We start from the raw sequence: 143838 nt of genomic DNA, 5'->3' as shown, positions 1-143838 counted from the left end.
ATTTCTTGAGTGAAGTTGCAGTTCTACTCAAGAGTAAGCAACTAAGCGAAATAAACCATAGAACGCTTATTTGTCTGTTATCTATGCATTCTGACACTCCAACAATGTGTTTTGCTTCAATTTGGCTCATTTTACAAAGGTGCTTATTTCTTGAGTGAACTTGCAGTTCTACTCAAGAGTAAGCAACTAAGCGAAATGAACCCATAGAACGCTTATTTGTCTTCTTTCTATGCATTCTGACACTCCAACAATGTGTTTTGTTACAATTTGGCTCATTTTACAAAGGTGCTTATTTCTTGAGTGAACTTGCAGTTCTACTCAAGAGTAAGCAACTAAGCGAAATGAACCCATAGGACGCTTATTTGTCTTCTTTCTATGCATTCTGACACTCCAACAATGTGTTTTGCTTCAATTTGGCTCATTTTACAAAGGTGCTTATTTCTTGAGTGAACTTGCAGTTCTACTCAAGAGTAAGCAACTAAGCGAAATAAACCCATAGAACGCTTATTTGTCTTCTTTCTATCCATTCTGACACTCCAACAATGTGTTTTGCTTCAATTTGGCTCATTTTACAAAGGTGCTTATTTCTTGAGTGAACTTGCAGTTCTACTCAAGAGTAAGCAACTAAGCGTACTGAACCCATAGAACGCTTATTTGTCTTCTTTCTATGCATTCTGACACTCTAACAATGTGTTTTGCTTTAATTTGGCTCATTTTACAAAGGTGCTTATTTCTGGAGTGCACATGCATTTCTACTCAAGAGTAAGCAAATAAGCTTTATAAACGTATAGAACGCTTATTTGTCTTCTTTCTATGCATTCTGACACTCCAACAATGTGTTTTGCTTCAATTTGGCTCAATTTACAAGGGTGCTTATTTCTTGAGTGAACATGGAGTTCTACTCAAGAGTAAGCAACTGTGCGAAATAAACCTATAGAACGCTTATTTGTATTCTGTCTATGCATTCTGACACTCCAACAATGTGTTTTGCTTCAATTTGGCTCATTTTACAAAGGTGCTTATTTCTTGGCGTGCACATGCATTTCTACTCAGGAGTAAGCAAATAAGCGAAATGAACCCATAGAATGCTTATTTGTCTTCTATCTATGCATTCTGAAACTCCAACAATGTGTTTTGCTTCAATTTGGCTCATTTTACAAAGGTGCTTATTTCTTGAGTGAACATGCAGTTCTACTCAAGAGTAAGCAACTGAGCGAAATCAACCTATGGAACGCTTATTTGTCTGTTATCTATGCATTCTGACACTCCAACAATGTGTTTTGCTTCAGTTTGTCTCATTTTACAAGGGTGCTTATTTCTTGAGTGAACTTGCAGTTCTACTCAAGAGTAAGCAACTAAGCGAAATGAACCCATAGAACGTTTATTTGTCTTCTTTCTATGCATTCTGACACTCCAACAATGTGTTTTGCTTCAATTTGGCTCATTTTACAAAGTGCTTATTTCTTGAGTGAACTTGCAGTTCTACTCAAGAGTAAGCAACTAAGCGAAATGAACCCATAGAACGTTTATTTGTCTTCTTTCTATGCATTCTGACACTCCAACAATGTGTTTTGCTTCAATTTGGCTCATTTTAAAAAGGTGCATATTTCTGGAGTGCAAATGTATTTCTACTCAAGAGTAAGCAACAAAGCGAAATAAACCTATAGAATGCTTATTTGTCTTCTGTCTATGCATTCTGACACTCCAACAATGTGTTTTGCTTTAATTTGGCTCATTTTACAAAGGTGCTTATTTCGGGAGTGAACCTGCAGTTCTACTCAAGAGTAAGCAACAAAGCGAAATAAACCTATAGAATGCTTATTTGTCTTCTGTCTATGCATTCTGACACTCCAACAATGTGTTTGCTTTAATTTGGCTCATTTTGCAAGGGTGCTTATTTCGGGAGTGAACCTGCAGTTCTACTCAAGAGTAAGCAACTAAGCGAAATAAACCTATAGAATGCTTATTTGTCTGCTATCTGTGCATTCTGACACTCCAACAATGTGTTTTGCTTCAATTTGGCTCATTTTACAAGGGTACTTATTTCTTGAGTGAACATGCAGTTCTACTCAAGAGTAAGCAACTGAGCGAAATAAACCTATAGAACGCTTATTTGTCTTCTATCTATGCATTCTGACACTCAAACAATGTGTTTTGCTTCAATTTGGCTCATTTTACAAAGGTGCTTATTTCTTGGCGTGCATATGCATTTCTTCTTAGGAGTAAGCAAATAAGCGAAATGAACCCATAGAACGCTTATTTGTCTTCTATCTATGCATTCTGACACTCCAACAATGTGTTTTGCGTCAATTTGGCTCATTTTTCAAGGGTGCTTATTTCTGGAGTGAACATGCAGTTCTACTCAAGAGTAAGCAACTGAGCGAAATAAACCTATAGAATGCTTATTTGTGTTCTGTCTATGCATTCTGACACTCCAACAATGTGTTTTGCTTTAATTTGGCTCATTTTACAAAGGTGCTTATTTCTGGAGTGAACCTGCAGTTCTACTCAAGAGTAAGCAACTAAGCGAAATAAACCTATAGAATTCTTATTTGTCTGCTATCTATGCATTCTGACACTCCAACAATGTGTTTTGCTTCAATTTGGCTCATTTTGCAAGGGTGCTTATTTCTTGAGTGAACTTGCAGTTCTACTCAAGAGTAAGCAACTAAGCGAAATGAACCCATAGAACGCTTATTTGTCTTCTTTCTATGCATTCTGACACTCCAACAATGGGTTTTGCTTCAATTTGGCTCATTTTACAAAGGTGCTTATTTCTGGAGTTCACATGCATTTCTACTCAAGAGTAAGCAACTAAGCGAAATAAACCTATAGAACACTTATTTGTCTGTTATCTATGCATTCTGACACTCCAACAATGTATTTTGCTTCAATTTGGCTCATTTTACAAAGGTGCTTATTTCTTGAGTGCTCATGCATTTCTACTCAAGAGTAAGCAAATAAGCTTTATAAACGTATAGAACGCTTATTTGTCTTCTTTCTATGCATTCTGACACTCCAACAATGTGTTTTGCTTCAATTTGGCTCATTTTACAAGGGGGCTTATTTCTTGAGTGAACATGGAGTTCTACTCAAGAGTAAGCAACTGTGCGAAATAAACCTATAGAACGCTTATTTGTCTTCTGTCTATGCATTCTGACACTCCAACAATGTGTTTTGCTTCAATTTGGCTCATTTTACAAAGGTGCTTATTTCTTGGCGTGCACATGCATTTCTACTCAGGAGTAAGCAAATAAGCTAAATGAACCCATAGAATGCTTATTTGTCTTCTATCTATGCATTCTGAAACTCCAACAATGTGTTTTGCTTCAATTTGGCTAATTTTACAAAGGTGCTTATTTCTTGAGTGAACATGCAGTTCTACTCAAGAGTAAGCAACTGAGCGAAATCAACCTATGGAACGCTTATTTGTCTGTTATCTATGCATTCTGACACTCCAACAATGTGTTTTGCTTCAGTTTGGCTCATTTTACAAGGGTGCTTATTTCTTGAGTGAACTTGCAGTTCTACTCAAGAGTAAGCAACTAAGCGAAATGAACCCATAGAACGCTTATTTGTCTTCTTTCTATGCATTCTGACACTCCAACAATGTGTTTTGCTTCAATTTGGCTCATTTTACAAAGGTGCTTATTTCTTGAGTGAACTTGCAGTTCTACTCAAGAGTAAGCAACTAAGCGAAATTAACCCATAGAACGCTTATTTGTCTTCTTTCTATGCATTCTGACACTCCAACAATGTGTTTTGCTTTAATTTGGCTCATTTTACAAATCTGCTTATTTCGGGAGTGAACCTGCAGTTCTACTCAAGAGTAAGCAACTAAGCGAAATAAACCTATAGAATGCTTATTTGTCTGCTATCTATGCCTTCTGACACTCCAACAATGTGTTTTGCTTCAATTTGGCTCATTTTGCAAGGGTGTTTATTTCTTGAGTGAACTTGCAGTTCTACTCAAGAGTAAGCAACTAAGCGAAATAAACCTATAGAACGCTTATATGTCTGTTATCTATGCATTCTGACACTCCAACAATGTGTTTTGCTTCAATTTGGCTCATTTTAGAAAGTTGCTTATTTCTGGAGTGCACATGCATTTCTACTCAAGAGTAAGCAAATAAGCTTTATAAACGTATAGAACGCTTATTTGTCTTCTTTCTATGCATTCTGACACTCCAACAATGTGTTTTGCTTCAATTTGGCTCATTTTACAAGGGTGCTTATTTCTTGAGTGAACATGCAGTTCTACTCAAGAGTAAGCAACTGAGCGAAATCAACCTATGGAACGCTTATTTGTCTGTTATCTATGCATTCTGAAACTCCAACAATGTGTTTTGCTTCAGTTTGGCTCATTTTACAAGGGTGCTTATTTCTTGAGTGAAGTTGCAGTTCTACTCAAGAGTAAGCAACTAAGCGAAATAAACCCATAGAACGCTTATTTGTCTGTTATCTATGCATTCTGACACTCCAACAATGTGTTTTGCTTCAATTTGGCTCATTTTACAAAGGTGCTTATTTCTTGAGTGAACTTGCAGTTCTACTCAAGAGTAAGCAACTAAGCGAAATGAACCCATAGGACGCTTATTTGTCTTCTTTCTATGCATTCTGACACTCCAACAATGTGTTTTGCTTCAATTTGGCTCATTTTGCAAGGGTGCTTATTTCTTGAGTGAACTTGCAGTTCTACTCAAGAGTAAGCAACTAAGCGAAATAAACCTATAGAACGCTTATATGTCTGTTATCTATGCATTCTGACACTCCACCAATATGTTTTGCTTCAATTTGGCTCATTTTAGAAAATTGCTTATTTCTGGAGAGCACATGCATTTCTACTCAAGAGTAAGCAAATAAGCTTTATAAACGTATAGAACGCTTATTTGTCTTCTTTCTATGCATTCTGACACTCCAACAATGTGTTTTGCTTCAATTTGGCTCATTTTACAAAGGTGCTTATTTCTTGAGTGAACTTGCAGTTCTACTCAAGAGTAAGCAACTAAGCGAAATGAACCCATAGAACGCTTATTTGTCTTCTTTCTATGCATTCTGACACTCCAACAATGTGTTTTGTTACAATTTGGCTCATTTTACAAAGGTGCTTATTTCTTGAGTGAACTTGCAGTTCTACTCAAGAGTAAGCAACTAAGCGAAATAAACCCATAGAACGCTTATTTGTCTTCTTTCTATCCATTCTGACACTCCAACAATGTGTTTTGCTTCAATTTGGCTCATTTTACAAAGGTGCTTATTTCTTGAGTGAACTTGCAGTTCTACTCAAGAGTAAGCAACTAAGCGTACTGAACCCATAGAACGCTTATTTGTCTTCTTTCTATGCATTCTGACACTCTAACAATGTGTTTTGCTTTAATTTGGCTCATTTTACAAAGGTGCTTATTTCTGGAGTGCACATGCATTTCTACTCAAGAGTAAGCAAATAAGCTTTATAAACGTATAGAACGCTTATTTGTCTTCTTTCTATGCATTCTGACACTCCAACAATGTGTTTTGCTTTAATTTGGCTCATTTTACAAAGGTGCTTATTTCTGGACTGCACATGCATTTCTACTCAAGAGTAAGCAAATAAGCTTTATAAACGTATAGAACGCTTATTTGTCTTCTTTCTATGCATTCTGACACTCTAACAATGTGTTTTGCTTTAATTTGGCTCATTTTACAAAGGTGCTTATTTCTGGAGTGCACATGCATTTCTACTCAAGAGTAAGCAAATAAGCTTTATAAACGTATAGAACGCTCATTTGTCTTCTTTCTATGCATTCTGACACTCCAACAATGTGTTTTGCTTCAATTTGGCTCAATTTACAAGGGTGCTTATTTCTTGAGTGAATATGGAGTTCTACTCAAGAGTAAGCAACTAAGCGAAATAAACCTATAGAATGCTTATTTGTCTGCTATCTGTGCATTCTGACACTCCAACAATGTGTTTTGCTTCAATTTGGCTCATTTTACAAGGGTACTTATTTCTTGAGTGAACATGCAGTTCTACTCAAGAGTAAGCAACTGAGCGAAATAAACCTATAGAACGCTTATTTGTCTTCTATCTATGCATTCTGACACTCAAACAATGTGTTTTGCTTCAATTTGGCTCATTTTACAAAGGTACTTATTTCTTGGCGTGCATATGCATTTCTTCTTAGGAGTAAGCAAATAAGCGAAATGAACCCATAGAACGCTTATTTGTCTTCTATCTATGCATTCTGACACTCCAACAATGTGTTTTGCGTCAATTTGGCTCATTTTTCAAGGGTGCTTATTTCTGGAGTGAACATGCAGTTCTACTCAAGAGTAAGCAACTGAGCGAAATAAACCTATAGAATGCTTATTTGTGTTCTGTCTATGCATTCTGACACTCCAACAATGTGTTTTGCTTTAATTTGGCTCATTTTACAAAGGTGCTTATTTCTGGAGTGAACCTGCAGTTCTACTCAAGAGTAAGCAACTAAGCGAAATAAACCTATAGAATTCTTATTTGTCTGCTATCTATGCATTCTGACACTCCAACAATGTGTTTTGCTTCAATTTGGCTCATTTTGCAAGGGTGCTTATTTCTTGAGTGAACTTGCAGTTCTACTCAAGAGTAAGCAACTAAGCGAAATGAACCCATAGAACGCTTATTTGTCTTCTTTCTATGCATTCTGACACTCCAACAATGGGTTTTGCTTCAATTTGGCTCATTTTACAAAGGTGCTTATTTCTGGAGTTCACATGCATTTCTACTCAAGAGTAAGCAACTAAGCGAAATAAACCTATAGAACACTTATTTGTCTGTTATCTATGCATTCTGACACTCCAACAATGTATTTTGCTTCAATTTGGCTCATTTTACAAAGGTGCTTATTTCTTGAGTGCTCATGCATTTCTACTCAAGAGTAAGCAAATAAGCTTTATAAACGTATAGAACGCTTATTTGTCTTCTTTCTATGCATTCTGACACTCCAACAATGTGTTTTGCTTCAATTTGGCTCATTTTACAAGGGGGCTTATTTCTTGAGTGAACATGGAGTTCTACTCAAGAGTAAGCAACTGTGCGAAATAAACCTATAGAACGCTTATTTGTCTTCTGTCTATGCATTCTGACACTCCAACAATGTGTTTTGCTTCAATTTGGCTCATTTTACAAAGGTGCTTATTTCTTGGCGTGCACATGCATTTCTACTCAGGAGTAAGCAAATAAGCTAAATGAACCCATAGAATGCTTATTTGTCTTCTATCTATGCATTCTGAAACTCCAACAATGTGTTTTGCTTCAATTTGGCTAATTTTACAAAGGTGCTTATTTCTTGAGTGAACATGCAGTTCTACTCAAGAGTAAGCAACTGAGCGAAATCAACCTATGGAACGCTTATTTGTCTGTTATCTATGCATTCTGACACTCCAACAATGTGTTTTGCTTCAGTTTGGCTCATTTTACAAGGGTGCTTATTTCTTGAGTGAACTTGCAGTTCTACTCAAGAGTAAGCAACTAAGCGAAATGAACCCATAGAACGCTTATTTGTCTTCTTTCTATGCATTCTGACACTCCAACAATGTGTTTTGCTTTAATTTGGCTCATTTTACAAATCTGCTTATTTCGGGAGTGAACCTGCAGTTCTACTCAAGAGTAAGCAACTAAGCGAAATAAACCTATAGAATGCTTATTTGTCTGCTATCTATGCCTTCTGACACTCCAACAATGTGTTTTGCTTCAATTTGGCTCATTTTGCAAGGGTGTTTATTTCTTGAGTGAACTTGCAGTTCTACTCAAGAGTAAGCAACTAAGCGAAATAAACCTATAGAACGCTTATATGTCTGTTATCTATGCATTCTGACACTCCAACAATGTGTTTTGCTTCAATTTGGCTCATTTTAGAAAGTTGCTTATTTCTGGAGTGCACATGCATTTCTACTCAAGAGTAAGCAAATAAGCTTTATAAACGTATAGAACGCTTATTTGTCTTCTTTCTATGCATTCTGACACTCCAACAATGTGTTTTGCTTCAATTTGGCTCATTTTACAAGGGTGCTTATTTCTTGAGTGAACATGCAGTTCTACTCAAGAGTAAGCAACTGAGCGAAATCAACCTATGGAACGCTTATTTGTCTGTTATCTATGCATTCTGAAACTCCAACAATGTGTTTTGCTTCAGTTTGGCTCATTTTACAAGGGTGCTTATTTCTTGAGTGAAGTTGCAGTTCTACTCAAGAGTAAGCAACTAAGCGAAATAAACCCATAGAACGCTTATTTGTCTGTTATCTATGCATTCTGACACTCCAACAATGTGTTTTGCTTCAATTTGGCTCATTTTACAAAGGTGCTTATTTCTTGAGTGAACTTGCAGTTCTACTCAAGAGTAAGCAACTAAGCGAAATGAACCCATAGGACGCTTATTTGTCTTCTTTCTATGCATTCTGACACTCCAACAATGTGTTTTGCTTCAATTTGGCTCATTTTGCAAGGGTGCTTATTTCTTGAGTGAACTTGCAGTTCTACTCAAGAGTAAGCAACTAAGCGAAATAAACCTATAGAACGCTTATATGTCTGTTATCTATGCATTCTGACACTCCACCAATATGTTTTGCTTCAATTTGGCTCATTTTAGAAAATTGCTTATTTCTGGAGTGCACATGCATTTCTACTCAAGAGTAAGCAAATAAGCTTTATAAACGTATAGAACGCTTATTTGTCTTCTTTCTATGCATTCTGACACTCCAACAATGTGTTTTGCTTCAATTTGGCTCATTTTACAAGGGTGCTTATTTCTTGAGTGAACATGCAGTTCTACTCAAGAGTAAGCAACTGAGCGAAATCAACCTATGGAACGCTTATTTGTCTGTTATTTATGCATTCTGACACTCCAACAATGTGTTTTGCTTCAGTTTGGCTCATTTTACAAGGGTGCTTATTTCTTGAGTGAAGTTGCAGTTCTACTCAAGAGTAAGCAACTAAGCGAAATAAACCCATAGAACGCTTATTTGTCTGTTATCTATGCATTCTGACACTCCAACAATGTGTTTTGCTTCAATTTGGCTCATTTTACAAAGGTGCTTATTTCTTGAGTGAACTTGCAGTTCTACTCAAGAGTAAGCAACTAAGCGAAATGAACCCATAGAACGCTTATTTGTCTTCTTTCTATGCATTCTGACACTCCAACAATGTGTTTTGTTACAATTTGGCTCATTTTACAAAGGTGCTTATTTCTTGAGTGAACTTGCAGTTCTACTCAAGAGTAAGCAACTAAGCGAAATAAACCCATAGAACGCTTATTTGTCTTCTTTCTATCCATTCTGACACTCCAACAATGTGTTTTGCTTCAATTTGGCTCATTTTACAAAGGTGCTTATTTCTTGAGTGAACTTGCAGTTCTACTCAAGAGTAAGCAACTAAGCGTACTGAACCCATAGAACGCTTATTTGTCTTCTTTCTATGCATTCTGACACTCTAACAATGTGTTTTGCTTTAATTTGGCTCATTTTACAAAGGTGCTTATTTCTGGAGTGCACATGCATTTCTACTCAAGAGTAAGCAAATAAGCTTTATAAACGTATAGAACGCTTATTTGTCTTCTTTCTATGCATTCTGACACTCTAACAATGTGTTTTGCTTTAATTTGGCTCATTTTACAAAGGTGCTTATTTCTGGAGTGCACATGCATTTCTACTCAAGAGTAAGCAAATAAGCTTTATAAACGTATAGAACGCTCATTTGTCTTCTTTCTATGCATTCTGACACTCCAACAATGTGTTTTGCTTCAATTTGGCTCAATTTACAAGGGTGCTTATTTCTTGAGTGAATATGGAGTTCTACTCAAGAGTAAGCAACTGTGCGAAATAAACCTATAGAACGCTTATTTGTCTTCTGTCTATGCATTCTGACACTCCAACAATGTGTTTTGCTTCAATTTGGCTCATTTTACAAAGGTGCTTATTTCTTGGCGTGCACATGCATTTCTACTCAGGAGTAAGCAAATAAGCGAAATGAACCCATAGAATGCTTATTTGTCTTCTATCTATGCATTCTGAAACTCCAACAATGTGTTTTGCTTCAATTTGGCTCATTTTACAAAGGTGCTTATTTCTTGAGTGAACATGCAGTTCTACTCAAGAGTAAGCAACTGAGCGAAATCAACCTATGGAACGCTTATTTGTCTGTTATCTATGCATTCTGACACTCCAACAATGTGTTTTGCTTCAGTTTGTCTCATTTTACAAGGGTGCTTATTTCTTGAGTGAACTTGCAGTTCTACTCAAGAGTAAGCAACTAAGCGAAATGAACCCATAGAACGTTTATTTGTCTTCTTTCTATGCATTCTGACACTCCAACAATGTGTTTTGCTTCAATTTGGCTCATTTTACAAAGTGCTTATTTCTTGAGTGAACTTGCAGTTCTACTCAAGAGTAAGCAACTAAGCGAAATGAACCCATAGAACGTTTATTTGTCTTCTTTCTATGCATTCTGACACTCCAACAATGTGTTTTGCTTCAATTTGGCTCATTTTAAAAAGGTGCATATTTCTGGAGTGCAAATGTATTTCTACTCAAGAGTAAGCAACAAAGCGAAATAAACCTATAGAATGCTTATTTGTCTTCTGTCTATGCATTCTGACACTCCAACAATGTGTTTTGCTTTAATTTGGCTCATTTTACAAAGGTGCTTATTTCGGGAGTGAACCTGCAGTTCTACTCAAGAGTAAGTAACAAAGCGAAATAAACCTATAGAATGCTTATTTGTCTTCTGTCTATGCATTCTGACACTCCAACAATGTGTTTGCTTTAATTTGGCTCATTTTGCAAGGGTGCTTATTTCGGGAGTGAACCTGCAGTTCTACTCAAGAGTAAGCAACTAAGCGAAATAAACCTATAGAATGCTTATTTGTCTGTTATCTATGCATTCTGACACTCCAACAATGTGTTTTGCTTCAATTTGGCTCAAATTTCTTGAGTGAACATGCAGTTCTACTCAAGAGTAAGCAACTGAGCGAAATAAACCTATAGAACGCTTATTTGTCTTCTATCTATGCATTCTGACACTCAAACAATGTGTTTTGCTTCAATTTGGCTCATTTTACAAAGGTGCTTATTTCTTGGCGTGCATATGCATTTCTTCTTAGGAGTAAGCAAATAAGCGAAATGAACCCATAGAACGCTTATTTGTCTTCTATCTATGCATTCTGACACTCCAACAATGTGTTTTGCGTCAATTTGGCTCATTTTTCAAGGGTGCTTATTTCTGGAGTGAACATGCAGTTCTACTCAAGAGTAAGCAACTGAGCGAAATAAACCTATAGAATGCTTATTTGTGTTCTGTCTATGCATTCTGACACTCCAACAATGTGTTTTGCTTTAATTTGGCTCATTTTACAAAGGTGCTTATTTCTGGAGTGAACCTGCAGTTCTACTCAAGAGTAAGCAACTAAGCGAAATAAACCTATAGAATGCTTATTTGTCTGCTATCTATGCATTCTGACACTCCAACAATGTGTTTTGCTTCAATTTGGCTCATTTTGCAAGGGTGCTTATTTCTTGAGTGAACTTGCAGTTCTACTCAAGAGTAACCAACTAAGCGAAATGAACCCATAGAACGCTTATTTGTCTTCTTTCTATGCATTCTGACACTCCAACAATGGGTTTTGCTTCAATTTGGCTCATTTTACAAAGGTGCTTATTTCTGGAGTTCACATGCATTTCTACTCAAGAGTAAGCAACTAAGCGAAATAAACCTATAGAACACTTATTTGTCTGTTATCTATGCATTCTGACACTCCAACAATGTATTTTGCTTCAATTTGGCTCATTTTACAAAGGTGCTTATTTCTTGAGTGCTCATGCATTTCTACTCAAGAGTAAGCAAATAAGCTTTATAAACGTATAGAACGCTTATTTGTCTTCTTTCTATGCATTCTGACACTCCAACAATGTGTTTTGCTTCAATTTGGCTCATTTTACAAGGGTGCTTATTTCTTGAGTGAACATGGAGTTCTACTCAAGAGTAAGCAACTGTGCGAAATAAACCTATAGAACGCTTATTTGTCTTCTGTCTATGCATTCTGACACTCCAACAATGTGTTTTGCTTCAATTTGGCTCATTTTACAAAGGTGCTTATTTCTTGGCGTGCACATGCATTTCTACTCAGGAGTAAGCAAATAAGCGAAATGAACCTATAGAATGCTTATTTGTCTTCTGTCTATGCATTCTGACACTCCAACAATGTGTTTTGCTTTAATTTGGCTCATTTTACAAAGGTGCTTATTTCGGGAGTGAACCTGCAGTTCTACTCAAGAGTAAGTAACAAAGCGAAATAAACCTATAGAATGCTTATTTGTCTTCTGTCTATGCATTCTGACACTCCAACAATGTGTTTGCTTTAATTTGGCTCATTTTGCAAGGGTGCTTATTTCGGGAGTGAACCTGCAGTTCTACTCAAGAGTAAGCAACTAAGCGAAATAAACCTATAGAATGCTTATTTGTCTGTTATCTATGCATTCTGACACTCCAACAATGTGTTTTGCTTCAATTTGGCTCAAATTTCTTGAGTGAACATGCAGTTCTACTCAAGAGTAAGCAACTGAGCGAAATAAACCTATAGAACGCTTATTTGTCTTCTATCTATGCATTCTGACACTCAAACAATGTGTTTTGCTTCAATTTGGCTCATTTTACAAAGGTGCTTATTTCTTGGCGTGCATATGCATTTCTTCTTAGGAGTAAGCAAATAAGCGAAATGAACCCATAGAACGCTTATTTGTCTTCTATCTATGCATTCTGACACTCCAACAATGTGTTTTGCGTCAATTTGGCTCATTTTTCAAGGGTGCTTATTTCTGGAGTGAACATGCAGTTCTACTCAAGAGTAAGCAACTGAGCGAAATAAACCTATAGAATGCTTATTTGTGTTCTGTCTATGCATTCTGACACTCCAACAATGTGTTTTGCTTTAATTTGGCTCATTTTACAAAGGTGCTTATTTCTGGAGTGAACCTGCAGTTCTACTCAAGAGTAAGCAACTAAGCGAAATAAACCTATAGAATGCTTATTTGTCTGCTATCTATGCATTCTGACACTCCAACAATGTGTTTTGCTTCAATTTGGCTCATTTTGCAAGGGTGCTTATTTCTTGAGTGAACTTGCAGTTCTACTCAAGAGTAACCAACTAAGCGAAATGAACCCATAGAACGCTTATTTGTCTTCTTTCTATGCATTCTGACACTCCAACAATGGGTTTTGCTTCAATTTGGCTCATTTTACAAAGGTGCTTATTTCTGGAGTTCACATGCATTTCTACTCAAGAGTAAGCAACTAAGCGAAATAAACCTATAGAACACTTATTTGTCTGTTATCTATGCATTCTGACACTCCAACAATGTATTTTGCTTCAATTTGGCTCATTTTACAAAGGTGCTTATTTCTTGAGTGCTCATGCATTTCTACTCAAGAGTAAGCAAATAAGCTTTATAAACGTATAGAACGCTTATTTGTCTTCTTTCTATGCATTCTGACACTCCAACAATGTGTTTTGCTTCAATTTGGCTCATTTTACAAGGGTGCTTATTTCTTGAGTGAACATGGAGTTCTACTCAAGAGTAAGCAACTGTGCGAAATAAACCTATAGAACGCTTATTTGTCTTCTGTCTATGCATTCTGACACTCCAACAATGTGTTTTGCTTCAATTTGGCTCATTTTACAAAGGTGCTTATTTCTTGGCGTGCACATGCATTTCTACTCAGGAGTAAGCAAATAAGCGAAATGAACCCATAGAATGCTTATTTGTCTTCTATCTATGCATTCTGAAACTCCAACAATGTGTTTTGCTTCAATTTGGCTAATTTTACAAAGGTGCTTATTTCTTGAGTGAACATGCAGTTCTACTCAAGAGTAAGCAACTGAGCGAAATCAACCTATGGAACGCTTATTTGTCTGTTATCTATGCATTCTGACACTCCAACAATGTGTTTTGCTTCAGTTTGGCTCATTTTACAAGGGTGCTTATTTCTTGAGTGAACTTGCAGTTCTACTCAAGAGTAAGCAACTAAGCGAAATGAACCCATAGAACGCTTATTTGTCTTCTTTCTATGCATTCTGACACTCCAACAATGTGTTTTGCTTCAATTTGGCTCATTTTACAAAGGTGCTTATTTCTTGAGTGAACTTGCAGTTCTACTCAAGAGTAAGCAACTAAGCTAAATGAACCCATAGAACGCTTATTTGTCTTCTTTCTATGCATTCTGACACTCCAACAATGTGTTTTGCTTTAATTTGGCTCATTTTACAAATCTGCTTATTTCGGGAGTGAACCTGCAGTTCTACTCAAGAGTAAGCAACTAAGCGAAATAAACCTATAGAATGCTTATTTGTCTGCTATCTATGCCTTCTGACACTCCAACAATGTGTTTTGCTTCAATTTGGCTCATTTTGCAAGGGTGTTTATTTCTTGAGTGAACTTGCAGTTCTACTCAAGAGTAAGCAACTAAGCGAAATAAACCTATAGAACGCTTATATGTCTGTTATCTATGCATTCTGACACTCCAACAATGTGTTTTGCTTCAATTTGGCTCATTTTAGAAAGTTGCTTATTTCTGGAGTGCACATGCATTTCTACTCAAGAGTAAGCAAATAAGCTTTATAAACGTATAGAACGCTTATTTGTCTTCTTTCTATGCATTCTGACACTCCAACAATGTGTTTTGCTTCAATTTGGCTCATTTTACAAGGGTGCTTATTTCTTGAGTGAACATGCAGTTCTACTCAAGAGTAAGCAACTGAGCGAAATCAACCTATGGAACGCTTATTTGTCTGTTATCTATGCATTCTGAAACTCCAACAATGTGTTTTGCTTCAGTTTGGCTCATTTTACAAGGGTGCTTATTTCTTGAGTGAAGTTGCAGTTCTACTCAAGAGTAAGCAACTAAGCGAAATAAACCCATAGAACGCTTATTTGTCTGTTATCTATGCATTCTGACACTCCAACAATGTGTTTTGCTTCAATTTGGCTCATTTTACAAAGGTGCTTATTTCTTGAGTGAACTTGCAGTTCTACTCAAGAGTAAGCAACTAAGCGAAATGAACCCATAGAACGCTTATTTGTCTTCTTTCTATGCATTCTGACACTCCAACAATGTGTTTTGCTTCAATTTGCTTCATTTTACAAGGGTGCTTATTTCTTGAGTGAACTTGCAGTTCTACTCAATAGTAAGCAACTAAGCGAAATAAACCCATAGAACGCTTATTTGTCTGTTATCTATGCATTCTGACACTCCAACAATGTGTTTTGCTACAATTTGGCTCATTTTACAAAGGTGCTTATTTCTTGAGTGAACTTGCAGTTCTACTCAAGAGTAAGCAACTAAGCGAAATGAACCCATAGGACGCTTATTTGTCTTCTTTCTATGCATTCTGACACTCCAACAATGTGTTTTGCTTCAATTTGGCTCATTTTGCAAGGGTGCTTATTTCTTGAGTGAACTTGCAGTTCTACTCAAGAGTAAGCAACTAAGCGAAATAAACCTATAGAACGCTTATATGTCTGTTATCTATGCATTCTGACACTCCACCAATATGTTTTGCTTCAATTTGGCTCATTTTAGAAAATTGCTTATTTCTGGAGTGCACATGCATTTCTACTCAAGAGTAAGCAAATAAGCTTTATAAACGTATAGAACGCTTATTTGTCTTCTTTCTATGCATTCTGACACTCCAACAATGTGTTTTGCTTCAATTTGGCTCATTTTACAAGGGTGCTTATTTCTTGAGTGAACATGCAGTTCTACTCAAGAGTAAGCAACTGAGCGAAATCAACCTATGGAACGCTTATTTGTCTGTTATTTATGCATTCTGACACTCCAACAATGTGTTTTGCTTCAGTTTGGCTCATTTTACAAGGGTGCTTATTTCTTGAGTGAAGTTGCAGTTCTACTCAAGAGTAAGCAACTAAGCGAAATAAACCCATAGAACGCTTATTTGTCTGTTATCTATGCATTCTGACACTCCAACAATGTGTTTTGCTTCAATTTGGCTCATTTTACAAAGGTGCTTATTTCTTGAGTGAACTTGCAGTTCTACTCAAGAGTAAGCAACTAAGCGAAATGAACCCATAGAACGCTTATTTGTCTTCTTTCTATGCATTCTGACACTCCAACAATGTGTTTTGTTACAATTTGGCTCATTTTACAAAGGTGCTTATTTCTTGAGTGAACTTGCAGTTCTACTCAAGAGTAAGCAACTAAGCGAAATAAACCCATAGAACGCTTATTTGTCTTCTTTCTATCCATTCTGACACTCCAACAATGTGTTTTGCTTCAATTTGGCTCATTTTACAAAGGTGCTTATTTCTTGAGTGAACTTGCAGTTCTACTCAAGAGTAAGCAACTAAGCGTACTGAACCCATAGAACGCTTATTTGTCTTCTTTCTATGCATTCTGACACTCTAACAATGTGTTTTGCTTTAATTTGGCTCATTTTACAATGGTGCTTATTTCTGGAGTGCACATGCATTTCTACTCAAGAGTAAGCAAATAAGCTTTATAAACGTATAGAACACTTATTTGTCTTCTTTCTATGCATTCTGACACTCCAACAATGTGTTTTGCTTTAATTTGGCTCATTTTACAAAGGTGCTTATTTCTGCAGTGCACATGCATTTCTACTCAAGAGTAAGCAAATATGCTTTATAAACGTATAGAACGCTTATTTGTCTTCTTTCTATGCATTCTGACACTCTAACAATGTGTTTTGCTTTAATTTGGCTCATTTTACAAAGGTGCTTATTTCTGGAGTGCACATGCATTTCTACTCAAGAGTAAGCAAATAAGCTTTATAAACGTATAGAACGCTTATTTGTCTTCTTTCTATGCATTCTGACACTCCAACAATGTGTTTTGCTTCAATTTGGCTCAATTTACAAGGGTGCTTGTAATTTACAAGGGTATTTAACTTATATGCAGAATTCATCATGCGAAAGGCTGGACTAGATGAATCCCAAGCAGGAATTAAGATTGCCGGAAGAAATATCAACAACCTCAGATATGCAGATGACACAACCTTGATGGCAGAAAGTGAGGAGGAATTAAAGAACCTTTTAATGAGGGTGAAAGAGGAGAGCGCAAAATATGGTCTGAAGCTCAACATCAAAAAAACCAAGATCATGGCCACTGGTCCCATCACCTCCTGGCAAATAGAAGGGGAAGAAATGGAGGCAGTGAGAGATTTTACTTTCTTGGGTTCCTTGATCACTGCAGATGGTGACAGCAGTCACGAAATTAAAAGACGCCTGCTTCTTGGGAGAAAAGCAATGACAAACCTAGACAGCATCTTAAAAAGCAGAGACATCACCTTGCCGACAAAGGTCCGTATAGTTAAAGCTATGGTTTTCCCAATAGTGATGTATGGAAGTGAGAGCTGGACCATCAAGAAGGCTGATCGCCGAAGAATTGATGCTTTTGAATTATGGTGCTGGAGGAGACTCTTGAGAGTCCCATGGACTGCTAGAAGATCAAACCTATCCATTCTTAAGGAAATCAGCCCTGAGTGCTCCCTGGAAGGACAGATCGTGAAGCTGAGGCTCCAATACTTTGGCCACCTCATGAGAAGAGAAGAATCCTTGGAAAAGACCCTGATGTTGGGAAAGATTGAGGGCACTAGGAGAAGGGGACGACAGAGGACAAGATGGTTGGACAGTGTTCTCGAAGCTACGAACATGAGTTTGACCAAACTACGGGAGGCAGTGGAAGACAGGAGTGCCTGGCGTGCTATGGTCCATGGGGTCACGAAGAGTCGGACACGACTAAACGACTAAACAACAACAACAAGGGTGCTTATTTCTTGAGTGAATATGGAGTTCTACTCAAGAGTAAGCAACTGTGCGAAATAAACCTATAGAACGCTTATTTGTCTTCTGTCTATGCATTCTGACACTCCAACAATGTGTTTTGCTTCAATTTGGCTCATTTTACAAAGGTGCTTATTTCTTGGCGTGCACATGCATTTCTACTCAGGAGTAAGCAAATAAGCGAAATGAACCCATAGAATGCTTATTTGTCTTCTATCTATGCATTCTGAAACTCCAACAATGTGTTTTGCTTCAATTTGGCTCATTTTACAAAGGTGCTTATTTCTTGAGTGAACATGCAGTTCTACTCAAGAGTAAGCAACTGAGCGAAATCAACCTATGGAACGCTTATTTGTCTGTTATCTATGCATTCTGACACTCCAACAATGTGTTTTGCTTCAGTTTGTCTCATTTTACAAGGGTGCTTATTTCTTGAGTGAACTTGCAGTTCTACTCAAGAGTAAGCAACTAAGCGAAATGAACCCATAGAACGTTTATTTGTCTTCTTTCTATGCATTCTGACACTCCAACAATGTGTTTTGCTTCAATTTGGCTCATTTTACAAAGTGCTTATTTCTTGAGTGAACTTGCAGTTCTACTCAAGAGTAAGCAACTAAGCGAAATGAACCCATAGAACGTTTATTTGTCTTCTTTCTATGCATTCTGACACTCCAACAATGTGTTTTGCTTCAATTTGGCTCATTTTAAAAAGGTGCATATTTCTGGAGTGCAAATGTATTTCTACTCAAGAGTAAGCAACAAAGCGAAATAAACCTATAGAATGCTTATTTGTCTTCTGTCTATGCATTCTGACACTCCAACAATGTGTTTTGCTTTAATTTGGCTCATTTTACAAAGGTGCTTATTTCGGGAGTGAACCTGCAGTTCTACTCAAGAGTAAGCAACAAAGCGAAATAAACCTATAGAATGCTTATTTGTCTTCTGTCTATGCATTCTGACACTCCAACAATGTGTTTGCTTTAATTTGGCTCATTTTGCAAGGGTGCTTATTTCGGGAGTGAACCTGCAGTTCTACTCAAGAGTAAGCAACTAAGCGAAATAAACCTATAGAACGCTTATTTGTCTTCTATCTATGCATTCTGACACTCAAACAATGTGTTTTGCTTCAATTTGGCTCATTTTACAAAGGTGCTTATTTCTTGGCGTGCATATGCATTTCTTCTTAGGAGTAAGCAAATAAGCGAAATGAACCCATAGAACGCTTATTTGTCTTCTATCTATGCATTCTGACACTCCAACAATGTGTTTTGCGTCAATTTGGCTCATTTTTCAAGGGTGCTTATTTCTGGAGTGAACATGCAGTTCTACTCAAGAGTAAGCAACTGAGCGAAATAAACCTATAGAATGCTTATTTGTGTTCTGTCTATGCATTCTGACACTCCAACAATGTGTTTTGCTTTAATTTGGCTCATTTTACAAAGGTGCTTATTTCTGGAGTGAAACTGCAGTTCTACTCAAGAGTAAGCAACTAAGCGAAATAAACCTATAGAATGCTTATTTGTCTGCTATCTATGCATTCTGACACTCCAACAATGTGTTTTGCTTCAATTTGGCTCATTTTGCAAGGGTGCTTATTTCTTGAGTGAACTTGCAGTTCTACTCAAGAGTAAGCAACTAAGCGAAATGAACCCATAGAACGCTTATTTGTCTTCTTTCTATGCATTCTGACACTCCAACAATGGGTTTTGCTTCAATTTGGCTCATTTTAGAAAGTTGCTTATTTCTGGAGTGCACATACATTTCTACTCAAGAGTAAGCAAATAAGCTTTATAAACGTATAGAACGCTTATTTGTCTTCTTTCTATGCATTCTGACACTCCAACAATGGGTTTTGCTTCAATTTGGCTCATTTTACAAAGGTGCTTATTTATTAAGTGAACATGCAGTTCTACTCAAGAGTAAGCAACTAAGCGAAATAAACCTATAGAATGCTTATTTGTCTGCTATCTATGCATTCTGACACTCCAACAATGTGTTTTGCTTCAATTTGGCTCATTTTGCAAGGGTGCTTATTTCTTGAGTGAACTTGCAGTTCTACTCAAGAGTAAGCAACTAAGCGAAATGAACCCATAGAACGCTTATTTGTCTTCTTTCTATGCATTCTGACACTCCAACAATGGGTTTTGCTTCAATTTGGCTCATTTTACAAAGGTGCTTATTTCTGGAGTTCACATGCATTTCTACTCAAGAGTAAGCAACTAAGCGAAATAAACCTATAGAACACTTATTTGTCTGTTATCTATGCATTCTGACACTCCAACAATGAATTTTGCTTCAATTTGGCTCATTTTACAAAGGTGCTTATTTCTTGAGTGCTCATGCATTTCTACTCAAGAGTAAGCAAATAAGCTTTATAAACGTATAGAACGCTTATTTGTCTTCTTTCTATGCATTCTGACACTCCAACAATGGGTTTTGCTTCAATTTGGCTCATTTTACAAAGGTGCTTATTTATTAAGTGAACATGCAGTTCTACTCAAGAGTAAGCAACTAAGCGAAATAAACCTATAGAATGCTTATTTGTCTGCTATCTATGCATTCTGACACTCCAACAATGTGTTTTGCTTCAATTTGGCTCATTTTGCAAGGGTGCTTATTTCTTGAGTGAACTTGCAGTTCTACTCAAGAGTAAGCAACTAAGCGAAATGAACCCATAGAACGCTTATTTGTCTTCTTTCTATGCATTCTGACACTCCAACAATGGGTTTTGCTTCAATTTGGCTCATTTTACAAAGGTGCTTATTTCTGGAGTTCACATGCATTTCTACTCAAGAGTAAGCAACTAAGCGAAATAAACCTATAGAACACTTATTTGTCTGTTATCTATGCATTCTGACACTCCAACAATGTATTTTGCTTCAATTTGGCTCATTTTACAAGGGTGCTTATTTCTTGAGTGAACATGGAGTTCTACTCAAGAGTAAGCAACTGTGCGAAATAAACCTATAGAACGCTTATTTGTCTTCTGTCTATGCATTCTGACACTCCAACAATGTGTTTTGCTTCAATTTGGCTCATTTTACAAAGGTGCTTATTTCTTGGCGTGCACATGCATTTCTACTCAGGAGTAAGCAAATAAGCGAAATGAACCCATAGAATGCTTATTTGTCTTCTATCTATGCATTCTGAAACTCCAACAATGTGTTTTGCTTCAATTTGGCTCATTTTACAAAGGTGCTTATTTCTTGAGTGAACTTGCAGTTCTACTCAAGAGTAAGCAACTAAGCGAAATAAACCTATAGAATGCTTATTTGTCTGCTATCTATGCATTCTGACACTCCAACAATGTGTTTTGCTTCAATTTGGCTCATTTTGCAAGGGTGCTTATTTCTTGAGTGAACTTGCAGTTCTACTCAAGAGTAAGCAACTAAGCGAAATGAACCCATAGAACGCTTATTTGTCTTCTTTCTATGCATTCTGACACTCCAACAATGGGTTTTGCTTCAATTTGGCTCATTTTACAAAGGTGCTTATTTCTGGAGTTCACATGCATTTCTACTCAAGAGTAAGCAACTAAGCGAAATAAACCTATAGAACACTTATTTGTCTGTTATCTATGCATTCTGACACTCCAACAATGTGTTTTGCTTCAATTTGGCTCATTTTACAAAGGTGCTTATTTCTTGGCGTGAACATGCAGTTCTACTCAAGAGTAAGCAACTGAGCGAAATCAACCTATGGAACGCTTCTTTGTCTGTTATCTATGCATTCTGACACTCCAACAATGTGTTTTGCTTCAGTTTGGCTCATTTTACAAGGGTGCTTATTTCTTGAGTGAACTTGCAGTTCTACTCAAGAGTAAGCAACTAAGCGAAATGAACCCATAGAACGTTTATTTGTCTTCTTTCTATGCATTCTGACACTCCAACAATGTGTTTTGCTTCAATTTGGCTCATTTTACAAAGGTGCTTATTTCTTGAGTGAACTTGCAGTTCTACTCAAGAGTAAGCAACTAAGCGAAATGAACCCATAGAACGCTTATTTGTCTTCTTTCTATGCATTCTGAGACTCCAACAATGTGTTTTGCTTCAATTTGGCTCATTTTACAAAGTGCTTATTTCTTGAGTGAACTTGCAGTTCTACTCAAGAGTAAGCAACTAAGCGAAATGAACCCATAGAACGTTTATTTGTCTTCTTTCTATGCATTCTGACACTCCAACAATGTGTTTTGCTTCAATTTGGCTCATTTTAAAAAGGTGCATATTTCTGGAGTGCAAATGCATTTCTACTCAAGAGTAAGCAACAAAGCGAAATAAACCTATAGAATGCATATTTGTCTTCTGTCTATGCATTCTGACACTCCAACAATGTGTTTTGCTTCAATTTGGCTCATTTTGCAAGGGTGCTTATTTCTTGAGTGAACTTGCAGTTCTACTCAAGAGTAAGCAACTAAGCGAAATGAACCCATAGAACGTTTATTTGTCTTCTTTCTATGCATTCTGACACTCCAACAATGTGTTTTGCTTCAATTTGGCTCATTTTACAAAGTGCTTATTTCTTGAGTGAACTTGCAGTTCTACTCAAGAGTAAGCAACTAAGCGAAATGAACCCATAGAACGTTTATTTGTCTTCTTTCTATGCATTCTGACACTCCAACAATGTGTTTTGCTTCAATTTGGCTCATTTTAAAAAGGTGCATATTTCTGGAGTGCAAATGTATTTCTACTCAAGAGTAAGCAACAAAGCGAAATAAACCTATAGAATGCTTATTTGTCTTCTGTCTATGCATTCTGACACTCCAACAATGTGTTTTGCTTTAATTTGGCTCATTTTACAAAGGTGCTTATTTCGGGAGTGAACCTGCAGTTCTACTCAAGAGTAAGCAACAAAGCGAAATAAACCTATAGAATGCTTATTTGTCTTCTGTCTATGCATTCTGACACTCCAACAATGTGTTTGCTTTAATTTGGCTCATTTTGCAAGGGTGCTTATTTCGGGAGTGAACCTGCAGTTCTACTCAAGAGTAAGCAACTAAGCGAAATAAACCTATAGAACGCTTATTTGTCTTCTATCTATGCATTCTGACACTCAAACAATGTGTTTTGCTTCAATTTGGCTCATTTTACAAAGGTGCTTATTTCTTGGCGTGCATATGCATTTCTTCTTAGGAGTAAGCAAATAAGCGAAATGAACCCATAGAACGCTTATTTGTCTTCTATCTATGCATTCTGACACTCCAACAATGTGTTTTGCGTCAATTTGGCTCATTTTTCAAGGGTGCTTATTTCTGGAGTGAACATGCAGTTCTACTCAAGAGTAAGCAACTGAGCGAAATAAACCTATAGAATGCTTATTTGTGTTCTGTCTATGCATTCTGACACTCCAACAATGTGTTTTGCTTTAATTTGGCTCATTTTACAAAGGTGCTTATTTCTGGAGTGAAACTGCAGTTCTACTCAAGAGTAAGCAACTAAGCGAAATAAACCTATAGAATGCTTATTTGTCTGCTATCTATGCATTCTGACACTCCAACAATGTGTTTTGCTTCAATTTGGCTCATTTTGCAAGGGTGCTTATTTCTTGAGTGAACTTGCAGTTCTACTCAAGAGTAAGCAACTAAGCGAAATGAACCCATAGAACGCTTATTTGTCTTCTTTCTATGCATTCTGACACTCCAACAATGGGTTTTGCTTCAATTTGGCTCATTTTAGAAAGTTGCTTATTTCTGGAGTGCACATACATTTCTACTCAAGAGTAAGCAAATAAGCTTTATAAACGTATAGAACGCTTATTTGTCTTCTTTCTATGCATTCTGACACTCCAACAATGGGTTTTGCTTCAATTTGGCTCATTTTACAAAGGTGCTTATTTATTAAGTGAACATGCAGTTCTACTCAAGAGTAAGCAACTAAGCGAAATAAACCTATAGAATGCTTATTTGTCTGCTATCTATGCATTCTGACACTCCAACAATGTGTTTTGCTTCAATTTGGCTCATTTTGCAAGGGTGCTTATTTCTTGAGTGAACTTGCAGTTCTACTCAAGAGTAAGCAACTAAGCGAAATGAACCCATAGAACGCTTATTTGTCTTCTTTCTATGCATTCTGACACTCCAACAATGGGTTTTGCTTCAATTTGGCTCATTTTACAAAGGTGCTTATTTCTGGAGTTCACATGCATTTCTACTCAAGAGTAAGCAACTAAGCGAAATAAACCTATAGAACACTTATTTGTCTGTTATCTATGCATTCTGACACTCCAACAATGTATTTTGCTTCAATTTGGCTCATTTTACAAAGGTGCTTATTTCTTGAGTGCTCATGCATTTCTACTCAAGAGTAAGCAAATAAGCTTTATAAACGTATAGAACGCTTATTTGTCTTCTTTCTATGCATTCTGACACTCCAACAATGTGTTTTGCTTCAATTTGGCTCATTTTACAAGGGTGCTTATTTCTTGAGTGAACATGGAGTTCTACTCAAGAGTAAGCAACTGTGCGAAATAAACCTATAGAACGCTTATTTGTCTTCTGTCTATGCATTCTGACACTCCAACAATGTGTTTTGCTTCAATTTGGCTCATTTTACAAAGGTGCTTATTTCTTGGCGTGCACATGCATTTCTACTCAGGAGTAAGCAAATAAGCGAAATGAACCCATAGAATGCTTATTTGTCTTCTATCTATGCATTCTGAAACTCCAACAATGTGTTTTGCTTCAATTTGGCTCATTTTACAAAGGTGCTTATTTCTTGAGTGAACATGCAGTTCTACTCAAGAGTAAGCAACTGAGCGAAATCAACCTATGGAACGCTTCTTTGTCTGTTATCTATGCATTCTGACACTCCAACAATGTGTTTTGCTTCAGTTTGGCTCATTTTACAAGGGTGCTTATTTCTTGAGTGAACTTGCAGTTCTACTCAAGAGTAAGCAACTAAGCGAAATGAACCCATAGAACGTTTATTTGTCTTCTTTCTATGCATTCTGACACTCCAACAATGTGTTTTGCTTCAATTTGGCTCATTTTACAAAGGTGCTTATTTCTTGAGTGAACTTGCAGTTCTACTCAAGAGTAAGCAACTAAGCGAAATGAACCCATAGAACGCTTATTTGTCTTCTTTCTATGCATTCTGAGACTCCAACAATGTGTTTTGCTTCAATTTGGCTCATTTTACAAAGTGCTTATTTCTTGAGTGAACTTGCAGTTCTACTCAAGAGTAAGCAACTAAGCGAAATGAACCCATAGAACGTTTATTTGTCTTCTTTCTATGCATTCTGACACTCCAACAATGTGTTTTGCTTCAATTTGGCTCATTTTAAAAAGGTGCATATTTCTGGAGTGCAAATGCATTTCTACTCAAGAGTAAGCAACAAAGCGAAATAAACCTATAGAATGCATATTTGTCTTCTGTCTATGCATTCTGACACTCCAACAATGTGTTTTGCTTCAATTTGGCTCATTTTGCAAGGGTGCTTATTTCTTGAGTGAACTTGCAGTTCTACTCAAGAGTAAGCAACTAAGCGAAATAAACCTATAGAACGCTTATATGTCTGTTATCTATGCATTCTGACACTCCACCAATATGTTTTGCTTCAATTTGGCTCATTTTAGAAAGTTGCTTATTTCTGGAGTGCACATGCATTTCTACTCAAGAGTAAGCAAATAAGCGAAATGAACCCATAGAATGCTTATTTGTCTTCTATCTATGCATTCTGAAACTCCAACAATGTGTTTTGCTTCAATTTGGCTCATTTTACAAAGGTGCTTATTTCTTGAGTGAACATGCAGTTCTACTCAAGAGTAAGCAACTGAGCGAAATCAACCTATGGAACGCTTATTTGTCTGTTATCTATGCATTCTGACACTCCAACAATGTGTTTTGCTTCAGTTTGGCTCATTTTACAAGGGTGCTTATTTCTTGAGTGAACTTGCAGTTCTACTCAAGAGTAAGCAACTAAGCGAAATGAACCCATAGAACGTTTATTTGTCTTCTTTCTATGCATTCTGACACTCCAACAATGTGTTTTGCTTCAATTTGGCTCATTTTACAAAGGTGCTTATTTCTTGAGTGAACTTGCAGTTCTACTCAAGAGTAAGCAACTAAGCGAAATGAACCCATAGAACGCTTATTTGTCTTCTTTCTATGCATTCTGAGACTCCAACAATGTGTTTTGCTTCAATTTGGCTCATTTTACAAAGTGCTTATTTCTTGAGTGAACTTGCAGTTCTACTCAAGAGTAAGCAACTAAGCGAAATGAACCCATAGAACGTTTATTTGTCTTCTTTCTATGCATTCTGACACTCCAACAATGTGTTTTGCTTCAATTTGGCTCATTTTAAAAAGGTGCATATTTCTGGAGTGCAAATGCATTTCTACTCAAGAGTAAGCAACAAAGCGAAATAAACCTATAGAATGCTTATTTGTCTTCTGTCTATGCATTCTGACACTCCAACAATGTGTTTGCTTTAATTTGGCTCATTTTGCAAGGGTGCTTATTTCGGGAGTGAACCTGCAGTTCTACTCAAGAGTAAGCAACTAAGCGAAATAAACCTATAGAATGCTTATTTGTCTGCTATCTGTGCATTCTGACACTCCAACAATGTGTTTTGCTTCAATTTGGCTCATTTTACAAGGGTACTTATTTCTTGAGTGAACATGCAGTTCTACTCAAGAGTAAGCAACTGAGCGAAATAAACCTATAGAACGCTTATTTGTCTTCTATCTATGCATTCTGACACTCAAACAATGTGTTTTGCTTCAATTTGGCTCATTTTACAAAGGTGCTTATTTCTTGGCGTGCATATGCATTTCTTCTTAGGAGTAAGCAAATAAGCGAAATGAACCCATAGAACGCTTATTTGTCTTCTATCTATGCATTCTGACACTCCAACAATGTGTTTTGCGTCAATTTGGCTCATTTTTCAAGGGTGCTTATTTCTGGAGTGAACTTGCAGTTCTACTCAAGAGTAAGCAACTGAGCGAAATAAACCTATAGAATGCTTATTTGTGTTCTGTCTATGCATTCTGACACTCCAACAATGTGTTTTGCTTTAATTTGGCTCATTTTACAAAGGTGCTTATTTCTGGAGTTCACATGCATTTCTACTCAAGAGTAAGCAACTAAGCGAAATAAACCTATAGAACACTTATTTGTCTGTTATCTATGCATTCTGACACTCCAACAATGTGTTTTGCTTCAATTTGGCTCATTTTACAAAGGTGCTTATTTCTTGAGTGCTCATGCATTTCTACTCAAGAGTAAGCAAATAAGCTTTATAAACGTATAGAACGCTTATTTGTCTTCTTTCTATGCATTCTGACACTCCAACAATGTGTTTTGCTTCAATTTGGCTCATTTTACAAGGGTGCTTATTTCTTGAGTGAACATGGAGTTCTACTCAAGAGTAAGCAACTGTGCGAAATAAACCTATAGAACGCTTATTTGTCTTCTGTCTATGCATTCTGACACTCCAACAATGTGTTTTGCTTCAATTCGGCTCATTTTACAAAGGTGCTTATTTCTTGGCGTGCACATGCATTTCTACTCAGGAGTAAGCAAATAAGCGAAATGAACCCATAGAATGCTTATTTGTCTTCTATCTATGCATTCTGAAACTCCAACAATGTGTTTTGCTTCAATTTGGCTCATTTTACAAAGGTGCTTATTTCTTGAGTGAACATGCAGTTCTACTCAAGAGTAAGCAACTGAGCGAAATCAACCTATGGAACGCTTATTTGTCTGTTATCTATGCATTCTGACACTCCAACAATGTGTTTGGCTTCAGTTTGGCTCATTTTACAAGGGTGCTTATTTCTTGAGTGAACTTGCAGTTCTACTCAAGAGTAAGCAACTAAGCGAAATGAACCCATAGAACGTTTATTTGTCTTCTTTCTATGCATTCTGACACTCCAACAATGTGTTTTGCTTCAATTTGGCTCATTTTACAAAGGTGCTTATTTCTTGAGTGAACATGCAGTTCTACTCAAGAGTAAGCAACTGAGCGAAATCAACCTATGGAACGCTTATTTGTCTGTTATCTATGCATTCTGACACTCCAACAATGTGTTTGGCTTCAGTTTGGCTCATTTTACAAGGGTGCTTATTTCTTGAGTGAACTTGCAGTTCTACTCAAGAGTAAGCAACTAAGCGAAATGAACCCATAGAACGTTTATTTGTCTTCTTTCTATGCATTCTGACACTCCAACAATGTGTTTTGCTTCAATTTGGCTCATTTTAAAAAGGTGCATATTTCTGGAGTGCAAATGCATTTCTACTCAAGAGTAAGCAACAAAGCGAAATAAACCTATAGAATGCTTATTTGTCTTCTGTCTATGCATTCTGACACTCCAACAATGTGTTTGCTTTAATTTGGCTCATTTTGCAAGGGTGCTTATTTCGGGAGTGAACCTGCAGTTCTACTCAAGAGTAAGCAACTAAGCGAAATAAACCTATAGAATGCTTATTTGTCTGCTATCTGTGCATTCTGACACTCCAACAATGTGTTTTGCTTCAATTTGGCTCATTTTACAAGGGTACTTATTTCTTGAGTGAACATGCAGTTCTACTCAAGAGTAAGCAACTGAGCGAAATAAACCTATAGAACGCTTATTTGTCTTCTATCTATGCATTCTGACACTCAAACAATGTGTTTTGCTTCAATTTGGCTCATTTTACAAAGGTGCTTATTTCTTGGCGTGCATATGCATTTCTTCTTAGGAGTAAGCAAATAAGCGAAATGAACCCATAGAACGCTTATTTGTCTTCTATCTATGCATTCTGACACTCCAACAATGTGTTTTGCGTCAATTTGGCTCATTTTTCAAGGGTGCTTATTTCTGGAGTGAACTTGCAGTTCTACTCAAGAGTAAGCAACTGAGCGAAATAAACCTATAGAATGCTTATTTGTGTTCTGTCTATGCATTCTGACACTCCAACAATGTGTTTTGCTTTAATTTGGCTCATTTTACAAAGGTGCTTATTTCTGGAGTTCACATGCATTTCTACTCAAGAGTAAGCAACTAAGCGAAATAAACCTATAGAACACTTATTTGTCTGTTATCTATGCATTCTGACACTCCAACAATGTGTTTTGCTTCAATTTGGCTCATTTTACAAAGGTGCTTATTTCTTGAGTGCTCATGCATTTCTACTCAAGAGTAAGCAAATAAGCTTTATAAACGTATAGAACGCTTATTTGTCTTCTTTCTATGCATTCTGACACTCCAACAATGTGTTTTGCTTCAATTTGGCTCATTTTACAAGGGTGCTTATTTCTTGAGTGAACATGGAGTTCTACTCAAGAGTAAGCAACTGTGCGAAATAAACCTATAGAACGCTTATTTGTCTTCTGTCTATGCATTCTGACACTCCAACAATGTGTTTTGCTTCAATTCGGCTCATTTTACAAAGGTGCTTATTTCTTGGCGTGCACATGCATTTCTACTCAGGAGTAAGCAAATAAGCGAAATGAACCCATAGAATGCTTATTTGTCTTCTATCTATGCATTCTGAAACTCCAACAATGTGTTTTGCTTCAATTTGGCTCATTTTACAAAGGTGCTTATTTCTTGAGTGAACATGCAGTTCTACTCAAGAGTAAGCAACTGAGCGAAATCAACCTATGGAACGCTTATTTGTCTGTTATCTATGCATTCTGACACTCCAACAATGTGTTTGGCTTCAGTTTGGCTCATTTTACAAGGGTGCTTATTTCTTGAGTGAACTTGCAGTTCTACTCAAGAGTAAGCAACTAAGCGAAATGAACCCATAGAACGTTTATTTGTCTTCTTTCTATGCATTCTGACACTCCAACAATGTGTTTTGCTTCAATTTGGCTCATTTTACAAAGGTGCTTATTTCTTGAGTGAACTTGCAGTTCTACTCAAGAGTAAGCAACTAAGCGAAATGAACCCATAGAACGCTTATTTGTCTTCTTTCTATGCATTCTGACACTCCAACAATGTGTTTTGCTTCAATTTGGCTCATTTTACAAAGTGCTTATTTCTTGAGTGAACTTGCAGTTCTACTCAAGAGTAAGCAACTAAGCGAAATGAACCCATAGAACGTTTATTTGTCTTCTTTCTATGCATTGTGACACTCCAACAATGTGTTTTGCTTCAATTTGGCTCATTTTAAAAAGGTGCATATTTCTGGAGTGCAAATGCATTTCTACTCAAGAGTAAGCAACAAAGCGAAATAAACCTATAGAATGCATATTTGTCTTCTGTCTATGCATTCTGACACTCCAACAATGTGTTTTGCTTCAATTTGGCTCATTTTGCAAGGGTGCTTATTTCTTGAGTGAACTTGCAGTTCTACTCAAGAGTAAGCAACTAAGCGAAATAAACCTATAGAACGCTTATATGTCTGTTATCTATGCATTCTGACACTCCACCAATATGTTTTGCTTCAATTTGGCTCATTTTAGAAAGTTGCTTATTTCTGGAGTGCACATGCATTTCTACTCAAGAGTAAGCAAATAAGCTTTATAAACGTATAGAACGCTTATTTGTCTTCTTTCTATGCATTCTGACACTCCAACAATGTGTTTTGCTTCAATTTGGCTCATTTTACAAGGGTGCTTATTTCTTGAGTGAACATGCAGTTCTACTCAAGAGTAAGCAACTGAGCGAAATCAACCTATGGAACGCTTATTTGTCTGTTATCTATGCATTCTGACACTCCAACAATGTGTTTTGCTTCAGTTTGGCTCATTTTACAAGGGTGCTTATTTCTTGAGTGAACTTGCAGTTCTACTCAAGAGTAAGCAACTAAGCGAAATGCACCCATAGAACGTTTATTTGTCTGCTATCTGTGCATTCTGACACTCCAACAATGTGTTTTGCTTCAATTTGGCTCATTTTACAAGGGTACTTATTTCTTGAGTGAACATGCAGTTCTACTCAAGAGTAAGCAACTGAGCGAAATAAACCTATAGAACGCTTATTTGTCTTCTATCTATGCATTCTGACACTCAAACAATGTGTTTTGCTTCAATTTGGCTCATTTTACAAAGGTGCTTATTTCTTGGCGTGCATATGCATTTCTTCTTAGGAGTAAGCAAATAAGCGAAATGAACCCATAGAACGCTTATTTGTCTTCTATCTATGCATTCTGACACTCCAACAATGTGTTTTGCGTCAATTTGGCTCATTTTTCAAGGGTGCTTATTTCTAGAGTGAACATGCAGTTCTACTCAAGAGTAAGCAACTGAGCGAAATCAACCTATAGAATGCTTATTTGTGTTCTGTCTATGCATTCTGACACTCCAACAATGTGTTTTGCTTTAATTTGGCTCATTTTACAAAGGTGCTTATTTCTGGAGTAAACCTGCAGTTCTACTCAAGAGTAAGCAACTAAGCGAACTGAACCCATAGAACGCTTATTTGTCTTCTTTCTATGCATTCTGACACTCTAACAATGGGTTTTGCTTCAATTTGGCTCATTTTACAAAGGTGCTTATTTATTAAGTGAACATGCAGTTCTACTCAAGAGTAAGCAACAAGGCGAAATAAACCTATAGAATGCTTATTTGTCTTCTGTCTATGCATTCTGACACTCCAACAATGTGTTTTGCTTCAATTTGGCTCATTTTAAAAAGGTGCATATTTCTGGAGTGCAAATGCATTTCTACTCAAGAGTAAGCAACAAAGCGAAATAAACCTATAGAATGCTTATTTGTCTTCTGTCTATGCATTCTGACACTCCAACAATGTGTTTTGCTTTAATTTGGCTCATTTTACAAAGTGCTTATTTCTGGAGTGAACATGCAGTTCTACTCAAGAGTAAGCAACTAAGCGAAATAAACCTATAGAACGCTTATTTGTCTTCTATCTATGCATTCTGACACTCAAACAATGTGTTTTGCTTCAATTTGGCTCATTTTACAAAGGTGCTTATTTCTTGGCGTGCATATGCATTTCTTCTTAGGAGTAAGCAAATAAGCGAAATGAACCCATAGAACGCTTATTTGTCTTCTATCTATGCATTCTGACACTCCAACAATGTGTTTTGCGTCAATTTGGCTCATTTTTCAAGGGTGCTTATTTCTAGAGTGAACATGCAGTTCTACTCAAGAGTAAGCAACTGAGCGAAATCAACCTATAGAATGCTTATTTGTGTTCTGTCTATGCATTCTGACACTCCAACAATGTGTTTTGCTTTAATTTGGCTCATTTTACAAAGGTGCTTATTTCTGGAGTGAACCTGCAGTTCTACTCAAGAGTAAGCAACTAAGCGAACTGAACCCATAGAACGCTTATTTGTCTTCTTTCTATGCATTCTGACACTCTAACAATGTGTTTTGCTTTAATTTGGCTCATTTTACAAAGGTGCTTATTTCTGGAGTGCACATGCATTTCTACTCAAGAGTAAGCAAATAAGCTTTATAAACGTATAGAACGCTTATTTGTCTTCTTTCTATGCATTCTGACACTCCAACAATGTGTTTTGCTTCAATTTGGCTCATTTTACAAGGGTGCTTATTTCTTGAGTGAACATGGAGTTCTACTCAAGAGTAAGCAACTGTGCGAAATAAACCTATAGAACGCTTATTTGTCTTCTGTCTATGCATTCTGACACTCCAACAATGTGTTTTGCTTCAATTTGGCTCATTTTACAAAGGTGCTTATTTCTTGGCGTGCACATGCATTTCTACTCAGGAGTACCGTGTTTCCCACATTTTAAGACACCGTCTTATATTTATTTTACCCAAGAAAATAAGCCTATGGCTTATTTTCGGGGGGGTGTCTTTTTAATTTTTTTTTAACTGTAATTACGGCAGCCAGCGTTGCTGCTGCTGGGTTCCGGAGGCAGCCTGCAGGGTCGGTGCCCAGCTGCGCCGGTGCTGGACACTGGAGAGAGCAGGAGACTGAGCAGCCACTGCGGCATCGCGCTGCCAGAGACTCGCAGCCACTGAGGAGCTTGCGGCGCCGGGGCTTGCGGGCGGCTCTCGCCTTTCCGCCCTTTCTCCTGCTCCCGGGGGAGACGTGGCTTCTATTCCCCATTGCCAAGGAAACAGCCCGGGGGAGAGACGCCAGAGCTGAGGCGCCCCCCGCCCGCGGATCCCACGTGCCGCCGAAAACGGCAATGCTTAGGGCCCCCCACTCCTCGCCCGAAGTGGAGTAAGGCCCCCCGAGCAGTCCAGGGCTTGCTTCCGAATGCGCAGGGACAGGACTGCGCTGTTAAACTCTTTGCAAACTCCTTGCCCAAAAGAAAGCTGTCCTGCAGAGTGCCGGATCGAGGAGCCGGTCTGCAGAGTCAGCGCCCAGCAGCGCGGCGCTGGATTGAGGAGGCGGTGCTTCGTGCGGAGCTGCTGGGCGCCGACCCGGCAGGCCGCTTCCTCGATCTGGCGGCCTCCCGGGTTGGCGCCCAGCAGCGCCGCGCGGAGCACCGCCGGTCTGTAGAGTCAGCGCCCAGCAGCGCGGCGCTGGATTGAGGAGGCGGTGCTTCGTGCGGAGCTGCTGGGCGCCGACCCGGCAGGCCGCTTCCTCGATCCGGTGCTCCGCGCGGCGCTGCTGGGCGCCCACCCGGGAGGCCGCCGGATCGAGGAAGCGGCCTGCCGGGTCGGCGCCCAGCAGCTCCGCACGAAGCACCGCCTCCTCAATCCAGCGCCGCGCTGCTGGGCGCTGACTCTGCAGACCGGCTCCTCGATCCGGCACTCTGCAGGACAGCTTTCTTTTGGGCAAGGAGTTTGCAAAGAGTTTAACAGCGCAGTCCTGTCCCTGCGCATTCGGAAGCAAGCCCTGGACCGCTCGGGGGGCCTTACTCCACTTCGGGCGAGGAGTGGGGGGCCCTAAGCATTGCCGTTTTCGGCGGCACGTGGGATCCGCGGGCGGGGGGCGCCTCAGCTCTGGCGTCTCTCCCCCGGGCTGTTTCCTTGGCAATGGGGAATAGAAGCCACGTCTCCCCCGGGAGCAGGAGAAAGGGCGGCAAGGCGAGAGCCGCCTGCAAGCCCCGGCGCCGCAAGCTCCTCAGTGGCTGCGAGTCTCTGGCAGCGCAATGCCACAGTGGCTGCTCAGTCTCCTCTCTCCCATGCCCAGCGCTGCTGGGAGCCGACCCTGCAGGCATGGCTTATTTTCGGGGTATGTCTTATATTTTACAAAGGCTTTAAAATCCTGCCATGGCTTATATTATGACTCCGTCTTAAAAAGGGGGAAACACGGTAAGCAAATAAGCGAAATGAACCCATAGAATGCTTCTTTGTCTTCTATCTATGCATTCTGAAACTCCAACAATGTGTTTTGCTTCAATTTGGCTCATTTTACAAAGGTGCTTATTTCTTGAGTGAACATGCAGTTCTACTCAAGAGTAAGCAACTGAGCGAAATCAACCTATAGAACGCTTATATGTCTGTTATCTATGCATTCTGACACTCCACCAATATGTTTTGCTTCAATTTGGCTCATTTTAGAAAGTTGCTTATTTCTGGAGTGCACATGCATTTCTACTCAAGAGTAAGCAAATAAGCTTTATAAACGTATAGAACGCTTATTTGTCTTCTTTCTATGCATTCTGACACTCCAACAATGTGTTTTGCTTCAATTTGGCTCATTTTACAAGGGTGCTTATTTCTTGAGTGAACATGCAGTTCTACTCAAGAGTAAGCAACTGAGCGAAATCAACCTATGGAACGCTTATTTGTCTGTTATCTATGCATTCTGACACTGCAACAATGTGTTTTGCTTCAGTTTGGCTCATTTTACAAGGGTGCTTATTTCTTGAGTGAACTTGCAGTTCTACTCAAGAGTAAGCAACTAAGCGAAATAAACCCATAGAACGCTTATTTGTCTGTTATCTATGCATTCTGACACTCCAACAATGTGTTTTGCTTCAATTTGGCTCATTTTACAAAGGTGCTTATTTCTTGAGTGAACTTGCAGTTCTACTCAAGAGTAAGCAACTAAGCGAAATGAACCCATAGAACGCTTATTTGTCTTCTTTCTATGCATTCTGACACTCCAACAATGTGTTTTGCTTCAATTTGCCTCATTTTACAAGGGTGCTTATTTCTTGAGTGAACTTGCAGTTCTACTCAATAGTAAGCAACTAAGCGAAATAAACCCATAGAACGCTTATTTGTCTGTTATCTATGCATTCTGACACTCCAACAATGTGTTTTGCTACAATTTGGCTCATTTTACAAAGGTGCTTATTTATTAAGTGAAGATGCAGTTCTACTCAAGAGTAAGCAACTAAGCGAAATAAACCTATAGAACACTTATTTGTCTGTTATCTATGCATTCTGACACTCCAACAATGTATTTTGCTTCAATTTGGCTCATTTTACAAAGGTGCTTATTTCTTGAGTGCTCATGCATTCCTGCTCAAGAGTAAGCAAATAAGCTTTATAAACGTATAGAACGCTTATTTGTCTTCTTTCTATGCATTCTGACACTCCAACAATGTGTTTTGCTTCAATTTGGCTCATTTTACAAGGGTACTTATTTCTTGAGTGAACATGCAGTTCTACTCAAGAGTAAGCAACTGAGCGAAATAAACCTATAGAACGCTTATTTGTCTTCTATCTATGCATTCTGACACTCCAACAATATGTTTTGCTTCAATTTGGCTCATTTTAGAAAGTTGCTTATTTCTGGAGTGCACATACATTTCTACTCAAGAGTAAGCAAATAAGCTTTATAAACGTATAGAACGCTTATTTGTCTTCTTTCTATGCATTCTGACACTCCAACAATGGGTTTTGCTTCAATTTGGCTCATTTTACAAAGGTGCTTATTTATTAAGTGAACATGCAGTTCTACTCAAGAGTAAGCAACAAAGCGAAATAAACCTATAGAATGCTTATTTGTCTTCTGTCTATGCATTCTGACACTCCAACAATGTGTTTTGCTTCAATTTGGCTCATTTTACAAAAGTGCTTATTTCTGGAGGGCAAATGCATTTCTACTGAAGAGTAAGCAACTAAGCGAAATAAACCTATAGAATGCTTATTTGTCTTCTATTTATGCATTCTGACACTCCAACAATGTGTTTTGCTTCAATTTGGCTCATTTTACAAAAGTGCTTATTTCTGGAGGGCAAATGCATTTCTACTGAAGAGTAAGCAACTAAGCGAAATAAACCTATAGAACGCTTATTTGTCTTCTATTTATGCATTCTGACACTCCAACAATGTGTTATGCTTCAATTTGGCTCATTTTACAAAGGTGCTTATTTCTGGAGTTCACATGCATATCTACTCAAGGGTAAGCAACTAAGCGAAATAAACCTATAGAACGCTTATTTGTCTTCTATCTATGCATTCTGACACTCCAACAATGTGTTTTGCTTTAATTTGGCTCATTTTACAAAGGTGCTTATTTCTGGAGTTCACATGCATTTCTACTCAAGAGTAAGCAAATAAGCGAAATGAACGCATAGAACGCTTATTTGTCTTCTTTGTATGCATTCTGACACTCCAACAATGGGTTTTGTTTCAATTTGGCTCATTTTACAAAGGTGCTTATTTATTAAGTGAACCTGCAGTTCTACTCAAGAGTAAGCAACTAAGCGAAATGAACCCATAGAACGCTTATTTATCTTCTATCTATGCATTCTGACACTCCAACAATGTGTTTTGCTTCAGTTTGGCTCATTTTACAAAGGTGCTTATTTCTTGGTGTGCATATGCATTTCTACTCAGGAGTAAGCAACTAAGCGAAATGAACCCATAGAACGCTTATTTGTCTTCTTTCTATGCATTCTGACACTCCAACAATGTGTTTTGCTTCAATGTGGCTCATTTTACAAAGGTGCTTATTTCTGGATTGCACATTCATTTCTACTCAATAGCAGCAACTAAGCGAAATAAACCCAGAGAACGCTTATTTGTCTTCTCTCTATGCATTCTGACACTCCAACAATGTGTTTTGCTTCAATTGGGCTCATTTTACAAAGGTGCTCATTTCTGGAGTGCAGATGCATTTCTACTCAAGAGTAAGCAACTAAGCGAAATAAACCCTTGGCACACTTATTTGTCTTTTATCAATGCATTCTGACACTCCAACAATGTGTTTTGCTTCAACTTGGCTCATTTTACAAAGGTGCTTATTTCTGGAGTGCACATGCATTTCTGAGTAAGCAACTGAGTCAAATAAACCCTTGGAACGCTTATTTGTCTTCTATCTATGCATTCTGACACTCCAACAATGTGTTTTGCTTCAATTGGGCTCATTTTACAAAGGTGCTTATTTATGGAGTGCACATGCATTTCTACACAAGAGTAAGCAACTAAGCGAAATAAACCGATAGAACGGTTATTTGTCTTCTATCTATGCATTCTGACACTCCAACAATTTGTTTTGCTTCAATTTGGCTCATTTTACAAAGGTGCTTATTTCTGGAGTGCACATTCATTTCTACTCAAGAGTAAGCAACTAAGCGAAATAAACCCATAGAACGCTTATTTGTCTTCTATGTATGCATTCTGACACTCCAACACTGTGTTTTGCTTCAATTTGGCTCATTTTACAAAGGTGCTTATTTCTGGAGTGCACATGCATTTCTACTCAAGAGTAAGCAACTAAGCAAAATAAACCCATAGAACGCTTATTTGTCTTCTATCTATGCATTCTGACACTCCAACAATGTGTTTTGCTTCAATTTGGCTCATTTTACAAGTGCTTATTTCTGGAGTGCACATGCATTTCTACTCAAGAGTAAGCAACTAAGCGAAATAAACTGATAGAACGCTTATTTGTTTTCTATCTATGGATTCTGACACTCCAACAATGTGTTTTGTTTCAATTTGGCTCATTTTACAAAGGTGCATATTTCTGGAGTGCAAATTCATTTCTACTCAAAAGTAAGAAGCTAAACGAAATAAACCCATAGAACGCTTATTTGTCTTCTATCTATGCATTCTGACACACCAACAATGTGTTTTGCTTCAATTGGGCTCATTTTACAAAGGTGCTTATTTCTGGAGTTCACATGCATATCTACTCAAGAGTAAGCAACTAAGTGAAATAAAACGCCAGAACGCTTATTTGTCTTCTATCTATGCATTCTGACACTCCAACAATGTGTTTTGCTTCAATTTGGCTCATTTTACAAAAGTGCTTATTTCTGGAGGGCAAATGCATTTCTACTGAAGAGTAAGCAACTAAGCGAAATAAACCTATAGAACGCTTATTTGTCTTCTATTTATGCATTCTGACACTCCAACAATGTGTTTTGCTTCAATTTGGCTCATTTTACAAAGGTGCTTATTTCTGGAGTTCACATGCATTTCTACTCAAGAGTAAGCAACTAAGCGAAATAAACCTATAGAACGCTTATTTGTCTTCTATTTATGCATTCTGACACTCCAACAATGTGTTATGCTTCAATTTGGCTCATTTTACAAAGGTGCTTATTTCTGGAGTTCACATGCATATCTACTCAAGAGTAAGCAACTAAGCGAAATAAACCTATAGAACGCTTATTTGTCTTCTATTTATGCATTCTGACACTCCAACAAAGTGTTTTGCTTCAATTTGGCTCATTTTACAAAGGTACTTATTTCTGGAGTTCACATGCATATCTACTCAAGAGGCATTTCCATGTGCTACTCTGGTTTGCCAGAAGCGGCTTTGTCATGCTGGCCACATGACCTGGAAGCTATATGCTGGCTCCCTCGGCCAATAATGCGAGATGAGCATGCAACCCCGGAGTCGGTCACGACTGGACCTAATGGTCAGGGGTCCCTTTACCTTTACCTTTATGTCTAAAGAAAGGGTAGAATCTGCCTTCTGTAGGATTTGGAGGCAAGGTTTAGTAAAGGATCCAGTTGCACGGTAAAAGAGGATCCTGCTCCAGGGTGGGAGTCGGCAATCTTTGATGTCTGTTTTGTTTATGTGGAAACTGTGCAGGCAGGATCTGCCCTTCTTTCCCCCCAGTTTCTAGATCCCTCCTGTGCAGCAGTGGCCAGCGACAGCCAACAACCCCTTGTTCTCTCTTGTGCCCCACAGTTCCCGTCTCAGATGAGGATTCGGACGCCATGGTGGATGACCCCAACGATGAGGACTTCGTTCCCCACCGCCCCCGGCGCACCACACGCCTGTCCCTGCGCAACCAGGCAGCCCGGCGAGCTGCCCGCTCCACTGTCGCCAAGATGTCTTGCGCCAACTGCTGGACCCCACTGCAGAAGGGCCAAACAGCCTACCAGCGCAAGGGGCTGCCCCAGCTCTTCTGCTCCAGCTCCTGCCTCACTACCTTCTCCAAGAGGCCTCTCAGCAAAAAGAGCTGCACCTTCTGCAAAAAGTGGGTGCCCCAAAACCAGCCAACCAGGAGCCAGGAGCCCTTTTCCCAATCTGCCCCTTCTGCTTTGTTGTTGTTTAGTCGTTTAGTCGTGTCCGACTCTTCCTGACCCCATGGACCAGAGCACGCCAGGCAGTTTGGTCAAACTCATGTTCGTAGCTTCGAGAACACTGTCCAACCATCTCGTCCTCTGTCGTCCCCTTCTCCTAGTGCCCTCAGTCTTTCCCAACATCAGGGTCTTTTCCAATGATTCTTCTCTTCTCATGAGGTGGCCAAAGTCTTGGAGCCTCAGCTTCACGATCTGTCCTTCCAGGGAGCACTCAGGGCTGATTTCCTTAAGAAGGGATAGGTTTGATCTTCTTGCAGTCCATGGGACTCTCAAGAGTCTCCTCCAGCACCATAATTCAAAAGCATCCATTCTTCGGCGATCAGCCTTCTTTATGGTCCAGCTCTCACTTCCATACATCACTACTGGGAAAACCATAGCTTTAACTATACGGACCTTTGTAGGCAAGGTGATGTCTCTGCTTTTTAAGATGCTGTCTAGGTTTGTCATTGCTTTTCTCCCAAGAAGCAGGCGTCTTTTAATTTCGTGACTGCTGTCACCATCTGCAGTGATCAAGGAGCCCAAGAAAGTCAAATCTCTCACTGCCTCCATTTCTTCTCCTTCTATTTGCCAGGAGGTGATGGGACCAGTGGGCACTTTCTGCTTTGGCAGGCTGCAACTCTGCAAGTACACTTTGCCCTCTTGCTACTTCCTTACCGCTTTCCTTGCTCTTGGGTCCCCATGCCCACACTTACTGAGATAGTCCAGGGTGTGGCCTCCAGGCCCTAGTCTGACCTGTGTTCCTCCTGCCCCTTAGGGAGATCTGGAATGCCAAGGACTCCGTGGTGGCTCAGATTGGCTCGGGCAGCTCTTTCCACGAGTTCTGCTCTTCTGTGTGCCTCTCGTTGTACGAAGCCCAGCAGCAAAGACCGACACCACAGTCAGCAGAGGCCTCAGACACTGTCCGTTGCAGTGTGTGCTACAAGGCTGGAGAAGTGAGCGCCTTGGCTGTCTGAGGAAGTATAGCCGGGGGTGGGGGTGGGGAGAGAGAGATGGGAATCCCCGTAAGTAGTTGAAAGCTGTCAGGCAAGCAAGAGGCCAGTTGAGTGCAAGGGACAGAGAAAAGGGGGCAGATCTCTGCTGGGCACATGGTTAAGCTATGGAATTAACTTTCCCGAGTGGAGGTGATGACCAGCAGCTTGGGCTTGAAAAAGAGTGCTAGACAAATTCATGTGCTACTAGTCACAATGTTTATTCTGTACCTCTGCTGTCAGATGCATTATAAACCACAGACTTGACATGACCACAGACTTGACATGAGTCAGCAGTGTGATGCAGCAGCTCAAAAAGCCAATGCAATTCTGGGCTGCATCAATATGAGTATAGCATCTAGATCTAGGGAAGTAATAGTACCACTGTATTCTGCTCTGGTCAGACCTCACTTGGAGTACTGTGTCCAGTTCTGGGCACCACAGTTCAAGAAGGATACTGACAAGCTGGAACGTGTCCAGAAGAGGGCAACCAAAATGGTCAAAGGCCTGGAAACGATGCCTTATGAGGAACGGCTTAGGGAGCTGGGTATGTTTAGCCTGGAGAAGAGAAGGTGAAGGGGTGATATGATAGCCATGTTCAAATATATGAAAGGATGTCATATGGAGGAGGGAGAAAGGTTGTTTTCTGCTGCTCCAGAGAAGCGGACACGGAGCAATGGATTCAAACTTCAAGAAAGAAGATTCCACCTAAACATTAGGAAGAACTTCCTGACAGTAAGAGCTGTTCGGCAGTGGGATTTGCTACCAAGGAGTGTGGTGGAGTCTCCTTCTTTGGAGGTCTTTAAGCAGAGGCTTGACAGCCATATGTCAAGAATGCTTTGATGGCGTTTCCTGCTTGGCAGGGGGTTGGACTGGATGGCCCTTGTGGTCTCTTCCAACTCTATGATTCTATGATTGTATGAATAAAGTATTCATTATTTAAACAAATAACTGCTGAAATGCAGAGAAAGCCTAGAACACAAAGAGTGCTGAAGATCTAGAGATGCTGAAAAAAACACTTTTCAGGCCAGCCATCACCTGATTTAGTTCAAAATTTGAGTATCTGTTTTATTTAATGCAAATCCAAATTGAAATATTTATTTTAGTGAACTAATCTATTCTTACATTTATGCTCCACTTTTCCGCCAAGGAGCTCGAGTTCTCTGCATTTCTCCCTTTTATCCTCCTAACAACCCAATTTTTTTTAAAATGCAGTAATCTGTGATGATAAAATAGTGTATCTTTCATTTAGTTGAGTTTTGGTTTGGGGAAGATTCTGGTTTGATTCCATCTCGAGAACCCCTGTAAGTCTGAAAGGCACAGACCTCCGTTACGTTGCTCCTGTTTGCAATACTAGAGCTGCGATTTTCAACAAGAGAACAACTTTGCCAATGAACCCTCATTCTTTTTTTTTCTTTTTTTGCAATAATTTTTATTAAATTTTCCATTTCTATGTTCATTACATTATATTCATTACATCTATCATGGCTTTAAATTCTTAAATTTCCAATCAAATAGAAAGAAAAGAAAAGGAGAAAAGAAAAGACAGGGAGGGAGAAACATAAAGCTAGAAAGTCCCATTTCTATTCAACTTTATATGTTGGACTTCCATTCTTCTTTCTTCTGTCTTCATTCTGTCATCTTTCCCTTTTTCGCAGATATTTTCACAGTTCGTTTTAATTTTCTTCTCTCTTTCACAAATTATAAACATAACATTGAATATACATACAGTATATAACGGACTTTTAATCAATCATGTATTTACTATACCAAATTAATGAACTTCTTTTATGTCCTATGTTATGTTTTAATATTCATACCCTGTTATCTTATTGTAATAAAGTATTTTATAACATCTAGTTATGAGATTGAATTCATTTTGCTAGTATTCATTCTTATTGAGGGAATTATGTCTGAGATGCTGAGTTCAAATGCACCATTTCATATCTCTCATTGTCTTATTATTGTGCGAATTGACAAAGGGCAGGAAAACTCGATTGCAACATGCTGGAATTTGCCTGCATATTCAAGTGGCAGTAGTGGAGAAATTGCCCCAGATTAAACCGCTGCTAAATGATAACAAAGCCATAGCTGCCAAGTTTTCCCTTTTCTCGCGAGGAAGCCTATTCAGCATAATGGAATTGCCCTTAAAAAAAAGGGATAACTTGGCAGCTATGATACAAAGCAGGCTGCCTGATTTCAAGCCAATCTTTGCTGAACTAATTCCAGCGAGCAAATTTATTATGGCAAAAGCTTTTGTAGACTTCATCAGCTACATCAGGCATCCCCAAACTGCGGCCCTCCAGATTTTTTGGACTACAACTCCCATGATCCCTAGCTAACAGGACCAGTGGTCGGGGATGATGGGAATTGTAGTCCAAAACATCTGGAGGGCCGAAGTTTGGGGGTGCCTGAGCTACATGGAGTCTTACCCTTGGATGGGGCACTTATGGGTCTGTAGTTGTTGCTGGACTGCAATTCCCATCATCCTTGATTCCTGGGGTCAAATTGGCTGAGACTGATGGGAGATGGAGTTCCCGCAGCGGCAGCAGCAGCAGCGCATGCGCGAGACGCCTCCATCGGAAGCGCCTCTTCCCGCTCCCTTCTCTGCGCAGGCGCGAGACTGGTTAACCCCTTCCTACTCCTTCCACATCCCGCCACCAAAGAAGGCGCGTGAGGGAAAGTCGAGTCCCTCGCAGTCGCCATATTAGTTTTAAAAAAAACAAAAAACCACCCCCCCAATCAAGGCGCATGCGCAGTAAGCGGCCTAAAGGGCCGGCTAGCCGCTAGGTTTGCCTGAGGGCGTGGCATCAAACGCCGGCCTCGCGGGCGTCAGGCGCCGTGCGTGCTTGCGTCAAGCTTGGCGGCGGCGGCATCTTCTCCTCCTCCTGCTGCTGCTTCTGCGGAGCCTCTGGAGAAAAAGGGCGGTTGAAGCCACCCCCCCCCAATCAGGACGCATGCGCAGTAAGCGGCCCAAAGGGCCGGCTAGGCCGCTTGGTTTGGCTGAGGGCGTGGCATCCGACGCCGGTCTCGCGGGCGTCAGGCGCCGTGCGTGCGTGCGTGCTTGCGTCAAGCTTGGCGGCGGCGGCGGCGGCGGCATCTTTTCCTCCTGCTGCTGCTGCTTCTTCTGCGGAGCCTCCGGAGAAAAAGGGCGGTTGAAGCCCAGCGAGGAGCTGCGAAGGCGGCAGCGGCAGCAGCCGGACCCGTCTGAGAGGAGCTCTTTCCCGCCCAGCCCCCGGCTGCCCATCCCGAAGCCGACCTGGTGAGTCCGACGCTCGCTGGCCTCCGGTGGGGCCCGGGACACCCGCTTCCCCCTGCCTGGGGGGGGGGGAACCGGCCGTCCCCGCCTTCGCCCCTCAGAGGCAGCGCTGGGAGGGTCGCCCAGGGGCCACCTATGTTTTGGGACTACAACTCCCATCATCCCTGACCACTGGTCTTGCGAGCTAGGCATGATGGGAGTTGTAGTCCCAAAACATCTGGAGGCCCACTGGTTGGGAAAGACTGAAATTTCTAGTCCAGCCATCCCGAGGAGGGGTGGGGGGTGGGTGCTGCCTTTCCCTCCCTCCCACCCGCAGCCCCCAACGGCCGCGTCCGAGTTGGGGGTCAGCGGCTGGGCCATTTGCTGAGGCTGACCGCCCGCTTTTCTCTTCCGGGGGGGGGGGGTCGGCGCCGAGCACGAGGTTCCTATCCCGCTCTTCGCAGGGACCTGGCGAGAGAGGTCTGTAAGGGGAAGGGCTGCTGCTGCTGCTGTGCGTGCATGGGGTGCAAGGTCAGTCCCACCTGGGCGCAGGTGGACCCCCGTGTGTCTACACCTGGGCACTCTACTCGTGGTTTGAGGATGGGACTGACCTGCAGGGGGGAAATGCATTGAGCAGGCATCCCCCAACTTTGGCCCTCCCGATGTTTTGGACTACAATTCCCATCTTCCCCAACCACTGGTCCTGCTAGCTAGGGATCATGGGAGTTGTAGGCCAAAACATCGAGAGGGCCGCAGTTTGGGGGTGCCTGGCATTGAGGTTCGCTGGGGCTGACGCCAAGCAAACCTGTCCTGAATTCCACCGACTCAAATATATATGAAAGGATGTCATATGGAGGAGGGAGAAAGGTTGTTTTCTGCTGCTCCAAAAAAGCGGACACGGAGCAATGGATTCAAACTTCAAGAAAGAAGATTCCACCTCAACATTAGGAAGAACTTCCTGACAGTAAGAGCTGTTCGGCAGTGGAATTTGCTACCGGGGAGTGTGGTGGAGTCTCCTTCTTTGGCGGTCTTTAAGCAGAGGCTTGACAGCCATATGTCAAGAATGCTTTGATGGTGTTTCCTGCTTGGCAGGGGGTAGGACTGGATGGCCCTTGTGGTCTCTTCCAACTCTATGATTCTATGATTCTATGACTCGTACACATGCACAAGCAGAATATCTGACTAGTAGAGCCATTGTGTGTTAAGCACCTGTTCTTGGAAGGAAAGCCCATAGCATTCCTTGGTACCGTGCATTGCCTTGCTGGCTTCATAACGATGTCGTCGTAAAAAACGAGAGTTCATGTGTTTGTAATGCAGCCATGCTTCAGAATTCCAGTAGATGGAAACCACGGCGAGGTGGTTTTGTGCTAGAATCCTGCTTACCGGTTTCCCCACAGGCATCTGCTTGGCCGCTGCGAGAACGGGATGCTGGGCTAAAAAAAGCCCATGCAATTCTGGGCTGCATCAAGAGGAGTATAGCATCTAGATCAAGGGAAGTAATAGTACCACTGTATTCTGCTCTGGTCAGACCTCACCTGGGTACTGTGTCCAGTTCTGGGCACCACAGTTCAAGAAGGATACTGACAAGCTGGGACGTGTCCAGAGGAGGGCAACCAAAATGGTCAAAGGCCTGGAAACAATGCCTTATGAGGAACGGCTTAGGGAGCTGGGTATGTTTAGCCTGGAGAAGAGAAGGTTAAGGGGTGATATGATAGCCATGTTCAAATATATGCAGCTTTTTTAGCTGATGGGCAGGAACCAGTAGTGAGGAGCCTGTGGTCCTTCAGATGTTGCTGGACCATTTCTAGCAGTCCCAACTGGCATGATCAGTAGCCAGGGGTTATGGAGAGAATTGGAGTCCAATGCCGTCTGGAGGACCACAGGTTCCATGCCACTGCCTAGCTGTTGACTGCCACGGTGGCACCACCCAGTCAGAAATGGATCTGTGTCTATCTGCATAACCGAGGCATTTCTTGATTACAATCGTAGCTCATGATACGTCCGCTTCATGCTGCATCTTTTCACGTTGCAGACGCGCCAAACCTGGAAGTCCCGGAATGGGTTACTTCCAGGTTTGGTGCGCCTGTAACCTGTGCACATGCACAGAAGCGCTAAATCGTGCTATGCGCAGAAGCATCTCATTGCATCATGCGGAGATGCAGCGCTTCACGTTGCGAACGGGCTGCCGGAACGGATCCTGTTCGCGACACGAGGTACCACTGTACACTAGAGTACAACTTGAGGATTGTTCCCAAAGGTTCAAAGTGGTTTAGACAAATATTTAAGCTTTCATTAAAAAAAAAGAATGGAAAATTTTCTAGCATTCTGAACAAGAGTAGTCAAACATCTCATTCTAGAAAGTTTTGCCTGATTTTTTATAAATGTCAAACGGTGTTAGAATTAGGACACTTTGAAGGTTAAAGGCACAAGCAAACTTAAGTAAAAAGGACAAACTTAGCAACAGTTCTGTTAGTTTCATTAGAAGCTGAAGTGTTTAATTTTATTTCTTTCCTCATCTTGCATTTTGCTGTGCTTGCATTTCTGAAATGTGAAAATGCTCAGTATTCATTTTAAAATATTATACTGATTGTAAGCCAGGGGGGGGTGTTTTGAAAGGCCCAATATAAGCCCATCATAGAATCCTAGAGTCTGAAGGGACCACAAGGGCCATCCAGTCCAACCCCCTGCCAAGCAGGAAACACCATCAAAGCATTCTTGACATATGGCTGTCAAGCCTCTGCTTAAAGACCTCCAAAGAAGGAGACTCCACCACACTCCTTGGCAGCAAATCCCACTGCCGAACAGCTCTTACTGTCAGGAAGTTCTTCCTAATGTTGAGGTGGAATCTTCTTTCTTGAAGTTTGAATCCATTGTTCCGTGTCCGCTTCTCTGGAGCAGCAGAAAACAATCTTTCTCCCTCCTCCATATGACATCCTTTCATATATTTGAACATGGCTATCATATCACCCCTTCACCTTCTCTTCTCCAGGCTAAACATACCCAGCTCCCTAAGCCGTTCCTCATAAGGCATCGTTTCCAGGCCTTTGACCATTTTGGTTGCCCTCCTCTGGACACATTCCAGCTTGTCAGTATCCTTCTTGAACTGTGGTGCCCAGAACTGGACACAGTACTCCAAGTGAGGTCTGACCAGAGCAGAATACAGTGGTACTATTACTTCCCTAGATCTAGATGCTATACTCCTATTGATGCAGCCCAGAATTGCATTGGCTTTTTGAGCTGCTGCATCACACTGCTGACTCACTGCTGGTTTGTAGCTGCATGCATGACTCTCTCAGCGAGAGATGTCCTGGAGAGGCTTCTAATATTCTTATTTTAGAATGATTGGGAAATCTAGTTGATACCAGATAGCCACGTTTTAACCAATTGGATGAACATTTCTACCTGACAGGCTCAGGTATTGATGCTTTCTGTATGGATGAGCAAATTAAATCATGCATTAGCAGTTTGCCACGAGATACATTTTGATCCCCTGTTATTTACAAGCAGGGCCTGCAAATGTTGCAGCGTTGAGTGCTTTGTATTACGGAATTTTTCTAAAATTTGTATTAAAATACAATTGACTTTCCTAGGGCAGCTTAGAATAAATCAATAGCAAAAGCAGGGTGGGGCTCAAGACTGATTTATAGCATTCTAAGTTCATAGAATCATAGAATCCTAGAGTTGGAAGAGACCCCAAGGGCCATCCAGTCCAACCCCCTGCCAAGCAGGAAACACCATCAAAGCACTCCCGACATATGCCTGTCAAGCCTCTGCTTAAAGACCTCCAAAGAAGGAGACTCCGCCACACTCCTTGGCAGCAAATCCCACTGTCGAAAAGCTCTTACTGTCAGGAAGTTCTTCCTAATGTTGAGGTGGAATCTTAAGTGGGTATGATATCCATTCTTCTCAAATGTTTTTTTTTTGTCTTTTTTCAACTTTCTTTATTTGGGCACTTCTCCTGTTGGGATTTTTTGTCAGGGTTCATTCCTTGCGGAAGGGCCGCTTTGGCAAGGCGCAGATTTACTCGGAAGCCCCACGTTCCGCCCTTAGGCGTTTTGAATCGTGAAGATGCTCTTGATAAGGAACTAGTGTCGTTCAGCCCGTTTAGAACACGGGCGCTAGAGGATATGTGAGAGGAGCAGCGGGGCCGCGGCCTTGGGGCGCGCCAGGCAGGGTGGATAAAAATCAATGATTTTTTAAAAAAAATCAAAAAAATCGGATTTTTTTGATTTAAATCTATTTTTTTGATTTAAATTGGATTTTTTAAAATAAAATGCTTTTTGAGGAAAATATATTGCCATCCAAAGGTTATTCCATCATGAAATAAAGATTAGTTTTTTTAATTATGTAGAATAAGGTTGTATAGGTTTAATTTGGGGGGGGGGGGTAAATGCCATTAATCCATTCACAATGTCATGCTCTTCCAGAGGTTTTTGTAAGATTATTGGGCAGTTTCTCTGCCTACAAGATATTATCACAGGTGCTTGGTTTACTTTTGCTGTTCTCAAAACTGAATTTGACTCAACAGAGGTCACATGCCTCTTCTTCACAGCAAAAATGTTATAACATGAACAGAGTTCTACAAACCTATGAATACAGAAACAACCCCTTTAGTGCTAAGTTTCAAGAAGTTCAGTGAATAGAATAGAAACAATATTTTTCTGATTGTTTGGAGTGGACAGTATTTAAGTTTTTCATGTGTAGGCTGGGCTGACAGTCTAAGTTTCTTAAAATATATATATTTTGTTTTTGTTTAGCCAAATTAGTTAACAAACATGGATGTTTGTTTCAGCAAATAACATATGCTGTAATGTTATTGTTTCAGTTGAATAAATCTATTTAAATTGTTATTATTAAGGTCATGATGATTTTTCTCCTTCCTAAGTACAACAGTCAAGTTGTCCAAATATGAATAACCCATTAAACTGGGTATAAAAAACTAATATGAAAAGTTGTGATTCTAAAAATCTTCATCTACTTGCATATTAAAGTTATACCAGCAAGAATTAGTTTTTATGTAGAAAACTGTGATTTAAGTCAAGCCTTACTGACTAGTGATTTAAATCGTGATTTAAATTGTGATTTAAATCAGATCCACCCTGGCGCCAGGAACGCAAGTAAACAAACTTGCTATCCCGTCGTGCCCCGCAGCTGAGCGCAGAGAGGGAGGGAAGGCTGCGGCCTTGCCGCTCCTCCTCTCACGGGCTCCTCTGTCGATCGTGCGAGGGGAAGGCGCGAGGGGAGGCGGAGTCCGGCGCCTGGGCCTAGCCACCTCCCTCAGCCATGGTGCGCTTTGTCGCGCGAGGCTTCGCCTACGGCGACGGGGAAAGCCTGGCCGCCGGAGCCACCGGAGACTAGGAGGCTTCGGCGGGGGTGACCGGCTGGCCCGTCAGCAGGAGCGCCACTACCAGCTCAAACGGGAGGCGACAGGAAGGAGACATCCCGGGGTTTGGAGAAGCGCTTGCGCAGCGCTTCTCCGAACCCCGGGACCTGTCCTTGCTGGACGCACACACGTGCGCGCTTCCCCCCCCCCCCCCGCCGCCCAGTCCAGCCGCAGCGAAACGCTAGGTGGGGGGAGAGAGCGCGTGTGTGTGCGTGCGTCCAGTCTGCTGTCCAGTCCCTGGGGCCCATGCGCAGTAACCTAGGGACACACGGGAAAACTGGACACAGAGACACTTGGACTTTATTATATAGGATGCTAAATAGCTGGTGAACTAGAGAGAAGCTAATGTGATTGTTTGTACCCTCTTTTTTTGTTCTTCTGTGTTGCATTGGCAAGGCTTGAAGTAGCATTCTCCGAACTGCTGTAAGCATCATGTCGGCAGCAGCTGGACAGAAGAAGGGACCCGGCCGGCAGCGCAAGTGCGGCTTCTGCAGGTCCAACAAGGATAACGAATGTGGGCAGCTACTGTTCTCTGAAAACCAGAAGGTGGCGGCACATCATAAGTGTATGGTACGTGTTCCCAAACGCTGCTGGAAGCTGCTCTTAGGGCAGAACACGGCTGCAGTGGACTGAGAGAGGAGTTTGACAGGTGGGAGGGGGTACTTGAGTCTTCCTCCACCCTGATAATTCTCCCCTCAAATGTCTCTCATTGTTATTTTTAGTGTGATTCTCTCCCCCCCCCCCCCCGGGCAGGCGTCAACATTGAATTCATAGGACTGATGTCCAAGAAGGCTTATGCATAGTAATAATAATAATAATAATAATAATAATAATTTATTATTTATACCCCGCCCATCTGGCCGGGTTCCCCCAGCCACTCTGGGCGGCTTCCAACAAAACACTAAAATACTAAAAGCTTCCCTGAACAGGGCTGCCTTAAGATGCCTTCTAAAGGTCTGGTAATTGTTGTTCTCTTTGACCTCTGGTGGGAGGGCGTTCCACAGGGTGGGTGCCACTACCGAGAAGGCCCTCTGCCTGGTTCCCTGTAACTTGGCTTCTCGTAGCGAGGGAACCGCCAGAAGGCCCTCGGCGCTGGACCTCAGTGTCCGGGCAGAACGATGGGGGTGGAGACGCTCCTTCAGGTATACCGGACCGAGGCCGTTTAGGGCTTTCAAGGTCAGCACCAACACTTTGAATTGTGCTCGGAAACGTACTGGGAGCCAATGTAGGTCTTTCAGGACCGGTGTTATGTGGTCTCGGCAGCCGCTCCCAGTCACCAGTCTAGCTGCCGCATTCTGGATTAGTTGTAGTTTCCAGGTCACCTTCAAAGGTAGCCCCACGTAGAGCGCATTACAGTAGTCCAAGCGGGAGATAACTAGAGCATGCACCACTCTGGCGAGACAGTCCGCAGGCAGGTAGGGTCTCATCCTGCGTACCAGATGGAGCTGCCCTGGACACAGAATTGACCTGCGCCTCCATGGACAGCTGTGAGTCCAGAATGACTCCCAGGCTGCGCACCTGGTCCTTCAGGGGCACAGTTACCCCATTCAGGACCAGGGAGTCCTCCACGCCTGCCCGCCTCCTATCCCCCAAGAACAGTACTTCTGTCTTATCAGGATTCAACCTCAATCTGTTTGATCCGCATAGGATCATACTGCCCTTTGAAATTCTTTAGAACAGAACCTGATATATTCATAAGTTCCTATAGTACTGCCAAATGGAAGAAGCGGACCATTTGGGTCCCTTCCAGTCAGGGTTCAGGCCTCGTCATGGGACTGAAACGGCCTTGGTAGCACTGGTCGATGATCTCCGGCGGGCTAGGGACAAAGGTGAGAGCTGCTTTCTAGTCCTGCTGGATCTCTCAGCGGGTTTTGACACCATCGACCATAACATCCTTCTGGACCGTCTAGAGGGTTTGGGAGCTGGGGGCACTGTCATACAGTGGTTCCGCTCCTTCCTCCTGGGCCGTGTTCAGAAAGTGGTGGTGGGGGATGAGTGTTCAGACCCCTGGGCTCTCACTTGTGGGGTGCCTCAGGGTTCCGTCCTCTCCCCCATGCTTTTTAACATCTATATGCAGCCACTGGGAGAGATCATCAGGGGGTTTGGGCTGGGTGTTCATCAGTATGCGGATGATACCCAGCTCTACCTCTCTTTCAAATCAGAAGGCAGTGAAGGTCCTGTGTGAGTGCCTGGAGGCGGTTGGAGGATGGATGGCAGCTAACAGATTGAGGTTGAATCCTGACAAGACAGAAGTACTGTTTGTGGGGGGCAGGAGGCGGGCAGGTGTGGAGGACTCCCTGGTCCTGAATGGAGTAACTGTGCCCCTGAAGGACCAGGTGCGCAGCCTGGGAGTCATTCTGGACTCACAGCTGTCCATGGAGGCGCAGGTCAATTCTGTGTCCAGGGCAGCTGTCCTATCAGCTCCATCTGGTACGCAGGCTGAGACCCTACCTGCCTGCAGACTGTCTAGCCAGAGTGGTGCATGCTCTAGTTATCTCTCACTTGGACTACTGCAATGCGCTCTACGTGGGGCTACCCTTGAAGGTGACCCGGAAACTACAACTAATCCAGAATGCGGCAGCTAGACTGGTGACTGGGAGCGGCCGCCGAGACCACATAACACCGGTCTTGAAAGATCTACATTGGCTCCCAGTACGTTTCCGAGCACAATTCAAAGTGTTGGTGCTGACCTTTAAAGCCCTAAATGGCCTCGGTCCAGTATACCTGAAGGAGCGTCTCCACCTCCATCATTCTGCCCGGACACTGAGGTCCAGCACCGAGGGCCTCCTGGCAGTTCCCTCGTTGCGAGAAGCCAAGTTGCAGAGAACTAAGCAGAGGGCCTTCTCAGTGGTGGCGCCTGCCCTGTGGAACGCCCTCCCAACAGATGTCAAAGAGGAAAACAACTACCAGACTTTTAGAAGACATCTGAAGGCAGCCCTGTTCAGGGAGGCTTTTAATGTTTAATAGATTGTTGTGTTTTATTCTTCTGTTGGAAGCCGCCCAGAGTGGCTGGGGAAACCCAGCCAGATGGGCGGGGTATAAATAAATTATTATTATTATTATTATTATTATTATTATTATTATTATTATTATTAAACCTCTCTCATATGTAGAAGTTCTGATATTGTCTTTAATTTAATCAGTCCTGAAGTCACAATTTGCTCACGTCTCTTTTGGCCTCCTTTTAGCTGTTTTCATCTGCCCTGGTATCGTCGCCCTCCGATAACGAGAGTCTCGGGGGCTTTTCCGTTGACGACGTTGAAAAGGAAATAAAAAGGGGCACCAAGCTGGTAAGTAAGAGGGCCTTTCTAGCTCTTGAAAGTGAGAAAAGCTCAACTCGAAATGAAATTGATGAAACTGCCCGTCGAGAAGCAGCGGTGCCAGTTTCCAGCAAGGTCTCGCTGAAACCTTGCGAGATCTTCCCAGAGATTGTGAGATCTCACAAGGTTTCACTGGAACAGGGGTTCCCAACAAAATTTTCTCGAGGACCCCTCATCGAGCCGCTCTTGTGACAAGGACCCCCGTTAATTCCTAATCCTAAAATTAAAAAGTGAGAGCCAAATTAAGGGTCTTTTTATATTTTTATATTTATACATTTTTTTTTACAGTTACAACAGAGTACTCCATCAGTATACAGTTAGTTTTCATTTTCTGTTCTTGATGATATGAGTTAAATCTGTCCATTATTTCTGAAATCTTAGGTTCCAAACTTGAAACTTTCGCTCTGAAATCCGGCCGCATGTCGAGCCGATTCCTATATCTGTTTTTCATGAAACACATGGAAGAAAAGGCAGCCCTGTTTAGGGAAGCTTTTAATGTTTGATGGATTTCTGTATTTTAATATTTTGTTGGAAGCCGCCCAGAGTGGCTGGGGGAACCCGGCCAGATGGGCGGGGTATAAATAATAAATTATTATTATTATATAGGGACCCAGGTGGCGCTGTGGTTAAACCACTGAGCCTAGGGCTTGCTGATCAGAAGGTTGGCGGTTCGAATCCCTGTGACGGGGTGAGCTCCCGTTGCTTGGTCCCAGCTCCTGCCAACCTAGCAGTTCGAAAGCACGTCAAAAATGCAAGTAGATAAATAGGAACCGCTACAGCGGGAAGGTAAACGGCGTTTCCATGTGCTGTTCTGGTTCGCCAGAAGCGGCTTTGTCATGCTGGCCACATGACCTGGAAGCTATACGCCGGCTCCCTCGGCCAATAATGCGAGATGAGCGCGCAACCCCAGAGTCGGTCACGACTGGACCTAATGGTCAGGGGTCCCTTTACCTTTACCTTTAATGAGATGAGTTAAATCTGTCCTTTGAGTCCATTATTTCTGAAATCTTAGGTTCCAAACTTGAAACTTTCACTCTGAAATCCGACCGCATGTCAAGCCGATTCCTATATTTGTTTTGCAAAGAGGCAGCACGCGCCAGGGTACCTGCGCAGTAGCGCACAAATGGAGCCGGCGCGCGCAAAGCATCTTGGGGAGGTGAGCGTTAGTAGAATGCGCGCGCTGCCTCTTTGCAAAACAGTAGTGTTTGTCAAGCGCCACCTAACGGCATACAGCAGAACTACTGCCTCTATCTAATTCTAGTTTTGCGCTAGACTCTGCTCATGCAGGAAGCGGCCAAAACAAAAAAATCTGTTATCATACGAAATATATTTAATATTTTTTTTATTCTAATAGCATCTTGCGGACCCCTCTGGCGTCCGCGGACCACCTGTTGGGAACCACTGGTCTATGCCACTGTACAGTAATGTATTTTTGAGTAGAAAGCTGCCATAGGAGAACAGCTGCTGCAACAAAACAGTGTTTGGAGGAGGCAACGGGCCCACTCTCTTACGCTGCTTCTGTGCTCAACAGCAGCTCTGCGGCTGTTTTCAAGAACCGAATTGTCTGCCTTGCCAAACGTCTGATCTTGAAAAGATTTTTAATAGGAGTTGTTTTGTACACCGATAGGTTTCCTCAAGCGATTGGATTGTGTTGGAAATCGTGGATTAATTGGGCAGCTGCTTAAATGCTGACTGTTTCGCTTCTTGCCTAATATACAAAGCTATTTGGGGCGTCTGCATTCCCTCTCGATTTCAGCGCGGCATCTGAAGATCACGTGTGTGCCAGATAGATGCACACAAGTGTAACTAACTCAGAAGCGTAGCTTTGCTACTTATCCGAGTTAGAATCATAGAATCATAGAGTTGGAAGAGACCACAAGGGCCATCCAGTCCAACCCCCTGCCAAGCAGGAAACACCATCAAAGCATTCTTGACATATGGCTGTCAAGCTTCTGCTTAAAGACCTCCAAAGGAGGAGACTCCGCCCCACTCCTTGGCAGCAAATCCCACTGCCGAACAGCTCTTACTGTCAGGAAGTTCTTTCTAATGTTTAGGTGGAATCTTCTTTCTTGTAGTTTGAATCCATTGCTCCGTGTCCGCTTCTCTGGAGCAGCAGAAAACAATCTTTCTCCCTCCTCCATATGACATCCTTTCATATATTTGAACATGGCTACGGTATCATATCACCCCTTCACCTTCTCTTCTCCAGGCTAAACATACCCAGCTCCCTAAGCCGTTCCTCATAAGGCATCGTTTCCAGGCCTTTGACCATTTTGGTTGCCCTCTTCTGGACACGTTCCAGCTTGTCAGTATCCTTCTTGAACTGTGGTGCCCAGAACTGGACACAGTACTCCAGTTAGTAGGTGCTATATAAGTGTAGAATACCGTGTCTCTCCTAAAATAAGACGGGCCTTAAAAATAAGCCATGGCAGGCTTTTCATGAGTAGAATAAATATAAGGCATGCCCCGAAAATAAGCCGGGGGGAGCAGGTCTGGATGCCACCAAGGAGGAGGAAAAGGAAGATGCCTGTCGGCGCAGCGCTCGCCGAGCCCCGATCCAGCGGGAGCCTGCAACAGCACGCCTCCCCGAGCCCCGACCCAGCGGGACCCGGTGAGAGGCACAGCGCACGCTGCACCGAGCCCCGACTGAGCGGGAGCCGGCAAAATAAGACATCCCCTGAAAATAAGCCGTGGTGTGTTTTTGGGGAGGGAAAATAAATATAAGACAGTGTCTTATTTTAGGAGAAACACGGTATCTCTAGAGTCTAATGGCACCTTAGACCAACCATGGCTAAGCTTTCGTGGACCATAGTGCTCAAAAGCTAATATACCATCATTAGTTGGTTTTTAAGGTGCCTTTAACTTGTGTTGTTTTTTTTTTTTGCTGTAACAAACTTCACATGGAAACTGAAGCACAGTATAATCCCTTTTTATTCGAATACACATTTCCTCTGCCTTTAATTTGGTGCAACTTCCTGACAGTAAGAGCTGTTCGGCAGTGGAATTTGCTGCCAAGGAGTGTGGCGGAGTCTCCTCCTTTGGAGGTCTTTAAGCGGAGGCTTGACAGGCATATGTCAAGAATGCTTTGATGGTGTTTCCTGCTTGGCAGGGGGTTGGACTGGATGGCCCTTGTGGTCTCTTCCAACTCTATGATTCTATGATTCTAAGTTGCAACACCTCCTGGGAGCCCATTGACGGCTATCTCCTTTCACTGTAAACCTCTGCCACCCTTCCCTTATCATTTGTAAATTGTAAAGCATCAGACTCCTTCTAGAGTGTTAAGCCAGCACATGATCACCGGAATATCGCTCCTTCCTCCCTGCCAATTACTAATCACATAGTTTCTGGCTGTTGCTAGCCCAGCCCAGAAGATATAATAATCTCTCTTCCCCTGCAGGATAAGAAGCATTTTTAAAAGTCATTTTGCAAACATTTTAGACAAACTCTTCCTGATTGGCGCCACATACAACTTCTTAACCCTCTGATCACAGCCAGGAATATTAGAGTTGTTGCTGTTTTGTTTCTGGTTTAATTTTTAAGCAGGTGTTCTAAGCAAAAATCTGCTCTTATTCCCTTATGGGGTACACAAGAGCCTTATTGGGTTCTCCATCGGTCGGAGAATATATAACAGAGGCCAACCAGAGTAGTTTGAGAAGCAAAGCCTTTATTTGCTGTTGCAACAGGGTCCTTCCCCTCACGCAGGAGAACAAGGAAGGAACCCAGAACAAAAGAGAACCTCCACTTTTATCAGTTTCCCCATCACCAAGAAACGCCCCCCAATACATCATTCCTACATCACAGCTATGTAATCAATACCTATTCTATGATTCTATGATTCCAAATGTGTGTCTTTTTCCTGCTTTCAGATGTGCGCCTTATGCCACTGCCCCGGAGCAACTGTGGGTTGCGACGTCAAAACCTGCCACAAGACATATCACTACTATTGTGCGTTGCACGACAAGGCTCAGATCCGAGAGAGACCTTCTCAAGGCATTTACATGTAAGAACCACTTACATTTCTCCACCGTTAAAGGAACCAACTTTTGTGACTTGAGCAGAGGTTTTTCCGAGGTGGATTTCTGACAGCGCAAAGTGCCTTGGAGTCTTGCTAAAAGTCTTGTGACGGTATACCGGTGGTTCTGAACAGATATAAAAGCTTTTTCCCTTGTGGCTGACTTTCCTCTCTCCAATGTTCTATCCTAGGATATTATGTCGAAAGCACAAGAAAGCGCCGCACAACTCTGAAGGTAAAATTATTCATAGTTCATTGTTTTAAGTACCTGTAGTTCTTAAGTAGTTCTGGAGTATAGCATCTAGATCTAGGGAAGTAATAGTACCACTGTATTCTGCTCTGGTCAGACCTCACCTGGAGTACTGTGTCCAGTTCTGGGCACCACAGTTCAAGAAGGATACTGACAAGCTGGAACGTGTCCAGAGGAGGGCAACCAAAATGGTCAAAGGCCTGGAAACGATGCCTTACGAGGAACCGCTTAGGGAGCTGGGTATGTTTAGCCTGGAGAAGAGAAGGTTAAGGGGTGATATGATAGCCATGTTCAAATATATAAAAGGATGCCATATAGAATAAGGTGAAAGGTTGTTTTCTGCTGCTCCAGAGAAGCGGACACGGAGCAATGGATTCAAACTTCAAGAAAGAAGATTCCACCTCAACATGAGGAAGAACTTCCTGACAGTAAGAGCTGTTCGGCAGTGGGATTTGCTGCCAAGGAGTGTGGTGGAGTCTCCTTCTTTGGAGGTCTTTAAGCAGAGGCTTGACAGACATATTTCACTGTCGAACAGCTCTTACTGTTACTGTGCATTAGTTTGCACCTGGGCTTCTTGGTTTTCCCTTCTTTATGAAACGCCTTACCTTTAGTTTGGATTTCTTATTTGCGTATTCAATTTCTTGTGGTGGTTTATTGAATTTCTAATCTATGAATTGCTTGTGGTTTCTGATTAAATTCCGCCGTTCATCCTGGGAGAGTTTATAGCAGAAAAAATGCAAAACTGGAACACAATGCAAATCGGAACTAACTGATGACCAGTTATAGACACATAGCATAGTTCAACAGGCGGTGCCTGGAAAAGAGCTTTTTTGGCATTGAATGCAGGCATGGAAATGTTGAGCTTGAAAACCTCAACATTAGGAAGAACTTCCTGACAGTAAGAGCTGTTCGGCAGTGGGATTTGCTGCCAAGGAGTGGGGTGGAGTCTCCTTCTTTGGAGGTCTTTAAGCAGAGGCTTGACGGGCATATGTCAAGAATGCTTTGATGGCGTTTCCTGCTTGGCAGGGGGTTGGACTGGATGGCCCTTGGGGTCTCTTCCAACTCTAGGATTCTATGATTATATGATTCTAAACTGAAGCGTTCATAAACTGAAGCAAACTTTCCCATTGAAAGTAATGGAAAGTGGTTTAATCCGTTCCACCTCAACATTAGGGAGAACTTCCTGACAGTAAGAGCTGTTCGACAGTGGGATTTGCTACCAAGGAGTGTGGTGGAGTGAGTCTCCTTCTTTGGAGGTCTTGAAGCAGAGGCTTGACGGGCATATGTCAAGAATGCTTTGATGGCGTTTCCTGCTTGGCAGGGGGTTGGACTGGATGGCCCTTGGGGTCTCTTCCAACTCTATGATTCTAGGAAGCATATTAGTAAGAAATAAATTAAACCTTCCTTTCTCACAAGCATAAAGAAAGAAGACGAGGGCTTAAACAAGCCCAAAGCCCGCTCAGCTAATCAGGGTTTGTTTTGAGCCAGAATTCCTGGGTCCTATGACGTGGCAAGTCGCCGTTTTCCTAAAGGAACACTAATCTCTGCTGAAGTGGTAGAAGGAGGAGAATGGGAGGTTTGCCCACGGATCACTAAACCAAACCTTCCCAAACCGTGTCGTGACACATTGGTGCGTCGGCTGCAGTGTGCGGGTGAGTCGCACGAATGCTCCTCCTGGGGCTGGAAAGGGCTTAGTTTAACCTCTGGTTTGGGAGCCAAACTGAATTGACTGCGTCGCAAAATGTTGCAGGTCCAAAAACCTCTGAAAACCAAGGTTGCACGTCGTCCTCTCTGAATTTGTCTTTTAACGCCACCTTCTAGCAACCTTCTGCAACTAGACCGTTGTGTGATGGTCTAGAATTATGGGAGTAGGAGGGAAAAAGTTCCCTTCACACTTTCGCCACTATTTGCGAGAGTTTATAAACCTTACGGTGTGTTGCCTTCTTTCTGAACCAAATCCTAACGCTACAGGGATGAGTTCGCCAAAGTTTATCTGCGTGCGTAGTGGTCTCGCTTTGTTTCTGATTTGAATGCATTAATTTGCACGCAGATGTTGTAAAAAAAAACCCGTGGAATTGGCTGTGTATAACATGTCCCACTAGGGACCCAGGTGGCGCTGTGGTTAAACCACTGAGCCTAGGGCTTGCCGATCAGAAGGTCGACGGTTCGAATCCCTGCGACGGGGTGAGCTCCCGTTGCTTGGTCCCAGCTCCTGCCAACCTAGCAGTTCGAAAGCACGTCAAAATGCAAGTAGATAAATAGGGGAAGATAAACAGCGTTTCCATGTGCTGCTCTGGTTTGCCAGAAGCGGCTTTGTCATGCTGGCCACATGACCTGGAAGCTGTACGCCGGCTCCCTCGGCCAATAATGCGAGATGAGCGCGCAGCCCCGGAGTCGGTCACGACTGGACCTAATGGTCAGGGGTCCCTTTACCTTTTCAACATGTCCCACTATCTGACCTAAATGTGCCCTGTGAACTGCACACTTTACCCTCAAAAATACCCCAAAGGCTGTTCCCTCGGCGTCACACTATTTGCGTGTGGCTGAAGTTGGGCTCATTGGAAAAGTGTCCGCGTTTTTCATCAAAACGCCACGAGCGGAGTGTGCCGTGACCTCTAGAGAAATGGGAGCCTGCGTGTTTTCTTCCCTCAAAAGACTTATTAGCAAGAACAGAACAACCATCTATTAGGTGCACAGTACATTGAGCAAGCAGAATAATGGTTTAGAATCATAGAGTTGGAAGAGACCACAAGGGTCATCCAGTCCAACCCCCTGCCAAGCAGGAAACACCATCAAAGCATTCTTGACATATGCCTGTCAAGCCTCTGCTTAAAGACCTCCAAAGAAGGAGACTCCACCACACTCCTTGGTAGCAAATTCCACTGCCGAACAGCTCATACTGTCAGGAAGTTCTTCCTGATGTTGAGGTGGAATCTTCTTTCTTGAAGTTTGAATCCATTGCTCCGTGTCCGCTTCTCTGGAGCAGCAGAAAACAACCTTTCTCCCTCCTCCATATGACATCCTTTCATATCAGCGTTCCTCCCTCCCTGGAAGCGAGCTTACATAAGTTATGTGGAACTCGCTTTCCCAGGTTATTGTGATTCTGGCAACGGGGAACGTTGGGGCCTTATAACGCAGGTTTTCAAATAATTTCAAAGGAGCCTGGGTTCAGTCCGGCAAATTGCCTGCTGCTGCCACCATGTCAAAGCGAGCCCTGCCAATGTTTTGTGCCAGTGGGTGTGTGCCCTACACAGGAGCTTGCGAAAAACCGTTCTAGCCTTTTTACGTGTGGGGTTTTTCCTTCCTTCCTTCAGATTTAGGAGAAGATTTGAACGAACGAAATGAGTTGGAGGCGCCCCCTCCCAAAAAGAAGGGGCGCAAAGGAAGGCCCAGAAAATTGAGTCCCCGAGGGCAGCCAGAAGATAGCCGATCCACATCTTCGCACGGCACAGACGATGTAGAAAGCGGTTCTTACGTGAGTGGCTTCTAATGTTTGTTTATAAACCTCTCAAAGAAGCCTGTGTCTTTTTATAATGAACAGGGCCGGCTCTACGTAGACCCCCGGTGGCGCAGCGCACCATGGCACCTGGGTGCTCAGGGGGCGCTGAGGGGCGCTTGTCAACATGGCCCGTATGGCTTCTTGCCAGCGCTGATCTCCAGGCGCTGCTCCGGTGCCGCTCCGGCTCCAGCTTTGCCTTGGGCCGGCTGGAAGCACGTGGAGAAGGCGGCCAGGCTAGCGGCCAGCTGCGCGCCCGGCTCAGCTCCGGCTCTGGCTCCTGCCGCGGCTCTGGCCGCGCTGCGGCCGACGCCGCAGCAGAGCCCCGCGAGCGAGGCCACGAGCACCGCTGAGCCGCCGGGCGCCCTAGCGCCTCACCCAGCAGCTTGGCCAGTGGTGCCGCGGCGGCAGCGCAAGGCGGCGAAGACATTGCCGCCGAGCCCCACGCAGCTCCTGCCGCCACCGCCGGGGGGGGGGGGCGCCAGAGGGATGGCACTAGGGCGCCGGGCATGCTTAAGACGGCCCTGATAATGAACTTGCTTTGTCGCCTTGTGGAAGCCACACTTCTTGTCCTGGCGCATTTCAGGAAAGTGTTTTTTCTTCCAGAGAGGCAGATCGCCGCACCGAAGCAGCCCCAGCGATGCGAAACCGAAATGCGGGTTCTGCCACACGGGCGAAGAAGAAAACGAAGCCAGGGGGAAGCTTCATATCTTCAATGCGAAAAAGGCCGCGGCGCATTACAAGTGCATGGTGCGAAAAGTCATGTTGTCCTCATTCTCTGGGACAGTGGCTCCCAACAGGTGGTCCGCGGACCCCCAGGGGTCCGCAAGATGCTATTAGAATAAAAAAAATATTAAATCTATTTCGTATGATAACAGATTTCTTTGTTTTGGCCGCTTCCCGCATGAGCAGAGTCGAGCGCAAAACTAGAATTCGATAGAGGCACTAGTTCTGCTGTATGCCGTCAGGTGGCGCTTTACAAACACGACTGTTTTTCAAAGAGGCAGCGCGCGCATTCCCAATATGCTTTGCGCGCACCGGCTTCATTTGTGCGCTGCTGCGCAGGTCCCCTGTCTTCTCCATCCCCCTCCCTCCTCCCTGGCGCGTGCGCTGCCTCTTTGAAAAACAGTCGTGTTTGTCAATAAAGCGTTTTTCGCGGAAGCTACAGTTCGCAGTGGTTAAAAAGGGACCGTTGGTTAAAAAGTGGTTCGTTCAAACGACAAAGGCCTACAGATGAAGAGGAAGAGAATGCATTTGATGTTCAAGTAAGATAATGCATTTGATGTTCACCACACTCCTTGGTAGCAAATTCCACTGCCCAACAGCTCTTACTGTCAGGAAGTTCTTCCTAATGTTGAGGTGGAATCTTCTTTCTTGAAGTTTGAATCCATTGCTCCGTGTCCGCTTCTCTGGAGCAGCAGAAAACAACCTTCCACCCTCCTCTATAGGACATCCTTTGATATATTTGAACATGGCTATCATATCATAGAATGATATGTCAGTGACTCTCGAACCGATCTCGTCAGTGTCCATTGAACCTAAATCGTCGGCGTCCCTTGAACCGAACCCTTCCAAGATTAGCGTTAAGCTTACTGGAAAAATTTGATTAGGAATTAGATTTAGGATTAGGAATGAATGGGGGTCCTTGTCACAATAGCGGCTCGATGAGGAGTCCTCGAGGAAATTTTGTTGGGAACCCCTGCTCTGGGAGTTCAAATGTTTTCAGTGAGAAACTTTTCCCATGTTTGAGTATCGTAAGCTGGAGGTCCGCCTCCCTGGAGCTCCACATTAATTTGAAATATGGCTGAAGTGCTTCGGGGTCAAACCAAAGGTTTGTCTGGTCCAGCGTCCGCTTTCCCATAGTTACCAGCCAGATGTTTCCAAGAAGCCCTTATCAACAAGCCTTGAAGCCAAGACTTCTCCCCTCGCCGGAGGCTCAATATAGCTAGCATACTTAGTAGTCGGGACCCAGGTGTCGCTGTGGTTAAACCACTGAGCCTAGGGCTTGCTGATCAGAAGGTCGGCGGTTCGAATCCCTGCGACGGGGTGAGCTCCCGTTGCTTGGTCCCAGCTCCTGCCAACCTAGCAGTTCGAAAGCACGTCAAAATGCAAGTAGATAAATAGGAAGGTAAACAGCGGGAAGGTAAACAGCGTTTCCATGTGCTGCTCTGGTTTGCCAGAAGCGGCTTTGTCATGCTGGCCACATGACCTGGAAGCTATACGCCGGCTCCCTCGGCCAGTAATGCGAGATGAGCGCGCAACCCCAGAGTTGGTCACGACTGGACCTAATGGTCAGGGGTCCCTTTACCTTTACCTTAGTAGCCATGGACTGATCTCTGTTCCCCTCAGTGAATGGGCCCAGACCCCATGTCCTTTTTTTGACATCCCACACAGCCGAGGTTCCCACCTTCCTAACATTTTGCATTCTCCTCTCTTCCCAGCTGTTCTCTTCTGGCACTGTGCAATTGACGACCACGTCGAGGGCCGAGTTTGGCGACTTTGATATTAAAACTGTACTTCAAGAAATCAAACGGGGGAAGAGAATGGTACGTCCTCCTGGCCTGAGCCCAGCCTGTCCACCCACCACCTGGCTTTTACCCTGCCTCTTCTCCTTCTCACAGCAACCGGAGACTTGGGGACAACGACCGGCCCAAAGTGACGGAATAAGCTTTGTAGCAAACCAGAGGTTGAAAGCCAAGTCTCCTGGTCTCCCACATTAGACACTACTGCAGATAGAAAGCAATGCATGTTGGTAAAAGTAGATACAGCGGTACCTCTACTTACGAATAACTCTACTTACGAATTTTTCTGCTTACAAACGGAGCTCCGTCCGCCGTCTCGGATGCGGCTCAGATAGGATTTTTTTTCTGCTTGCGAATTTTTTGATTAGGGTCGCTTCGACTTACGAATTTTTTCTCCCAATGCGTTCCTTTTGTTTAAAAAAATAAAAATAATCTTCATTGGTTATTGCAAATCATTTCACAAAGTCTACAAATATACAAAAACAGAAGAAGAAAGCAAAACAGAAAAACAAAAGAAAAGAAAAATACGGTGGGAAAAAAAGCAAAAAACAAAAAAAGGCAAAAACAAAACAAAAAGAGCAGCAACAACAACAACCAAAAAGAAAACAAAGTACACATATATGTCCATTCAGTTAATCAGCATTTAAAATACATCAGATCCTTACCAATTTATTTTATTAATTTCATTACTTTCCCCCCCTCCCCCCACCCCTTCCCCTTCTTCTCAACCTTCGCTAAACTTTCTTGTCAGTTTTCCTTCTTATCTATATCTGCACCTTTTCTTTTCTTTTTTATATTAATATTTTATTAATTTTCCAACAAAAGATTAACAAGATTTTGAGACAATAAGAAAAAAGACAAATACAAAATAGAAAAATACAAAAAGGAAACAAAAAACAAAAACATATAAAGCATTACATCTTATCTTCCTCACAGTGTAAATTGGGACCTCCTCGGGTTCCCGTCCCTGTGGTTCTTATATACATTTCTAGATAGCAAATTCTATATCCAAATAATCACCTTTTAAAAGCCTCTCTTTTTTCCCCTTCTAAATAACATATTCACATATTCCACAGTTTTATTTACCACTTAATTTCTAATCTAAAATATTACTTTAGCATACTTTTTAAAATAAACTTTAAAATCTTTCCATTCTTCTTCCATCGCTTCTCCCTGGTTGCGGATTCGTCCGGTCATGTCAGCCAGTTCCATAAATTCCATCATCTTCATCTGCCACTCATCAATCGTTGGTAATATTTGTTGCTTCCAGTATTTAGCTATCAGACGTCTCGCTGCTGTGGTGGCATACATAAAAAAGATACCTTCTTCTTGGGGATCTCCTTTCCTACAATGCCCACTAGGAATGCTTCTGGTTTCTTAACAAATGTGTTTTTCAACACTTTCTTAAGTTCATTATAAATCTTATTCCAGAAGTCATTCACTAGTGGACATGTCTACCACATATGATAAAATGAGCCTACTTCTTTCTTACATCTCCAACATTTGTTATCATAGTTGTGGTATATCTTTGCTAGTTTTACTGGTGTAAGATACCATCTATACATCATCTTCATTATATTTTCCTTTAATAGACTACACGCAGTAAACTTAATATTCTCATGCCACAATTTTTCCCATTCCTCCATCATGATGTTATGTCCCACATCTTTTGCCCACAAAATCATAACATTTTTTGTTTGTTCATCTTTCGTATGCCACTCTAGCAACAGTTCGTACATTCTGGAAAGTATTTTCGTCTTAGGTTCTAATAATTCTGTTTCCACCTTTGACTTCTCTGTTTGAAAACCAACCACTCTATCAATTTTAAACACTTCATTTATCTGGTGGTATTGGAGCCAATCATCTAATTTACCTTTCAACTCCTCATATGTTTTTAACTTAAATTGGTCTCCATCTTCAATCAATAAATCTCTATATTTCGGCCAACCGGTCTCCGTGTTTAACCTTTTACGAGCCTTGGCCTCCAGAGGTGAAATCCATTTAGGTGTTTTCCTTTCTAATAAATCTTTATATCTGGACCAAACCTTATACAATGAATTTCTAATTATATGCCTTTTAAAGCCTCTGTGGGCCTTTACTTTGTGATACCATACATATGCATGCCAACCATATACATTGTCATAACCTTCTAAATCCAAAATATCTGAATTTTCCAATGTGAACCAATCTTTCAACCAACAAAAGGCAGCTGCTTCATAGTAGATTTTAAGATCAGGCAGGGAGAAGCCTCCTCTTTGTTTATCATCTGTCAGTATCTTATATTTAATTCTTGGCTTCTTTCTTCCCTTGCCATATGAATTTCGATAGCACCTTTTGCCATTCCTTAAAACAATCCAGCTTTTCAATTATTGGTAATGATTGAAACATAAACAACATCTTTGGCAATACATTCATCTTAACAGTTGCTATACGGCCTAACAGAGACAATTTCAATTTGGTCCAAATTTCTAAATCTTTCTTAACTTCATTCCATAATTTCACATAATTATCTTTAAACAGATTCAAATTTTTAGAAGTCATATTAACACCAAGGTATTTCACTTTCTTAACAAAAGATAGACCAGTTACTTCTTGCAATTTTTCTCTCTCCTCAATATTCAAATTTTTATCTAATACTTTGGTTTTTGTTTTATTCAATTTGAAACCTGCTACCCTTCCAAACTCTTGAATTACTTCCAGTGCCCTCTGAGCACTGGGCTCTGGGTCCTGCAAAGTTAGTACCAAATCATCAGCAAAGGCTTTAAGTTTATATTGTTTCTTCCCTACAGTCACACCTTTTATTTCATCGTCCTTTCTAATCCTATCGAGCAAGACTTCCAGAACCGATATAAAAAGTAGAGGAGAGAGGGGACACCCTTGTCTTGTACCTGCACCTTTTCTAACAACATACCATTTATTTTACTAATCTTTTACGTCCTCTTGTACATTCTTTCTATCCTGTTTTCCTATTTCTTTCCTTTTGTGTCCTGTTCCTTTCACTTCTCTTTTCCCTCTTTCTCTACCATGTCATCATTTGAGCGTTTAACAATCCTGTAATAGATTTGGTTTTTCCGCCTGGCACTTAATATAATCCATGAATAATTTCCAATTTTTCGCACTATCCCAATGCGTTCCTATGGGATTCGACTTGCACATTTTTCCGACTTGCAAATGTGCGTTCGGAGCGCATTAAATTCGCAAGCAGAGGTACCACTGAATCTACTTTTAAAACCGTTTGAATGACATGAATTCCCCAGCAAACTGCTTGCACGCTGTTGAGAAATGTTGCCAGAAACGAGATCTTTAAGAATATGAAATTTATTGTGAAGCAGGAAGGTAGATTAATGCCTCTTTCTCCCCCCCCCTACCCCCCTCTCTCTATGTGTGTGTCTCCTCCCTCCAATGTCTCTGCGTAACAGAAATGCACCCTTTGTAGCCAGTCTGGCGCAACAATTGGGTGTGAAATCAAAGCCTGTATCAGGACTTACCATTACCACTGTGGAGTGCAAGACAAAGTGAAATACATTGAGAACATGTCGCGAGGAATTTACAAGTAAATGCCCTTCTCTTTTACTTTGCCCCAAACTGTACCGGAGCGTAGGGCAGGCTGGCCATGGGGTTATCATTTATATGTCGTTGAATTGATGTGAATAGAGAGACATGTCTGTTTTGGCCAACAGGAAACGCACATGAGGCAGTATATTTCAATTTGTTCCACTGAATCATAGAGTTGGAAGAGACCACAAGGGCCATCCAGTCCAACCCCCTGCCAAGCAGGAAACACCATCAAACATTCTTGACACATGCCTGTCAAGCCTCTGCTTAAAGACCTCCAAAGAAGGAGACTCCACCACACTCCTTGGTAGCAAATCCCACTGCCGAACAGCTCTTACTGTCAGGAAGTTCTTCCTAATGTTGAGGTGGAATCTTCTTTCTTGAAGTTTGAATCCATTTCTCCGTGTCCGCTTCTCTGGAGCAGCAGAAAACAACCTTTCACCCTCCTCCATATGACATCCTTTCATATATCTGAACATGGCTATGATATCACCCCTTAACCTTCTCTTCTCCAGGCTAAACATACCCAAGGAGCTCCCTAAGCCGTTCCTCATAAGGCATCGTTTCCAGGCCTTTGACCATTTTGGTTGCCCTCTTCTGGACACGTTCCAGCTTGTCAGTATCCTTCTTGAACTGTGGTGCCCAGAACTGGACACAGGACTCCAGGTGAGGTCTGACCAGAGCAGAATACAGTGGTCCTATTACTTCCCTTGATCTAGATGCTATACTCCTCTTGATGCAGCCCAGAATTGCATTGGCTTTTTGAGCTGCTGCATCACACTGCTGACTCAGGTCAAGTCTGTGGTCTACCAAGACTCCTAGATCCTTTTCACATGTACTGCTCTCAAGCCAGGTGTCACCCATCCTGTATTTGTGCCTTTCATTTTTTTTTTTTGCCCAAGTGTAGTACCTTACATTTCTACTTGTTAAAATTCATCTCGTTTGCCCTATGGCATGGGTTGTTCCCCCCCACACCCCTAATTTGTATTGTCTTCTTAGGCTTTACTGTAAAAACCACAGCGGCAACGATGAGCGGGATGAAGAGGACGAAGAACGAGAGAGCAGAAGTCGCGAGAGGTCAATAGCGGACCACAGTGGAGTTTCGCAGCAGCTCAATGGAAACTAGGTACGGACGTCCTCGCCTGCCAGCCCTCCAGGGGGCGCCACATTTATTTGGGGTATATTTTAAGTTGAGCAATCGCCAATGGTTAGGTTAGTTTTTGTTACTTTAAAAAAAAAACGGAGTCCCGTTGCAAAAGAATCCAACCTTAGCTAACTTTACGGAAAACCCTGCCTTTCTGCCCGTAAACATAGCAGTCGTGTTCAGTTAAGTCAGGCATCCCCAAACTGCGGCCCTCCCGATGTTGTTGGCCTACAACTCCCGTGATCCCTAGCTAACAGGACCAGTGGTTGGGGAAGATAGGAATTGTAGTCCAAAACATCTGGAGGGCCGAAGTTTGGGGGTGCCTGTGTTAAGTAAACTGCTTTTCTAACTTTTTTTTATTCTGTGCTATTTAAAAATCCGCTCTCTCTCTCTCTCTCTCTCTCTCTCTCTCTCTCTGTCGTCTTTTAAACAGGTTCAAGTTAAACTGGGAATGAATAAGACATCCACGATTCAAATTTTTGTTTTTTGTTTTTATAAAGTCTGAAAAGGGTTGGGAACCCCCCCCCTTCTTTTTTTTAACTGCCTGACTGTTAGAAATGTCATTGCGATGCCAGAAGCGTTCGCGTGTGAGCCTTCGATGAGCGGCGTGTCAATATTATGTTAGTTAGTTAGTCTGCAAGTGTTTGGAGAGAACGACACCCCTACCCTGGAACGCTATACAAGGAGATGTAAATGTGTACAGTGTCAAAACAACAAACAACAGACATTGAAATAGTAGGCACGGTTTCTGGACTAAATGACTCTTCCAAGATACGGAATGTGACTTTGGGCAGCAAGGGAAAGACGGGAGGTTTAACGTGCAAAGCGGACACGACTGCGCCATAGGAAGGCTGCAAGGATGTGCATTTTGCATTCGCCTTCACTTACGAACCGTGGAGGGGAACTGTGGTCCCCTCTTTTGCAGAAGCACACAGCGCGTAGGAAAAAAAGAAGAAAAGAACCCTGCGGCTTCAAGAGCATGCGCTGAACCATTTGGATCTTTTTTCCTGTTAAGATGGCTTCTACCGCCTAGCATTCCTTGCTGGAGATGACTATAAGCTGTGAGCTTCTGTACTCATGGCCAAAGGGCTGCGGTTCGTTCTCCCCCCCCCCGCTCCCACCCGCCCGCCCGCCACCGCTTCTAGTCTCCCTGCTTTGCCCACGGCGAATGGCAACTGAAAGCCGAGTCTGGAGGCTACAGGAGTGGGGGGAAACACTCAACCTGTCTTTAAGAGTTCCTGCTTACTATGGGATTTAGCCTCCTTTATTGGGTACCGTACCTCAATTGCTCTGCGCCGCTGCGTGGAACGCATCATGTTTTGTCCAAAAATAAAATATGTACAGATCCCGTATGCTGTAAGAAGAATGCAGAATAAGATTTTGGTTTTTTTTTGTGTTCTTTTTTTTCTATATGGAAAGAGGTCAGTATTTATTTTGAGTCTTGCGACCACTATGTGAGAATGTTCTAGTATTTGATTAAGGCAGGCATCCCCAAACTGCGGCCCTCCAGATGTTTTGGCCTACAACTCCCATGATCCCTAGCTAACAGGACCTGTGGTTGGGGGAGATGGGAATTGTAGTCCAAAACATCTGGAGGGCCGAAGTCTGGGGATGCCTGTTCTAGTATTTGATTAAGGCTTCCTGGCAAATCGGCAAGTTAAATGCTGTTAAAATCTTCCTAATGCTCTCTGTCGGTGTCTAATTTATGCCAAGTCTTAACATCCCCAGTTATGATGTCTTGGTATTTCTATTAATTTCTTCTGTTGCCCTAGTAAAGCCTATTGTTTTCAACACAACCAATACACACGCATGTGCGTGCACACACACACACTTGTTTGCAAGCTAGCAAGTTCACTCTAAATGTTACCTCTTTTGAATTCGGGGCAAAGCTGCAAAAAGGAATATACTGACCATTGGTCAGAAAACCAGACTGTGGATGTGGCAAAAAGCACTCCATGAATATGACTTATGTTTCCGACTTCCATTTCTGAATCCTTTTTGAGTTTCAATTTATTTTTGATCCTTTTGTTTTCTTTTTAAAATGCATTTCATTGATGTGTTGAGGGGCTTAACTATTGCGTCTAAGAACAAATGCTCCCTCAAGTTGGAATTCAATCCAGTTGCATTTGAAAACGTCCTGGAGGAAAAGTTGTGTATAAAAGTTGACTGCTCTTATGCCATTGACCAATTTTTTAAAAAGTTTTTTTTGTATTGTAACATTTAAGATTAAAGGCGCAACTTGTACTGAAATAGATTTTCGCCAGGCTCTGCGCTCTTTCAAAAGCATGAGTGGTGTGTGTGTGTGTGTTCCTGTGTTGTTGTTGTTTAGTCGTTTAGTCGTGTCCGACTCTTCGTGACCCCATGGACCATAGTACGCCAGGCACTCCTGTCTTCCACTGCCTCCCGCAGTTTGGTCAAACTCATGTTCGTAGCTTCGAGAACACTGTCCAACCATCTCGTCCTCTGTCGTCCCCTTCTCCTAGTGCCCTCAATCTTTCCCAACATCAGGGTCTTTTCCAAGGATTCTTCTCTTCTCATGAGGTGGCCAAAGTATTGGAGCCTCAGCTTCACGATCTGTCCTTCCAGTGAGCACTCAGGGCTGATTTCCTTCAGAATGGATAGGTTTGATCTTCTTGCAGTCCATGGGACTCTCAAGAGTCTCCTCCAGCACCAGAATTCAAAAGCATCAATTCTTCGGCGATCAGCCTTCTTTATGGTCCAGCTCTCACTTCCATACATCACGACTGGGAAAACCATAGCTTTAACTATACGGACCTTTGTCGGCAAGGTGATGTCTCTGCTTTTTAAGATGCTGTCTAGGTTTGTCATTGCTTTTCTCCCAAGAAGCAGGCGCCTTTTAATTTCGTGACTGCTGTCACCATCTGCAGTGATCAAGGAGCCGAAGAAAGTAAAATCTCTCACTGCCTCCATTTCTTCCCCTTCTATTTGCCAGGAGGTGATGGGACCAGTGGCCATGATCTTGGTTTTTTTGATGTTGAGCTTCAGACCATATGTTGTGCTCTCCTCTTTCACCCTCATTAAAAGGTTCTTTAATTCCTCCTCACTTTCTGCCATCAAGGTTGTGGCATCTGCATATCTGAGAATACAGCTTTATGGGAATACAGAGAGTATATTCACACAGCACCACCCCAAGGGTGGCGGTGATAAGGTTAATATTTAGATGTTCTTGAGCAGAGTTTGCTTTCTCTCTTATCCAAAAAAGCAGATCCGTTTCATTAAAAGTATGTGTGGCTTTAGGGCTGCCTGTATGTTGTAACTACCCCTTGGGGTACAGCTTTCTCTCTCTGCTGCCTCCTTTAACAAGCATGCCACATTGCCACACAGTTTAGCTTTTAAAAACAGAGCATCTAACTTAATTGCATCTAACTTAATTGCACACAATGTTATATGGGGTGAAATAGGCCGCTGTCATTGCATAAATTTTATTTACGTCTATAATTCAGTATATGCCTGTTGTCTTTGTCCCTGGAGTTTTCTTGGCAGGGATACTGGAGTGGCTTGCCAATTCCTTCTCCAGGTGGATCACGTTTAGTCAAAACTCTCCACTATGACCTGTCCATCTTGGGTGGCCCTGCATGGCATAGCTCATAGCTTCTCTGAGTTATTCAGGCCCCTTCGCCACGACAAGGCATTGATCCATGAAGGAGCGCAAAATATGGTCTGAAGCTCAACATCAAAAAAACCAAGATCATGGCCACTGGTCCCATCACCTCCTGGCAAATAGAAGGGGAAGAAATGGAGGCAGTGAGAGATTTTACTTTCTTGGGCTCCTTGATCACTGCAGATGGTGACAGCAGTCACGAAATTAAAAGACGCCTGCTTCTTGGGAGAAAAGCAATGCATCTTAAAAAGCATAGATATTACCTTGCCTACAAAGGTCTGTATAGTTAAAGCTATGGTTTTCCCAGTAGTGATGTATGGAAGTGAGAGCTGGACCATAAAGAAGGCTGATCGCCGAAGAATTGATGCTTTTGAATTCTGGTGCTGGAGGATTGGGAAAGATGGAGGGCACAAGGAGAAGGGGACGACAGAGGACGAGATGGTTGGACAGTGTTCTCAAAGCTATGAACATGAGTTTGACCAAACTGCGGGAGGCAGTGCAAGACAGGAGTGCCTGGCGTGCTCTGGTCCATGGGGTCATGAAGAGTCGGACACGACTAAACGACTAAACAACAATAATTCAGTAACTCCTGTATGCACAAGCTATAGGCCAAGGGTGAGAAACCTGGCGGACTCTCATTTGTACAAGCACTCCAAGGTAATGGGAGCTGGAATCCAGTAACAACTGGGTGTGTGTGTGTGTGGGTTCCGTGTCTCTAGTCTTGGGACCAGGAGAACACCGACTACCTTAAAGAAAAGAAAAATAGAGGTAGGCAGCAAAGTATAGCATTCAAAAACCAAAATGGGAAGCTGTATCAGCGACCTTGTAGTGGGGAGTGCAAAAAATAAATAAGAATGCCGTCACTGTGCAATGTGGAGTGGAAGGCGGTGCTGAGGCCTAGGTGGTACCGTGAAGAAAGCTATTTCTCATGTCAGTGTTAACTGGTCTGTGCTTATCGCTATCAAATAAGGGTTAGGAGGCTGCGGCGCTTCTGAAAAACAGTCGCTGGGAGGGGAAGGGGCTGCTCTTGCGCTCGGATCCTGCTTGCTGTTTTCCAGCCCCTCAGAGCAGGATGCTGGGCTAGATGGCCATTGGCCTCATCCAGCTCTTCTGATTTATGTTCTTAAACCTTTGTAGATTTTAATTGGTAGGCACACTATTTTCTCAAGCCTTTAGAGCTTTATAATCGGCATTTTCAGTTGGGCTTTGAAAGCAATTGCCGCCCAATTATATTCTAAGTAACTGGTACCTGATAATGCTGTCTTGCCAGCAGCATTCTCAAAACACATTTCAGAATCCGCAAGGGTCTGATGAGAAACAGTTGAGGGAATTGGTTATGTTTCGCCTGGAGAAAAGGAGACTTGAGAGGTGATCTTCAAATATCTGAAGGACTGCCCCCTGGAAGAGCGAGCAGACTTGTTTTCTGCTGCTGCTGCAGAGGGCAAGAAAGGAGATTCCCATTAAACCATAGGATGTTCTTTCTGACAGTGGGAGCTATTTGAAAGTGGAATGTACCACCTTAGGAGATGGTGAACTCTCCTTTGGGAGGTTTTTAAACAGGTTGGGGGGCTAGATGTCAGGGATTGGTTGGTTGTAATGCCTGCATTGCCCTGTGTGTGTGTGTGTGTGTGTGTGTGTGTGTGTGTGTGTGTGTGTACAGACTAGATGGCCCTTGTGGTCCCTTCCAACTCTACAATTCATTGATTCTCTGTGTGTGTGGAGAGATTTGTCCCAGTATAACCAAAATGGTCAAAAGGCCTGGAAACGATGCCTTATGAGGAACGGCTTAGGGAGCTGGGTATGTTTAGCCTGGAGAAGAGAAGGTGAAGGGGTGATATGATAGCCATGTTCAAATATATGAAAGGATGTCATATGGAGGAGGGAGAAAGGTTGTTTTCTGCTGCTCCAGAGAAGCGGACACGGAGCAATGGATTCAAACTTCAAGAAAGAAGATTCCACCTCAACATTAGGAAGAACTTCCTGACAGTAAGAGCTGTTCGGCAGTGGAATTTGCCACCGAGGAGTGTGGTGGAGTCTCCTTCTTTGGAGGTCTTTAAGCAGAGGCTTGACAGGCATATGTCAAGAATGCTTTGATGGTGTTTCCTGCTCGGCAGGGGGTTGGACTGGATGGCCCTTGGGGTCTCTTCCAACTCTAGGATTCTATGATTCTAAAGCAGGTGGATGTCACCCAGCCAGCAAGGGTTGGTCTAACCAGGCTTCCTCGACCTTGGCCCTCCAGATGTTTTGAGACTACAATTCCCATCATCCCTGACCACTGGACCTGCTAGCTAGGGATCATGGGAGTTGTAGGCCAAAAACATCTGGAGGGCCAAGGTTGAGGAAGCCTTGTTTAACCTGATGAAAAAAATAGATGGCGCTAGGAAGTTCAAACATTCCTTAAAAGTTAAAATTATCAATAATGATTAATTTGGAAGTGGGGAGCAAATAAAAGGTGGGAACCGTTTTCTCCAAACTAGCATGCCTGGATTTCAGAATATGGTCCCTATTCCTGCATGGGTGGGTTCAGAGGAGTCCAGACTTTGTGTAACATTGCCGTACAGTATTGTCACAGCGAAACCATTTGTAATGGACAAGGTGCGCCATCAGCAAATGTTGATATGCCAGTATTTAAACTAAGATAATTGAGGTTACAGGTAGGTAGCCGTGTTGGTCTGAGTCGAAGCAAAATAAAAAAATTCCTTCAGTAGCACCTTAAAGACCAACTAAGTTTATATTTTGGTATGAGCTTTCGTGTGCATGCACACTTCTTCAGATACTTCTTCAGGTGTATCTGAAGAAGTGTGCATGCACACGAAAGCTCATACCAAAATATAAACTTAGTTGGTCTTTAAGGTGCTACTGAAGGAATTTTTTTATTAAGATAATTGAGGTTGTTTTGCCAGAGTGGTGCATGCTCTAGATATCTCCTGTTTGGACTACTGCAATGTGTTCTATGTGGGGCTACCTTTGAAGGTGACCCGGAAACTGCAACTAATCTTCAAAGACCTACATTGGCTCCCAGTACGTTTCCGAGCACAATTCAAAGTGTTGGTGCTGACCTTTAAAGCCCTAAACCAGGCATCCCCAAACTTCGGCCCTCCAGATGTTTTGGACTACAATTCCCATCTTCCCCGACCACTGGTCCTGTTAGCTATGGATCATGGGAGTTGTAGGCCAAAACATCTGGAGGGCCGCAGTTTGGGGATGCCTGCCCTAAACAGCCTCGGTCCAGTATACCCAAAGGAGCGTCTCCACCCCCATCGTTCTGCCCAGACACTGAGGTCCAGCGCCGAGGGCCTTCTGGCGGTTCCCTCGCTACGAGAAGCCAAGTTGCAGGGAACCAGGCAGAGGGCCTTCTCGGTAGTGGCACCCACCCTGTGGAACGCCCTCTCACCAGATGTCAAAGAGAAAAACAACTACAAGACACTTAGAATACATCTGAAGGCGGCCCTATTTAGGGAAGCTTTTAATGTTTAGTAGATTATTGCATTTTAATGTTCTGTTGGAAGCCTCCCAGAGTGGCTGGGGAAACTCAGCCAGATGAGCAGGGTATAAATTATTATTATTATTATTATTATTATTATTATTATTATTATTTCCTCAACCCCTACTTCTGCATTCTTCATAGTGACAGGTGCTGCACTGCTGTTTTGGAAATGAAGATTGTCCAGAATTGCTGCATGTGTGGCCTTTTAAGCAAAGCAACTCAAAGGCAACTGAAAGGCACTAAGGAATGATAGTTCTAGCTGTAGCTGTTATTTAGTCAGAGCTTTCCAAACTTTTCCCGTTAGCGACACACTTTTTAGACATACATCATATCATATATGAAAGGATGTCATATAGAGGAGGGAGAAAGATTGTTTTCTGCTGCTCCAGAAAAGCGGACACGGAGCAATGGATTCAAACTTCAAGAAAGAAGATTCCACCTCAACATGAGGAAGAACTTCCTGACAGTATGAGCTGTTCGGCAGTGGAATTTGCTACCAAGGAGTGTGGTGGAGTCTCCTTCTTTGGAGGTCTTTAAGCAGAGGCTTGACAGGCATCTGTCAAGAATGCTTTGATGGTGTTTCCCGCTTGGCAGGGGGTTGGACTGGATGGCCCTTGGGGTCTCTTCCAACTCTATGATTCTAGGTGGCTGCTGCATCGGTAGCCTTCAAGCAACGGTAGCTGGTGCACACTAGCACTGGTCGGGCAGAAGGCAGGGAGCTCAGCACTCAGTGGAGCCAGAGCCAAAACAGGCTTAGCCAACTAGCTCTAGTTTTGTCTGCCTCCTCCCTGCTGAGCTCTACAAAGGCAAAGCAGGCTAAATACTCGCCAAACCTCTAAATCACATATGTCCCCTCCAAAAATTATGGTCACTGTACCTTACCCCTCGCAGAGTTGCAATATGTGTCCCATCACCTCCTGGCAAATAGAAGGGGATGAGATGGAGGCAGTGAGAGATTTTACTTTCTTGGGCTCCTTGATCACTGCAGATGGTGACAGCAGTCACAACATTAAAAGACGCCTGCTTCTTGGGAGAAAAGCAATGACAAACCTAGACAGCATCTTAAAAAGCAGAGACATCACCTTGCCTACAAAGGTCCGTATAGTTAAAGCTATGGTTTTCCCAGTAGTGATGTATGGAAGTGAGAGCTAGACCATAAAGAAGGCTGATCGCCGAAGAATTGATGCTTTTGAATTATGGTGCTGGAGGAGACTCTTGAGAGTCCCATGGACTGCGAGAAGATCAAACCTATCCATTCTTAAGGAAATTAGCCCTGAGTGCTCACTGGAAGGACAGATCGTGAAGCTGAGGCTCCAATACTTTGGCCACCTCATGAGAAGAGAAGACTCCCTGGAAAAGACTCTGATGTTGGGAAAGATGGAGGGCACTAGGAGAAGGGGACGACAGAGGACGAGATGGTTGGATAGTGTTCTCGAAGCTACGAACATGAGTTTGACCAAACTGCGGGAGGCAGTGCAAGACAGGAGTGCCTGGCGTGCTCTGGTCCATGGGGTCACAAAGAGTCGGACACGACTAAACGGCTAAACAACAACAACATGAATGTACTTTAAAGGTACAGTGTATACGCAGTCTAAGGGGGAGGCGAGGGGGGGAGCTGCCTTTCCCTGTTGGACCAGCCATCTAGTTCAATAGTGACGACACTCTGACAAGGTGTGCCTCACCAGGTCTTCCCTAGCCCTACCAGGGGATGCTGGGCATTCGAAATGTGTTCCACCTGCCCCAAAGTCTGCTTTTAAAAATTGTTTTATTTTTAAATGTATAGAATCATAGAATCATAGAGTTGGAAGAGACCCCAAGGGCCATCCAGTCCAACCCCCTGCCGAGCAGGAAACGTGTCCGCTTCTCTGGAGCAGCAGAAAACAATCTTTCTCCCTCCTCCATATGACATCCTTTCATATATTTGAACTTCTTCAGCAACACTAAAAGTAGCTAAAAGCGAGTCTTTCTATTCCCACCACCAAAAAGCAAGCAAAGGATCGCAGCGCTTCCAGATGGCACATCCATATTTTTTTTTGTGTTTGCCCTCTGCAGTGGTTATATGAGGGTAATGGGAAAATCTATATTCAACATGTTTGGGATAGCATTGTTTATCAGAGAACTAAGTAGGATAGCCATATATTAATCATACAAAAAGGAACTGCAGCAAAATGTTGTAGTGTGGAGTGTGCTCCAGGATACCCTGTCCTGTTCCTCTTCCACATTGACTATCAGTCAATGTTCCACACCCACTGAGCATGTTGCGTCCTCGCTGGGCTGCTTCTCGCCTCATTTCCTTCCCACCCCTAAATATTTTTAGCAGTTTTGCAGGACTGGTGGGTGGATGTGCGTGTGTGGGTGTGTTCCCCTTTCACTTGATGTCTTTCACTTCTGCAGAATATGGCAAATATGATTTATACAGAGCCTGTAGGAGGGGGGACAATGTGGCTTTTAAATTTGCTCTTCCGCAGCAGAGGATAACGTACTGGACGAAAGCCCCACTCGGCCCTCCTAGATCATTGTTGTTGTTGTTTAGTCGTTTAGTCGTGTCCGACTCTTCGTGACCCCATGGACCAGAGCACGCCAGGCACTCCTGTCTCCCACTGCTTCCCGCAGTTTGGTCAAACTCATGTTCGTAGCTTCGAGAACACTGTCCAACCATCTCGTCCTCTGTCGTCCCCTTCTCCTAGTGCCCTCCATCTTTCCCCAACATCAGGGTCTTTTCCAGGGTGTCTTCTCTTCCCATGAGGTGGCCAAAGTATTGGAGCCTCAGCTTCACGATCTGTCCTTCCAGTGAGCACTCAGGGCTGATTTCCTTAAGAATAGATAGGTTTGATCTTCTTGCAGTCCATGGGACTCTCAAGAGTCTCCTCCAGAGATTTCTCAGGAGACAGATGAGGTGATCAGGCACTCCCATTTCTTTAAGAACCTGCCATAGTTTGCTGTGGTCGACACAGTCAAAGGCTTTTGCATAGTCAATGAAGCAGAAGTAGACGTTTTTCTGGAACTCTCTAGCTTTCTCCATAATCCAGCGCATGTTTGCTATTTGGTCTCTGGTTCCTCAGCCCTTTCGAAATCCAGCTTGCACTTCTGGGAGTTCTCGGTCCACATACTGCCTAAGCCTGCCTTGTAGAATTTTAAGCATAACCTTGCTAGCGTGTGAAATGAGCGCAATTGTGCGGTAGTTGGAGCATTCTTTGGCACTGCCTTTGTCCATGGAGTTGGGATACTGGAGTGGCTTGCCAGTTCCTTCTCCAGGTGGATCACGTTTAGTCAAAACTCTCCACTATGACCTGTCCATCTTGGGTGGCCCTGCATGGCATAGCTCATAGCTTCTCGGAGTTATTCAAGCCCCTTCGCCACGACAAGGCATTGATCCATGAAGCGGCTCCTAGATCATACCATGTGCCTATTCAGAGCAGCATCCTGTTATCCACAGTGGTCCATGAGGTGCTTGTCCTGATGTGCCCCACAGGTTGAAATCTTAAGGGGAGAACTATGTATGGCACCCTGAGCTACTTGGAGGAAAGGTGGGATAAAATTGCCTGGTATAACTGGTAGTGACCCCCGAGAAACTCAGGTGCTGACCCTACTGGTCCTGCCATTTCTTGCAGATTATTCATCCTACTAGTGGGAAATGTTGCAAATAAATCGTGTTACAGACCCTCCCACTTCACCTTACCGGTTACACGTGAAATTTGGTTGCCAGTATTTAATTGAGTCAGCAAAATAATCGAATCTAAGCTCCACTTCCCACTTTCTGGTTGCTTTGTTGGGGTGGGTGGTTAAATTATCATCATTCTGCCACACAGCAGTTTAAAAGACCTCTTGATTCTGGGAGTATTTGATAGGGTAGCACTCCAAAAGCAGAAACAATTGTTCAAGTTACAGGAAACTAGCTTAAAAGCGTGAGATTTACTCAAACGATCTTTTAACATTAGTGCTGTAATCACTGGGATTTCAGGCTGAATGTGGGACATAGCAACTCATAAAAGCTGAAATATTGGCCAGTGCCAGTGCTTGTTAATTTCAGAAAAGCATTATTATTTTTTTAATGTAGGTGTCAAAGGACAAACTGGATACCCCACAGGTAGAATACCACGAGTCCAATGCAGAGGATCCCCTTGAGGGGTTTGCTGGACTGATACCCAAGGAACAACCTCAAGACACATCACGTCAGAAGAGGAGGTGGACTCCCAGGCCTTGACAGCTCCAGTGCCCGAAGCTTTAAGTTATGGCTGGAGAGCGACAGCAACACATGCATCCATGGAGCCTGGAGTCAGTGGGATACTGATAACGTAAGAGAGCATATACTCCTTTTGTTTTTGCTTTTGATTGCAGTGATTTTATAATCACTGCACCCTGCAATGAAATCTAACAGAACGACGGGCAATAGGCAGTAACCCAAACACGAAGAAATTTTAACCATTGTACTTTGCCTCAGGAAGCAAAAGGTCTTGAACTGGTGCTGAAAGGAGTGGGAGGAAGTAGAATCATAGAATCTTTCCCATTGAAAGTAATGGAAAGTGGATTAATCCGTTCCAGACGGGTCCGCGGAGTACTCAACCTGAAGCGTATTTAACCCGAAGCATGGGTGTAATTGGTTCCGGAAGTCTGTTCATAAATTAAAGCATTCATAAAATGAAGCGAACTTTCCCATTGAAAGTGAATTAATCCGTTCCAGATGGGTGCGCAGCGTTCGTAAACCGAAAATTTGTAAACCGAGGTTCCACTGTATTTACAATGCAATGTTTCAAATGCAATTACTAACATAGTCCCGTAAGTAGGATGGCCGCTTGGTGACCCTGGTGGAACGCCGAGGGCCAGTACCAGTGTCCAGGTGGTTGGCCGATTCCTGCTGAGACTGTGGCGCCACCGATGGTGGAAGCTGTAGTGTTTAAGGTATATGGTTTGTTTTACACCTATATACACCTGGAGCTACATGAAGAAGAAGAGAGTTCATTTGTTGTTGTTGTTGTTTAGTCGTTTAGTCGTGTCCGACTCTTCATGACCCCATGGACCAGAGCACGCCAGGCACTCCTGTCTTCCACTGCCTCCCGCAGTTTGGTCAAACTCATGTTCGTAGCTTCGAGAACACTGTCCAACCATCTCATCCTCTGGTTACAGGTAGGTAGCCGTGTTGGTCTGGATCGAAGTAAAATAAAAAAATTCCTTCAGTAGCACCTTAGAAGTAGCACCTTCAGATACTTAGAAGGTATCTGAAGAAGTGTGCATGCACACGAAAGCTCATACCAATATAAAAACTTAGTTGGTCTTTAAGGTGCTACTGAAGGAATTTTTTTATTTTATCTCATCCTCTGTCGTCCCCTTCTCCTAGTGCCCCCAATCTTTCCCAACATCAGGGTCTTTTCGAAGGATTCTTCTCTTCTCATGAGGTGGCCAAAGTATTGGAGCCTCAGCTTCACGATCTGTCCTTCCAGTGAGCACTCAGGGCTGATTTCCTGAAGAATGGATAGGTTTGATCTTCTTGCAGTCCATGGGACTCTCAAGAGTCTCCTCCAGCACCATAATTCAAAAGCATCAATTCTTCAGCGATCAGCCTTCTTTATGGTCCAGCTCTCACTTCCATACGTCACTACTGGGTAAACCATAGCTTTAACTATACGGACCTTTGTCGGCAAGGTGATGTCTCTGCTTTTTAGGATGCTGTCTAGGTTTGTCATTGCTTTTCTCCCAAGAAGCAGGCGTCTTTTAATTTCGTGACTGCTGTCACCATCTGCAGTGATCAAGGAGCCCAAGAAAGTAAAATCTCTCACTGCCTCCATTTCTTCCCCTTCTATTTGCCAGGAGGTGATGGGACCAGTGGCCATGATCTTGGTTTTTTGGATGTTGAGCTTCAGACCATATTTTGCGCTCTCCTCTTTCACCCTCATTAAAAGGTTCTTTAATTCCTCCTTACTTTCTGCCATCAAGGTTGTGTCATCTGCATATCTGAGGTTAGAGACCAACTAAGTTTGTCATTGGTATGAGCTTTTGTGTGCATGCACACTTCTTCAGATACACAAGCTTAAAACCACGGAGAGACCAGGTCAAAGAGACGTGGCAGGGACTACCAACTAGCTGGCTGGCAGGGCATCGCAAACCCCAGCTACCAGTTTATTATCAGGAATTGCATAGCTCTGTGCCTGTTATGCAAGAAATGCCTGGCGATCAGCACAATTGTTAATGCAGGGGGGGAAAGGGTTGTCAAGTGATTGTGATGTCAGGTGATTGACAGGTGGGCAGGCCCACTCACTGGTCAAACCTGGCCTGTAGAGTGGGTAGGGAAGATAAGGCTACGATCCCCGATGGTTGGATCTAGTTTCCCAGTCCTGCAGTAGAAGGTAGATTCAGATGGGAGTACCGGTACCCTGTTTCTCCGAAAATAAGACGTAGCCATAAAATAAGCCATAGCAGGATTTTTAAGCTTTCAAGAAATATAAGCCATACCCTGAAAATAAGACATAGAATCATAGAATTGGAAGAGACCACGAGGGCCATCCAGTCCAACCCCCTGCCAAGCAGGAAATACCATCAAAGCATTCTTGACATATGGCTGTCAAGCCTCTGCTTAAAGACCTCCAAAGAAGGAGACTCCACCACACTCCTTGGCAGCAAATTCCACTGTTGAACAGCTCTTACTGTCAGGACATAGTGATAGGCGCAGCAACAATGCCGGCCGCAGCATGAGGAGGAGGAAAAAATAAGACATCCCCTGAAAATAAGCCATAGTGTGTGTGTTTTTCAGGAAAAATAAATATAATACAGCATCTTATTTTCGGAGAAACACGGTAGTAGCAGCTGTCCTTCCTCACCAAAGTTCAACTGGGAGGTGAATGGGCAATCAGGAAAGATCAGAACAATCATCCTTCTGAGCTGGGTTGGTCATTCTTCTGCCATAGTTCTGTACTAAACTATTGAGAACACTGTGTAACAGCATTTTTTATTTTTTAAAGAAGCTTGTACCTATGAGTGGAGGAAACCGGTCTTCTGCCAGCACAACCTTCTGTGGCTTGAGTCCCATGGGAACTGGTGGCGTGAGTTGTACACAATGCTACTATTTTCTTTGCGTGTGCTCATTTGGACTTATTTTGGCAGAGCAAATATAGATTGCAAGGTCTCCTCGGGTGGAGAGAGCAGGCAGTCTTCCTTGCTCAAGTGCTTGCATCTATAATGAGCAAAGTAACAGGACTGAATCAAAGAGGGAATCCTGGCATTGAAAGTATCTGTGGCCACTTAAACCCAAGGGGAGGTTGCCCCAGATTATAATATACAGACCTTGTCAGCAAACTTTGTTTTTCTACAGGAAGTAAAACATTCCAGACACTCAGATTAAGGAAGCCTTATAGTGGTCTGTTTCCTGCATGCCTTCAAGCAGCCTTCCCCAGCCAGGTGCCCTCCAGATGTTTTGGACTACGGTTCCCATCAATTGCAACCAGCACAGCTGGATGATGCCAGGGCTGATGGGAGTGCGGCTATACTAGCTGGGGCTAAAAATCAGGGCTATGCACCCACTCCAGCTGTTCAGGCTACTAACTGGTTGTATTTTATTATTACATGTCATAAAGCCACTCAAGGTTGGGGAAAACTGAAGACTGGAACACAAATCCCTGACTTATAATTAAAACATTGCAAAAGGACAGGGAAACCTTTAACATCTTGTCCTTTCCCCATCCTCTTCTATTTCCTGCCAGTAGATTCGGCTCCCCGCTCTGCAGCATGCCAGATGCAATTTAAAATTTTATATTGCTCTCCTCCAGATTCCTGTTGAGTGTGTTTTCAACTGATATGCAAGTAGTGTACAGCTGCTATATCAATATTGCCCTGGAAAAAATAGCACAGGCTTCCTCCTTTCTTGAACGGTTGCTAAGGGGATCTTCAGTTACAAGGTTGCACTGACATCTCTGGTATTGATAAGGGCTTTTTTTTTAATACCAAAGAATGCAAAACACAATTAAAAGCTGCTTTTGCTTAACCACTGTAGTAATTAGATAAGCAGTCAGTCAGGAGGTGGGTAGGGAGGGAGAGCTTATCTAGTACAGTAATGAACGGAGCATTCCTCTTGTGTTCCAATGAGGGGGAGCAGCTCTCTAATATGAACTGGAACACAAACATGAAAGCCTGTAGGTTGTTTGAAGAACCAAAAACATGTTTCCAAAAGATACAAAGCCTTGTGCAAGAGCAGTGGTGGTGGTGGTGGGGAGTATCCTGTATAGTTCTTCCAGCAGGGAGAAAGATTGTTTTCTGCTGCTCCAGAGAAGCGGATACGGAGCAATGGATTCAAACTCCAAGAAAGAAGATTCCACCTCAACATGAGGAAGAACTTCCTGACAGTAAGAGCTGTTCGGCAGTGGAATTTGCTACCAAGGAGTGTGGTGGAGTCTCCTTCTTTGGAGGTCTTTAAGCAGAGGCTTGACAGGCGTATGTCAAGAATGCTTTGATGGTGTTTCCTGCTTGGCAGGGGGTTGGACTGGATGGCCCTTGTGGTCTCTTCCAACTCTATGATTCTATGATTCTAAGTTTTTAAGAAGTGCATACTTCTGAATCCATCACCAGGTGATACAATTGTGTGTCGGGGGGGGGGGGCTGCCCTTTCTGTTTTGTTTCTCTTAAGCATCTCAAGTATAGCCAAGGGCCTTTTTAAAAGAAAAGCGTGTATTTTGTGCTTACTTTGTGACAGCATTATTATTATTATTATTATTTATTAAATTTGTATACTGCATTTCATCCCTAGTTCTTTTTTTATTTTACTTTATTTTATTGCGTTTAAAAAATTTATTTTTCCAATACGTAGGAATACAAAATACAAAAACTTTCCAACCGAAATACAGAATCAACTTATAAAATACATCAAACTCATCCCTAGTTCTCAGGGCAGTTGTTCACAACATAAAAACACAAGGATACAGGATGTTTTAGTCAGTCAAAGGCCTGGTTGAAGAGGAATATTTTCACTGGTGCCTAAAGGTGTATAATGAAGGCACCAGGTAAGCATCCCTGGGGAGAGAATCCCACAAATGGGAATCTTCAAGAAAGAAGATTCCACCTAAACATTAGGAAGAACTTCCTGACAGTGAGAGCTGTTCGGCAGTGGAATTTGCTACCAAGGAGTGTGGTTGAGTCTCCTTCTTTGGAGGTCTTTAAGCAGAGGCTTGACAGCCATATGTCAATAATGCTTTGATGGTGTTTCCTGCTTGGCAGGGGGTTGGACTGGATGGCCCTTGTGGTCTCTTCCAACTCTATGATTCTATGATTCTATGAAATGGGGAGCCACTGCAGAAAAGACCTGTTCTCCTGTTGCCACCCAAGAGGTTGCCAGAGCATAAACACTGGACGTTAGGCTGTCCCTGTCCCTGTCCAGGGGGGAAGCTGGTCCAGCAGCCGAAGATGATGGAAGGCACTCTGTGTCACTTAAGCCACCTGAGCTCAAATGACAGCAGAGAAGGACCCCCCCCCCAAACTACCAACTAGTAAGCATAGAGTACTGGCACCTGGTGCCATTCTGTGTTGAGACCGTTAGATATGAGTACTGGCACTTCTTTTTTCTTTTTAATCAAAAAATAAAGCACTGCATATAGTTATCAAGGCTCCAATGCTAGAATCATAGAATCATAGAGTTGGAAGAGACCACAAGGGCCATCCAGTCCAACCCCCTGCCAAGCAGGAATCTTCTTTCTTGAAGTTTGAATCCATTGCTCCGTGTCCGCTTCTCTGGAGCAGCAGAAAACAACCTTTCTCCCTCCTCCATATGACATCCTTTCATATATTTGAACATGGCTATCATATCACCCCTTAACCTTCTCTTCTCCAGGCTAAACATACCCAGCTCCCTAAGCCGGAGACACCACCACACTTCTTGGCAGCAAATCCCACTGCCGAACAGCTCTTACTGTCAGGAAGTTCTTCCTCATGTTGAGGTGGAATCTTCTTCCTTTGGTTGCCCTCCTCTGGATATAAAAGAACAACAGCGCCCATAGATGCACACACAGTTTGTGTGTGAAAGAGAGAGAGAGAGAGAGGAGGGAAACTGAACACCCCCCCCCCCCGTCTAAAAACAAGGGCCGTCCCCACTCCCCACCCCAAATAATTCATAGTAAATAGTAAAATCAGAGGATATACTAATAAAAAAATCCCACCCAAACTGGGGAAAGTTTGGGGAATACATGAAGGGACAATGCCCCAAGGGGTTTATTTTAGTACCCCGTCTTGAGCCATATTTTATATTTCTCTTTATGTTTCCCTTTATGGGGGTGACAGGGCTTGTTTCTCGTCAGGCCTTGAGGCGACGACGGCGTCCCCCCCCCCACCATAGCTGCCAAGTTCTCCCTTTTTTTAAAGGGAAATTCCCTCATGCTGAATAGGCTTCCTCGCGAGAAAAGGGAAAACTTGGCAGCTATGACAAACTGTGTGTGCTTCATCTATATGGGCGCTGTTGTTCCTTTATATCTATTTATATGTGGCGGGAAAGGGGGGCGTTGTTTCCCCTCGCCTTCTGTGGAGACATGGGGGTGACATCTTGTGAGGCCTTGAGGCGACGACGGCGACGGTGTCCCCCCCCCCCGACCATAGCTGCCAAGTTCTCCCTTTTTTTGAGGGAAATTCCCTCATGCTGAATAGGCTTCCTCGCGAGAAAAGGGAAAACTTGGCAGCTATGAGGCGACGACGGCCCCCACCCCTCCCTCAGTGGCGGCGGCGGCGGCCATGTTGCCCGCCCCTCACGAGCAGCGCTGGGCTGGGCTGAGGCGGTTGCTGCCGGCCCGCCCGGGCGCCGCTCCTTCTTCTTCCCTCTCCCTCCTCTCTTCTCTCCGCCTCTGCCCCCTCCGGAGCCGGCGGGACGTCCCTCTGCACCGCCGCCGACCGAGGAGAGCCTCGCCGGCCGGCCTCCCACACCCCCATGGCCGGGCCCAGCGGTCCCCTCCGCGCCTGCATCGTGGTGAGGGGCCGGGAGGGGAGGGGACGGGGGGGGCTGCGGACACAGCCCCACATGAGGCGGGGTGGGTGGGGGTGGGGCGGCGACCATCAAACCCCGTGCGGGGGGGGGCGGCATTGGGGCTTTCTCCCCTCCCCCGCTGGGGTGGGGGGGCCCATAATGGGGGAGGGAGGTGGCTGGAAGGCCTGAGGGTCCGCTTAGAGGGGTGGGGTGGGGGGGCGACCATCAAACCCCGTGCGGGGGGCATCGGGGCTTTCTCCCCTCCCTCCCCCGCCAAGGGGGGGAAGCTGGGGTGGGGTGGGGGCATAATGGGGGAGGGAGGGGCTGCTTAGAGGGGGGTGGGGTGGGGGGAGGCCTGAGAGTCCGCTTAGAGGGGGGGCGGCGACCATCAAACCCCGTGCGGGGGGGGGCGGCATCGGGGCTTTCTCCCCTCCCTCCCCCGCCAAGGGGGGAAGCTGGGGTGGGGGGGCCATAATGTGGGAGGGAGGGGGCTGCTTAGAGGGGGGTGGGGGTGGGGGGAGGCCTGAGGGTCCGCTTAGAGGGGGGTGGGGGGTGGGGGGAGGCCTGAGGGTCCGCTTAGAGGGGGGGAGGCCTGAGGGTCCGCTTAGAGGGGGGGGAGGCCTGAGGGTCCGCTTAGAGGGGGGTGTGGGTGGGGGGAGGCCTGAGGGTCCGCTTAGAGGGGGTGGGGGTGGGGGGAGGCCTGAGGGTCCGCTTAGAGGGGGTGGGGGTGGGGGGAGGCCTGAGGGTCCGCTTAGAGGGGGGGTGGGGGTGGGAGGCCCTTGCGGACCTCCAGCTCCCCCGCATTTCTCCCCCCCCCACATAAACATGCCACCCCCCAAATGATTGCGATGGTTTGCATATATGATTTCATAAAATTCATCGTATGCCGATTGATGCCCCCCCCCAAAAAAGAGAAAAACACATTCAAATATATAAAAGGATGTCATATGGAGGAGCGAGAAAGGTTGTTTTCTGCTGCTCCAGAGAAGCGGACACGGAGCAATGGATTCAAACTTCAAGAAAGAAGATTCCACCTAAACATTAGGAAGAACTTCCTGACAGTAAGAGCTGTTCGGCAGTGGGATTTGCTGCCAAGAAGTGTGGTGGAGTCTCCGGCTTAGGGAGCTGGGTATGTTTAGCCTGGAGAAGAGAAGGTTAAGGGGTGATATGATAGCCATGTTCAAATATATAAAAGGATGTCATATGGAGGAGGGAGAAAGATTGTTTTCTGCTGCTCCAGAGAAGCGGACACGGAGCAATGGATTCAAACTTCAAGAAAGAAGATTCCACCTCAACGTTAGGAAGAACTTCCTGACAGTAAGAGCTGTTCGGCAGTGGGATTTGCTGCCAAGGAGTGTGGTGGAGTCTCCTCCTTTGGAGGTCTTTAAGCAGAGGCTTGACAGGCGTATGTCAAGAATGCTTTGATGGCGTTTCCTGCTCGGCAGGGGGTTGGACTGGATGGCCCTTGTGGTCTCTTCCAACTCTATGATTCTATGATTTTAAAGCAGGGGTCCCCAAACTAAGGCTCGGGGGCCGGATGCGGCCCAATCGCCTTCTAAATCCGGCCCGCGGACGGTCCGGGAATCAGCATGTTTTTACATGAGTAGAATGTCCTTTTATTTAAAATGCACCTCTGGGTTATTTGTGGGGCATAGGAATTCATTCATTTTTTTTTTTCAAAATATAGTCCGGCCCCCCACAAGGTCTGAGGGACAGTGGACCGGCCCCCTGCTGAAAAAGTTTGCTGGCCCCTGTTTTAAAGCCTCAGATCGGTTGACGAAATGTGATAAAACCGTAAAATCGGGGGGGAGGGGATGATTGCGATGCATTATAATATCAGTGTTTCCCAACCTTGTGGCTCCAGATGTTTTGGGACTCCAACTCCCATCATCCCTAGCTAGCAAGACCAGTGGTCAGGAATGATGGGAATTGTAGTCCGAAAACAGCTGGAGGCACAAGGTTGGGAAACACTGCATTATAATGGACAAGAAGTTTAAAACACTCAAACAGATAAAAGAGGCACGCCGCCAGCATTTCTAAGAATCTGGCAATATTAATTCCAAGTTTTGTTCAGGGGCAGTTGGCTGGCATAAGGAGGAAGCCTTTGGGAGGGGAGAGGCAGGGCAGGCGAAGGAGCACCCAGTTGGTTGTGTGGCTGAATGTGGGGAGGCTGCTGTGGGCCAGGGTCAGCCCTCCTCCCCACACCCCTACTTTTTGAATACTGTATATGAAATGTATGAAAGGATGTCATATGGAGGAGGGAGAAAGGTTGTTTTCTGCTGCTCCAGAGAAGCGGACACGGAGCAATGGATTCAAACTTCAAGAAAGAATATTCAGACCTAAACATTAGGAAGAACTTCCTGACAGTAAGAGCTGTTCGGCAGTGGGATTTGCTGCCAAGGAGTGTGGTGGAGTCTCCATCTGTCAAGAATGCTTTGATGGTGTTTCCTGCTTGGCAGGGGGTTGGACTGGATGGCCCTTGTGGTCTCTTCCAACTCTATGATTCTATGATTCTAAGAGGAGGGTGAAAGATTGTTTTCTGCTGCTCCAGAGAAAAAAAGGTTTTTAAAGGGGGGAAATGATGTTACTGATAAGGGACATAAGGCTTAACTTGTACAGGCACTCATGACCCTGGCCATAATCTGTATTTCTAATATACTATAGCTGATTTTTTGAGGTGTAAGAGAACAATAAAGAATCAGGTTTCTGGGCATGTTCAGAATGCCTTCATCTCAAGTTATGCCTTTTGCATCGAACCATTACAATAATTGATCTGTTTGCATACGGATGTCGCTAGAGTTATCTATAAAGTATGCAACTATCTTTTGTCTTCTTAAAATTCAGCCCCACTGAATTCAGTAGGACCTACTTCTGCATTGACACGGTTAGATTGTGCTGTATAACCTATTAAACTCAGTGGCGCTGACTTCCTAGTAAATGTGCACAGGACTGTGCTCACAAAGCACATGTGAAGATGAGTAATTTCCTGCTCAAGGAGTCTAGTTCTGAAATATGGTTCTTGTGTGTCCTCGACTTCGTTAGCTTGAGCTAGCCATATTTGGGCTTGATGCAAATAAAAAAGGACTCCAGCTGATTTCTGTAACTGAACATGTGGGCACTATTGAGAGTTGGAAAAGACAACACCATCAGTTTGAACATTTTTCATTAAATTAACTCAATGCTTCCTTACTTACTTACTTACATACTTACTAAGAAAGTGGATTTTGAATTTCAGTATTTCTCATTTCAGGATGGTTATTCTTTCTTTCTGCAATATTTATATACAGTATACAACTATATACAATACTTATACCTATGTATTGTATATAATAATAATAATAATAATAATAATAATAATAATAATAATAATAATTTATTATTTATACCCCGCCTATCTGGCCGGGTTCCCCCAGCCACTCCAACAAAACACTAAAATACAGAAATCCATCAAACATTAAAAGCTTCCCTAAACAGGGCTGCCTTGAGATGCCTTCTAAAGGTCTGGTAATTGTTGTTCTCTTTGACCTCTAGTGGGAGGGCATTCCGCAGGGCGGGCGCCACCACCGAGAAGGCCCTCTGCCTGGTTCCCTGTAACTTGGCTTCTCGTAGCGAGGGAACCGCCAGAAGGCCCTCGGCGCTGGACCTCAGTGTCCGGGCAGAACGATGGGGGTGGAGACGCTCCTTCAGGTATACCGGACCGAGGCCGTTATATTATAGATAGATCTATATTTTATATATAGATAGATATAATATATCTATCTACTGTATGTATAAACTGTAAACTAGGCATAGAATCATAGAGTTGGAAGAGACCACAAGGGCCATCCAGTCCAACCCCCTGCCAAGCAGGAAACACCATCAAAGCATTCTTGACATATGCCTGTCAAGCCTCTGCTTAAAGACCTCCAAGGAAGGAGACTCCACCACACTCATTGGCAGCAAATTACACTGCCGAACAGCTCTTACTGTCAGGAAGTTCTTCCTAATGTTTAGGTGGAATCTTCTTTCTTGAAGTTTGAATCCATTGCTCCGTGTCCGCTTCTCTGGAGCATGTGGGTGTGTTTCCACTTTTCACCAAAACCGCTTGACCGATTCAGGTGAAATCTTGACACAGCATCACACGCAAATGCCTGAAGGCTATAGGAAAGTTTGCTCAGACAGATGTCACATCTCGGCCAGGTAAAACTGCTACGGGTACCACTGCCTAATCCCTACTTCTTGAATGGAAGGGCTACAAAAGTCTGGATCGATCAGTCGCTGCTTAACACGGGTCAAGTTCCATGCGAGGAGCTCGGCTCCCTGATATACTGCAGAGCTTAAGGCAAGGAGGCAAGTTGGGAGGTGGCTTAAACGCAAATGAATGAAAATTCCAGTGGAATGCAATTGAACACTGGCGAGTGATCAAGGAGGCAGCGGTGAAACCACTCTGCCAAGAAACAGAACATTACTTCTGCTGCTCCAGAGAAGCGGACACGGAGCAATGGATTCAAACTTCAAGAAAGAAGATTCCACCTAAACATTAGGAAGAACTTCCTGACAGTAAGAGCTGTTCGGCAGTGGGATTTGCTACCAAGGAGTGTGGTGGAGTCTCCTTCTTTGGAGGTCTTTAAGCAGAGGCTTGACAGCCATATGTCAAGAATGCTTTGATGGTGTTTCCTGCTTGGCAGGGGGTTGGACTGGATGGCCCTTGTGGTCTCTTCCAACTCTATGATTCTATGATTCTTTTTGTCTATGCTCTGGTAACCTCTAGGTTTGATTGCCGCAATGCATTATATGTGAGGCTTTCTCTGAAGACGGTTCGGAAACTTGGTGCAGAATTCAGTGGCCACGTTGCTCGCCGGGGCAAGCCGTTTGAGCGTATTACACCGATCCTGGCCCGGCTGCACCAGTTGCCAATTATTTTCCAGGCTCTGTTAAAAGTCATAGAATCCTAGAGTTGGAAGAGACCCCAAGGGCCATCCAGTCCAACCCCCTGCCAAGCAGGAAACACCATCAAAGCATTCTTGACATATGGCTGTCAAGACCTCCAAAGAAGGAGACTCCACCACACTCCTTGGTAGCAAATTCCCCTGCCGAACAGCTCTTGCTGTCAGGAAGTTCTTCCTAATGTTGAGGTGGAATCTTCTTTCTTGAAGTTTGAATCCATTGCTTCGTGTCCTCTTCTCTGGAGCAGCAGAAAACAATCTTTCTCCCTCCTCCATATGACATCCTTTCATATATTTGAACATGGCTATCATATGCCCCCTTAACCTTCTCTTCTCCAGGCTAAACATACCCAGCTCCCTAAGCCGTTCCTCATAAGGCATTGTTTCCAGGCCTTTGACCATTTTGGTTGCCCTCTTCTGGACACGTTCCAGCTTGTCAGTATCCTTCTTGAACTGTGGTGCCCAGAACTGGACACCAGTGCTGGGTTTTGACTCAGAACTGCAATACCTCAAGGACTACCTCTCCCCATATGAGCCCACACCTTTTCTGTGGTGGCTCCTTGTTTGTGGCATTGAAGCAGGCCCGGCTCTAGGTATAGTGCTGGTGGCGTGGGGCGTCAGGGTGCGATCGCTGCGTGGCGAAGCCGCACGGAAGCCATGCGCGCTGCGAGGGCGGGGGCGCCGGAGCGATCTCAGCGCCAGGGTGTGCAACCTGCTTGAGACGGCCCTGCATTTAAGGGAGGCTCCCCTGGCACCTTCACTATGTATCTTTAGGTGCCAGGCAAAAACATTCCTCTTCTCCCTGGGCCTTGGCTAGCTAAGCAACCCACAGCCTTTTAAATGGTTGTTTTTGTTCTTTACTGCGTTATGTATTTGGCCCTTCGCCTGCGATCCTCTGGTGAAGGGCAGTATGGAAATTAAAATAAATTCTCTCATGTAGGCACTGCAAGTAGAGGAACCCAATCTGGGGTCTTCCAGACACCAATAAGGCCCCCTGATAGAACCTCTTTTCTCTGGCAGATGAGCTGAAATGCTCAGTTCAGTGGAAAGATGAGAAAATGTTATTTGAGGAACCTAATAATAAATGCAGAGACGACAGGGTTCTGCACAAGCCTCCTGATCAATTTGAACATTTGCTGTTTATGGATTGCTACAGTATATTTTAGAATCATAGAATCATAGAGTTGGAAGAGACCACAAGGGTCATCCAGTCCAACCCCCTGCCAAGCAGGAAACACCATCAAAGCATTCTTGACATATGGCTGTCAAGCCTCTGCTTAAAGACCTCCAAAGAAGGAGACTCCACCACACTCCTTGGCAGCAAATTCCACTGCAGAACAGCTCTTACTGTCAGGAAGTTCTTCCTAATGTTGAGGTGGAATCTTCTTTCTTGAAGTTTGAATCCATTGCTCCGTGTCCGCTTCTCTGGAGCAGCAGAAAACAATCTTTCTCCCTCCTCCATATGACATCCTTTCATATATTTGAACATGGCTATCATATCACCCCTTAACCTTCTCTTCTCCAGGCTAAACATACCCAGCTCCCTAAGCCGTTCCTCATAAGGCATCGTTTCCAGGCCTTTGACCATTTTGGTTGCCCTCTTCTGGACACGTTCCAGCTTGTCAGTATCCTTCTTGAACTGTGGTGCCCAGAACTGGACACAGTACTCCAGGTGAGGTCTGACCAGAGCAGAATATAGTGGTACTATTACTTCCCTGGATCTAGATTCTATATCAATGCAGCCAAGAATTGCATTGGCTTTTTTAGCTGCTGCATCACACTGCTGACTCATGTCAAGTCTGTGGTCTACCAAGACTCCTAGGTCCTTTTCACATGTACTGCTCTCAAGCCAGGTGTCACCCATCCTGTATTTGTGCCTTTCATTTTTTCTGCCCAAGTGTAGTACCTTACATTTCTCCTTGTTAAAATTCATCCTGTTTGCTTTGGCCCAGTTGTCTAATCTGTTAAGGCCATTTTGAAGTGTGATCCTGTCCTCTGGGGCATTAGCTACCCCTCCCAATTTATTCTAGCCTTTCAGGTGTTTTTTGACTAGAGTGCACCAGTTTGGGGAAGGCCGTTCTGTTCCAAGTGCTACAGTCTCCATGGAACATCAAGACACATTTTCAGCATCTGTTTATCATAAGCTGGGTTCCGTTTCTTTCTGCCATGTGAGTGTTAAATCAGTTGGTTTATGAAGGGGCAAAGTAGCATGTTGTCCCTCTCAAGGCCGTTGCATAAAAGTGCCTCTGGCTTGCTGCTGCAATCAAATTAGTTGTTTCTACCTGCAAAATGTTTCCCGCGAGACTATAATTCACAGCGAGGGATTCTTTCGTTGTATACAATATTGCTGCTTAGTAGCATACAGGACAGCCGAGCCTGGTTGGCAGGGGGTTGGACTGAATGGCCCTTGTGGTCTCTTCCAACTCTATGATTCTATGATTCTATGGTTGGTAGCAGAAGCAATTAAAAAACCACATACACATAATCAGTATGTTGACCTTAGCTTTGATAAGGGGAACATGCACCTCTCCATGCCTTTAAAAGTCGTCAAATGTACCCCTAGGACAAATAGTCACTTACTGCTGTTTGAAACTCAGGTGTTCAGCATTCTCTAACATATTTTAAACATTCCAAACAGTGTTTTGCTTTTGAGATCTCGGGGTTATATTATTTTAAGAGCTGCTTGTAGTGGCTTTTTCTCAAACTTTTGGGTTTCTAAAATAAAATTCCCCCTCCAAAAAAAACCTTCTGTTGTTACTGGGTGTGTTTTTTTTTTAAAAAAAAAAAGCCTCAGAAATGTGGGAACTGAAAGGCTCAGCATAATACCTAATCACAATAATAATATTAATAATAATAATAATAATAATAATATATTATTTATACCCCGCCCATCTGGCTGGGTTCCCCCAGCCACTCTGGGCGGCTTCCAACCAAATATTAAAATACAGAAATCAATCAAACATTAAAAGCTTCCCTAAACAGGGCTGCCTTAAGATGCCTTCTAATACAGTGGTACCTCTACTTACAAATAACTCTACTTACGAATGTTTCTACTTACGAATGGAGCTCCGTCCGCCATCTCGGATGCGGTTTAGATAGGATTTTTTCTACTTGCGAATTTTTAGATAGGGTTGCTTCTACTTAACGAATTTTTGCTCCCAATGCATTCCTATGGGGTTCGACTTACAAATTTTTCCGACTTGCAAATGTGCGTTCGGAACGCATTGAATTCGTAAGTAGAGGTGCCACTGTACTGTGTTGTCCTCCTCAGGGTCCACTCTTTCTCCAAAGCCTCTCCCAGACTCCTTCCTCGCCTGCCACTTGATTCCCGGCTCAACCCTTCCCCACTTTCTCTCCCAGCTCCCTGGTCAAGCGGTGCATTCTGCGCGGTGCCCAGCATTCTCTTGGTGCTAAAGTATGCCTGGAGCAGAATCACGATTCCCAGTTCAAAGATGGGAGGAGATTGCAATTGTCCGCAGTTTTCAACTGGTGCATTCCTCCCAGAGTCAACGAGTCTCTGGGTAGGGTGTAAAGGCTGTGGTGGCAGGTAAACCCATAGACACACATCATTCTGCTTGCCTTCCTGGAGGAGCTGGAAGAGTTGGAAGAGACCACAAGGGCCATCCAGTCCAACCCCCTGCCAAGCAGGAAACACCATCAAAGCATTCTTGACAGATGCCTGTCAAGCCTCTGTTTAAAGACCTCCAAAGAAGGAGACTCCACCACACTCCTTGGCAACAAATCCCACTGCCGAACAGCTCTTACTGTCAGGAAGTTCTTCCTCATGTTGAGGTGGAATCTTCTTTCTTGAAGTTTGAATCCATTGCTCCGTGTCCGCTTCTCTGGAGCATGTGGGTGTGTTTCCACTTTTCACCAAAACCGCTTGACCGATTCAGGTGAAATCTTGACACAGCATCACACGCAAATGCCTGAAGGCTATAGGAAAGTTTGCTCAGACAGATGTCACATCTCCGCCAGGTAAAACTGCTATGGGTACCACTGCCTAATCCCTACTTCTTGAATGGAAGGGCTACAAAAGTCTGGATCGATCAGTTGCTGCTTAACACGGGTCAAGTTCCATGCGAGGAGCTCGGCTCCCTGATATACTGCAGAGCTTAAGGCAAGGAGGCAACCTGGGAGGTGGCTTGAACGCAAATGAATGAAAATTCCAGTGGCATGCAATTGAACACTGGCGAGTGATCAAGGAGGCAGCGGTGAAACCACTCTGCCAAGAAACAGAACATTACTTCTGCTACTCCAGAGAAGCGGACACGGAGCAATGGATTCAAACTTCAAGAAAGAAGATTCCACCTAAACATTAGGAAGAACTTCCTGACAGTAAGAGCTGTTCGGCAGTGGGATTTGCTACCAAGGAGTGTGGTGGAGTCTCCTTCTTTGGAGGTCTTTAAGCAGAGGCTTGACAGCCATATGTCAAGAATGCTTTGATGGTGTTTCCTGCTTGGCAGGGGGTTGGACTGGATGGCCCTTGTGGTCTCTTCCAACTCTATGATTCTATGATTCTTTTTGTCTATGCTCTGGTAACCTCTAGGTTTGATTGCCACAATGCATTATATGTGAGGCTTTCTCTGAAGACGGTTCGGAAACTTGGTGCAGAATTCAGTGGCCACGTTGCTCGCCGGGGCAAGCCGTTTGAGCGTATTACACCGATCCTGGCCCGGCTGCACCAGTTGCCAATTATTTTCCAGGCTCTGTTAAAAGTCATAGAATCCTAGAGTTGGAAGAGACCCCAAGGGCCATCCAGTCCAACCCCCTGCCAAGCAGGAAACACCATCAAAGCATTCTTGACATATGGCTGTCAAGACCTCCAAAGAAGGAGACTCCACCACACTCCTTGGTAGCAAATTCCCCTGCCGAACAGCTCTTGCTGTCAGGAAGTTCTTCCTAATGTTGAGGTGGAATCTTCTTTCTTGAAGTTTGAATCCATTGCTTCGTGTCCTCTTCTCTGGAGCAGCAGAAAACAATCTTTCTCCCTCCTCCATATGACATCCTTTCATATATTTGAACATGGCTATCATATGCCCCCTTAACCTTCTCTTCTCCAGGCTAAACATACCCAGCTCCCTAAGCCGTTCCTCATAAGGCATTGTTTCCAGGCCTTTGACCATTTTGGTTGCCCTCTTCTGGACACGTTCCAGCTTGTCAGTATCCTTCTTGAACTGTGGTGCCCAGAACTGGACACCAGTGCTGGGTTTTGACTCAGAACTGCAATACCTCAAGGACTACCTCTCCCCATATGAGCCCACACCTTTTCTGTGGTGGCTCCTTGTTTGTGGCATTGAAGCAGGCCCGGCTCTAGGTATAGTGCTGGTGGCGTGGGGCGTCAGGGTGCGATCGCTGCGTGGCGAAGCCGCACGGAAGCCATGCGCGCTGCGAGGGCGGGGGCGCCGGAGCGATCTCAGCGCCAGGGTGTGCAACCTGCTTGAGACGGCCCTGCATTTAAGGGAGGCTCCCCTGGCACCTTCACTATGTATCTTTAGGTGCCAGGCAAAAACATTCCTCTTCTCCCTGGGCCTTGGCTAGCTAAGCAACCCACAGCCTTTTAAATGGTTGTTTTTGTTCTTTACTGCGTTATGTATTTGGCCCTTCGCCTGCGATCCTCTGGTGAAGGGCAGTATGGAAATTAAAATAAATTCTCTCATGTAGGCACTGCAAGTAGAGGAACCCAATCTGGGGTCTTCCAGACACCAATAAGGCCCCCTGATAGAACCTCTTTTCTCTGGCAGATGAGCTGAAATGCTCAGTTCAGTGGAAAGATGAGAAAATGTTATTTGAGGAACCTAATAATAAATGCAGAGACGACAGGGTTCTGCACAAGCCTCCTGATCAATTTGAACATTTGCTGTTTATGGATTGCTACAGTATATTTTAGAATCATAGAATCATAGAGTTGGAAGAGACCACAAGGGTCATCCAGTCCAACCCCCTGCCAAGCAGGAAACACCATCAAAGCATTCTTGACATATGGCTGTCAAGCCTCTGCTTAAAGACCTCCAAAGAAGGAGACTCCACCACACTCCTTGGCAGCAAATTCCACTGCAGAACAGCTCTTACTGTCAGGAAGTTCTTCCTAATGTTGAGGTGGAATCTTCTTTCTTGAAGTTTGAATCCATTGCTCCGTGTCCGCTTCTCTGGAGCAGCAGAAAACAATCTTTCTCCCTCCTCCATATGACATCCTTTCATATATTTGAACATGGCTATCATATCACCCCTTAACCTTCTCTTCTCCAGGCTAAACATACCCAGCTCCCTAAGCCGTTCCTCATAAGGCATCGTTTCCAGGCCTTTGACCATTTTGGTTGCCCTCTTCTGGACACGTTCCAGCTTGTCAGTATCCTTCTTGAACTGTGGTGCCCAGAACTGGACACAGTACTCCAGGTGAGGTCTGACCAGAGCAGAATATAGTGGTACTATTACTTCCCTGGATCTAGATTCTATATCAATGCAGCCAAGAATTGCATTGGCTTTTTTAGCTGCTGCATCACACTGCTGACTCATGTCAAGTCTGTGGTCTACCAAGACTCCTAGGTCCTTTTCACATGTACTGCTCTCAAGCCAGGTGTCACCCATCCTGTATTTGTGCCTTTCATTTTTTCTGCCCAAGTGTAGTACCTTACATTTCTCCTTGTTAAAATTCATCCTGTTTGCTTTGGCCCAGTTGTCTAATCTGTTAAGGCCATTTTGAAGTGTGATCCTGTCCTCTGGGGCATTAGCTACCCCTCCCAATTTATTCTAGCCTTTCAGGTGTTTTTTGACTAGAGTGCACCAGTTTGGGGAAGGCCGTTCTGTTCCAAGTGCTACAGTCTCCATGGAACATCAAGACACATTTTCAGCATCTGTTTATCATAAGCTGGGTTCCGTTTCTTTCTGCCATGTGAGTGTTAAATCAGTTGGTTTATGAAGGGGCAAAGTAGCATGTTGTCCCTCTCAAGGCCGTTGCATAAAAGTGCCTCTGGCTTGCTGCTGCAATCAAATTAGTTGTTTCTACCTGCAAAATGTTTCCCGCGAGACTATAATTCACAGCGAGGGATTCTTTCGTTGTATACAATATTGCTGCTTAGTAGCATACAGGACAGCCGAGCCTGGTTGGCAGGGGGTTGGACTGAATGGCCCTTGTGGTCTCTTCCAACTCTATGATTCTATGATTCTATGGTTGGTAGCAGAAGCAATTAAAAAACCACATACACATAATCAGTATGTTGACCTTAGCTTTGATAAGGGGAACATGCACCTCTCCATGCCTTTAAAAGTCGTCAAATGTACCCCTAGGACAAATAGTCACTTACTGCTGTTTGAAACTCAGGTGTTCAGCATTCTCTAACATATTTTAAACATTCCAAACAGTGTTTTGCTTTTGAGATCTCGGGGTTATATTATTTTAAGAGCTGCTTGTAGTGGCTTTTTCTCAAACTTTTGGGTTTCTAAAATAAAATTCCCCCTCCAAAAAAAACCTTCTGTTGTTACTGGGTGTGTTTTTTTTAAAAAAAAAAAAAGCCTCAGAAATGTGGGAACTGAAAGGCTCAGCATAATACCTAATCACAATAATAATATTAATAATAATAATAATAATAATAATATATTATTTATACCCCGCCCATCTGGCTGGGTTCCCCCAGCCACTCTGGGCGGCTTCCAACCAAATATTAAAATACAGAAATCAATCAAACATTAAAAGCTTCCCTAAACAGGGCTGCCTTAAGATGCCTTCTAATACAGTGGTACCTCTACTTACAAATAACTCTACTTACGAATGTTTCTACTTACGAATGGAGCTCCGTCCGCCATCTCGGATGCGGTTTAGATAGGATTTTTTCTACTTGCGAATTTTTAGATAGGGTTGCTTCTACTTAACGAATTTTTGCTCCCAATGCATTCCTATGGGGTTCGACTTACAAATTTTTCCGACTTGCAAATGTGCGTTCGGAACGCATTGAATTCGTAAGTAGAGGTGCCACTGTACTGTGTTGTCCTCCTCAGGGTCCACTCTTTCTCCAAAGCCTCTCCCAGACTCCTTCCTCGCCTGCCACTTGATTCCCGGCTCAACCCTTCCCCACTTTCTCTCCCAGCTCCCTGGTCAAGCGGTGCATTCTGCGCGGTGCCCAGCATTCTCTTGGTGCTAAAGTATGCCTGGAGCAGAATCACGATTCCCAGTTCAAAGATGGGAGGAGATTGCAATTGTCCGCAGTTTTCAACTGGTGCATTCCTCCCAGAGTCAACGAGTCTCTGGGTAGGGTGTAAAGGCTGTGGTGGCAGGTAAACCCATAGACACACATCATTCTGCTTGCCTTCCTGGAGGAGCTGGAAGAGTTGGAAGAGACCACAAGGGCCATCCAGTCCAACCCCCTGCCAAGCAGGAAACACCATCAAAGCATTCTTGACAGATGCCTGTCAAGCCTCTGTTTAAAGACCTCCAAAGAAGGAGACTCCACCACACTCCTTGGCAACAAATCCCACTGCCGAACAGCTCTTACTGTCAGGAAGTTCTTCCTCATGTTGAGGTGGAATCTTCTTTCTTGAAGTTTGAATCCATTGCTCCGTGTCCGCTTCTCTGGAGCATGTGGGTGTGTTTCCACTTTTCACCAAAACCGCTTGACCGATTCAGGTGAAATCTTGACACAGCATCACACGCAAATGCCTGAAGGCTATAGGAAAGTTTGCTCAGACAGATGTCACATCTCCGCCAGGTAAAACTGCTATGGGTACCACTGCCTAATCCCTACTTCTTGAATGGAAGGGCTACAAAAGTCTGGATCGATCAGTTGCTGCTTAACACGGGTCAAGTTCCATGCGAGGAGCTCGGCTCCCTGATATACTGCAGAGCTTAAGGCAAGGAGGCAACCTGGGAGGTGGCTTGAACGCAAATGAATGAAAATTCCAGTGGCATGCAATTGAACACTGGCGAGTGATCAAGGAGGCAGCGGTGAAACCACTCTGCCAAGAAACAGAACATTACTTCTGCTACTCCAGAGAAGCGGACACGGAGCAATGGATTCAAACTTCAAGAAAGAAGATTCCACCTAAACATTAGGAAGAACTTCCTGACAGTAAGAGCTGTTCGGCAGTGGGATTTGCTACCAAGGAGTGTGGTGGAGTCTCCTTCTTTGGAGGTCTTTAAGCAGAGGCTTGACAGCCATATGTCAAGAATGCTTTGATGGTGTTTCCTGCTTGGCAGGGGGTTGGACTGGATGGCCCTTGTGGTCTCTTCCAACTCTATGATTCTATGATTCTTTTTGTCTATGCTCTGGTAACCTCTAGGTTTGATTGCCACAATGCATTATATGTGAGGCTTTCTCTGAAGACGGTTCGGAAACTTGGTGCAGAATTCAGTGGCCACGTTGCTCGCCGGGGCAAGCCGTTTGAGCGTATTACACCGATCCTGGCCCGGCTGCACCAGTTGCCAATTATTTTCCAGGCTCTGTTAAAAGTCATAGAATCCTAGAGTTGGAAGAGACCCCAAGGGCCATCCAGTCCAACCCCCTGCCAAGCAGGAAACACCATCAAAGCATTCTTGACATATGGCTGTCAAGACCTCCAAAGAAGGAGACTCCACCACACTCCTTGGTAGCAAATTCCCCTGCCGAACAGCTCTTACTGTCAGGAAGTTCTTCCTAATGTTTAGGTGGAATCTTCTTTCTTGAAGTTTGAATCCATTGCTCCGTGTCCTCTTCTCTGGAGCAGCAGAAAACAATCTGGAGCAGCAGAAAGCAATCTTTCTCCCTCCTCCATATGACATCCTTTCATATATTGGAACATGGCCATCATATCACCCCTTAGCCTTCTCTTCTCCAGGATTCAAATCAGAAATGGTGCGCCATTGTCCTCTATTGATCCCGCTGACTCTTCCATAGCTCTGGAAGTTCTCATTGCCTTGCCTAGTCCTTAGATGATCTTTTCTCAATATTATTTTTTATTTAACTTTTTCCTTTATAAATGATAACCCATCCCCAACTGCACAAACTATCTGTGCAACAAAATATTTTCCCTTCATCTCAAAGGGCACCAGCTAATTAACAGAATAAAATCCATTCCCCAAGATCATTTTCACAGGAAACACCATAGTTGAAGCCCCCTGGAGCCTCACGTAGGCAAAACATACACTCTGCCAATGGATTATAGCTTTTAATTTTTGTGTAATCCCAGATTATGAGCCTTTTTTTATAAGATTTCTCAAACTTCAAGAAAGAAGATTCCACCTAAACATTAGGAAGAACTTCCTGACAGTAAGAGCTGTTCGGCAGTGGAATTTGCTGCCAAGGAGTGTGGTGGAGTGAGTCTCCTTCTTTGGAGGTCTTTAAGCAGAGGCTTGACAGGCATATGTCAAGAATGCTTTGATGGTGTTTCCTGCTTGGCAGGGGGTTGGACTGGATTGCCCTTGTGGTCTCTTCCAGCTCTATGATTCTATGATTCTAAGATTTGTTCTCTAGGAGGATATGTAACACATTGTACCTGACACCTCACCTTTTCTGTTTCCTTTTAGATTGGAGACGATGAACAAGGATACGACCTAGACTTGTTTTGCATACCAAAACATTATGCGGAAGATTTGGAAAAAGTATATATTCCTCACGGTCTTATTATGGACAGGTTTGTTTTACTCTCGGCAATATTGAAAGAGGATTATTTGCATGCAAGGCTATGCACGTTTGTTTTAAGGAGGTTTCGCTTTATGGTGGCTCTTGCAGCTTGCTTGGAAGCAGTGTCTGGTTTACTGGTCCCAAAGGGTGCTCTTCAATGGCTCCTCCTCATCCTGGAGAGTAGTGACTAGTGGGGTGCCACAGGGTTCTGTCTTGGGCCCAATCTTATTCAACATCTTTATCAATGACTTGGATGATGGGCTTGAGGGCATCCTGAGCAAGTTTGCAGACGACACCAAATTGGGAGGGGTGGCTAATACCCCAGAGGACAGGATCACACTTCAAAATGACCTTAAAAGATTAGACAACTGGGCCAAAGCAAACAAGATGAATTTTAACAGGGAGAAATGTAAGGTACTACACTTGGGCAAAAAAAATGAAAGGCACAAATACAGGATGGGTGACACCTGGCTTGAGAGCAGTACATGTGAAAAGGATCTAGGAGTCTTGGTAGACCACAAACTTGACATGAGTCAGCAGTGTGATGCAGCAGCTAAAAAAGCCAATGTAATTCTGGGCTGCATCAATAGGAGTATAGCATCTAGATCTAGGGAAGTAATAGTACCACTGTATTCTGCTCTGGTCAGACCTCACCTGGAGTACTGTGTCCAGTTCTGGGCACCACAGTTCAAGAAGGATCCTGACAAGGTGGAACGTGTCCAGAAGAGGGCAACCAAAATGGTCAAAGGCCTGGAAACGATGCCTTACGAGGAACGGCTTAGGGAGCTGGGTATGTTTAACCTGGAGAAGAGAAGGTTAAGGGGTGATATGATAGCCATGTTCCAATATATGAAAGGATGTCACATGGAGGAGGGAGAAAGATTGTTTTCTGCTGCTCCAGAGAAGCGGACACAGAGCAATGGATTCAAACTACAAGAAAGAAGATTCCACCTCAACATTAGGAAGAACTTCCTGACAGTAAGAGCTGTTCGGCAGTGGGATTTGCTACCAAGGAGTGTGGTGGAGTCTCCTTCTTTGGAGGTCTTTAAGCAGAGGCTTGACAGGCATCTGTCAAGAATGCTTTGATGGTGTTTCCTGCTTGGCAGGGGGTTGGACTGGATGGCCCTTGGGGTCTCTTCCAACTCTATGATTCTATGATAATAGATTTGTATATGCCCTGGAATCTCCTCGGATGAATGCTGGTTTAGAAATGGTACAAATAAGTGTGTGTATGTATGTGTGACACACAGACAGGCACAGAGTGAGTGACCTGGCCCTGGGCTCGGTGTGGCAAACTAATTTGTTTCTCTTTCCACAGAACAGAAAGGCTGGCGCGAGAAATAATGCAGAGTATGGGAGGGCATCACATTGTGGCTCTCTGTGTCCTGAAAGGGGGATACAAGTTCTTTGCCGACTTGCTGGACTATATCAAAGCCTTGAATCGAAACAGCGACAGGTCTATCCCTATGACCGTTGACTTCATCCGGCTGAAGAGCTATTGCGTAAGTGTGCCTGCCTTTGCTCACACAGATGGCCGCCCAACCACTGTTTAAAAGGAGAGTCTGCCACCTTCCAAGGCAGCCTGTTCTACTGTCGAACAGCTCTTACTGTCACAATGCTGTGTCAGGGTCTCGTTTATTGTCATTTGAAGCTGCTAGCTCTGGCTCTGCCTTCTGGAGCAGCAGTAAACAAGCCGGCTGCATCTTCCATGTCATATTCAAATGGCGCCAGGGCCGGCTCTACATAGTCCCCCGGTGGCGGGGCGGGCGGCGGAGCGATCTCCGCCCCTCAGCACCAGGGCGCGCGATCTGCTCAAGACGGCCCTGAATGGCGCTGGAGGTTTTTAAGCAGAGGTTGGATGGCCATCTGACAGGGACTCTTTAGTTGTGATTCCTGCATGGGGGGGTTGGGCTACATGACCCTTGGAGGTCCCTTCTGTGGGGATGTTTAGGGAGGCAGGGGTGCATATATTATTTTATTATATCCTTCCTAACTTGCGCCAGCAAGTTCTATAACTTAGCAGAGTTGTTAAACAATCCCCCTTTTAAATTACAGTATATTCCTGCGTATAAGACTATTTTTTAACCCAGGAAAATCTTCTCAAAAGTCGGGGGTCGTCTTATATGCCAGGTTGTATTTCTTATAAGGCGAGTATATCCCAAACTCTATATTTTAACTGGAAAAGTTGGGGGTCGTCTTATACGCCCAGTCGTCTTATACGCCGGAATATACGGTACACTGTGGTTAGCTAGTTGCAGGCTTGTCTGAGCCTCACTATTTAGGATTCCTGATAAGATCTCCTTTTATATCCCTCCTAAAAGTTAACTTACAACCATCCAGTTCACAATAAGATCCCGGAAGGCAGACTTAATTTACAGAACAACCTATAACAGGCATCCCCAACTGCGGTGGTTGGGGAAGATGGGAATTGTAGTCCAAAACATCTGGAGGGCCGGAGTTTGGGGATGCCTGACCTATAACAATGTGAACTATCCCATAAGGGAAATACGGGTGAAACTTGAAAAATTTGAATATCGTCGAAAAGTTCATTTATTTCAGTAATGCAACTTAAAAGGTGGAACCAGTATAGACTCGTGACATGCAAAGCGAGATATGTCAAGCCTTTATTGGTTGCAATTGTGACGATTATGGCGTACAGCTGAAGAAAACCCCAAATTCACAACCTCAGAAAATTTGAATAGTGTTTAGCTACTCAATCCATAACACCTGCAAAGGGTCCCTGAGCCTTTAAATTGGGCATCCCCAAACTTCGGCCCTCCAGATGTTTTGGGCTACAATTCCCATCTTCCCCGACCACTGGTCCTGTTAGCTAGGGATCATGGGAGTTGTAGGCCAAAACATCTGGAGGGCCGCAGACTTTCACAAGGAGTGGACTGAGGCTGGAGTTGCTGCATCAAGAGCCACCCCACACAGACGGATCCCGGAGATGGGCTTCAAAGGTCGTCTTTCTTTTGTCAAGCCGCTCCTGAACAAGAAACAACGTCAGAAGCGTCTTACCTGGGCTAAAGGGAAAAAAAAGACCTGGCCTGTTGCTCAGTGGTCCCAAGTCCTCTTTTCTGATGAGAGCAACTTTTGCATCTCATTTGGAAACCCAGGACCCAGAGTCTGGAGGAAGAATGGAGAGACACATAATGCCAGATGCTTGAAGTCCAGTGTGAAGTTCCCACAGTCTGTGCCGATTTGGGGAGCCATGTCATCTGCTGGTGTTGGTCCACTGCGCTTCATTGAGTCCAGGGTCAACGCAGCCGTCTACCAGGAGATTTTGGAGCGCTTCGTGCTTCCTTCCGCAGACGAGCTTTGTGGGGGTGCTGACTTCATTTTCCAGCAGGACTTGGCACCTGCCCACACTGCCCAAAGTACCACAACCTGGTTCAGTGCCCATGGGATTCCTGTGCTTGATCTATGGGGCATTGCCGAACCCAAAGGGTGCTCATCAATGGCTCCTCTTCATCCTGGAGAGAAGTGACTAGTGGGGTGCCACAGGGTTCTGTCTTGGGCCCAGTCTTATTCAACATCTTTATCAATGACTTGGATGATGGGCTTGAGGGCATCCTGAGCAAGTTTGCAGACGACACCAAATTGGGAGGGGTGGCTAATACCCCAGAGGACAGGATCACACTTCAAAATGACCTTAAAAGATTAGACAACTGGGCCAAAGCAAACAAGATGAATTTTAACAGGGAGAAATGTAAGGTACTACACTTGGGCAAAAAAAATGAAAGGCACAAATACAGGATGGGTGACACCTGGCTTGAGAGCAGTACATGTGAAAAGGATCTAGGAGTCTTGGTAGACCACAGACTTGACATGAGTCAGCAGTGTGATGCAGCAGCTCAAAAAGCCAATGCAATTCTGGGCTGCATCAATAGGAGTATAGCATCTAGATCAAGGGAAGTAATAGTACCACTGTATTCCTCTCTGGTCAGACCTCACCTGGAGTACTGTGTCCAGTTTTGGGCACCACAGTTCAAGAAGGATACTGACAAGCTGGAACGTGTCCAGAGGAGGGCAACCAAAATGGTCAAAGGCCTGGAAACGATGCCTTATGAGGAACGGCTTAGGGAGCTGGGTATGTTTAGCCTGGAGAAGAGAAGGTTAAGGGGTGATATGATAGCCATGTTCAAATATATGAAAGGATGTCATATGGAGGAGGGAGAAAGATTGTTTTCTGCTGCTCCAGAGAAGCGGACACGGAGCAATGGATTCAAACTTCAAGAAAGAAGATTCCACCTCAACATTAGGAAGAACTTCCTGACAGTAAGAGCTGTTCTGCAGTGGGATTTGCTACCAAGGAGTGTGGTGGAGTCTCCTTCTTTGGAGGTCTTTAAGCAGAGGCTTGACAGGCATATGTCAAGAATGTTTGATGGTGTTTCCTGCTTGGCAGGACTCCACCACTCTCCTTGGCAGCGAATCCCACTGCCGAACAGCTCTTACTGTTACAACCAATAAAGGCTTGACATATCTCGCTTTGCATGTCACGAGTCTTTCTCCTATATCGGTTTCGCCTTTTTAAGTTGCATTGCTGAAATAAATGAACTTTTCGACGATATTCAAATTTTTTGAGTTTCACCTGTAGTCTCGAGTGACTGCGATTCAGCACAAAAATGCGATTCAACACAAAAATGGAGAACAAGAAGAGCGGAACATGGTGTGCTCCTCTCTCCAAGAACAAGCAATGGATTCAAACTTCAAGAAAGAAGATTCCACCTCAACATTAGGAAGAACTTCCTGACAGTAAGAGCTGTTCGGCAGTGGAATTTGCTGCCAAGGAGTGTGGTGGAGTCTCCTTCTTCGGAGGTCTTTAAGCAGAGGCTTGACAGGCATATGTCAAGAATGCTTTGATGGTGTTTCCTGCTTGGCAGGGGGTTGGACTGGATGGCCCTTGTGGTCTCTTCCAACTCTACGATTCTATGATTCTAAGCCACACCCACACTAAGTCACATGCTAAGGAGTGATGCAAAGCATTCCCCAGCATGTGCATTGTAGGAATGTTGTATTTGACCGCAATACGTTTTTACATCCCGCACCTTCCGACTCTACAGTTCTATGATTCTTCTATGAGGAATACCATTGATGTTAAACATTTAGCTGAGGCTTAGGTCCAAGGAGGATGACTACTTGCTTTTGGAAATTATGTGCTTGGTTTTATTTTTTGATTATTAAAGGTTTTTCTTTTACTTTAAGAAGGTTGGTGATTGTTCAGTGTAACACCGAGGAAACAGAAAATACTTGTGAGTTTAAAGTCATATAAGAAAAACTGAAACTAAGAATTTGAAAAGCACATATGGAGCATATTATTTCCGCGATCAGGGCACTATACTTCTGCGATCCCTTTCCCCTTAACTAAGGACCTGATTAAAGTACAGTGGTACCTCGGTTTATGAACACAATTGGTTCCGGAAGTCTGTTCATAAACTGAAGCGTTCATAAACTGAAGCGAACTTTCCCATTGAAAGTAATGGAAAGTGGATTAATCCGTTCCAGACGGGTCCGCGGTGTACTCAACCTGAAGCGTACTTAACCCGAAGCATGGGTGTAATTCGTTCTGGAAGTCTGTTCATAAACTGAAGCGTTCATAAACTGTAGCGAACTTTCCCATTGAAAGTAATGGAAAGTGAATTAATCCGTTCCAGATGGGTCTGCGGCGTTCGTAAACCGAAAATTCATAACCCGAGGTGTTCATAAACCGAGGTTCCACTGTACACAAAAAGGAGCGGAGATATGTAGACCCACCTAATTAGACACACATAAATTTATAATTGCTTGAGTTGTCTGTGAAATTAGAAATCAGATTGTTTACAAAGTTTTGAGGGTTGGGATTAGGCAAGTTTGCAAAGTAGGGTATTGACATCACCTGAGTGATAGTGCATTTCTTTTTTTCAAAAAACACATACAGACATCAGTTTTTAAAGGCAATTCTTGTTTGTTGGGAGGAGCAAAGATAAGATACAAGTATGACAGCTTCCTGCTTCTTAAAACTACAAACTACTTCTTTCCTAGATGTTTTGTACCTTTCCACTTTGGCATGTCCTCATATTTAAAAATAACGAAGATGTACTTTCAGCTATCCATTCTGTCAATGGCCTTTTTAGTCCCTGGTACAGACGGTCTCTTCCAGACTGTGGGTGGGAGTGATGTTTTATGTTCATTTTTAAGAGGCTTAGTCAAGTCACATTGAGTTCACATTTCTGAAAAAAACCTGGTGGGAAGAAGGAGAAGGAGAAGGAGAAAGAGGGAGCCTTAATATGTGCAGGATTCGGAAAATTTTCCTCTTCCCCTGTAGTATGGTGAATGTTGCCAGCCAGGATTTACGAACTTTTTAAAAGCTTCATTTTTCGAGTAGGTGCTTTTGGTTTGTTTGTGTTTGCGTTTAGCGAAGATTCACTTTATTATTATTATTCTCTTCCAAACATTTCCTTTCTCTTTTCTCTCTAAAATCAGAATGACCAGTCCACTGGTGATATAAAAGTAATTGGTGGGGACGACCTCTCAACCTTGACAGGGAAGGTATGTAATAAACACACATACAGTCATCCGAACGCTTCAACTTCCAAAGGTTTCGACTCCCGAAGTCGCCCCTGCCCCGGAAATGTTTCTGCTGCGCACGCCCGGCACACGCGTTCAGCGCCTGCTTCGACACCTGAAAACCTCGACTTACAAAGACGGCCGTGGAGCTGATCGTCTTTGTAAGTCGAGGTACCACTGTATAGATATGGAAATTTCTGTGAAGCACTTTTGCATGCTATTAATTTTCCATCACCAATTACCGGTAGTTACACTTAAAAACAGGGACCCAGGTGGCGCTGTGGGTTAAATCACAGAGTCTAGGGCTTGCTGATCAGAAGGTCGGCGGTTCGAATCCCTGCAACAGGGTGAGCTCCCGTTGCTCGGTCCCAGCTCCTGCCCACCTAGCAGTTCGAAAGCACATCAGAGTGCAAGTAGATAAATAGGAACCGCTCCGGCGGGAAGGTAAACGGCGTTTCCATGTGCTGCTCTGGTTCGCCAGAAGCAGCTTTGTCATGCTGGCCACATGACCTGGAAGCTATACGCCGGCTCCCTCGGCCAAAGATGTGAGATGAGCGCGCAACCCCAGAGTCGGTCACGACTGGACCTAATGGTCAGGGGTCCCCTTTACCCTTTTTAACCTGCAAATACTCCTTAGGAGTCTTGTTGCTTTAGAAGTATAAAAGGAGACACATGTGACCAAAGAAACATAATGCTACAGTAATCAAGTCAAGGAAACAATTTTAAAAAACCAAAGTATAAGACTTGAAATCTGAATCGGTGAAGTGCAACCTGTGAACAGAATATGCCTGGCACAGATGTAGGCATATTATGTTTATTTGTGGCATTTTGTTGGTTCAGGTTTCAAGTTTTTTTATTTCCCCTGACACTTTTGTTCCTAGGATTAGCTCTTGCAGTCTGATACATCTTCAAAGGAACACAGGAATCATAGAATCACAGAATCATAGAGTTGGAAGAGACCCCAAGGGCCATCCTGTCCAACCCCCTGCCAAGCAGGAAACACCATCAAAGCATTCTTGACATATGGCTGTCAAGCCTCTGCTTAAAGACCTCCAAAGAAGGAGACTCCACCACACTCCTTGGCAGCAAATCCCACTGCCGAACAGCTCTTACTGTCAGGAAGTTCTTTCTAATGTTGAGGTGGAATCTTCTTTCTTGAAGTTTGAATCCATTGCTCCGTGTCCGCTTCTCTGGAGCAGCAGAAAACAATCTTTCTCCCCCCTCCATATGACATCCTTTCATATATTTGAACATGGCTATCATATCACCCCTTAATCATGATTCTATGATTCTAACAACAACAAAAAGTGTGACTTGCTTTATTACAATACTCGCTTTATTGTGGTGGTATGGAACCAAGTCTCCAATATATCCAAGGTGGTGCATGTATTTGTCCCCCTAGCCCAGCATTGTTTGCTCTAGTTAGCAGTGGTTCTGCAGGGTCTCTGGCAGCAAAGAGTCTTTTTCCCATCACCTGATCACCTACCAACCTGACCCTGGAGGGGGCTTGGAGGGTGTTGAACTTGAGGCCCTTTGCTTGCAATGCAGCTGCCCTACCACTGAGCCTTTTCCCTTATCTTTACGGTTTTGAGAAGATAATACTTCTTATACTGTAATATAATTCTGGGGCGGGGAGCTTGTGTAACTCCCGATGCTGCTGGATTACAACTCCTTGCAATCATGGTTCTGCCTTGCAAACAGAGCTGCTTTTCAAGGCATTCAACTTTCATTTGTCATGTAAGGTGTAAAACGTTTCGCTTCCAACAGCAAATATTAATGACAGTAGCAAGTAATGCTATAAGGATCATACAACATTTTTGAAACCCTTGACCCTGCTCCCCTGCTATCAGTTATTCTCTAAGCTACCACAGAAGACTTCAGTTTGTGCCACCCAGTAGATATGTAGGCTTGCACAGGAACGTGTCCAGAAGAGGGCAACCAAAATGGTCAAAGGCCTGGAAACGATGCCTTATGAGGAACGGCTTAGGGAGCTGGGTATGTTTAGCCTGGAGAAGAGAAGGTTAAGGGGTGATATGATAACCATGTTCAAATATATAAAAGGATGTCATATAGAGGAGGGAGAAAGGTTGTTTTCTGCTGCTCCAGAGAAGCGGACACGGAGCAACGGATTCAAACTTCAAGAAAGAAAATTCCACCTCAACATTAGGAAGAACTTCCTGACAGTAAGAGCTGTTCGGCAGTGGGATTTGCTGCCAAGGAGTGTGGTGGAGTCTCCTTCTTTGGAGGTCTTTAAGCAGAGGCTTGACAGCCATATGTCAAGAATGCTTTGATGGTGTTTCCTGCTTGGCAGGGGGTTGGACTGGATGGCCCTTGTGGTCTCTTCCAACTCTATGATTCTATGATTCTAAGTGACACGGAGTGCCTTGGGTGCTCCCTTACTTGGACTCTGCAACCTCTAGGCTTTGTTTATGTGGAGGTTTTTTGGGGGGGGGTTCACCCCCTACTCAACTTCTTCATGGATAGATAGCACATTCACATCTGGGTACGTGGTTCAGTTCTAAATCACTCTCTATTTTAAATATGAAGACAACCCATGAAAATATGAATGAGCACTCCCTGTTCTGAATTCTACAGTAGTTATAAACTGCCTTATACATTAGGGTGGGTCATAAAAGACTTTTTTGGGAAAATGTTTCCTCCCTTGGTCTTATATCAGGCGTATGGTATAAACATAGTCAAATTTCAAATTTAGGCCAAATCGGTTCATATTTAGACCCTGCTCCTACAGATTGAAATTTGGCCTCGCTACGAGCGATGAAAACATAGGAGTTTGACTCATTTATTCTCAGTATGTTAAATTGTGAACTAATAAACATAAATTTTAGATTTTATGTAGAGAAATAATAGTTGCTGTCACGGTGGCCGGAATAGGCTACTTCAGAGTAACGACTCTACACAGCTCTGCATTTTATCTTTTATTGGTGCTGAGTATTTATAGTGCTGATGGCAGTGCTATTTACAAAGACACATCTGTTCAGCTTGAATCAGAACCTCCAAGTGGCTTTTGGCGCGTCTTGCGCCAGCATAACAACTTGGGGAGACCCATCCTCTTCCCCCGACGCTTTCTGCGAAGTTCCGGAGTTGGGGGGACTGGTCTGCCCCCCTTCCTTCCCCCTTCCTGTCCCACCTGGTACGATGGCTCTTCTACCCTGCCAGAGCCTTGGACACCACTTCCTGTTTCCCCACTTGAGCTGGAGCTTTCCCTCTTTTCAGCCTCGCTCGGGGCTGGGCTGGAACTCAGGAGGGGAGGGGCTTCGCGATATCCCTTGCCCCTCACATCCACCCCCCTCCCAGGCCCCCCTTCTCCCCTCCCGAGAGGCTGCACGGGTGTCGGTGGTGACTGAAAGCCTAAAAACTCCGTGCTGTCCGAGCCGGTTGGTGTAAACACCTCCCCCCAGTCCCGTTGGCCCCCTCCTTCCTCCTGGGAAGAGGGAAAGCCCAAAAAGTCCGTGGCCTCAGAGCTGGTGGGGGTGAAAATCTGCTGCCAGTCCACTTCTTCTCCTGACTGAATGGACCTCGGAGATGCCCATATCTCCTCCTCCGTGTCCTCAAACTCTGCTTGCCATCTCCATGGTGAACTGCTTTCCCCCTCCTGTGCTTCCTCCTCCTCCCACTCCCGTTCCATGTGCCAGGGCTTGGGCCTGTGTGGGAAGAGGGCGTGGAATTCTTCCACTAAGAATTCCTCCTGTATCTGGGTGGCTGGGACCCACTCATTTTGGGATGGCGGGGCGTCCTCCCATGCCATGAGGTACTCCAGGCCCCCCACCCCCCTTCGTGAATCAAGGATGGCCGTTGCTTCATTGAGTGGCTCCCTGCCTCCACTCTCCCCCCCTCCCTCGGGGGGCTGTGCGCTGCCTCGGAACCTGCTACTTTCCCTGTACGGAGACAGCAGCGATCTATGAAACACTGGGTGCACCCTCATGTCCTCTGGCAGTGCCAGCCTGAATGCCACCGGGTTTACCTGCTGCGTGACCGTGAAGGGGCCCAACCTTTGGGGTGCCAGCTTCTTGCACCTCCCTCTGGTGGGAAGGCCCTCCGAGGACAACCAAACCTTGTCCCCCACCCTGATGACCTCCCCCGGTCGCCTGTGGCGATCTGCCCCCTTCTTGTACGCTTCCTTGGCCCTCTCCAAGTGTTCTCTGAGCTGCTGGTGCACCGTCTCCAGTTCCTCTGCCCAATCCTCTGCCTGTGGGCCCTCCTCCTCCTCCTCCCCCTCCCTCTCCGGGAAGGATCTGAGGTCGCGCCCGTAGTTGGCCTTAAAGGGCGACACCCCTGTGGAGACGTGCACCGCATTGTTGTAGGCAAATTCTGCCAGTGGCAGGCGATCCACCCAGTCCGTCTGTCTCTGGCTGACGTAGCATCTCAGGTACTGCTGCAGAATGGCGTTGACCCTCTCCGCCTGTCCATTGGTCTGCGGGTGCCGAGCCGTCGACAAGCTGACCTCCACCTGCAGGAGGTTCATGAGCCGCCTCCAGAACCTGGAAACAAATTGGCGGCCTCTATCCGAAATAACCCTTAAAGGTAGGCCATGCAGTCTGAAGACGTGGTCAACAAACAGTTTGGCTGTCTCTTCTGCAGAGACCGCCCTGGCACACGGTATAAAGTGGCACATTTTGGACATGAGGTCCACCACCACCAACACTGCGGTCTTGCCCCTGGACAACGGCAGGTCTGTGATGAAGTCCATGGACACTACTTCCCACGGCCTGTGCGGTGTGGCTAATGGCTCCAGCAACCCTGCTGGTGGTGCCCTGACCACCTTTGCTCGCTGGCAGGTGTCACAGCCCCTAACATAGTCCCGAACATCCTCCCGCACCCCTGGCCACCAGAAGTGTCTCATGACTAAGTGAGTGGTTTTGTCCCTTCCAAAATGACCCGCCGTTGGGTTGTCGTGCATCTGCTTAAGGACCTTACCCCTGAGCTGGTTGGTGGGCAGGTACAGGGCTCCCCTGTAAAAAAGCAACCCCCTCCTTTCCTCAAAGTCTTTTGCTTGCTCCCTCCCCCCTCGCAGCTCTCTGAAGATGCGGGTGGCAAACTCATCTGCTGCCGTCAGTGCTGTGAGTTCTGCCTCGCTCACCACTGCTGCTCCGCAAGACCATGCTGATGGGGGGAAAATGTGCCGGGGCGCTGGTGGCAACTCCTCCTCCATGTACTCTGGCTTGCGGGAGAGGGCATCCGCCCTGACATTCTGCTCCCCCGGTATGTAGTGGATGGAGAAGTTGAAGTGCGAGAAGAACTCTGCCCACCGTATCTGCCGCTGGTTGAGCACCCTGGCTGTTCTCCAGAACTCCAGGTTCTTGTGGTCCGTGCACACCTGAATGGGGTGCTTGGCGCCCACCAGGAAATGTCTCCAGTGTTTAAACGCCGCATGGATCGCGAGAAGTTCCTCATCAAACACCGTGTAGTTGCGTTCTGGCTGTGTCAGCTTTCTGGAGAAAAAGGCACAGGGTCTCCACTCTCTGTTGGCATCCAGTTGCAGCAAAATGGCGCCCACAGCTTTGTCTGAAGCATCTGTCTCCACGCGTAGGGGCGCATCCTGCACCACGTGGAACAGGTTCTGGTCTGAAGCGAACACCCTCTTGAGGCTTTCGAACGCTGCTTGCGCCTCCTGTGTCCACCTGAACTTCTGCTTGCCTCTCAGGCAGTCGGTGATGGGAGCCGTAACCCGCGAGAAGTTCTTGATGAACTTCCTGTAGAAGTTGGCGAAGCCCAGTAGGCGTTGGGCATCTTTGCGCGTCCTGGGGCTGTGCCAGTCCAGGATGGCCTGCACCTTGTCCTTGTCCATTGCTAGCCCCTTGTCTGACAGCTTGTAGCCCAGGAAGTCCACCTCTCTGGTGTGAAACTTACACTTCTCCAGCTTCACATATAGGTGGTGCTCCTTCAGGCGCTGCAACACCTCCCTGACATCCTTTACATGCTGCTCGGGGTCCTTGGAGTATATGAGGATGTCATCTAGGAAGACCAAGCAGTTTTTGAAGAGGAGGGATCCCAGGACGTGGTGCATGAAGGCTTGGAAGCATGCTGAGCCCCCTTGCAAACCGAAGGGCATCACCAGATATTCAAAAGAGCCCAGAGGCGTGAACATCGTGGTCTTCCACTCATCGCCTTCCTGGATCCTGATCAAGTTGTACGCCCCCCTCAGGTCGAGCTTGGTGAAGATCTTGCCCCTGTGTGCCGCTGTCAGTAGATCGTCCACTCTGGGCATTGGGAAAGCCACCGGTTCTGTCATGTTGTTCAGGCGCCTAAAATCCACCACCAGACGGCGCTGTGGCGTGTCTTTCTTGTCCACCCAGAATACCGGGCTGCCCCCCGCTGCCTTGCTTTCTCTGATGAACCCCCTCTTGAGGTTCTTGTCTATAAACTCACGCAGATCTTCCAGCTCCTGATCTGACATGGAGTACAGCTTGGCTGGGGGTAGCGTGGCCCCCGGCACCAGGTTGATCTGGCAGTCAAACGACCTGTGCGGGGGTAGGTGGTCGGATTCTGCTTCACTGAAGACCTCCTGCAGGTCCCAGTACGGCTTGGGTATCGCCTCACCCCCCTTGACGTGCATGGTGGCCACCGTGGCTATTGGAGGCCCCTCCCCTGGTTGGTGCTGCATGCAATGTTCCAGACAATAGTCGGAGCCAAACGTGATGCATCTCTGGTGCCAACTGATGGAGGGGTCATGGCGCGCCAGCCAGCTCATGCCCAAGACGATGGGGGGGTCTGAGATGATGGTGACGTTGAATGCCAGTGTCTCTGAGTGTCGTTCCACCGTCATTCTCATGGGGGGGGGGTCTGGTGGGTGATGGCCCCTCCCAGCAACTCCCTGCCGTCTATGGTGGAGATGTGCAGGGGGAAATCCAGCTGCAGGAGTTGGATCTGGTGCTCTTCTGCAAAGTTTCTCGAGAAGAAGTTGGCTGATGCACCACTGTCGATTAACGCGAGGACCGTCAGGGGATAGCCATTTGGGAGCGTTAGCGTCACTTCTAGAACCACCCCTGCTCTGGGGGTGGGGGCTGGCGCTGCTCCTCGCTGTGCGGGTGGGCGGGTTGGGGCCGGTTTGTGCTAACTGTGCCTGGCTGCTGCCCCTTGTCTCCTGCAGCCAGGCTGTCTCATTTCCCTGCTGTGGTGCTACGTCAGTGGGGGAGGGCACAACCGTTCCCGCCTTTCCTTGCCACTCCCTGCGATGTGGGCAGTCCCTGACGCGATGCTGGGGGGAGTTGCAGAGAAAGCAATTCCTGCCTCTTCCCTCCTTGCGTCTTGGCGCCGCCGGGGTTTGAAAAGCCCGCGCGCGCGCTCCTCCGATCTCCATCGGTTCCGGCTCTGAGCTTGGTCTGGGCGGGACTAGGGGTGGGCCCTGGGGTGGGGTTTGGTGATGTGGTCTGTCCTGGGAGCGTGGGAACGAAGGTTTTGCTGCGCGCGTCGTTTGTTTGTCATTCCATCTGGATTCCTGTCTCACCTCCACTGCTAGCGCCGCTTTGCTTAACTCTTCCATAGTCCGCGGTTTAGGACCTCTCGCCAGCTCATCCTTAACGTCTGAGTGCAACCCCAGGTAGAAGGCTGATTTCACTGGCTCACTGTGCAGATCCCACCCCAGTTTGTGCACTAGCATGGTGAATCTCGCCCAGTAGTCCCGAACTGTCGATTTTCCTTGTGTTAAGTTATGAAGCTCTTCTTTTGTGGCTTCCATTTCAGAGTCACTCGCATACATGATTTTTAAAGCTTCTAAGAATAGTTTTGCGTTCTTCATGCAATCATTTTTTTGCGCGATGAGCGGTCTGACCCATTCTCTGGCGGCCCCCGTCAAATGCTCTATGATAAAGGAGACTCTGTGCGCGTCATCTGGGAATTCTCTGGCGGCCCCCGTCAAATGCTCTATGATAAAGGAGACTCTGTGCGCGTCATCTGGGAATTCTGCTGCATGCAGTTCCAGCGCATAATTTATTTCTGTCTCAAAGCCTAGGTACTCTCTCGGGTCGCCGCTAAACTTGGTGACTAGGGTCTGTCCCCTCCTCACTTGGACTAGCTGGGGCTGGGGCACCCCCCCCCACCTCTCGCAGCTTTTTCCTCATCCAGCTTTTTCTGTAACTCCACCACCATCACCCTTAGTTGCTTCTCAGTTTCATCTTTCGCTCTCACCTGCTCTGCCAGCTTGTTCAGCTCCTCCCGCGTTCCTCGCGCTTCCTCCTGAGCGGCAAGTAATTGCTGGTGTGCCTGCGCTGTCAGGTTCTGTAATTTCTGTAATTCCTGTGCCGCGGCTTCGGCCTCCAGCCTCCACTGCTCAGCGTCTTGCGCGCTCATCGCGGCCGCTCCAAAGCAGCCCGAAAGACTTGGAGGTTGCTGTCACAGTGGCCGGAACAGGCTACTTCAGAGTAACGACTCTACACAGCTCTGCATTTTATCTTTTATTGGTGCTGAGTATTTATAGTGCTGATGGCAGTGCTATTTACAAAGACACATCTGTTCAGCTTGAATCAGAACCTCCAAGTGGCTTTTGGCGCGTCTTGCGCCAGCATAACAACTTGGGGAGACCCATCCTCTTCCCCCGACGCTTTCTGCGAAGTTCCGGAGTTGGGGGGACTGGTCTGCCCCCCTTCCTTCCCCCTTCCTGTCCCACCTGGTACGATGGCTCTTCTACCCTGCCAGAGCCTTGGACACCACTTCCTGTTTCCCCACTTGAGCTGGAGCTTTCCCTCTTTTCAGCCTCGCTCGGGGCTGGGCTGGAACTCAGGAGGGGAGGGGCTTCGCGATATCCCTTGCCCCTCACAGTTGCATACTATTGTTTTCTGCAATATTTGTTTAAGATAAAACATGTTGATCATTTACATGAAAAACTAATGGTTTTGAACAAATTATATGGAACAATTAAGCAAACGGTGTACTAAACAAGTAAACATAAACAATAAACAATAAAACACCACTCATGTCTTGCTTCAAAACATCACATTATACTTAATTACTTAGGTATAAATTGTACTAAATTGTACTGAGAATAAATCAGTCAAATTCCTATGTTTTCATCACTCGTAGTGCGGCCAAATTTCAATCTGTAGGAGCAGGGTCTAAATATTCACCGATTTGTCCCCAATTTGAAATTTGACTATGTTTATACCATACGCCTGAGATAAGATCAAGGGAGGAAACATTTTCCCAAAAAAGTTTTTTATGACCCACCCTATTATACATAGTCAGGCCATTGATCCATTGAGCTTGGGGTGGTCTTCCCCGACAGGCGATTTCTCTGCAGGGTTTCAGATGGGACATTTCCAGCCCCTCTTGGATAGCCAGGCATAGAAGTTGGGGCCTTCTGCATGCAAAGCAGGTGTTCTGCTACTGATCCAGGGCCATCCTAATTTTTGCAAAGCTGTTCTGATGGTGAATGTTCAATATTTTTGTTGTCGTTAGCTTGCCCTTGAGAAGGTGCCTAAACTAGCTAAGCAATTTCAGTGCATTAGAAAGAATAGGATGTAGCACATGATGTATTTCCTCTGGTACTAATGTTTCAGTTGGTTCTGAAACTTGTCGTTCTTGCATTGAAATTGGCATTTTATTTCTGAAGTATGATAAACTGTCAATTTTGAGCTTGTGCTAATGGGCAGTAGAAACCTGAGTCGTTTAACTACATGGCATAATGTTGCAGCCATTTCAAGAACTTCAAGAAAGAAGATTCCACCTCAACATTAGGAAGAACTTCCTGACAGTAAGAGCTGTTCGGCAGTGGGATTTGCTGCCAAGGAGTGTGGTGGAGTCTCCTTCTTTGGAGGTCTTTAAGCAGAGGCTTGACAGCCATATGTCAAGAATGCTTTGATGGTGTTTCCTGCTTGGCAGGGGGTTGGACTGGATGGCCCTTGTGGTCTCTTCCAACTCTATGATTCTATGATTCTATGATTCATTTTCTGCTGGTTTGCTTAATAGTTGAAGCACCCACCTATATTTGTGTGCCGGTTAATTAGCGAAATGAAAAATGAAAAACAGGCATCCTGAAAAAGGTTTGGATGAATATAATTTGGAAACTAAGTGTTTGCTTAAAATTATTCACGAGTTTCTATTTTTTCTCTTTCCCCTAGAATGTCTTGATTGTAGAAGTAAGTACAACACTTTACATTTTCCCTTTTTTAATGGGTATGATTTGGGGTAACGTTGTGAAACCAGTACAAATAATTGCAAAGTAGCACCATTTTACTCCAGAACCGCTCTCCAAAGAAAAAGCCATTTCCCTTGCGCAAGCAGCTGCCATCAGGGGAACACTTAATTCACATACTGATTTTTTCACTACTAAAAATGCATTGTTGAACTGATTCTGCTTCATTGCATTGCGACTTAATTCAGCTGGAGCTTGTTAATATTTTACACAAAAATGCTTTTTTGTTCTTGTGGAGACCATGGAAAGAGCTGGTCGAGTATCGGTGTGCATTTCAAATCCATTTGCAGATATGTTCCCTTTGTTTTCCCCTCCTTATAAATACTGACAGACACACAAATGAGCACCAAATGACCCCGAATTTTATTCCTCCTTGTATGTATGATTTAGTTAATTACGAACCTGTAAGAGCTACTTGGCTGCAGCTTCACTTCACAAGGCTGTTTTTGTTTTAAATGTCAGGATATAATTGACACTGGTAAGACTATGAAGACTCTTCTGTCTCTGCTTAAACAGTACAACCCGAAGATGGTGAAGGTAGCCAGGTACGTTTTAATAATAATAATAATAATAATAATAATATATTATTTATACCCCGCCCATCTGGCCGGGTTCCCCCAGCCACTCTGGGCGGCTTCCAACAAAACACTAAAATACAGAAATCCATCAAACATTAAAAGCTTCCCTGAACAGGGCTGCCTTGAGATGCCTTCTAAAGGTCTGGTAATTGTTGTTCTCTTTGACCTCTGGTGGGAGGGCGTTCCACAGGGCGGGCGCCACCACCGAGAAGGCCCTCTGCCTGGTTCCCTGCAACTTGGCTTCTCATAGCGAGGGAACCGCCAGAAGGCCCTCGGCACTGGACCTCAGTGTCCGGGCAGAACGATGGGGGTGGAGACGCTCCTTCAGGTATACTGGACCGAGGCCATTTAGGGCTTTAAAGGTCAGCACCAACACTTTGAATTGTGCTCGGAAACGTACTGGGAGCCAATGTAGATCTTTCAAGACCGGTGTTATGTGGTCTCGGCGGCCGCTCCCAGTCACCAGTCTAGCTGCCGCATTCTGGATTAGTTGTAGTTTCCGGGTCACCTTCAAGGGTAGCCCCACGTAGAGCGCATTGCAGTAGTCCAAGCGGGAGATAACTAGAGCATGCACCACTCTGGAGAGACAGTCAGCAGGCAGGTAGGGTCTCAGCCTGCGTACCAGATGGAGCTGATAGACAGCTGCCCTGGACACCGAGTTGACCTGCGCCTCCGTGGACAGCTGTGAGTCCAAAATGACTCCCAGGCTGCGCACCTGGTCCTTCAGGGGCACAGCTACCCCATTCAGGACCAGGGAGTCCTCCACACCCGCCCGCCTCCTGTCCCCCACAAACAGTACTTCTGTCTTGTCAGGATTCAACCTCAATCTGTTAGCTGCCATCCATCCTCCAACCGCTTCCAGGCACTCACACAGGACCTTCACCGCCTTCACTGGTTCTGATTTGAAAGAGAGGTAGAGCTGGGTATCATCCGCATACTGATGAACACCCAGCCCAAACCCCCTGATGCTCTCTCCCAGCGGCTGCATGTGGATGTTAAAAAGCATGGGGGAGAGGCCAGAGCCCTGAGGCACCCCACAAGTGAGAGCCCAGGGGTCTGAACACTCATCCCCCGCCACCACTTTCTGAACACGGCCCAGGAGGAAGGAGCGGAACCACTGCATGACAGTGCCCCCAGCTCCCAAGCCCTCTAGACGGTCCAGAAGGATGTTATGGTCGATGGTGTCGATGTATGTGCTACAATTTGCTTTCTCGGGAACTTTTGCAGAATGATTACACATCTTTTTTTGCATCCCTTGAGGTCAGTTACATTTAGGAGTTAATAGGTGCAAGGTTGGGGGGGTGTTTATTTGTCTCCGTTGCTTGCATAGCTGCCAAGTTTTCCCTTTTCTCGTGAGGAAGCCTATTCAGCATAAGGGAAAATCCCTTTAAAAAAGGGATGACTTGGCAGCTATGATTGCTTGTGCTAGATATTGATCATTGCCTTTGTGATGAAGGTGCCCATAGTTAAAAGCAGCGGGCTCTCAATCCAACTCTAGGATTCAGCTGCCCAACACTGAATAGCAAAGTCTAATGGAAATTGCTTTATTAAGAGGTTTAAACGGTTTAGTTTTGGGTCTAAAAATGAGTGTCGTCTTGGATCACTTCTCTCTTAAACACCAACATATTATACTTACTCTTAGTAAGTATAATGCCTTCTGCATTCTTAGTACAATGAGTCTTGCATCTCACTCAGTAATTATCATAAATACTAATTTTTAACTTTAATTATCAGGATAACTCTGCCTTCCTAAACAAACTTCTTTATTTATTCTGTATATTTTGAGGAAAGGGACCCAGGTGGCTCTGTGGGTTAAACTACAGAGTCTAGGGCTTGCTGATCAGAAGGTTGGCGGTTCGAATCCCTGCAACGGGGTGAGGTCCCGTTGCTCGGTCCCAGCTCCTGCCCACCTAGCAGTTCGAAAGCACATCAAAGTGCAAGTAGATAAATAGGGACCGCTCCGGCGGGAAGGTAAACGGCGTTTCCGTGCGCTGCTCTGGTTCGCCAGAAGCAGCTTTGTCATGCTGGCCACATGACCCGGAAGCTGTCTGTGGACAAACGCCGGCTCCCTCGGCCTATAGAGCGAGATGAGCGCCGCAACCCCAGAGTCGGACACGACTGGACCTGATGGTCAGGGGCCCCTTTACCTTTACCTTTATGTTGAGGAAAGTCTCTCCCACGGTCAACAGTATATTTTAGATTTAGAGCATAGGTAAAGTCACTTTTCTGCTGCACAAGTTTCATGGCAGTGCAGGGGCCTAGGCAGGGAGGAGACGCTTCAGGCACAGAACTGTGATGTGCTGAATTTCCCCTTCTGGAAACGCTGAAGGAGGAAGAGAATACTTTTCAGTGCCCGCTCCTCCTCATAAACCATTGGTCAAAGAGCAGCCTTTATGCTCACTTAAAACTTGACTGTAGAAAGAACCCTCTAACTGCCCCTGTAATCCTGATTCAGTGTTTACGCTGTGATATAGCAGTGGGGGGGAAAACAGAACTCAGTGGCGCGGCGTGGAAGGAGCATGGAGTGCGTTTCATGGGTTAATTTCTACCCGCAGTTCACTTTTTTCCCCCCTTTGGGGTCTTTTTAACAGCTTGCTGGTCAAAAGAACTCCTCGAAGTGTAGGATACCGTCCTGACTGTAAGTGAAGTGTTCAGTGCATCTTAAAATATATACATGTTTAAAGCAATGTAACAGTGGACCCAGGTGGTGCTGTGGTTAAACCACTGAGCCTAGGGCTTGCTGATCAGAAGGTCGGCGGTTCGAATCCCTGTGACGGGGTGAGCTCCCGTTGCTTGGTCCCAGCTCCTGCCAACCTAGCAGTTCGAAAGCACATCAAAATGCAAGTAGATAAATAGGAACCGCTACAGCGGGAAGGTAAACAGCGTTTCCATGTGCTGCTCTGGTTTGCCAGAAGCGGCTTTGTCATGCTGGCCACATGACCTGGAAGCTGTACACCGGCTCCCTCAGCCAATAATGCGAGATGAGCACGCAACCCCAGAGTCGGTCACGACTGGACCTAATGGTCAGGGGTCCCTTTACCTTTAACAGTGGAAGACAGGAGGGCCTGGTGTGCTCTGGTCCATGGGGTCACGAAGAGTTGGACCCAACTAAACGGCTAAACCGGCGTTTCCCAACCTTGGGTCTCCAGCCATTTCTGGACTACAACACCCATCATCCCTAGCTACCAAGATAAGTGGTCAGGGATGATGGGAATTGTAGTCCAAAAACCAGCTGGAGACCCAAGGTTGGGAAACACTGGACCAAACAACAACAAAGCAATGTAAAAAAAATTCTATATTCAGATTGAAAGGAGATGAAATTTGACGGCAGGGAGTCACTGGCCTAAAGAACAACGGCTGTGTTTCAAAATGGGGAGGGAGGGATAAATGAGGACAGGGAAGATTTATAGAAGCTGGAGTAGAATTAAGGAGAGTGATCCAGCCTCTGTAGGATATTTACAGTCACGCCTCGGTTTAAGTACGCTTCTGTTTTAGTACTTTCAGTACAGACCCGTCTGGAACGGATTAATCCGCTTTCCATTACTTTCAAGGGGAAAGTTCGCTTCAGGTTAAGTACGGACTTCCAGAATCAATTACATTATATATATATATCTTTATTGTTTAAAAACTTATAAAATGAAATACATGCATATATCATTCACACCTACAAACATAAACTTCACATCACTATACCACATAACAAAAGATGAACATTATACCCAAAATCTTTTGCCCATTTTATCATCACTTCTTTTGTCCATTCATCCTTCTAACAACAGATCATACATTTTTGACAACCATTTTGTTCTGCCTTCCAACAATTCTATTTGAAATTTAGACCTCTTGTCTTCAAAACCCTTTTTTTTTTTATCATTTGAAAACACATCCTTTACTTGGTGATATTGCAACCATCCAGTCGGACATTCTTTAATTTCGGCATAAGATTTCAACTTCCAACCCTTTTCTGACTTTCTTAATACCGTATTTCCTCATAAGTGGCCCTCCTCCCTTCCATATTTATCTTTTTAACTGTCAGCACCTCCACTGGTGAAATCCTCATACAAAGACACCTCATACAAAGACCTTATCACATGATTTGTAAATCCTTTATGAATCATAGAATCATAGAGTTGGAAGAGACCACGAGGGCCATCCAGTCCAACCCCCTGCCAAGCAGGAAACACCATCAAAGCATTCTTGACATATGGCTGTCAAGCCTCTGCTTAAAGACCTCCAAAGAAGGAGACTCCACCACACTCCTTGGTAGCAAATTCCACTGCCGAACAGCTCTTACTGTCAGGAAGTTCTTCCTAATGTTTAGGTGGAATCTTCTTTCTTGAAGTTTGAATCCATTGCTCCGTGTCCGCTTCTCTGGAGCAGCAGAAAACAATCCTTCTCCTTCCTCCATATGACATCCTTTCATATATAACACGTTCCATTACTTTCAATGGGAAAGTTCGCTTCAGGTTAAGTACGCTTCAGGTTAAGTACAGACTTCCGGAACCAATTGTGTACTTAAACCGAGGTACCACTGTACTGTACTTTGTTTGCAGCACGTTTAAGTAGAGATACCTGGAGGACTTAAAAGTGACATGGGTAACGGCGCAATCCTGGGCATATTTACTCCCAACTGTGTTCGTTGGAGCTTTCTCCCTATTAAATGTGTTTAGGATTGCAGCTTAAATTGCCACTTTCGCAATAATTTAACTCCTTTCAGGGGTATGTGTTTCCCCCCACTCATTTGGGGCCTTGTCACCCAGGCCTACTGTCTCCTTTGGACATGGGGTATGAAAATGTACTGTCAGTTTTGTCTTCCTGTTTTATCGTGTTGTAACAAAACCTTGTTACGCTTTTTAAACAATGCCAATAGCCAGTATTATCAAATAGGAAACTGGTTATGAATAGTCCCAATAATGTAATATGTAATATGATTGCCTAAACATTGCCCAATAATGTAAATATGATTGCCTAAACATTGCCCAAATTTAACACACTGATGAATTCTGGCTCTTTTTTCAGTTGTTGGATTTGAAGTACCAGACAAGTTTGTGGTGGGATACGCTCTAGATTACAACGAATACTTCAGAGATCTAAATGTAAGTAATGAACAAATATTGTCTTCTGTAAAAATTGAGGAAGGGTGTGGTTTTTTTCCTGTTCCCCCTTTACTGTCAAGTAGGAGTGTAGGAAACTGGCTTATACAGAGTCAAACAACTGGCCCAGTATTTTCATAGAATCATAGAATCATAGAGTTGGAAGAGACCACAAGGGCCATCCAGTCCAACCCCCTGCCAAGCAGGAAACACCATCAAAGCATTCTTGACATATGGCTGTCAAGCCTCTGCTTAAAGACCTCCAAAGAAGGAGACTCCGCCACACTCCTTGGCAGCAAATTCCACTGTCGAACAGCTCGTACTGTCAGGAAGTTCTTCCTAATGTTGAGGTGGAATCTTCTTTCTTGAAGCTTGACTCCATTGCTCCGTGTCCGCTTCTCTGGAGCAGCAGAAAACAATCTTTCTCCCTCCTCCATATGACATCCTTTCATATATTTCAATATTTTTCAATGCTGACTGTCGGAACTTTCCAGGATTCAAGGCAGAAAGTCTCTTCCATTCATAACTGGGGGTACTGGGAATTGAGCCACTTAGCCACAGCCCCCCCCCCCGGTACCATTGGTACCATTTCCTTTGCGTCTTTTACTGGTGGGTAGAGAAATGACCTTAACAGAGTAGACAACTGGGCCAAAGCAAACAAGATGAATTTTAACAAGGAGAAATGTAAGGTACTACACTTGGGCAAAAAAAATGAAAGGCACAAATACAGGATGGGTGACACCTGGTTTGAGAGCAGTACATGTGAAAAGGATCTAGGAGTCTTGGTAGACCACAAACTTGACATGAGTCAGCAGTGTGATGCAGCAGCTCAAAAAGCCAATGCAATTCTGGGCTGCATCAATAGGAGTATAGCATCTAGATCAAGGGAAGTAATAGTACCACTGTATTCCGCTCTGGTCAGACCTCACCTGGAGTACTGTGTCCAGTTCTGGGCACCACAGTTCAAGAAGGATATTGACAAGCTGGAACAAGAGGAGGGCAACCAAAATGGTCAAAGGCCTGGAAACAATGCCTTATGAGGAACGGCTTAGGGAGCTGGGTATGTTTAGCCTGGAGAAGAGAAGGTTCAGGGGTGATATGATAGCCATGTTCAAATATATGAAAGGATGTCATATGGAGGAGGGAGAAAGATTGTTTTCTGCTGCTTCAGAGAAGCGGACACGGAGCAATGGATTCAAACTTCAAGAAAGAAGATTCCACCTAAACCTTAGGAAGAACTTCCTGACAGTAAGAGCTGTTCGGCAGTGGGATTTGCTGCCAAGGAGTGTGGTGGAGTCTCCTTCTTTGGAGGTCTTTAAGCAGAGGCTTGACAGCCATATGTCAAGAATGCTTTGATGGCGTTTCCTGCTTGGCAGGGGGTTGGACTGGATGGCCCTTGTGGTCTCTTCCAACTCTATGATTCTATGATTCTATGAAAAGGAGGTTTTCTGCTCTTGGGGAACCCCAGGCTCTGCTGGCCATACCTTTACAGGTAACAACCGTTTCCCACTTGTCCAATACATGTGCAACTGCACGCGCTTGCGTCTCCGCAACCTGGAAGTGGTTGGGAAAGGGAGCGGGGTAGGGTAGGGACACACTCCCCAAAGGTGTGCGGGGGGTCAGGAACATAACCTCCGGGCAGAAGGGCCGTTTCCTGTATTTCCCACCCAGCTCTGTTGGGCTCCCAAACAACCGCATTAACATGACGACAATTTAGGTTCTCCTCCAACCTCGACTTATTGGTCAAGTGTGGCATTTCCCAGGAAAGATGGGCAGAGAGCCATCTTGCATTTTGCATATTGACCAAACAAAGACACATACACAACGAAGTAACATAATTTCCACCTCCTTCTAACCCACCCTCCACGAGATCCCTCCTGCCACGAGGTATTCCCATGAACAGTGCGTAGTCGAAGGTGGCGCATTTTAGAATTGGGCTTATCCCCACCCCTCCCTCCTCCCCCCGGAAACCCCCCCCCTGCCACCGAGGGGTCCTAGGGTAGTAAGAAGAGAGCGGGTGAGTGTCCACCCAACTATTTAAACTTTACCAAAAATCATCAAGAAAAAAAGAAAAGGGAAAAAAAGAAAAACACAAGAAAAAAAAAGAAGAAACAGAGAAAAAATAGAATAAATCTTTTTTCCAAAACATTGTATTATGGGCTTCCCCTACCTCCCCCTTTTCTGATTTTCATTTTCAACACCATAGTTCTTTTGTCATATTCCCCACTATTTTCGAAATTCTCCAATCTTCTATCGATAACATCCTTATTTTCAATTAAATTTTCTTCTAACATCATTTCTCATTCTCTCCCCTGTCTCAAAGCCTGTTTTGCAAGAAAGGCTAACTAGCACGTACTGAATTTCTGTTGCTGTTTTCAATTATTTTCTTATACATATATTTATACTGAGTTGTCCCTTTTATAATGATTTAAGGCAATATCTTATAGACCCATATATATATATATATATATATATATATATATATATATATATATATATATATATATAAAATAGTTTGTATGTTGTAAGCTTCTTTGGTATACTTTATGAAAGTAGAATATAAGCATCTAAATAAATAAATGGCCATTTTAGAATCTACTGAGGTGGGCAGGTGAGACAGCTGGCATAGCTTCTCTTGTTTTAAATATCTATGCAGCCAATCTGATGCTGGTGTTACAGAATATCATCATTTTGTGGCTTGGTGTAATTAGACTGAATAGCTACCCCTTCAGGTTCCATTCCTGATGATAAGGAGCCCTGCAGCTTCGTTAGTGAAGGGTCCACCTAGTCCATCACCCTGTTTCGCACAGTGGTCTGTCTGTAGGCTTCCTTCTGCGAAGTTCACCAGGCACTAGGGCCTTCTCTGCTGTGGCACCACCCCTCTTAACCTCCCTAGACAGCCGTAACTCAGAGTTACGCTGTCTCTGAACCTGGTTACGATGGGCGATAGCTGTTGGTGAACCGCCATGGTCTTTGCCCCTTCTAAAGCTGTCTGAGCTATTTGCCATCTCCATCTCCTGTTGCTGTTAATTTGGAAAGAATCATAGGATCATAGAGTTGGAAGAGACCACAAGGGCCATCCAGTCCAACCCCCCTGCCGAGCAGGAAACACCATCAAAGCATTCTTGACAGATGGCTGTCAAGCCTCTGCTTAAAGACCTCCAAAGAAGGAGACTCCGCCACACTCCTTGGCAGCAAATTCCACTGCCGAACAGCTCTTACTGTCAGGAAGTTCTTCTTCATGTTGAGGTGGAATCTTCTTTCTTGAAGTTTGAATCCATTGCTCAGTGTCTGCTTCTCTGGAGCAGCAGAAAACAACCTTTCACCCTCCTCTATATGACATCCTTTTATATATTTGAACATGGCTATCATATCATAGAATCATAGAATCACATAGTTGGAAGAGACCCCGAGGGCCATCCAGTCCAACCCCCTGCCAAGCAGGAAACACCATCAAAGCATTCTTGACAGATGGCTGTCAAGCCTCTGCTTAAAGACCTCCAAAGAAGGAGACTCCGCCACACTCCTTGGTAGCAAATTCCACTGCCAAACAGCTCTTACTGTCAGGAAGTTCTTCCTAATGTTAATTATGGAAGTTAATTGTGTGTTTTGTAAGGAAGTATTTTACTTCTTTGTCTGTCCTGAATTTATTGCCAGGTTTATTAGGGGATCCAAAATTCTAGTATTTTGAGCAGAGGAGAGATTTTCTGCACACCAAGCTTAATTTTATGAACCTCTCACAATGTTGTGTTTCCTCACCAACACCACAGTAATCCCCCCCTAAACTAGAAATAAGAACAGAAGATTAAAAGAAGAAAGTACTGTCCTTTTCACCCCTCTTGTGTCAGCTTGTCCAAGGTTTGCAGACTAACAGGTTCTGTGCTTCACTCTCCACCATTTATTTTTATCATGAGCTGCCAAGGGTCCTTTACCGTTACCTTTTTTTTCTTTTTTACAGAAGGGTAGTCAGTCCTTGAGGGATAAATTTATACACATTAATTAGTCAGTGTTTACAAATTTATCTGGGCAGCCAATTTTCAGAAGGACAGTCCACAGGGCATTACGATTTACAGTGGATCCTGACAGTAAGAGCTGTTAGGCAGTGGAATTTGTTACCAAGGAGTGTGGCGGAGTCTCCTTCTTTGGAGGTCTTTAAGCAGAGGCTTGACAGGCATATGTCAAGAATGCTTTGATGGTGTTTCCTGCTCGTCAGGGGGTTGGACTGGGTCTCTTCCAACTCTATGATTCTGTGATTCTATGAAAGCCTTGTTGTTGTTGTTTAGTCGTTTAGTCGTGTCCGACTCTTCGTGACCCCATGGACCAGAGCACGCCAGGCACTCCTGTCTTCCACTGCCTCCCGCAGTTTGGTCAAACTCATGTTCGTAGCTTCGAGAACACTGTCCAACCATCTCGGTCTCTGCCGTCCCCTTCTCCTAGTGCCCTCCATCTTTCCCAACATCTAGTCAGTACAATAGATGCCATATACAGGGGTTGGTTTTGCTCTCTGCATTTTTCTTGAAGCTGTCGAGCAGTGAAAATAATGTCCACTGTCCCCCTAGAAGGCCGAAAACCATTTTGGGATTCAGGAAGGGTCACCTCGGATATTGTTACCAGACGGTTTGCTAAGATCCTTGCAAGAATTTTGCCGGCTGCAGCTAATAGAGAGATGCTTTGATAGTTTCCACAATCAGTTCTGTCACCTTTTTAAAAGGGATTGATAATTTTGGCATCCCTAAAGTCTGCTGGGATTTCTTCTCTTCCCCAGATTTTTTCGATGAGCTTGTGAAGTTGTTGTGCAAGTTCAATTCCGCCCACTTTGAAGATTTCGGCAGGTATCCCACCAGGTCCACTGGCTCTGTTGTTTTTCATTTGGTTAATAGCTGTACACGACTCTCCCAGATTTGGAGATACTGCAAGCTCATCTCGAACTTGTTTTTGCGGAATTTGTGAGAGGACCTCAGCAGCTACGGGGCAGTTGCGGTTAAGGAGATGTTGGTAATGTTCTTTCCAGTGCAGTGCAATAGCTTCTTCATCTTTTAGAAGTGTGTTACCGTCTGCTGAGCATAGGGGGCATATGCCATGATTTATTGGCCCATAGATGGGTTATTTTGTGGCTTTAAAGAAACTCTGTGCATCATGAGTGTCGGCTAAGTGCTGGATCTCTTGAGCTTTTTTTATCCGCCATATTTTTATCCACCATATTTATCCATTTTTTTTTAGTTCTCTGGTTCTTCTTTGAACCTCAGCCTTAGCGTTGGCATAGGTTTTTTTTCTTAGTTGGCACAGTCTCTATCTCTTTGCCAGATCTGAAAGGCCTTCCTTTTCTTGTCAATCATGCGCTCAATCTCACTGTCATTCTCATCAAACCAGTCCTGGTGTTTCTTGATTTGGTATCTAATAGTTTGTTCACAGGCTGCAATAATGGATGTTTTTAGCTTGGTCCAGTGTTCCTCGATGTTATCAGGGAATTCTGAAAGCAGGTGGTTGTTTGGAAGCAATCCTGCTTGATGGGATCTTGAAGGGCTTGAGTGTTCATTTTGCGCCTTGGTTTCCTTCCTTGACCCAGGTGGCGCTGTGGTTAAACCACTGAGCCTAGGGCTTGCTGGTCGGCGGTCGGCGGTTCGAATCCCTGTGACGGTGTGAGCTCCCGTTGCTTGGTCCCAGCTCCTGCCAACCTAGCAGTTCGAAAACACGTCAAAATGCAAGTAGATAAATAGGAACTGCTACAGCGGGAAGGTAAACGGCGTTTCCATGTGCTGCTCTGGTTTGCCAGAAGCGGCTTTGTCATGCTGGCCACATGACCTGGAAGCTATACGCCGGCTCCCTCGGCCAATAATGCGAGATGAGCGCGCAACCCCAGAGTCGGTCACCACTGGACCTAATGGTCAGGGGTCCCTTTACCCTTTACCTTCCTTCCTTGAAGCCTGCGTTGAGGTATAATCTTGATAGCCATCGTGGAGCGTATTAGTCGGTGATCCGTCCAGCAGTCGCCAGTGCTCCTCATAGCTCTGGTAAGGAGCACATCACAGCGATCTTTAGCACGGACAATAACATAGTCTAAGAGGTGCCGGTGGTTTGGCCGAGGGTGCCTCCATGAAGTTTTAAATTTATTTTTCTGTTGGTAATAACAAGGTTGTGTGCTGACAGTAAGAGCTGTTCGGCAGTGGAATTTGCTACCAAGGAGTGTGGTGGAGTCTCCTTCTTTGGAGGTCTTTAAGCAGAGGCTTGACAGCCATATGTCAAGAATGCTTTGATGGTGTTTCCTGCTTGGCAGGGGGTTGGACTGGATGACCCTTGTGGTCTCTTCCAACTCTAGGATTCTATGATTCTATGATTCTATGCACATATCGTCAAAAGTAAGATTCCGTTCTGGTTGCTCTCTACCTGCAGGTTGCATAGCCCTACGTTGAATGCATCCCAAGAAATCCAAGACAATTCTAATATAGAAAGGGAAGTGTATGGTGACAGGGCTTTAGAGTGGGGAAGGATAGGCCCTGTATTTGAAGGACCCCTAGAAATGCGGAGCCAACTCTTTGGGCAGTCAAAGAGTCTGCTGCTCCAGAGCAGCGGACACGGAGCAATGGATTCAAACTTCAAGAAAGAAGATTCCACCTCAACATGAAGAAGAACTTCCTGACAGTAAGAGCTGTTCGGCAGTGGGATTTGCTGCCAAGGAGTGTGGTGGAGTCTCCTTCTTTGGAGGTCTTTAAGCAGAGGCTTGACAGGCATATGTCAAGAATGCTTTGATGGTGTTTCCTGCTTGGCAGGGGGTTGGACTGGATGGCCCTTGTGGTCTCTTCCAACTCTAGGATTCTATGATTCTATGATTCAGTGTTGGAGAGGAGAGAAGCACCCAGTGTCGGGGCAGGGAAGGAGCTTTGCCAGGACCGCAGCAATGCCTCCGCTCGCTTCCCTTTCTCCTTCCAAAAAAAGAGGGCGCTGTGCTTGGGGCATCTGCTGGGGCTGTTCCTCGCGACCCCAGTGTATTTATGAAGAACGGGATTAGCTTCTCTCATGTTGAAGCCCCTAGTAGAAGCCAAGATGTCCCCTGGGTCCTATTTCTTGAGATTGAGATTGAATCCCGACAAGACAGAAGTACTGTTTGTGGGGGACAGGAGGCGGGCGGGTGTGGAGGACTCCCTGGTCCTGAATGGGGTAACTGTGCCCCTGAAAGACCAGTTGCGCAGCCTGGGAGTCATTTTGGACTCACAGCTGTCCATGGAGGCACAGGTCAACTCTGTGTCCAAGGCAGCTGTTTATCAGCTCCATCTGGTACGCAGGCTGAGTCCCTACCTGCCCACTGACTGTCTCTCCAGAGTGGTGCATGCTCTAGTTATCTCCCGCTTGGACTGCTGCAATGCGCTCTACGTGGGGCTACCTTTGAAGGTGACCCGGAAACTACAACTAATCCAGAATGCAGCAGCTAGACTGGTGACTGGGAGCGGCCGCCGAGACCACATAACACGGGTCCTGAAAGACCTACATTGGCCCCCAGTACGTTTCCGAGCACAATTCAAAGTGTTGGCGCTGACCTTTAAAGCCCTAAACGGCCTCGGTCCGGTATACCTGAAGGAGCGTCTCCACCCCCATCGTTCTGCCCGGACACTGAGGTCCAGCTCCGAGGGCCTTCTGGCGGTTCCCTCGCTACGAGAAGCCAAGTTGCAGGGAACCAGGCAGAGGGCCTTCTCGGTGGTGGCGCCCACCCTGTGGAACGCCCTCCCACTAGAGGTCAAAGAGAACAACAACTACCAGACCTTTAGAAGGCATCTCAAGGCAGCCCTGTTCAGGGAAGCTTTTAATGTCTGATGGATTTCTGTATTTTAGCGTTTTGTTGGAAGCCGCCCAGAGTGGCTGGGGGAACCCGGCCAGATGGGCGGGGTATAAATAACAAATTATTATTATTATTATTATTATTATTATTATTATTATTATTATTTCTGGGTCACCTTCAGTTGGAACAGTCTCTTTGTTCATCTCCTAGCTGTTAAACCCCTAATCCACGAATGTGCTTTTTTTACCCCTCTCTCTTTCAGCACATTTGTGTCATAAGCGAAACCGGGAAACAGAAGTACAAGGCGTGACAGCAGTGGCTCCCGCACGACAGCTATGGGACTCTGATACGTGCGTCTACAGTGCATCCATTTTCTCCTGCCTTTTGCTCTGGTCGCCGCCTTAAAATCGTAGAGTTCTCCGACTTTGTTGTCCATTTGCTCGCTAATAACTTATTGCATGTACAGTAGAACAACCTCATCTTGTTCATTTGCATTTGAGAAACAAAAAGAGGGTGCCGTTGTGTGTTCTCTCTTTTTCTTTTCTTTCTTAAGAAAATTGCACTATGAATCTACTGATCATAGCTGCCAAGTTATCCCTTTTTTAAAGGGAAATTCCATTATGCTGAATAGGCTTTCTCGCGAGAAAAGGGGAAACTTGGCAGCTATGTCTACTGATTCGAGCTCCTTTCCTAGTGGGATTTGCGGTGCGTTTGACCCCCCCCCCAAACATATTCCTCCCTCCTCCTCCCCTTTTAAACATCAGAACTCAAATAGTTTTAAGTACTGTAAATGTCTAAGGCATTTTAAGGTGGGAAATGATATTAGTAATATTTTTTTATAAAAAACACGAGTAATTTAAGTTTTATATAGTAATGAAAGCAGAAAATTAAGGTGGTTGTTGGATGTCCAGGGCGTTCCACCACCCTGCCACAGAGGCATGATGTAGTTGCCTTACTTGCCTCTGACAAAAAATAATGCCATTTCAGCCTGAAAAGAGAGCGAGTGACATGTATACCAGGCTTTCCACCTCACCTCCTATAATTGTATAGTCCACCTTGAACTTCTCTTACACGAGCCCGAGGGGGAGAAGAAAATGGGAATTGATTCACAACACCGGGATTGCCCCCTCCAAGCGGATCCTGTCTTAATTTCCCTTTCCCTTCTCCATCAGCAAAACTGCCTTTCGGAACTATCTCCCTGTATTTCGCCTCAATGAAAAACGATTGTAACGTCGACTGTGTGCACAACCGACGTACTTTTAAATAAAGGCTGTTTCTCCAAAGGTAGCTCCTTGACGACTGACGACTGCGCTGGCTTCTTCCATCTGCCAAAACATCTGCGGTGCATATGCCTCCTCGGGGTTCGCTGAACCGTCCCTCTCTGTTGAAGGAAGGAAGGTCTGCGGGCCCCACAGCTCTCTGCACTAGATGCAACAAGTGGCAAAGATCAGTTGTTCACTAAGCACCCATCGGAGGATGCTTTGCAAGTTATCCTTCTATCCTTTCCCCCCCTTAGCTTGTTTCTTTGTGGGCTTTTTCAAATGGGCGGTTGGTTCTCCATTGCTCTTTCCAGGTAGGCATTTTATCGAGCCACATCAGAAATGCATTGAAATGCTGGGCGACCACAACTCTATTTTAGTTTACTTCTGCCATCTCGCACGGTTCTGTGCAAGTCGTTCAGTTGCTGCTGTGCAAGGAAGATTGAAAGTGCCACGTTTTGCTCTTGCCAGGCCGTCGCTTCCAAAGAGTGGAGGTGGTGCTTTGAAACTGCGGTTCAGGGTTGCCCCACCTCTGACCCCCCCCCCTGCATTTTACAGAGACCTCCGCCTTTTGTTGAGCAAGCACCTTGCAAAAGCAGATTTTATGATAGCTGATACGTTGAAGCATTTGCTCTTAGAATAGAATCATAGAATCACAGAGTTGGAAGAGACCCCAAGGGCCATCCAGTCCAACCCCCTGCCAAGCAGGAAACACCATCAAAGCATTCTTGACATATGCCTGTCAAGCCTCTGCTTAAAGACCTCCAAAGAAGGAGACTCCACCACACTCCTTGGTAGCAAATTCCACTGCCGAATAGCTCTTACTGTCAGGAAGTTGGCCGAGGGAGCCGGCGTATAGCTTCCAGGTCATGTGGCCAGCATGACAAAGCCGCTTCTGGCAAACCAGAGCAGCGCACGGAAACGCCGTTTACCTTCCTGCTGTAGCGGTTCCTATTTATCTACTTGCCTTTTGACGTGCTTTCGAACTGCTAGGTTGGCAGGAGCTGGGACCGAGCGACGGGAGCTCACCCCGTCGCAGGGAATCGAACCGCCGACCTTCTGATCAGCAAGCCCTAGGCTCAGTGGTTTAACCCACAGCGCCACCTGGGTCCCCATTGGTCCTGTTTCTTGACACTTGCATTTTGGCCTGAAGCACTGTGAATTTCTTCAGAGGGCTCTCAGCTTCTGTGCTCTTCTGCTCGTCCCTCTTCCAAAAGAATAAAATGCCTATTCTGCACTTTTCCTTTGAACTTCATTGTCTCTCCACAATCTGCAACTAGACTTATGAAGCTATTTGAGAGCAGTACACGTGAAAAGGACCTAGGAGTCTTGGTAGACCACAGACTTGACATGAGTCAGCAGTGTGATGCAGCAGCTAAAAAAGCCAATGCAATTCTGGGCTGCATCAATAGGAGTATAGCATCTAGATCAAGGGAAGTAATAGTACCACTGTATTCTGCTCTGGTCAGACCTCACCTGGAGTACTGTGTCCAGTTCTGGGCACCACAGTTCAAGAAGGATACTGACAAGCTGGAACGTGTCCAGAGGAGGGCAACCAAAATGGTCAAAGGCCTGGGTAGATCTTCCTTCCTCCATTTCTGAGCAATCAATAGTCTTGCTGCTACACACGCATACAAGAATATGTTTCTCTTATTATCAGGTATATTATCTGGAATGATGCTCAGTAGTAAATACTCTGGGTTTTTTCCAAAAGTCACCCTCAACATTTTTTTCATTTCTTCATAGATTTCATCCCACAATTTATGTATTTTTCCACAGCTCCACCAACAATGAAAATAATTTCCTCCTTTTTCACCACATTTCCAACAATTGTCTAAATCATTTCTATATATTTTGGCTAATTTATTCGGGGGTCAGGTGCCATCTATAAACGAGTTTCAAGATGTTTTCTTTTATATTCGTGCTAGCCGTAAATCGCATCGAAACTTTCCATATACTCTCCCATTGTGCCGTGTAGATCGGCCTCCCTAGATCTTGAGCCCACTTTGTCATTACCTCTTTAACTACTTCATCTTTTAGCTCCCATTCAAACAGAAATTTGTATATTTTTGATAATGATTTCTCCTTATTTTCTATTAATAATTCTTGTAATTTTGACTTTCCAATTGTAAATCTACCCACAATCCAAGAATGGCAATTAAAATTGATTGAATTCATGAATCTAGAGAGAATGACGGCAGCAATTCGAAACACCTCTAAACAGAAATCCAAATTGGAATGGGGAGTGGTAGAGGAATATTTTAAAAGAATTGGTATAAAAACAGAGTTGATGATCTGTTTAAATTAGATAGTCATGAGGAAAATAAAAATTTGGAAAACAACAATATAATAAAAACAAAAATCAAAGACAGATACAACAAATGAAAGCAACGCAAATTCAAAATGTATTTATAAGGTAAGCGGTGGGAAATGACTTGGAAGGTAACTTTGTTTCCTTTTCTGACTGGGAATAAGTATACATGGTATAACAAGATTTATACATAACACTATGATTTTATGATTTTATATTGTCATGTTTTATGAAATTCAATAAAGGTGATTTTTAAAATTAAAACAAAAACAAAAACAAAATGGTCAAAGGCCTGGAAACGATGCCTTATGAGGAACGGCTTAGGGAGCTGGGTGTTTCCTGCTTGGCAGGGGGTTGGACTGGATGGCCCTTGTGGTCTCTTCCAACTCTATGATTCTATGATTCTAGACCAAATTAAGTGCCCAGAGTATTGTTGCTAATTTCAGCATCCAGTTCCCTCCCCTTAACATCTGCCAAGAAGCCTAGGATGGGATAAGAGCTGGTGTGGAAATGCAAAAATGAAGAGCCATTGGGTGTAATTATTTGAACAAGAGGAGAGTTGTGTAATAGTTCTCTACTTCTGCTTCTTTCGGCCCCCTCTGTGTACTCTCATTTCCATGGCATCTGTATGTTGAGACTTGAGTAACCCTCCCCCCCATTTTCCTGCCATATGCATTCTTTTTCTTTTAAATATGATTTTTATTGAAATTTTCAAGGTACAAAAAATCATAATAAGACACATTTTTTTCCATTTCATTTCTACCTCCGCATTTGTTACCTGGAAATTTGTTACCCCATTGACCTCACCTGGAGTACTGTGTCCAGTTCTGGGCACCACAGTTCAAGAAGGATACTGACAAGCTGGAATGTGTCCAGAAGAGGGCAACCAAAATGGTCAAAGGCCTGGAAACGATGCCTTATGAGGAACGGCTTGGGGAGCTGGGTATGTTTAGCCTGGAGAAGAGAAGGTTAAGGGGTGATATGATAGCCATGTTCAAAAATATGAAAGGATGTCATATGGAGGAGGGGGAAAGGTTGTTTTCTGCTGCTCCAGAGAAGCGGACACGGAGCAATGGATTCAAACTTCAAGAAAGAAGATTCCACCTAAATATTAGGAAGAACTTCCTGACAGTAAGAGCTGTTCGGCAGTGGAACTTGCTACCAAGGAGTGTGGTGGAGTCTCCTTCTTTGGAGGTCTTTAAGCAGAGGCTTGACAGCCATATGTCAGGAATGCTTTGATGGTGTTTCCTGCTTGGCAGGGGGTTGGACTGGATGGCCCTTGTGGTCTCTTCCAACTCTAGGATTCTATGACTCAACTGCTGCGGTGGTGAGAATTGGGCACCCTGCGGAGCGAAGAGAAATGTCCCCCCACCTCCGCGCCCCCTAAACTGGAACCGATCTCTACTACAAAGCACATACATACACAACATCTCCAAAGAAGCAACCGGCGGCTGGAGCCGCAAGACTAGTGGGATATTCCTCAGTATTAATTCGGGAATATATTCCAAACTCATGTTTTGGAGAAAGGAGCGATAAAACAGCACAGACTCCTCTGCGATTTTAGCTTTGCTCCCGGCGGGCCAAAGAGATGCTTGCCGGCTGCACCACGTTAAGGAACTGGCTCCTCCGCGCGCGCTTTGAGCACCCACGGTTTTTCCCAGGGCAGGGGGAAAGCACCCGATGCCACGTGCTTTGCCAGGGTCCCCCGAGCCGAGCTCCACCGCCCACCCCGGGCTTCCAAGTTAAGTGGCGGTACTTTGGATTTACGCCAGAGTAAGCACGGAGAGTTTAAAACTGGGCCACGAGGAACAGCCCCCACCGCTTGGGTCCAGGGAGCCGACACGCGGGGCTGGCATTGCGGGGTTTGACTGGCTATGGCGCCAGGGCAGCCGAGGCCTCTCTCCTGGGAAAGGACGGAGATACATCCCAATGGCCGCTCTGCCCATTCCCGGGCATGCACAGGCAGCCGAGGCCCCAGATGCTGACCGCGGCGCATAGTCCCAGCCCGGGCTGGCAGCATGCAATGTGCCCGGGAGCCGCTAAGCAGCCTCCGAACCTCTAAACCAGGCATCCCCAAACTTCGGCCCTCCAGATGTTTTGGACTACAATTCCCATCATCCCTGACCACTGGTCCTCTTAGCTAGGGATCATGGGAGTTGTAGGCCAAAACATCTGGAGGGCCGCAGTTTGGGGGTGCCTGCTGTAAACCCCAGGGGAGACCCAAGAAGAGCTGCGGGCCGGTAGACTAACTTCACGAGAACTTTAACCAGGAACTTTTAACACTTCTCACCCCAACCTAAACACGTGCAGATTAATGCAAAGAAGCATCGGGCCCAGGGGGATCTAGGTTAGACGCTCCCCCCCCCCCCCGCGAATGTGCTTCGTGTGTTAACTCTTTGCAAGCCCAAATAAAAATAAAAAAATCCTTCCAGCAGCACCTTAGAGACCAACTAAGTTTGTCATAGGTATGAGCTTGCAGGGGTGTGTTTGGTTCTTGCTAGCGGGTTTTTGAAAAATTGTTTTAATCACTACCAAGCTCTGTAAGCCCTGGCTCAGAAATCTGCCTTCTGCACTTGCATTTGCATACACAGCATCCATCATCTTGTTCGTGACATAACGTTCGTTACACACCATCTAGGCCAGGGGTCCCCAAACTAAGGCCCGGGGGCCAGATGCGGCCCAATCGCCTTCTAAATCCGGCCCACGGATGGTCCGGGAATCAGCATGTTTTTATATGAGTAGAATGTGTCTCTGGGTTTTTTGTGGGGCATAGGAATTCATTCCTTTCCCCCCCTTCAAAATATAGTCTGGCCCCCCACAAGGTCTGAGGGACAGTGGACCGGCCCCCTGCTGAAAAAGTTTGCTGACCCCTGATCTAAAGGTAAAGGGACCCCTGACCATTAGGTCCAGTCATGACTCATCTCGCATTATTGGCCAAGGGAGCCGGCGTATAGCTTCCAGGTCATGTGGCCAGCATAACAAAGCCGCTTCTGGCAAACCAGAGCAGCACATGGAAACGCCGTTTGCCTTCCCGCTGTAGCGGTACCTATTTATCTACTTGCACTTTGACGTGCTTTCGAACTGCTAGGTTGGCAGGAGCTGGGACCAAGCAACGGGAGCTCACCCCGTCACAGGGATTCGAACCGCCGACCTTCCGATCGGCAAGCCCTAGGCTCAGTGGTTTAACCACAGCGCTACCTGGGTCCCTTGACACACCATCTAGGCAAAGTTTAAAAACGCTTATTTAAAATTGTGTTTCTAAGTACTGTACCGGGGCGGAGCAGGGCAGGGGTCATCCAACTGCACAGCAATTTCTCGCTGGCAATTGTCGCATATAACCTCAAAACGACTTGTTGCCATGTGGCACTTTTAAAGCTTTTTTTTTAAAAAAAAAAAGTTTCAGGTAACCTCAATGGGGCTCAATAGAATCATAGAATCATAGAGTTGGAAGAGACCACGAGGGCCATCCAGTCCAACCCCCTGCCAAGCAGGAAACACCATCAAAGCATTCTTGACATATGCCTGTCAAGCCTCTGCTTAAAGACCTCCAAAGAAGGAGACTCCACCACACTCCTTGGTAGCAAATTCCACTGCCGAACAGCTCTTGCTGTCAGGAAGTTCTTCCTAATGTTTAGGTGGAATCTTCTTTCTTGTAGTTTGAATCCATTGCTCCGTGTCCGCTTCTCTGGAGCAGCAGAAAACAATCCTTCTCCTTCCTCCATATGACATCCTTTCATATATTTGAACATGGCTATCATATCACCCCTTAACCTTCTCTTCTCCAGGCTCAACATACCCAGCTCCCTAAGCCGTTCCTCATAAGGCATCGTTTCCAGGCCTTTGACCATTTTGGTTGCCCTCCTCTGGACACGTTCCAGCTTGTCAGTCTCCTTCTTGAACTGTGGTGCCCAGAACTGGACACAGTACTCCAGGTGAGGTCTGACCAGAGCAGAATACAGTGGTACTAATAGGGCTTACTTCTGAGTAGACAAGATCAGACTTGCACTATAAGAGGCTGGATCAAACTGGACATCCTCTTACAGATTCCAATACTCCAGGGCCCTTAGGCCATGCCAGATGGTGTAAAGGGATGTGTTCTCAGGGAAATCTGGAAGTCACCAGGTTGGGGAAAGTCTGCGCTGGAGTTCATCATTTTTCAAAACTCTAATGTCCTCACACTCCACCAGTTATTTGTCTCCTGCCCAACCAAGTGAGACCCACATAGCACAGTGGAGATTATCAGTGCATTCATGTCACTTCGATGGAAATGTATATATACCTGTTAGCATTTTAAACTCTGGGGTTTTTGATACTCAGTCCCTCTCCAAGGAAAAGGTAAGAAGGTAAAGGACCCCTGGATGGATGCGACTGGGGTTGCAGCATTCCTCTTGCTTTTCAGGCCGAGGTGAGCCAGCGTTTGTCGGCAGACAGCTTTCCGGATCATGTGGTCAGCAGGATGAAACCGCTTCTGGTGCAACAGAACACTGTGACAAGTGCCAGAGCGCACAGAAATGCCGTTTACCTCCCCGCCACAGCAGTACCTATTTATCTACTTGCACGGGTGTGCTTTTTAACTGCTAGGTTGACAGGAACTGGTAAACAGCAACAGCTCATCCCATTGTGCAGAAGATTTGAACCCCCAACCTTCCCATTGGCAAGCCCAAGAGGTTCAGCGGTTTAGACCACAGCACCACCCACTCCCAAAGAGTATAAATAGCAGGGCTATTTGCATGTGCTAAAATTTCCTGCTTTATAGCACCAACTAGAAGCTATATAAGTTCATTTTGGATATATTTTTCTAGGTAGTGAACCATCGTTTCTTGAACTTTAACTCTGTGCAAATAAATGTTTGTTCATGATAGATCAAAAAGGGCCAGATATTCTACAAAATTCAAAAAAGCTGAATAACTAGCTCACAGCACAACTTTTTAGCTGCACCAAAGAATGCAAAGTTTTGCATACTGTGAACTCTAAGCAAAGCAATGAAGTGGTCCAAGATTCGTCACCAATATTGTTTTTCTTGCCTAGTTTTCTGCTAGTTAGTACCATCAATTATTTTCCCTTTATTTAAGTGCAATTCAAGTTCTCTCCAGATCCGATCTTTTCCTCTCATGCGAAGACAGAATTACTTCAATGTTCTTACAGTCTTTTGAACCCATTCTGTGTTGGAGTAATGCACCATTTTTTTGCAAAAACCTCATCTTTTGAAGCTGAACATGTCAACCATTGATGGCACACTTCACCATTTGCTAGTCTCCTCATAGTGTATAGGGGAAACTCTTATGGTTTTTGAGTGTGGAATTCATGTGATACGACCTGCTGTGGTCCATGTTGTATTGTAAGCTATCAAAAAGTTGTGCCTTTTTACTTGTTATGTGATATATATATATATCCAATCAACTCTACGGTTGGTCTATTTTATGTATATTCTAATATATGAATTACTTAAAAATGATAAAAGAGATATAACAAAAACTAATTTGTGAAAAACGGTGCCCTGTGCCCTCTTAAGGTCTGTGCTGTGCCTAGCTGTCCTGAGCTCATCTCTGATCTCAGAATCCTGTAACAAATATGCCTGTTCTACATTTATTTATAGAGGGTTTTCCCCAAACTTCTGAGTTAACTGACCCCTTGATGAGCTTATAAAGTTGTTATCAATCCCAGCCTAAATGAGTCTAAATGAAACAAAGGAATCTCAGTATACAACCAATATTTATTGATCAGCAGTCACCATTACAAGGAATCATAAAACGTCAAACAAACAGAGTAATACAAGTGAAAATAACACATTTTTTATATCCTATAATGAGACAGAATGGGTTTTAACCGTTGTACTGAGGAATCATTTTATTCGATACAGAGGTTCCTCATCGGCAGGGGGCTGCCCTCTGCACATGCCTATTATTTTTGAGGCTCATAGTTACTAATCATAGAATCATAGAGTTGGAAGAGACCACAAGGGCCATCCAGTCCAACCCCCTGCCAAGCAGGAAACACCATCAAAGCATTCTTGACATATGCCTGTCAAGCCTCTGCTTAAAGAGCTCCAAGGAAGGAGACTCCACCACACTCCTTGGCAGCAAATCCCACTGCCGAACAGCTCTTACTGTCAGGAAGTTCTTCCTAATGTTGAGGTGGAATCTTCTTTCTTCCCTAATGATTCACAGCATATCTCATAAACTTCTTTTTCACCCCAGTCCCCTTTCGACACCAAGGTGTTCGTTCACCTCTTGCACAGCTCTGCTGACCCCCAGAGGGTCAATGTTGAACAATCAGGGGGGGAAACCGATTAATAGGTTGTTGTGGGGTGGGTTTTTGGTTTTTTTGGCCCACAATTGCTCAGATCTTGTAGGCAGAGAGCTTCAAGAGCGCATATGATAATTTTTAAAAGTTGTAGCCAACAAATCTTTTCAGCGCGAGCCCACCCACCCATTCGCCCCAAAAACCTACCATATTGGAGGGGATGTTCAGAACTCAATCTTTGAAACTTTCACCTGGTATCCCCGACATGCTGATGTCGGCGCAACAAACAAACAACCCAAAAGAGCTTCATTTTGAGAGGTGCCAATGTCCAGCTGCGCTAAAGCAGCCAAGCAATACTGGAGGCGATCCTATACTCCAGTATTGACGTGCTGCTAGAGCACAGCAGGCAGATGTTCCCCTTCTGCAGTCACCTCTGCGAGGCTCAAGGATGGCATGATGCTCCCCCTCTGTCTGAGCAGGTAGTTGTGCAAAAGAAATGTTTACAGGTGGCTTCTTATTTGCTTTAGCAAAGAAGCAGTCTTCGGACTGAATTCCACGGGACAATTCAAGCAGGCTTTGGAAATGGCTTTCGCCAATTCAAAACGCCCCCTTTGAGCTGCAAAGGCTCCTCCCATTTCTATGAAAATCTAAACTTTGAGAAAGAAGGCTGGCTCTGTGTCTACATGAGCACAGGATTAGGGAATAACATGCAACCATTTCCCCAAGATTCCTTCAACCTAGAGCACTTTTAGACAAAAAAAAACCCTAACATGCTTTTAGTAAAAGTCATTATAGAATCGTAGAGTTGGAAGAGACCCCAAGGGCCATCCAGTCCAACCCCCTGCCAAGCAGGAAACACCATCCAAGCATTCTTGACATATGCCTGTCAAGCCTCTGCTTAAAGACCTCCAAAGAAGGAGACTCCACCACACTCCTTGGTAGCAAATCCCACTGCCGAACAGCTCTTACTGTCAGGAAGTTCTTCCTCATGTTGAGGTGGAATCTTCTTTCTTGAAGTTTGTGGAGGAAACATTTGTGGGGGAAACATGCAACTTAAAAAACAAGTTAAATATTTCTAAACATACTTGGCTGTGCAATCTACGAGTTCGGCTAGACCGCGAGCGTCTTGGCTATAGCCGTGCCGATAAATGGGTGGCCAGTTTTCTTGTCTTCTTAACCCTTGAGGTCGTGAGGCAGCCCAGAACGGTCTGTATCTCCTTGTCCCTACAAACCATGTCGTGCTGCTACACCTCCTCAAGGAGAACTATTTGGGTGACTGTTTTCCAGGAGACCCTGTCTGCAAAGTCAAGCTATGGAGCACAAGTTACTGGTCCTCCTCTCCTCTCCTTTCTGCCCCCAAATCCCCCATATCTATGGGGAGAGTGTTGGAACTATAAATAGAACTAGTAATTGCAGTAGAACAGTTGCAACAGGAAGCAACACACACACACACACACACACACACACACACACACACACACACACACACAAATGGTTGCAATACATATTTTATATAAAAGTGGTGAGTACAGAGGACAACCAACCCTTTAGACCTGTCTTCACAATTAAACAACAAAGGCTATTAGAGGAAGTTGCATGTGCTAATTTCTTACAGGGGGGAAACCCCTCTCTCCCAGATGTGAGTGTAGTACAAAAAGCAAGAAATACAGACAGTTCATCGCACCCATCCCGTTTGCTCTCCGCTTTTATTTTATTTAAAGAAAAAAATTATCTGTCAAAACACAAAAACGGGCAATTGGAACCGGGGTGTGATCCAATGCAATTTAAACACCATTTAAGTCCAATTGCTGCCAATGGGAGAATTCTACTTAGGCTTAATGGTCTCCCATGAAATAAATGAAAACGATTTAGCAATGGGACCTAGAAGTGCTTAACTTTGGCTGAGATGCACACCTGAGGCACCGGTTAGTAGTAGGACTGTGTCCAGCTGCCTTTGTCACCTGGTGCCCTCCAGGTGTTTTGTACTTCAGCTCCCTATGCCCCCAGCACGGATGGGAGGGTACCTAGTTGGCAAAGGCTGCCAGACAGTTTCCCAAGCCCTGCAACGTAATCTCCAAAGAATACTCAGCATGACATAGATCTGCCAGATGCAGGGCATCTACCTGCCAGTTTCTTAAGAATCACATACAACAGGGCACAACCTTTTTTTCCACCCAAATAATAAACTGGCTGTCCACTGTGAATTGGAGAAACATGTTTTGAAAAGGCATGGGATGGAGATACAGCCACTGAGTAGAACTGCCGGCTGAAAGTTCAGAACGAGGAAGCAGACTTCATTGCTGCAGGTGGGGCTCTGTTAAAATTAAATAGGGTTAAAAGCAGATTGCGTTTACAGATGTGGAACAGGAGCTGGTACTTCACTCAACTCTTTGCCCAAGGAAAGGGCAGAGAAGAGGCTGTTAGTTCGACACTCTGGCTGCCGACCAGCCCCCGCCAAGCAAACAAAGGCTGGCGTTTGTGGCATCTTCCAACTTTCCCTCCTCCGCAGACTCCACAGCAGAAAATACACCATAATCATATATATAGAGAGAAGTGTGTGCGTGTGCCCACAGAGGCTCCCTTTCCCCTCACTTCAGAAGGCACAAAGGACCTTAGAAGTTATCAGATCAAACTAATGGCCATGGTCCTTGCAGTGTTTTAAGAATAATTCCTTTTTAACAGACTGATACTTTAGTTTTGCAAAGTTAACGGCTAGCCTATAACTTTATTTGCATTCGTGAAAGGATATGTAAATAAGCTGGAAGCGACAAAGCCTGCATTTCAACACTGGACGACCTCTGTACTTTTGAGAAGGGCTTTTGTTACCCAAAATACTTTCCTGATCACAGGATATTACAGGGTCAATTCACAACAGTGCTCTCCTAACTCGTGTTGGGAAGCTTGGTCCTGTGAATGGTTCAACTGGGTGAGGCTGCAGGACAACCCAGACCTGCTACAACTCTGGTAAACTTCATGCACCAAAACCACATAATTCAAACTTCCAGTGGCCTGGATCTCCAGCACAAAAAAATGGCTGTAAAGATTCATTAGTGGAAGGTAAAAAAGAGTTGTATGAACCCATCTACACATGTCCAGCAGTACAACCCTATTGTTTTAATGGTTTTGTCAATATATATATATATATATACCTTTGCATATACTAAGCTGTAGGGAACTTAAATAATTACATAATACAGAAACCACAATCTACAGAGATACAAGACACACCCTAGCTAGGCTATTAACCAGGCACAACCCACCGGGAAAGTCTCCTGTGGACCTTGCACAAGAGCAGAGTAAGGTTCTTGTGCAA

General features: G+C 44.4%; 3 protein-coding genes across 3 annotated transcripts; all 3 read left to right on the top strand.

The window, feature by feature from the left end:
* Positions 1 to 38661: 38661 nt before the first annotated feature.
* LOC118084077 (zinc finger MYM-type protein 3) lies at positions 38662 to 40106 on the top strand. The gene is made up of 2 exons (XM_060270033.1): positions 38662 to 39030; positions 39891 to 40106. Exons 1-2 carry the CDS (start codon positions 38768 to 38770, stop codon positions 40087 to 40089), a joined length of 462 nt encoding a protein of 153 aa, XP_060126016.1. The 5' UTR covers positions 38662 to 38767; the 3' UTR covers positions 40090 to 40106.
* Positions 40107 to 43194: 3088 nt separating this feature from the next.
* LOC118078765 (PHD finger protein 6-like) lies at positions 43195 to 69199 on the top strand. The gene is made up of 11 exons (XM_060270023.1): positions 43195 to 43366; positions 49122 to 49295; positions 51914 to 52015; positions 55912 to 56045; positions 56249 to 56292; positions 59622 to 59782; positions 60410 to 60553; positions 62245 to 62349; positions 65745 to 65878; positions 66880 to 67006; positions 67458 to 69199. Exons 2-10 carry the CDS (start codon positions 49158 to 49160, stop codon positions 67004 to 67006), a joined length of 1089 nt encoding a protein of 362 aa, XP_060126006.1. The 5' UTR covers positions 43195 to 43366; positions 49122 to 49157; the 3' UTR covers positions 67458 to 69199.
* A 15640-nt stretch (positions 69200 to 84839) lies between these two features.
* On the top strand, positions 84840 to 131241 carry HPRT1 (hypoxanthine phosphoribosyltransferase 1). Its single transcript, XM_060270016.1, has 9 exons — positions 84840 to 85063; positions 100481 to 100587; positions 101896 to 102079; positions 107040 to 107105; positions 117197 to 117214; positions 117733 to 117815; positions 120440 to 120486; positions 122868 to 122944; positions 130975 to 131241. The coding sequence occupies exons 1-9, from the start codon at positions 85025 to 85027 to the stop codon at positions 131020 to 131022; spliced, it is 669 nt and encodes a 222-aa protein (XP_060125999.1). The 5' UTR covers positions 84840 to 85024; the 3' UTR covers positions 131023 to 131241.
* Positions 131242 to 143838: the final 12597 nt, after the last annotated feature.

Source organism: Zootoca vivipara, chromosome W (genome assembly GCF_963506605.1).
Source record: "Zootoca vivipara chromosome W, rZooViv1.1, whole genome shotgun sequence".
In the NCBI taxonomy this organism is placed as follows: domain Eukaryota; kingdom Metazoa; phylum Chordata; class Lepidosauria; order Squamata; family Lacertidae; genus Zootoca; species Zootoca vivipara.
Note: the sequence above shows the minus strand (reverse complement) of the source record. Positions and strands in the feature narration are given on the sequence as shown.

What these genes read in the sequence shown, in the direction of transcription:
- LOC118084077 (XM_060270033.1), top strand. Translation starts at nt 38,768, where the DNA reads ATGGTGGATGACCCCAACGATGAGGACTTCGTTCCCCACCGCCCCCGG. An exon ending in AGCTGCACCTTCTGCAAAAA is followed by an intron (nt 39,031 to 39,890) that starts GTGGGTGCCCCA and finishes CCTGCCCCTTAG; the next exon opens with GGAGATCTGGAATGCCAAGG.
- LOC118078765 (XM_060270023.1), top strand. Translation starts at nt 49,158, where the DNA reads ATGTCGGCAGCAGCTGGACAGAAGAAGGGACCCGGCCGGCAGCGCAAG. An exon ending in CCTTCTCAAGGCATTTACAT is followed by an intron (nt 56,046 to 56,248) that starts GTAAGAACCACT and finishes GTTCTATCCTAG; the next exon opens with GATATTATGTCGAAAGCACA. An exon ending in ATGTAGAAAGCGGTTCTTAC is followed by an intron (nt 59,783 to 60,409) that starts GTGAGTGGCTTC and finishes TTTTTCTTCCAG; the next exon opens with AGAGGCAGATCGCCGCACCG.
- HPRT1 (XM_060270016.1), top strand. Translation starts at nt 85,025, where the DNA reads ATGGCCGGGCCCAGCGGTCCCCTCCGCGCCTGCATCGTG. An exon ending in CCCTCCGCGCCTGCATCGTG is followed by an intron (nt 85,064 to 100,480) that starts GTGAGGGGCCGG and finishes GTTTCCTTTTAG; the next exon opens with ATTGGAGACGATGAACAAGG. An exon ending in AAGATGGTGAAGGTAGCCAG is followed by an intron (nt 117,816 to 120,439) that starts GTACGTTTTAAT and finishes TCTTTTTAACAG; the next exon opens with CTTGCTGGTCAAAAGAACTC.